A 123,084-nucleotide genomic window follows, 5' to 3' on the forward strand; every position below is an offset into this window, starting at 1 on the left:
CTGTAATGAGTTTAAACTGTCAGCGTCTTTCTGATTCCTCTGATTATTCCTGTTTACAGATGGAAAACTCGAGGAATTGGACGGGCTTGCAGAGTTTGATGCTTTGGCAGCAGGACACTGGCACATCCACAAACAAGGTTTTCCTTATCCACTCCTTTATTTTAACCACTACAAGTCCCAGAAGTAAAAAACAAATTGGGATAAAACTGCGTGTAAGGATACAAATATCTGTTCTTAAGAGATGGACTCAAGGATTTTTATCCTCGAGTTCAGTCTAAGATTCATTCTGAACATTCAACATTAAAGAATCAGAGGAATGAAAAACCAAATTACACAAATGCAAGTCATGAAGAATGAAGACAAGAGGGGATAAAAACAAAAGTGATTAGAGTATGTTAGTTATAAAGTCAGTGACTGAGGACTTGATGTTACCTTCTGACAGAACAAAGGAACAAACAAACTTTGTCCTTTTGGAAAAAGAATAGACAAACACAAACATAAAAAGACCAAAATCCATCCTGATAGTATGAGCAGGAATGCTGGGTAAATATAACAGTAATGTGAATATTCCAAAATAAAATAAAAATCCGAAAAGGGGAAAGTTCATCAACAAAGTTCAAAAAGCTTTAACATATTTAATGCTTCATAAAAATAGTTTCAAGAGCTTGAAAAATATGAAAATATTTGTTATATACATATTTTTAAAATATGTAAAAAATAAAAAATAAATTATTAAAAGGATGTTAAAAATGCTTTCAAAATAAAAAGAGATTACAATACTTTGAAAATGTCAAAAGGTTCATTAAAAATGGTTTTAAAATACTTTAAAATGTTAATTAAAAATGTTGCATTAATAAACTATTTAATGCTTCAAAATATGGAAAAATGTTAATTAAATGGGTTTAAAACCCATGAGTTCCTAAAAAGGGTTTAAAATGTTTAAAATAATAACAATGTAGTAGATTAATGCTGTTTAAATGTAATTTTAGTATAGTCTGAAGTTTTTAGGAATTTGTCTGTTGGGGGAGAGCTGAGTTGATATTTTTTTTTAACTGTTGCTATGTAGAAAAGGGGCGGGTCATGTTTATGTTATTCTTAAATTGATTGGATGCTGAAAAAAGAGGAAGTGAAAATTGGAGGGAGATGACGTCATCAGGGCGACGATAGTGGAGCAGCGGCAGAGCGGCGATGGCGCGAAACTAAGTAGAAACCGTTAAAAAACGCAGCAAATCATTTACGTGTTTAAAAAAAACATTGAAGTGAGTTAAAATGACACAAACCTACGGATTTAAATGTTGTTTAGTGCTTTAAGGGTGTGAGTTTGCTCGGGAGATCAAGTTAGCTTAGCTTAGCTTACTTGTTGTTGTGGGAAAACCGGGACCGCGAGAGGACGGGAGCCCAGAGTGGACCAGGCAGACCGTCACTGGCCATCCGTCCGGACCGGTTCTGAGTGAGTTTATCTGGACTTCACGGCCACAAACCGACCTGGAGCTTTAGAAAACTCTGGGCTTATAATAAAACACAACACATTTTTGTGCTTTATGGTACCTTTGTTTGACACACACTAATGGTTAATCAGAATCAGAATCAGAATCACTTTATTTGCCAAGTACAGCGCATGTACAGGGAATTTGACTTCGGTTACTTGTGCTCTCGTGCAAACTAGCAAGGTAAAAGGATAAATAATAAAGGGATAAATAATATAAAAGAAGGTAAGTGTAAGGTAGCTGTATGAATAAATAAACATAACTGAATAAGGAAATAGATTGAAATAACAAGACAAAAAGATAAAAAATAAAAAATTAAAAATGCAGCAGCAGTAATTCCAGTTGGACAGTTTATGTGATTGTACAGTGTCCTTGAGTAGTCTGGAGTCAGGTGTTCATAAGAGTGACAGCTCGGGGGAAGAAGCTGTCTTTGTGGCGAGTGGTTTTGGTTCGCAGTGTCCTAAAGCGTCGCCCTGACGGGAGGAGGCTAAAAAGGCAGTGTCCAGGATGGGAGGGGTCTTTTACGATCCTGCCAGCCCGCTTCCTGGCACGGGATCGGTACAGGTCCTGAATGGGGAGAAGGCTGGAACCAATAATCCTCTCAGCAGATCTGATGATTCTCTGAAGTCTGTTTCTGTCGTGTCTGGTAGCTGAACCAAACCAGACCGTGATGGATGTGGTCAGGACAGACTGGATTATTGCAGTGTAGAAAATGGTCAGCAGCTCCTGAGGCAGGTTGAACTTCTTGAGTTGTCGCAGGAAGTACAACCTCTGCTGAGCCTTTTTCCGGAGTGAGTCAATGTGAGCGGTCCACTTAAGGTCCCGTGAGATGGTGGACCCCAGGAACCTGTGTGAGTCTGTTGAAGGGACAGTGCTGTTGAGAATTGTGAGTGGGGGGGGAGTGGAGGGGTTCCTCCTGCAGTCCACTGTCATCTCCACTGTTTTGAGTGGGTTCAGCTCCAGGTGGTTCTGGCTGCTCCAGAGGACTAGCCGCTCCACTTCTCCTCTATATGCAGTCTCATCACCGTCCCGGATGAGCCCAATGACTGTGGTGTCGTCTGCAAACTTCAAGAGTTTCACAGAGGGGGCTCCTGATCTGCAGTCATTGGTGTAGAGGGAGAAGAGCAGAGGGGAGAGAACACACCCCTGGGGGGCGCCAGTGTTCAGGATCCGGGTGCTGGATGTGAAGCGACCCAGTTTTACCTGCTGCCTCCTGTCGGTGAGGAAACTGATGATCCACTGACAGGTGGGGAGAGGCACGGCGAGCTGGGACAACTTCTGGTGGAGGAGCTCTGGGACGATGGTATTAAATGCAGAGCTATAGTCCACGAATAGGACCCGTGCGTAGGTGTCTGCAGAGTCCAGGTGGTGCAGGATGTAGTGGAGAGCCATGTTGACTGCGTCGTCCCCTGACCTGTTTGCTCTGTAGGCAAACTGCAGGGGGTCTAGCAGAGGCTCTGTGATGACCTTCAGGTGGTTCAGCACCAGTCGTTCGAAGGATTTCATGACTACCGAGGTCAGGGCGACTGGTCTGTAGTCATTTAGTCCTGTGACTGGGGACTTCTTGGGGACTGGAATGATGGTGGAGAGTTTGAGGCATGCAGGGACCACACACATCTCCAGGGAGCTGTTGAAGATCCTGGTGAAGATGGGAGCTAGCTGGTCAGCACAGACTTTCAGGCAGGAGGGAGAGACTCCATCGGGTCCTGGAGCCTTCCTGATCTTCTGCTTCTGGAACTGTTGACGCACATCTCGTTCACAGATCGTCAGTGCGGATGAGGGGGCAGGTGTGGGGGAGGTTGGGATTGCGGGTAGATCCTGTGTGATGGAGATGGTGGCTGAGGGGGAAGGTGATGTTCTTTCAAACCTTGAGTAGAAGTCGTTAAGCTCCTCAGCCAGGTGGTAACTGTCTGAGGGGCGGGGGGATGGTCTCCGGTAGTTGGTGATGGTCTGCAGGCCTTTCCAAACTGCAGAGGAGTCGTTGGCAGAAAACTGGTCCGTCAGCTTTGCAGTGAAGGACCTCTTTGCAGCCTTGATCTCCTTTGTTAGCTTGTTTCTAGCCTGTTTATACCGGTCCCGATCTCCACTCCTGTAGGCCTCTTCTTTGTCCTGACGTAGTTGCCTCAGTTTAGCAGTGAACCATGGTTTGTTGTTGTTGAATGTGCAGAAGGTTTTAGTCTCCACACACATGTCCTCACAGAAACTGATGTAGGATGTGACAGTGTCAGTGAGTTCATCCAGGTCTGAGGCAGCAGCCTCGAAGACGCTCCAATCAGTGCAGTCAAAGCACTAATGATGAAAAAAGGATATACACTAGTAAATGTAAAAAAACACACATAGTTCTTTAAGCCAGTTTAGCTCGTGCTGGTTTGCGGCGCCTTCCGTCCGTGAAACCCGGGTTCGACTCCGGGCTGCTCCCTGTTCCCTTCTCTACCTCTGCCGGTTCCAAGCCCGGTTTGAGAAGGTTGCGTCAGGAAGGGCATCCGGCGTAAAACATTGCCAAATTTACCATGCGACTCGTTCGCTGTGGCGACCCCTGATGGGAGAAGCCGAAAGTGGAAGAAGGAGTTCTTTAAGATGAGAAAAAAACATCACAAGGTTGGTTTGTAATTATTGGGTTTTATCATAGCTAATAAGTCCAATAGAAACAGTAAAGTAAAAAATAGTCCTTTCTAGGGCTGCCTGATATGAGGAAAACTCGCGATATGCGATATTGGTGATTAATATCGCGATAACGATATAATTTGCGGTATATAAACAAATAGCAAAACAATCAAAAACACCATTTCGATTTTACTGCAACAGTTTAACAATTATACTTCAAATGACCCTCGTTGACGTAGGAGGCAAACATCAAACATATAAGGGCTCATCTGATTGATCAACAACGTAAACGGGTCCTTCCGATTGGTTAAATGCATAAAGGGATTCATTTCATTTGTTCACTATTTCAGGCTGCCATGAGTTTGTTTTTGTACATTTGAGGTAACCATTTATTGCGATTTTCTCCGTCTTTTGCAGTATGCATATTGCACAGCTTGATCTTGCGATAACGATAAATGTGCGGTATATTGTGCAGGCCTAGTCCTTTCCAAAATGAAAGTGTCTAAGCGCACATAATTTTTGGGGATATTACGTGTGTAATCCTAATATTAGGGTTACGGTTGCAGAGATGGTTAAACCACTGAATAGTTCCTGAGCGGCTGTTTCTGCAGCTCACCGCTCTGGATCAGAGAACACGCTTCACACACTTAACAGATGATGGGACTCGTTTTAAGTTTGTTTTAAATACGTGTGACCAACATCAAAATGCAGCCTTGGACGCACTTAAAATATGTTTTGTGCTGGTTGCACATAAATACGTGCGAATACCATCAGCTTTTAAAAAGATTAATAGTTGTCAAATTAAAGTCAGGAGTAGCTGTCACAGCAATCTCTGGCCTTTTTCTGTCTATTTGTTTAAGGGCAGATATTATTTGTATGTATTTACGTGCGACCAAGCTCAGGAACCGGTAGAAATTCACGTAATACGCACGGCATAGATGCTCATCGCTGTCTTGCAGCACATATTTCAAGTTAAAGTGCCTTTAGCTGTCATGCACCAAGGTGAGGAACCGTGTATTTAGAAAATGACATGTGATGGTCATTGTATACGTTTTCCACCTAGCAGACGTTTCCAAACGTCTTCATGCTTCCTGCTACTTCAGATCAGCGTGGCTGTTTGTCTGTCCTCCACACGTGGAGCTGACAGCCTCTTCTGTCTTTGGAAAGACCGTCTGTGTTCCCACTAAAGGGAATCCTACCAGAGCTCTCTTGTTTGGTCCAAACACGAGTTCAGGTGAATTTTTACACCTGCAGAACCTAGAGGACCATCAGAGGAAAGCAGAACTGGATCTTTTCAGAACTAGAACCTGATCAGACTAGGACCAAGTCTTAATCAGGCAAATCTCAGCAGCTTGTTCACAAAGACCAACATCTTTCCAGGATCCAAAAACACCTTTTTTGGAAAAGTGCTGGTTTCAGGTTGGGATTGATTTGATGCTGCAGCTCATTCTTGACCAAACTGTGATTCTCCTAAAGTTGAGATGTTCTTGCAGATCACAGACCTGCTGCTTCCTTATTTAAAGTATTTTTGTATCGTTCTATCAAGCATTTTTAGAGGTTTCTAGTCACTTTGAGTGGAAAAAATGTGACAGGAAAGAAAAGCTAGAGTCAACCCAGTTCCTGTGAAGATGATCAACTGTCCTTTACTCTGCCGGCGGATTAATGAGTTGTAGTGAGGCTTTCTGGATCTGTGGAAGTGGAACTGAGGAGTGACACGGAGCTGCAGGTCTTCAGTTTCCAGCTCCCACTGCTAAATTTAACCTCAGAAGAACTGGAGCAGTGGAGAGGAGTGCAGGAGGAACAGACTTCCTCCTCTCTCTGCGGCCTCGTCTTCCTCTCTGTTCCTGTCTGTTTGTTCTCCTAACAAGCCCTCATTTGCTGCTCCGTCCCTGTGGACGGCAGCCGCCTCATGTTTGAATAATGACGGAAAAGGGACGCCTAATAACGCCCCCCTGCCTTGTCTGTTCCTCCGTGCTCCTTCCTGCAGGACCCCCCCACAGACCCTTCAGCCCACATGTTCCTGCATCAGATGATGAATCGCTGCAATGGATTTCAGGCTGTGAAAACAAACTGTTGCTCTGTGTGTGGGTGTGTGTGTGTGTGTGTGTGTGTGGGTGGGGGGGGGGGTGGGGTGTGTGTGTGTGTGTGTGTGTGTGTGTTAAGTGCAGGATTCTTGAAGGTTTTGTATTCACTCTAAGTATTGTCACAGAGACAAACATCTTCTTTTCTTCTGGATGTTTTCATAATTATAATTCCTCTCAGCTGCTGTTGTCCAAACAGAAACATCTCAGAGGATCCAGATGTGACTGAAGTAAAGATTAAAGCTATTTGCGTACTTAGAAAGTCAGGAGGAGCCCAACTCTGGACCAGATCCAGATCCAATCTACAACGGACCAGGACCAAACCTGGATCCAACTACCAAATTTGGTTTGGAACAGGGTTGACTTTGGTACGGGTTATGACCAAACTTGGATTGAACCGGAATCAATATTGGTTTAGGTTAAATTTGGATCGTCCTGAATTGAATTAGGATTGCACTGGGATTAAATTTAGGATGAACCATAGTATAATATGGATCAGACCAAACTGAATTTGCTTTGGACCTAGACCAAAATTTGATGAGATCAAATTTGCATCATACCTGGATTGATTTTGGATTGGACAGTGACTGAACATAGATTGGACCGGGCCAACTGTGCCGTAAAGTTTGTTCCTTGAATGTCATTATCTTCTGCATGTCAGCTTTCTCTGCTGGGAAGACCAATGTAACCGTGGAGTTTTTTAAATATACGTCTGTATTTTCTCACAAAGACACCCCTCACTCCTTCACGCCGTATTTTTACATCATTTTAAAGTCATTCATTTGAAGGTTTTCTTTTCCAAAACCTTTTTGTTCTGTCACAGTTCATTTTCTCTGAGATGTTTGTGAAAAAGTCCTCCATACGTGCGCCATATTCACCAGAGGAATTCAGCCTATAGGCTCAGAAGCCCCGCCCACTCTATCGTAATGCTTAGCGGTTCTGTCTGTGGTGGTTTTCTCCCCATCGCAGGACCCTGAGGTGTTTGTGGTGAATGAGGCACAGCAGAGACCTTGCTGTCACAGAGGGGGGGTCTTCATGTTGTTGTTGTTGGGGGGGGGGGCTTCAGCTGAATCCATTGGTTTGTTTGTCCTCCTGCGATTATGTGAACTCTCTGCATGGAGCCGTTTCCAGAGGTGTCCCATCACCACATAATTGCTTGGTTGTGTTTGCGCTGGAGGCCTGTGATTGATGCTGGCAGATGCGGCCCCCCCCCTCACACACACCTGCAAAGCCCCATCTCATTCCGAGGCGGTGAGGCCCGAGGGACGCGACTGTCGCCGGCTGAATTTTAAAGGAGGGACGGCGGTATCTGTTCAGATCTCGCTCTGATGTGACGGAGAGCGATGGCGCCTCGCGCGCCCCCACCTCGTTCGCTGGGAGGACGGAAAACTCACAGGTGACAGCTGATGGAGTTGGCAGGAGGTGAAAGGAGGTGGTGAAGAGGAGGTGAAGGGTGAGCTGGTCTTCATCCTCAGAACCAATCGTGTGGATTCTTTGCATCACTGATCTGTTTGGTGACACCATTTGGGTCTGAGGAGGAACCGAAGCTCCGTTTGTTCCCTCTGAACCCGCGTTCTGTTGAAGTTCTGGAAACACAAACGTCTTTTTCAGCAGAGATGGAGCCACAGGCGTCTGCCAGAGTCACAAAGTCTGTTTCTGTTTTGTCTAGAGACACTGGTTTCAGGCATGTGAGCGAGCTCATTTCTTGATGTAAAACTTTATTTAAAATGACAGGGCGGAGTCTCAGCCTTACAAAAGTCCTGTGCGGGAGCGGTCAGCCCAGGTTGTACTTTGATTTGCTGTTGTGGTGCTCTGGAGTGTCTGCAGGACGTTTCCTCGTCACTCTCTGGTTTCCGCTCTGCTTCCATCTGCTGCAGCTTGATGGATGCGCTCCACGTCCTTCTCCATGAGCGTCGAGGAGGCCAAAAGCCGTGTAATTGCAGGCCGATTAACAGCGACAGAATGACTAATGCTGACCTCCTCCCATTTTCTCCCTCTGCTCCTCCACCTCTCCTGCACCTTTTTTCATTTTCCATCTGTTATGACCCCCCCTCGTGAATGTTTCTGGCCTTTGTTTTCCACTTTGTTTTGCTCCGTGTCTGCTTTGACCCGCTCCTCTTCCTCTTGAACCCTGACCTTCAGGAGCACGGAGCGGCTGACGTTGTTTCCCGCCGCTGCAGACTCGCTGATGCGGCTGTTTCCTTGTGGGCCGTGCAGATGTTCCTCTAATCACGGCGCAGACGGGTCAGCGAGTGGGAGTGGGAACAAAAGGGAACGCTGAAATCTGCCTTTTGTTGCTGCTGATGGAGGAGGCTGACCTTCTATGAAGGCACAAAGCAAACAGTGGAGTAAATGGATGTGGAGACATTTATCACCGCACCGCTGAGCTGTCATATACAGATGCCTCCTCTTCAGCTGATGGACCAACAAGCTCTTCAGATGTGCAGCATCAGCAGCACGTTGGCGGGGGGGTGGTGGTGGTGGTGGTGGGGTGTTAGTTCAGGAGCAACCAGGAGTCTGGGAGGCTTGGCAAATATCAACCATCCACATTTTAAGATCATTAGTTTCAAACTTTTCGCTCTTTGACCTTCACAGAAGATCCCATCTTGCCCTTCTTTAAACTAAAAAGCCCCCCTACAGGCTGCTCTCAGACCAGTGGATCTGAACCATTACCGGATCGGACCGGACCCCTGACTGCTCTGTTCTGGTGGAAGAGCTGCAGAGTCGTGAACACCAGGTTGTCTGTGTTTTTCTCACCTATCCGCTGTTGTCGGGGAGCCTCCGGTCCTCAGCTCTGCTCCTCCTGCTGGCAGAAGCTCCTCCATGAGATTCCTGACAGGATGTTTCCTCCCGATGGAGAGGAACCGATCTTACAGTGACTCTGTGGTTTTCTGGATCCCTCCCTGGCAGAGCGGTTCTGTTCCAGCATATGTTCATATTCTGTGTCGTGCTCGTGGCGTCGGGTTTGAGATACTTTGGGGGTTTTGAAACGTTTTATCGTGCAGACAGAGAGGCACTGGAGACACGGATCTGCCACAGATCCATCTTCTGGATTATTTCTGTTTGAGTTTCCACTCTGATGCCACTTCTCCACACAGCTCATTTATAACAGCCACACACTCTTTCCAACTGCTCACTACAACAAGTGATGTATACATTTTAACCTGTGAAAGTCTGCGTGTCCCTCCAAGGGAAGCTGTCCCACCCCTCCATGAATCTGTCCCACCCTGCCGGGTTTATGACCTGCCGTCAAAACGGTGTGTTCGTTCACGTGGGGGGGTTTCTGAAAAGGCGGGACAGGTGGATGACCAGATCTACACAGAACATCGGCTACTTATGAGACCCCTGAACCCAGATTCAGATTGTGTCTGAAAACATGTGAACTGGAATAATCCTGATCATGTGGACCATCCGGGATGTTCTTTTATTCTGACTGGGTCAACTTTTACTCCTCCTTGTACTCCTGCTGCCCTTCTGGGGTGGCGTGCATCATAAGGGGGGAGGAAGGTGACATTACATGTTGGTTTTAAAAAATAAACTACTTTTGTGAGCTTGTTTATGCGTTATTAATGGCTCCTTACAGTGTTTAATTTGACTCCATTAATGATTGAGGAAAGGTTTTAATTAGTAAAGCTGCCCGTACGGTTGAGCCTACAAAAGCTGGGAGGACAGATGAATTAAACCTGATTGGACGTTGCTGCTGTTCTGCTGTCTGCTCCTACAGCTTTAAAACACAAAGCTTCATAAAAACACAACCTGCATGTGAAAGAAAGAAAACCCCTTTACTGCTTTTCCTTTCCCCCTCCATGTTCAGACCTGTGGAAAGCAAAGCTGCAAGCAGCTCCAGGGATCCAGTAGGCCTCATGCAGCCAAACCCACATGTCTCCAGCCAACAGATCCAAATCCTTTACATTGTCTGTTGTGGTTGTCATGGAAACATAATAGAAATGCTGATTCAAAGGCTAAGAGCTGAAGTTTGTGTGTAAGCTAATATCCTTTCCTGTTTATCTTAGCGTTTTGTCATGTATGCAGTTATTGGTATAAATTATGTTGCCATGGTAACTACATTAATTTGTCCAATTTGCTTTTCTTCTTTTTAATTAGAGTTTCCACTTTCCCATATTTAGATAAAGGACTCTGTAACAGAGTTTGAGTTTCTGTCAAAGGGGCTCCACAAAGAAAACATCAGTTCATCACTAATGAACCAACCATCCAATAATCCGTCCGTCCCTCGTCTGTTCTCGTGTCTGTTTTGTTCTTTGGTCAGATGATCTTTCATGGCCTCACAACAAAGGGGATAGAAACAGCCTCTAATCTGGGGGGTTTTCCAGGAAGCAGGTTCTGCTAGCTCCCACGGTAAGTTTGAGGCTAAGGAAGTGGATAACCTGAGCTTTCTGTTCCAGAAATGGAGGTATGTTTCAGGGTAGGTCAAGTTGCCATAGCAACTCATGCTCTGAACATAACCTGGTCTGGAGCAGGTTTAGTTGAAGGTTAGTTTGTTTACAGAGAGGTGAAGCAGCATGGCGTGTCCATTTGAAGATGATTTAGTGGATGAAGAAGCTCAGATAATACTTTTTCCACCGTGAGAGGGGGATAAGACCACGTATGGATGTTGGAAAGAGAAACTTCATACTTTGATCTAACTTAATTATTTGCTTCAGTTAAGTTAAAACCTTTTTTTTTTTAGTTAAGTCAGCTTAAAAATAACACGTAGTAGGGCTGCACGATATGAGCAAAACTTGCGATGTGCGATATTAGTGATCAATATTGCGATAACGATATAATTGGCGGTATATTAACAAATAGCAAAACAACCAAAAACATCATTACCATCTCATTGCAACAGTTTAAAAAAATGATACTCCAAATGACCCTTGTTGACGTAGGAGGCAAACATCTAACATAAAAGGGCTCATCTGATTGGTCAACATCGGAAAAGGTCCATCCAATTGGTCAAATGCATAAATGGATTTATTTGACTCGTTAAATGTTTCAAGCTGCAATAGGATTGTATTAGCACATTTAAGGTAACCATTTATTGCGATTTTTGCTGACTTTTGCGATATGGATATTGCACTGCTTGATATTGCGATAACGATATATTTGCGGTATATTGTGCAGGCCTAACACGTAGTTATCAGACAGTTATTTTACTTTCATTCAAATTAATTCAAATAAGTAGGTGTAACTTTGGTGCTGCTGTTAGATCGGCACCGCAAAGGATTGTGGGATACCATTCTCTTTGCCTGTCTGTTTTACTGTGTTTTGTCGAGTTATTTGTCCTGTTACGTTTAATTCTTTCTGCACCATGAGTGAGAGGGAGGAGGATGAGGTTATGATAAATTCAGAGATGTGGTATATGGTTACAAGACTCAAATCCGCTTTGATTCATTTATTTTATTGTTATATAAATGAGATTATCTGCAGGTTCAAACTTAGACATATGAGAGTATCAAGAATTATAATAAATTAAGATGGAAAAATATTTATTGCATTGGAGTAAAATGACATTTAGTTAGATAAATAAATTTGAGTCGTTAATCAAATTATTGAGTTGGATAGACGTGAGAAATTATGTTGAATAAATTTAACCCATCTGGAATCTGGATCAGAACTGTTCGGCTGGATGGATCTGATGTTGCTGGCATTTTAGTTGTTAGCTTGGGGTTGTAAGCTAGCGGGAGCGCGTATAAACAAAGGAATTATACAAAGTATTTCCTTTCCACAGTCAGAGTGGAATTTTTAATGAACTGCTGCTGCTCTGCAGAAACTATGTCAAAGAAAACAACACAGGTTTTTACATTCTGGCTAAACGGCATCATCATGATGAAAAGACCACTGAGAACGCTTTGAAAATAGGTCAAAATATGATTGGAGCGGGACTTGAATACTCAGTGGTCCTTCCCTGCAAAGATGGTGTGTGAACGGCTGTACGTGTTCCTGCCGCCACGTGTGTGCTTCCCAACAGACGATGATGATGTTTCCTTGTAATTGCTGCTGAAGCGTGAGTCTTCAGGGAAGCGGTTGTTAGTCACAGATTAGACGAGAGTGCTTTCCAGGAAAATCAACCTGCTGAGGTGCAGCCTGCCTGACCCGCCCTGCTGCACACATTACGCGGCACGGCGGCCGTGCACTGGCTCTGTGTGGCGGCAGCGTGTCTGGTGGTCGTGCACGCTCCTCCTGGGCTGTGTGTGAAACCGCTGCAGACGCTAAAGGTGAATCCAGGAGAAGCTGCGGGACGTTTATCTCTGGCCTCAGAAGTCGGCGTGGCTGCTCCACCGCATGTTTGCATGCATGTCACTTGTAATTAGCGGCTGCTTGTGTGTATCAGCGGCGGCGGCGGCGGTGGAGGAGGTGTTGGGTAGTGCTGGATCGGTGCCCAGCTGCTGATGTGAGCTGTCATGGCAGCCACACACAATGTCGCACCACATCAGAGATTTCACATCCACACCGCCGCCGCCATCCACGCTGAAGAAACTGGTCCAAACAAACGATGCATATCGAACTCATCCGAGCAGCTGAGCCGGTGTTTTCAGCCAGAGGAGGTCAGCAGGAGGACAAGGCCCCTCTGGAAACGCAGACGAGGAGCTTGACTTCTAGCTCCGTTCTGCCTCTGGATCATCAGAGATGAATGAGTCCGTGCATCTGTGTCTTCAGGACGCTTCTGCTGTGGTTCCTGATGATCCAGCTCCTCTTGAACCCCTCTGAAAAACCACTAGAGGACTGGTGAAGGCTCTCTCCCCCAGTCTGCAGGACTGCTGCCTATTTGTAGAATTTAGATCCTAGAATGGGAACGCCGTCCTTTCAGCCGAATTCAGTTCCTTTTTCAAACTCATTTAACCTCCACAAAACATCAGACCAGGCAGAACTAAAGTCTCATTCCATTTTCATTCAGCAACTTCATTCCAAAAGTTTTATTAAGGCGTCTTTAATGGTTGATGGAAGGGGGGGGGGGGGGGGGGGGGGGGCAGCATCAGTGGCTGCCGTCAGTATTTTCTCAGGAATATACCGGAATGCCTTTGGAGACAAAAATAAAAATACCATCAGACTACCATCAAACTAAACTTAAGTTCGGTTTAAAACCCTCAACGAAGTTGATCTGACGATCAGAGAAGTAAAGATCTCCTCGTTTCAGTTTTCTTTTTGCAGCACATGGTGTTCTGCGTTCTGATTGGCTGTGCCAATCAATCTCCTCCATGTTGTGTCTCCTCTACAGACTTCAGACACAGTTCAGTTTGCCAGAATCCGATAAATCTTTGATCGCCATCTTTGTCTTCACTCAGTAACACGGCACGTATTTGTCTCTGAAGGTTTGAACTTGGAGAATTTAGAAAATGTTCGTCTGTCTGATAAAAATGTAGGAAGTGTGTAGTGAGGAGTTTAATGAACATCTAGACTCTAACCTATTAGGTTATTTCTAGAACACAATAAACAAAGAAACTCTGTTCTTTAAGGATTTTGTTTTCTAGACCTCAAGGATCGGGTTGAGTGGAAGGTTATGGGGTCAAAAATAAATGAGTTTGGCCATTCAAAGCTTTAATAATCTAAATAGTACCGTTTGATTTGATTTAAGTGTCATGCACTAATGTGCCCAGGCCGCATGGGCTTATATGAGACTGGAAGACAGATTAGAGAAAATGGCCATCACATACCTAAAATAACAATATACACTAATCCACCCAATCAGAGTCTAACAGAATACAAATTCAAATCAATTCTGAATTTAACTGGATGTAGACGTAAAGAGAACGACAGCGGAGTTATGTGTGTCCGTTTACCGGGTCCATTTAAAAGCCTCGCCGTAAAGTTCTGACAATCTTCAAATGATTTAACCGGCGTTTGTTGAAAATGAGAATGATGCTACGTTTACACCGGGCAGGTGACAGGAGTTCAGAGTATGGTGTTCACACTGGATTGTTGCCACCTGATACAGTACTGTTGGAAGAGGTCTGGTGTGAAAGGTCAAAGTGGTGTAAATCTGGGGAATCTCACTACAGGCTTTCTCTGTCACAGCTATATATGAAAGACTTGGTATCTATGTCTGGTGGGATGTGTCCGCAATTTCTCCTCCTTGATTCATTTTCAAATTGTTGGCAGTTCCGTGAATTAAAAGGGACGCCATCCATATGTCCCTGATTGGTCAAAGTTTGACCTGGTGTAACCTCTGACCCGCGTTCAGGGGCCGCGCGTTTTGTACGTAAAGCCCAAAAACGTACAATTATTTAATGTCCATTTATATAGACTTTTTTCTTTTAAATTTAAAATGGCCACTTGAATGCGCGTGGCCGAGGTCGGCGTGAACGTAGCTTTAGAGTCATCTAAACAATGATCATTTCCAGGCCTGATGGTGACAAAATGCTTTTTAATGTTGCTGCCTTCAGTTGGAAAAAAGCAGCTTGGAAACTTTGTGTTTTGAGGAAACTCCCAGAGACATGGACTTGTCAAACAGCAGCAGCTGGGGGCAGAGACGCTCAGAGCCCCCAGGTGTTTTCTAGTAGAAGGAATTTCATTCTTAGGTGTCTCTGACTAAAACAAGCATGTTTTGATGCTTGTTAAACACATTTGTTCTAATCATGTATGAATGGAGCAAAGCCAAATTGACACAAACATTAGTCTTATTATTACAGCGGCGTATTAAAGTTTTCCAAAGTGCAGCGGTTTGGGGGAAAGCTGGAGGACGGCGTTGTTCATAAGCGACGTCATTAGCATCACATCTCTGCATGCGTCTCGCCGGGTGATTGATCACTACGTCACGTCAATGAGAGGCTGTTCAATCATCATCTGTGTTCTGACACAGGAAAGCACTTTCTTTTTAATGAGCGCCTCTCAAAGCGCGGGATGTTTATCTGATGCCGAGCGCTAAATGTCAGCGAGGCGCCACCTCGCAGTCCGAGGAAAGCGGGGCGCACACCGCAATCTGCTCATCGCACGTGGCAGCCCACAGGCTCCACACCATTTACCCACAAATGAATTTGTCAGGAACGACTGGCTTTATTGATTGTTTGGTGATGAAGAGGAGTTTTTTTGAATGTGAACGTTGGTGAGGAAGAGCGGCGCTGTCAGAGGAGACGTTAGCGGCTGTGACAGCTCGGTGAGGGAGGCAGAGACAGCCGGCAATCAGAGGAAGTGTGAAACAGAGAGCATGCTGGGAGCAGACGAGGCCGGTCAACACGGCACGGAAAACACACAAACAAGCCTGCCAAAGCAAATCTAGCAGCTAATTACCAGGTTTGGTGACGGGGGGCCAACGGGGGCCGTTAATGGGGGGCTCGTGCTCCAGTTCCTGACCGTTTACCTCGCCTTTGCTCCTGCTCCTACACCTGGCTGTGGATCCTGCCTCTGGCTCATCTCTGGCTCGTCTCTGCTCTGTACCTGACCGAGTACCTCGTCTCTGCTCCTGCTCCTACACCTGGCTGTGGTTCCTGTCTCCGGCTCGACTCGCGCCTTTGACTGTCCCCACAACCACGGCTGGATGAAGCTCGTCTGCTGGACTTTTATATATGTAGTTGTAGATTTAGATAAGTTAATTCTTCTCTAAGATTTCTGGTAAATCGCCTGTCCGTCCTGGGGGAGGATCCCTCCTTCATGTGGGCACCCCTGAGGTTTCTTCGTTTTTTCCGGAATCCGGTTTTTTTGGGAGTTTTTCCTTACCGCGAAGGGGGGTCTAAGGGCAGGGATGCCAGTATAGCTTAGTCAGTTTGTTAGTTCATTTTAGTATTTTTCTATTGAACTCTTTGTATTCGTGATCCTTTTGATTTCATGTTTTACTTCGAAGCCCATCGAGACGACTGTTGTTGTGATTTTGGGCTATACAAATAAAATTGAATTGAATTGAATTGAATTAATGACACTGATGGTTTCTGAGCAGCTCCATCAGGAAAATGGAACGCACCCCTTTTTGGAGATTCAGGCTGAAATCTGATCAAATCCCCAATGTTTGAATGGACACGTGTTTGATGGGCTGCTCCAGCAGGTAACCCAGGTGAACACCTGCTAGCCCCTCCCACCAAACGCAGAGGAGGAAAATGCCGTTTCTGGTTAAAATTTCCCCTTCAGTCTTTTCAGAACAAGAGGCATGGCATGAGTTAACAGCCATTTAATGTATTTTAGAACGACATAAAGACAAAAAGGTTTCTCCTGTTGAATTTACTTTCAAAATAAAGCGACAGCTTCTCCAAGTCCTCTTTCGGTTGGATCTTTATGGGTTTCATTTACAACACAGGTCTGTTGATGTCTTTGGAGAAAAAGCTGAAGTTCAGCTGGCGTTATTGAAAAGTGTCAGATGTTGTTTTGGGGAAAGACATCCAGCAGCCCCCCCTCCATAAATCAGGAGCCTGTCCTGGGCTGCGGTCCTCCTGACCTGCACATTTAGCAGTGATGCTTGGAGATAAAGGTGCCTGAATGAGAGCTGGTGGCCTTATAAACAGCAGCATGCTGCGGTCGGTCCGGCTCATTTAAATTCTGCTGATAAAGAGGCTGCAGGTGACATTTTACCTCCGCGTCTCTTCCACCTTATTTATCTCAGAGCTGCCTTATTAACTTGGCAGTTAGCCGCTGGTTAATTGCAGCTGCTTTGAACAAATGTGTGCAGCTAAATGAGCAGGTGTGGGGCGCCGCTGTTTGTAAAGGGGGGGGCATTTGTCACAGCTAAGAGACCGGTAGAGATAAGCTGAGCAGTAAAGGGCATTTTCAGGGGATCTGACACAGAAGCTGCAGGAAGAGAGTCCGGCTGTGATTTGTTTTCTCACTAAATCAAAGTTCTGAGGCTTTTAAAGGGGAGTTGATGCTCATGCAGAGGAGAATCAGATCGGCACCAAACAGAACTGTGACGGAAACGAATGAGTCACCTCTTTGTTTCTGTGTCTTCATGTTCACTCAGGGAGGGGTGCGGTCGTCACGATTCCATGCTGCAGCAAAGTGGCTTTTTTCCAGAGTCCTGAACTGAAAACCATGCAGTCTGTGAGAACACAGACAGAAACCCGGACGTCGATGCAATAAGGTTTGCAACAAACCTGAGTCTTCAGACCTGGAACAACCCCCTCCAACATGGTCCTTCTGCCAATGCCTTCAATTAGAGCTGGGCTACTCATCGATCTTATCCATTTAAGTTGATTTATTTTTGGAAAAATGGAGATTTTAGTTTATTTTCCCAGCTCTCTGCTCTCTCGCAAAGCGCAGATGTGAAAACAGCAGCAGCTTCCTCCACAAGCCTGAGAACAAAAAAAACACCAGCGCACGAGAAATGCCCCCCACCCCATAACTTCCGCTAGTTTCCCTCAGTGTAGCTTCAGTTGGAGCTGATGAAGCAGCAGAACATGTGAGGATTTTTACCAGGATCCAGAAAGAACTCTGCCGAGTGCGCTTTAGGAGATGATCAAGCTCCAACGTCTGCTGTTGTGTTCTTTACAGCTTGGATTTAGTAGAACTTTGTCTTATGGCCAATTTCCAAAAGAGAGGTTAAAATACAATATTTCTATCAGTTGGAATTTTTGTTAAAGAAAGTAAAAGGCGGGAGAAAAAAATCAATTGAAATTGAAAATTGAATTTGAAATGAAAAAATCTGAGACTTTATTTTTTAGCCATGTCGCCCCCCAGCTCTGGCTTTAATGCATGTTGGTGTGGATTTCTTTAGGATGTTGGCAGGATGGTTCCTCACCTGTCTGCCGTCTCCAAAACCGTCATTTTTAGGGTTTTTATTTGAACTTTTCTCTCGTCCTGCTCTGACTCCCACCATAACCCGGAGTCCTATCAAACGTATGTCAAAGAAAATGTCTAAAGTGGTTCCAAATGGCACAGAATTGCACACAAAGTGGTGCCTCATCAGTGGTGGGGAAGGCAGAGTGAACCCTCATCCTCGACCAGGCTGGCTGCTCCGTCAGTTAACAGTCTGTCATTGGCCTCATGATGGCTTCCAGCAGAAGTGGTCTGGAGCCGTGAACCTTTAAACGCTCGGTCACAGCTCTTCAGTCAAACAGAGATGTAGCAGCAAATATGAGAGCTGTAGCCCTGTCCTGATTTAAAAACACTGCACCAAAACAACCAGGCACCTACAAAATAAAAGAATCTTTTTGTGCTTTGTATTTTCGGGAGAGTTTATAGGCTTCCTGACCCAACCAGGATCTGTAAATGATTGGGCCCCCAGAGGGCCAGAAGACCCAAAAACAGGATTTTATTACAAATGTTATAACCCCTCTGTATCCATTCACTCATGTCACCAAGCACACAGAGGGCAAGCTGTTGGTGCCTGTTGTCTGAGCCCCTGGACAGGTGTACCAGACCACACACCAGGCAGGTAGCTGTCAGGGATGCTGCCGTTCTGATGCCCACAGAAGTCGGAGTCTGATTTGAAGGACCATCCTTCTATAAGATGGAGAGTTTCCAACAGGAAAAGCTGGATGTCTGGACTTTCGTCAATCTATAGGGAAAATGTCTGACTAGAAATGGTTTAGTATGCATAATCCAATCATTTGTCCGTCTGTTGATTCTGTTAGTTTTAGCTGTGTGGAAATCCTCCTCGATCCTCCTTTTTCAGACTATGCCATAAGACTTCTATAGGTTCTGTACCGTGTACCGTGTAGTAACGTGAGGAATCCGTGTTCTTTGACACGCATCACCAGACAGTCACTTTCATTTCTCTCCCTCTGAACTTGTGAGTGGTTTCCTGCTTAAAGGCCGTGTCGCACAGCCTCTACGTACAGTCTGCACATTTTTCAGGTATGAAGTGTCCGTCTCTCCTGATTCATGCGTGATCTACGTCATTCATACGTGTTTTTTGCGTTTGTCATTTGTCGATGTGTCCGTTGAGGGTTTTGGCTTACGAGTCTTTACGTGAATTCAGTTTTGAATTACGTAGCTAATGCTTATTTGATGTAGTTTATATGCAATTATTATTGAAGTCTTACGCAAGACTGTTGAATGAAAACAAAGAATTGCGAGGGCCTGTGGTGGGAGCTGTCCATGGTGCTGACGGGATGTGATTCTGTTAAATGCTCTGAATGTCAAAGTGAAGCACGGGTTTGCATGTTCTTTGCCTGGTTATTCATACTTCTTCTGTGGTTTCAACGTGGTTCATTCGTGAAAACCTTTAAGTAAAGACCACAACTTTACCCACATTTTCCACGTATGACCATTCTTCATCGATGCAATATGTGCAACGTGTGGTCTTTACCTCTCTGAGCTTTTGTCATGTTTTCACTTCACTTTTGACTATTGAAAGCCAAAAACAAGTGGAGCCAATGGACTTCACCGTGTGGCCATAGTAGAGAGGACCACTTAGTGCCAAACAGGAAAGGAAAGAAACGTAATTACACTTTAGCTCCGTCCTAAACGCTTCTATTTTGTAATAATTACACTGATGAAAAGTTTAAATGAATTTCCAGATTTCATTTTCTGTTTTCTTTTAAAGACAGAATTTGGGCTGGAGTGGGGACCTTTAAAATGTCCTTAGTGGGCGGGATGGACAACCAAACAGATGTTTGGTTTACAAATGGACCATTTGTTGAACAGGAGGGGCAAATTCACTATTTTCTGGTCAGCTATAGCTTAAAATCCCTCTGTGCTAAAGTCCTGTTCCTTGAAATTATTAAAACTCCAAACAGGTGGAAACAATAATATAAAGACAACATTAAATGTGAGAAAGGTAACCCCTTTTATTTATAAAGTCAGTTCATTTCAGTCCCGGAGTAGAAAGCTGCAGAATGTGACGGTAAACTAGTTCAAACTTTTCTCACATCTTTTCTTCTGCTGTTTACTAACTCTTAAGAGATAATGTAAATCTTCATAATTATGGGGAAATAAACCGCTTCCGTTAAACAGGAGCTTGGTTTCTCTTTGAGGTCCTTCCTTCTCTGGGATTCTTTGACTGGGAACCCAAACGGGCTGAGCCGTTCTGATTGTAGCAAGGCATCATGGGACTCTGAGAAGAGGCATATTAAAACGCTCCGCTTTTCCTCTGCAGCTCCTCTCATTAGGAGGAAATCTGTTTGTTCTGTAAAGATTCATCGGATGTGGGCGGATGGCCAAATCCCCCAGCGCTCCGTCAGCAGAACGACTCTGTTCACAGTAAACCGCACTTTAGTCCGCCGGTGAAAATCCCTCCTTCCTGTTCCAGTGGATCCAGCAAACGAGGCCCGAAGAGTCGGCAATTCATAGGAGCAACATTAAATCCATCCATCCATCCATGCGTCCTTCCGTCCGTCCGTCCGTCCGTCCGTCCGTCCATCCATCCATCCATCCATCCATCCCTCTTTGTCCGTCTGTTTTTAACCCAGTCAGGAGAAGGACGTCTGTTTTTTTTTTTACTCAGACTGCTGCCCCTGATCCCCAGATAAATAGTAAATAACTTGCACTGATGGAGGGATGGATGGATGAATTGAAGGATAGAGGTATTATTCTACATTTCTCAAATAAAATCATTTATAAACATTTTCTGGATATTTTTTCCATGCAGCTGTTGTTTTTGTATCTTGCAGCTACATAAAACTGCAAATGTTTTAGTTCATGTTGTCATTTGCAGAATTAAAACCTTAATGATTGTTTCATCTCTAATGACTGCCACACTTTAAACGGGAACGAAAATCGCCTTCAGCTTTTCAAACTGAGAGAGATGAAAGTCAGGCTGGATGTTTTCAGTCTGCAGATAACAAACACGTTCTGCAGATAAAGATGCACATAAAAACAGAGACGTGAAGCTGCACAGATGAAATGAAACTATAAAGCTCCCTCAGACCTGATTCTCTCAGATGAGCAGATTTGAATGAAGCCTCCAGTGAAGCAGAAGAATGACTTCTTTCTAAAAACTGCTTGTTTTAGTTTTAATTCTGGTCTGCTGTGTCTCTGCGGTGATAAACGGATCAGGCGGGGCGGCTCAGCGGCGGCATGTAAACAACCTCAGAAGCCATCAAGTCCTCTCAGAATACAAAGAGTGTGTCTTTATGTCGGGATGATACTGTTCGCCGGCGCGCTCTTTTGGCCCAAATGTGTGTTTGAGTTTTGTTTCTGCTCCTGGGAGTGGGTCTGTGCCCCGCCCGGCTCTTATGTCGCATTGATCAGGTGGGTAATAAAGAGACTATCCACGAAGATGACACACATTTTCACTTTTTCTTCTCACTCTCCCTCGGTTCTAAGTATTATTTCCCGGCGCCCCCCCCCAGCTCTGCCTCCTGTTCCCCACTCTTACTTCTGACAGTTGGACAGGTCTGTGAGATGCCAGAGCATTTCACTCAATGATAGCCATTTACAGCCAGGAGTGCTCATAATGACTTCAAATCGTCTGTAATGGCTCATAATGGGCACTTCTCGCCTCAGGCTGCAGGCGCTGTTGACGTGCACGCGCACACGCGTGACACGTGCGTGTGCGCGCGAGGATGCCCTCGCTGAAAATGAAGGCTCTGTTGGCCTCATCAAGTGAATTTGAGGTCTGCCGTGACAGACAGGTGAGTGAGCGTGTCAGGTGGCAGCGCTGTGATTTATCTGCAGGTGTGTAATAATTCGGAGCACAAACATGCACTTGAGTTTGCCGCAGGAAACGCTGACAACTGTAGAGCTGCCATGTTATCAGCTAGGTCTCAGAGAGATGCTCTTCTGTAGCTTTGAAGACTTTAAATTATTCCTGAGAGGCGTCAGATCTGCAGCCGCTGAAAAAAACATACAAACAATGAACGCATCAGAATTCATTCCAGCCACGTAGTTTTCTGAAAGTCCTCCCAAATACACCATAATACTAATACTGTAATACTTATAGCGTAGCCAAGTCTCAAGTTTCCTTTGGAATTTGCTTTACAAGTGTTCACTGATTGTGTTTTAATGCTGGATTTCTCTCTTTTTATTGAGTTATTTATTGTCTGATTCCATTTTTAATTGTAAAGCGCTTCAAGTTGTGCAAGTATGAGGACTTTATATGCTAGTTTGGTTGGTTGGTTGGTTGAAAGAATACCAGATGAGTTTGGCACTCAGGATAAAATTTCCTTATTGTAATTTAAACCAGCAAGAAGCCCAGATGAAGTTCACCCCGAGACAAAGTCCACTTAAGAAATCCCTTTTGCTGGAAGAACGCATGCAAACAATGGAGTGAAGTTTGATTAAGCAGTGAGAGAAAAAAGGCAATTCAAATATTAAAATGTCAAGTTACATGTTCAATGTGAAGCTATTTTCAGACACAAACAAAAGAGATAAAAGTAATGATTGCAAATGTAAGATGCAGAAGCTAAACAATAGAAACTAGAATATCTTTAATCTTAATCCAGCTGAACAAGGCGATGAAACTGTAGAAATGCTTGAAGAAAACCAAATGAGCTAAATAAACTTTATTAGAATTACAGAACTAGAAAGCAATTTTTTAAAATAAATCATTCGATTTTTTTAATGCATGAAATTAGTTCAAAATGAAGGAAGCATCCAGTTTGGGTCCTGGTCCAATACAGATTTGATCTTCATCTGATCCCAAATTAGTCCTGTTCCAGATTCTGTTCCGGTCTTGTTCTAATCAGTTTTTTGGCCGTGTTCTGATCTAGCTTCTGTTCTGAACTGATCTGTACTGGTCTCATTCAAGTTAGGTCCTGACTCGGATGTAATCCGGGTTCGATCCATCTTTATCTAATTCAGGTCTGGTCCTGGTCTGGTTCTTGTCTGATCTTGGTCTTATCAGTTTTTTGGTCTTGGTCTGATCTAGCTTTTGCCCTGAAGTCAAGGCAAGGCAAGTTTATTTGTGTAGCACAATTCGTACACAAATTAATTCAAGGTGCTTCACAAAACAGAAAAATGCATTAAAATCACAATACATCATAGAAATAATCAACGTAAAATTTACTTTAAAAGAAAAGAAAAAATAGTGCTGCACGGTGGCGCAGTGGTTAGCGCTCTTGCCTCACAGCAAGAAGGCCCCCGGTTCATGTCCCGGCTGGGGGACATGAAAAACTACATCAATGGGGGACCTTTCTGTGTGGAGTTTGCATGTTCTCCCCGTGTATGCGTGGGTTTTCTCCAGGATCTCCGTCTTCCTCCCACCATCCAAAAACATGCTTCATAGGTTGATTGGCAACTCTAAATTGTCCATAGGTGTGAGAGTGAGAGTGAATGGATGTGTGATTGAGGATATTCTACCCTGCGACAGACTGGCAACCAGTCCAGGGCATCCCTTGCCTACGCCCAAGTGGCCGGGATAGGCTCCGGCAACCCCGTGACCCCGAAAGGGAAAAACAGTCAAGAAGATGGATGAATGAAAAAAAAAGAAAAAATTTAAAAATTGATTTAAAAGTAAAGGAAGGAAAGGAAAGGAAAGTACAGATAGGACCTTTCAGTCATATACACGGCTAAACAGAAATGTTTTAAGTCTAGATTTGAACATGAACACAGAAGAGGCCTGTCTTACGACTTCAGGGAGGCTGTTCCAGATTTTAGCTGCAGAATATTGAAACGCTGATTCCCCTTGTTTAGTTCTGACTCTGGGAATCAACAGGAGGCCGGCCCCTGAGGTCCTCAGAGTACGAGATGGTTCATATGGCACTAACATGTCAGAGATGTACTTTGGTGCTCGGCCATGGAGAGACTTGTACACAAGCAGAGCTGCTTTGAAGTCTATTCTTTGAGGTACAGGGAGCCAGTGCAGAGACCTGAGCACAGGACTAATGTGATCATACTTCCTGGTTCTGGTCAGGACTCCAGCAGCAGGAGCTGTTTTCCAGCTCGTTTGAACTGATCCAGCTCTGATCTGATCCAACTCTGGTCCTCATCTGTTTCCACTGTAGTCCTGGTCTCATCCAGGTTCGTCCCGGAGCTCATCCATCTTTAGTCCTGGACTATTTCAGGACTGGTCTTGCTTTCATCCAGAACTGGTCCTGGTTGGATGCTGGTTTGATCTTGGTGTGATCCAGGTTCTAACCTGATCCATTTTTTGTCCTGCTATGAACCAGGTCTGGTCTCAGTCTTATTCAGGTGTGCTTTCCCAGGTCTGACCATCACCTCCTTCAGCTGTTGGAGCCATGGGCTCGCTGAAGCTCCTCCACTTTTCTTCTTAAATATTTCTGTCCTGTCAAAGTTCAGCGACTTCACAGCATCTCAGAACTCCCCTCTAGCATTTACTGAGGTTTCTACCTGAGCTCCCCTGTTTCACATCCATCCTTGGTGGCCCTACTGTTAAGCCCATTTCCATCAGCAGCAGGCGTCCTGCCGAGCTGTCCTGTGATCCGTGATCGGCGTCTGGATTGATTGCTGCTCTCTCTCTCTGCCCTTCTGTCTGTGCCGATGTCCCTCGGCCGATCTCTGAGGCGCTTCAGAGTGTGACTGAACGAGATGGTTTCCTCTGTGTGAACATGAGCATTGGCGTCTGATTTCATCAGCGCTGAACGGTAACCTCCCGTCAGAACAGCAGAGCTTCTGTGTCACAGCTTGATGTTTGGATTGATCCATCTGCTGCTGTCACTCCTCAGAACCGTCAGAGGAAAAGTTGGATGTTTATTAATAACATTCAAGGTGGTTCATCTGGAATTTTCTCTGCACATTCATACCGTTGGACGTCAAACAGTTTTCAAAAAAGAAAAGATTTCTTCTTTGAGGACAAATGCACATTTTTACAATAAAACTCTGAAAGTTATGTTTTTATTTTTGTCTTTTCTTTTATGAACTGTTTGCGGTATGAATGTGCAGAGAAAACTTGTGTGACTTCCTGTCAGCAGCTTCCCTTAGTTCCTCCAGTAAAACGGTGAGACGCGCAGAGACAAAAGTTCTCCTTGTGGTCGGAGAAGCTCCAGAGTTTTCAGATTTACCTGCTGGTAAAAAAGGAGAAGCCGTGTCTGTGGAAACCATCCCATCTTCTGGTTTGCTCCTTGTGGTCTGTCAAATCTTTAGTCACATGCTCCTGGAGGAGGGCCGATCTGTCTGGGTGGGTTTTTGGGTTGTCCGGGTCCGTGGAGGACCATAGACAGGAGCAGCTGGATCTGTAATACACCTGAGGTCCCCCTCATAGATGTTCTGACGTACAGGTGATGCTGTGGTCTAGCGTCTTTAGTGTCATTAGTGAGGGGGCTCCATACTGACCACACACGAATGCTGCATGCAAACTACACCCTGATTGGCTGACTCTGAGGTTTCCTCATACCTAATAGTTCGGCTCTGGCGAGGAGCACATAAGCTGTGTGTGTGTGTGTGTTTCTGTGTGTGTGTCTTGTTGTAACCCCCCCCCCCCCCCCCCCCCCCCCAGTTCCTGTTCAAAGCGACAGACTAGTGATTAACATCAAGGAAGGCGTGACCAACGTGGAGAGAGACTTTAATTGAGTTAGAATTGAGTTTCTGAATCAATGATTTAAATAAAAATTCTTTTCCAGCCGCAGGAGAAGGAGAAAGGAAACCTTTGTTTGTCCGCGCTCCTTCAGGACTAAATTGCTGCTCATCAGCCTGGAGGCTCATCTGAGCTTTGACTGACTGCAGCTGATTCATGACATGTCCAAAGTATGGAAGCAGCTTCAGATCATGGAGGAACCTGTGAAGGTTCTGTTTTTCTGCTCCCATGTGAAGTGGTGTCTGCAAGTCTCCAGGTTCTTTGGTTAGCAAAAGGAAAAGACTGCTGTGCTTCACAACCTGTTGCATTCTGGGATATTAGTCAAAGTCAGTCTCACAACTGAACACACCTTTAATTTTTGACTGAAAGCCCTTTTGCTTTATTTTGAAAATACATGTCGGCAGTTTAAGGCATAAATAAATGTGTTTATTTATGGAGGAAAACCTTCTGGATGAAGATGTTTGATTCCGTCTGATCCGCCTCTGCAGCGACAGGAACAGCAGGAGCGTCTCGCTCCACGCAGGTGAGAACATTCAGGCTTTGCTCAGTTAGTTTCACTTAAAATCTGTCTTTCCAAAAGCTGCCAAGGCAAGTGTTAGTACTGTTCTTTCATTTACAAGTGTCACTAAACGCACCGTTTTTGGAGTCTCACACGTGTTGCCATGGCAACAATATCCCGGAGGTTTTATTGTCGGAATGTTGCGAAGGTTACGTGGCTCAAGCGGGCAGAAAGGGATCAAGTCTGTCGCAGCTGAAAATGACATCATCATCTGCAAAAGGACGAATGCTGCAGACTAAATCCACCACAGGAATAGATGTTGTTCTCCTAAAATGTTGAATAGATTGCATGAAATACAACATTTGCTTTTTATGCACACCAACAAAAAGCTTGCAGTTAGCAAACATTTCTCTGTACAGAAATTCAGACCAAATAATCAAATCAATTAACGTATTGGGGATTTCATTGCACATCTGAGGAAAATCTGTCAGATTCAAATCTCCATGGCAACTAAACTGGGCTTTAATTAATCCAGTTATAGAGACCCGTAGCCAGGATATCCTGTCTGATCTGCATTTCTTTCATCCAGGATCCGTCGGGGCGTTTAGTCTTTGTGTTTGTGTCTGCTGCACCTCTGCTGAGGTGAAGGCAGAGACGATGTTTTTGTGAATTAGATGTGCTCGGTGTGAACACCTCCCTGCAGTTGCAGTCTTTGTCCTAAAAGACTTGTTTCCTGTTCAGACAGAGACTTGCATTTTTATGCTTTCATTTGATGCTTCCCACCTGGAGCTGCCCTCATCGTCACACAGCAGTTTCCCTTCATCTTCAGGTTTTTCCACAGGATCTTGGTGTTTCTGTGCACGGCTCACATGGACGTGTTTCAGTGCACGGCTCACGTGGACGTGTTTCCGTGCACGGCTCACGTGGACGTGTTTGGCTGCAGATGAAGGCCTGCTGTCTGCAGAGTGGCTGCGTCCTCTGAAGGTCCTTGAGCGTCTCAGGTGGAGTCCAGCCCCCTCTGCTGAGAGCTTCAAACGGCTGGACGGGAGTCAGACCCCCCACTCGCCCAAGCGGACCCCTGTGTTGCAGCAGCGTGCACGTTACAGCAGTGTGCACGTGGGAGTGAAACTCGGCCAGCAGAAAGGATCAGTGGTTGACGGGGGGGGGGGGGGGGGGGCAGAAATGATTTTGATCTTCAGGTTTTTGGTCAACGTCTCTTACTGCAAACATTTACCAGGTGAATGTGGTTTCAAGCAGACGTTCACTTTTCCCACAGTCACCATAAACAGTAAACTAACCACTGATGACCATCATCTGCTCAGTGTGTTTGTCTTCTGCATACAGCAATGAAACATCATTGAAACTATTCAGGTCCTGACTGACACGGACTCGAGGTCAGACCGTCCAATCAGGCGAGAGCGTCTTTGTTCCTCACTCACAAAGAGCCGTCAGGGACGTGAGACACTTGAGTGGGGCTCATGGTTGGCGTAACCGTGGAAACCTTCACCGGAGAACGTCTTTGCTGCGTTCTTCTGTCGCTAAGGGAAAGTTTTAGACCTGCAGAAGAGCCGCAGCTCCACAAGTTGTGTTACGGAGAGTCTGACACAAAGATCTGTTAGATCCCAGATCTGCATCAGCAGAAAGTGGATTGATGTGGTTCCCTGAAGGCTGGAGGCTAAGTTCTGCGTCTGCACGGGTTTGTTCACAGTTTACAGTTTACCTGCTTTAGCTCAACATCACGCCGTTAACTGTGTCGGAACTACAAAAACAAAAGTCAGCAAACGCCTCCAAAACTCTGTGATGTCTGCAAACATCTAAAATCCTTTGTTGAAAATAGTTCTGGTTCCATCTGGTCTTTAGTCCGTAGTGAAATCTGGACTGCATGAAACCAGGAACACTAGAGGAAACCAGTGGCAGGAAGAGCGAGGAATTCTGGGAATGATGCAGAACACTGGCCACTAAACACCTGGTTGTTCTGGAGCTTCATCTTCTGACGGCATGCGAGTCCGTCTGGTTCAGCACCAGCTGGAGCTCTGAGCACAGAAGGGGATTCGGTTCTTCTCAGCTTCTGAAGGCAGACATTTCTCTGATTCTGTCCACAAAGACCACGTCTTTGCTCTTCTGGTCTCCGAATCTTCTCCTCAGCCCACCAAAGTCCTTAGCCTGAAACTGAAGACTGGTCTGAAAACCTGGAGATTCATTTTCCCAGAGAGCTCCCGCCCTGACATCAGTAGAGAGAGGCTGAAGCCAAACTCTGGAAAGCTGCCGTGAATCATCTCCGTCAGACGTCTGACCCAGATCAGTCCGTCAGAAGATTTGATGAGGAGGCGTCTGCTGCAGAAACCACTCAGAAGATGTTTCTCCCCGTTTGATGGGATTTCAGAATTCAAGTCATGCTTCAACGTTTTTTCATGAATGTTTGTAGAACAGCATTTCCCCGTTTCCATCAGCGGTCCTTGATCTCCTGACAGAGCAGACTGTTGATCTCTGCAGGCAGAACCACGAGAAGATCCAGAGAACACAACAGAACCACCTGAACCGGACTGTCGTCCAAACAATAGTCAGCATGCAGGAAATGAACAGGACCCCCTCCCCAAGACGGAGGATCGTGCTACACATCTGCTCCACCAAAGAGTATCCCAGAACTGCTGCCAAAAGAGGTAGAGCTGCTGCTGAAAGAGGTAAAGCTGCTGCCGAAAGAGGTAGAGCTGCTGCCGAAAGAGGTAGAGCTGCTGCCGAAAGAGGTAGAGCTGTGTCCGAAAGAGGGAAGAGCTGCTGCCGAAAGAGGGGGAGCTGCTGGGGAGGGAAAGCTGCTGCTTAAAGAGGGAGAACTGCTGCCGAAAGAGGGAGAACTGCTGCTGATAGAGGGGAGAGCTGCTGCTGAAAGAGGGGAGAGCTGCTGCTGAAAGAGGGAGAGCTGCTGCTGAAAGAGGGAAAGCTGCTGGGGAGGCCTCTGCCTGCCTGTACCTGCTGAAGACTCCGTGAAGGTCTGATTTTTGGCACATCAGTGGATGATTGATGTCACCGCGTTGGTCGGAACAGCAGGAACAAATTTGGAGCCAAGCGGCCCGTCATTCTGTGAAAATGCGTTGAGATGCGTGTCCTTTATGCATAAATGTATTTCTGAGTATGAAATTGTCCTCACGCCGTATCTGAAGCCACGCGGCGAGACTTAATCTAAGTTTCCGCTCTGACAGGAAGTAATCACAGCTCTGTGTGGCAGCTGCAAATCAACTCTAGTTATGCAGCAGGTACAGCTGCTCTTAATAGGGGGACGGTGACAGTGTGGTGCAGCTTCCGACTGCTAATAAGACGTTACCCAAATGTTGAACTCCCTCTGCTGCTGCACACAGAAATGAAGCAATTACTCAGTTATTGTAACCCGCAGGAAACACAGGAGGGAGATTATGGACTCCTTTATAACCAGCAAACATCCTCGCTGACGCACAGATCTGTGCCCTCATCTGCAGCTCTGCAGGGAGCGGCGGCGCCGGTTCACATCGGGTTTGTAGAGTCCAAACGCTCACAGGCAAAAACAGGATCCACATATTTCTGTGACTTTACATAAACGTGTCCCAGAATTCATTTCAGTGAACAGGTGATGCTCATGAGAAAGTGCCGACTGCTGTCATCTAGTCCTGAAGGGTCACATGGGGTAGGGGTCCGACGGCCCCTCCCCTTCACTCAGGACAACACTCAGTTTTATCCTGACGAGGCACAACCGACTGAGAACAGCTGAGGGTCCTCGTGCCATCAGGAGTCTTTCCAACTCAACGTTAAAACAAAATGAAAATAGAAACATGAACCAAGAACACAACTCCTGAAACACACAGTCCAAACTATTTCTATAAAATCACAAAGAGTCAACCTGACCTTCAGTCACCCTCAGAACCAGGACCAGAGCACCTGTTAGTGTTCAGAACCGTGACTTTAATAACCAGAACATCTTTGTGAAGATGCACAGAAGTGCAACAAACATCTGGAGGAGGAAAAGTTCCTGTGGTCCCAGCTGTGCAGAAAACCTCCATCTGAGTAGTGACACGTTTGTTACCAGAACTTTGTAATCCCTCCAACTAACCGGGCCCGACCCGGTTGAGCAGAGGGTCAGAGGGTGTCCATGTGTGGGTGGTGCTTTGGACGCGTCCAAGCTGTTGCTGGGGTTTCTGTATTCCAGCGTTTACCGGTAACCTCTTCCTGCTTGCTGCAGGATCAGAGACTAACCGGATCTTCCCACCTTTGGATGAAGGATGTGGATCTTCTATTCAGGCCCGTCTCTTTCGCTCAGACAGAACCGATCCCTGAAGGTAAACTGAACTCCTGGACTGTGGGCCTCTCAGGTCAAGTACTGGATAAAGGATTGTATAAATCCATGTCAGTCTGCTGGAGCGTGAAGAGGAAGGAGAGCGTCTTCAGTCAATAAAACATCTTTAATCTCACTCCCCCTCTTTATTACAGAGGAGATGGCTGCACAGCCCACTTCCTCCTGAGTGTGCGGCGCCGGGGGCCACAGATGGGAATCTAATAAGAGGCAGCAGAGGAAACGCCTTCACGTCTGTGTAATACACGGAGGTTAAATGGGAGGGAATTGGCTTCAGATTGGTGTGATTTGTGTGTTTTAGCCAGCAGTTCCTGCGCTGCTGCCGCCGCTGCCATCGCCGCCGCCGCTGCAGTAATTGAATTACTTCAAAAACCCCAGCAGACTGAAGCGACCGGCGCTCACCGCCATGAGGATGTGGTCGTCCCTTCATCTCCTCTGGAGGAGATGAGCGTGAGATCAAACACAGAACCATTAAACTGCAGCAATTACACCGTCCACCTGAGGGAGGGGGCAGATAAAGAGGAGCGGGGGTAATGAGAACAGAGCAGAGCGCTGGACCGGATGGTTCTGGAAGACGGGGATTGTTCAGGTAATCAGTTTGAATATAAGGCTGGCGGGAGTCTGCTGCAGCGCTCGCACGCCTTCCATCAATGTCTGCTCCTGAGGTGGAGAGCGTGACGCACGCGTGCTCGCACGTTCCTGACGTGACGCATAAACGCCTGATGATCCAGAGGAGCAGAGTCAGAAAGGAAGCAGACGTGTCAGAGAGGCGGTCCATTAGAACCTCAGGAAGACATCGGCCTGATTGTCAGGAGGAATGGAAGCTGCAGCTCATCAACTATGAGATCAGCTTTGGAAATGAGCGCTTGTTCTATCGGTCGTCATGGAGACAGACCAGGACTTCTTCTGAGACAGAAAACAGAGAAGGTCATTGAACCTTCGTGGTCCAAACTCGCTTGCATTTGTGATCATGCGTTCGCAACAAACGCCGTCTGTCACAATCTGCTGCTGGACGCCCAAAAGTGTTCCTAAACCTGACCCTCGGGACGCCTGTGGGAGGAGCTAGTGCCAAAAGCTTTTAGCCCGATCGCTACATGGAAGCATTGACCGTACGTCTCATTTACAATGCATGGAAGACATGTTGACGGGTTCATCTAGTTTGAAGAGCTCTACAAAATCATCTGTAATCATATTTCCATGTCTGGGCTCACGAGGTTATTCAGCAGCAGGGGAACGCCACTTTTCCCTGGCTCGCCATGCTAACACGGTTCAAAATCTACAGTTTTTTTCCCAACGATGCTTGAGGAGTTAGGAGGCGATACGTTGAAATCCAAAGGAGTTTAAATTTGTAGAAGGTACTACCTCTTCCTGAGGTCAAAGGTCAACTAACCTTTGGCTGTGGTTGTAGACTTAACTTGGCGGTGTTTAAAGATCGTGAACAAAAGTTTCGTTCTAATATTGTGTAAAAACGATCAAATCTGAAAATTTCACACACTGCCACAATAATAATGTCAAAACTTCCTCTGGACATCTCGGACATTCTGGTTTTGTTAGTTGAAATTCTTAAAAATTTCTTCTGGGACTCAAAGTGTCTTTTGGCCCCAGTTATATGTTGGTGGTTTCTCCCGCTATGATGTCATCTTTTATTGGGGGGAGGGGCGGGACTACGTGTCTGAATTCCCGCCCTAACGCCTAACTACTAAAAACTAGATAGTGCAGCTCTAAGTAGAGCCCTGGATTCTAAAAGCAGTTCAGGCGCCACGCTCACTCCTTTTTTTTTAACAGCAGATATGACGTCATCGATTTCTCAAAAATAAAATCTAATTAATGAGCGTTTTGTGACGATTATTTATGATCCACTGTCTTCTGAAGATAAAAATATTGATGGTTTATTAAAAAAATGCATTTAAATACATTTTTTGGTAAAAATTGTTCAGATGCAATGCATTGTGGTCTATATTTGCAGATCAAGGGAGCATCGATGCACACTGGTGTTTTGCAGAGACTTCTGGGAAATTTCTAGGGCTCTGGATTCTGGAATTGTAGATTCAGACAACAATAGAAAATGGAGAACGCTCTATAGAGTGAAGGAATTCATACCCCCCCCCCCCCCCCCCCCCATGATCCCATGATCAACTCAACAGAAGTCTGTTCACGTCAACATGAGGATCACTTACGTCTTCACATGACCAACGTCTAACATAAAGCATAAAGAAAGAGGAAGTTGGAAATTAATCCAACTTGTCGTTTTTTCCCGTCTTTGGGGGTTGGTGGTGGTGGGGGGTTTAGCTCTCCACACCCACCTGCAGCCCCCCCCCCCCCTCACAGACCAACTACATGATCTAAATGAATGAGAGCGTGTGCGGCGTGCAAAGCTGCCCCCGCCGCTGTGACGGTGTGCACGCATTCCTCACCTCAGGAGAACATAAACACACCCACCCCTCACTGAGATGGGGGGGGGGTCCGCATTGATTGTGTCTGCTTGAGTTGTTGTCAGCCTGATGTCGGCCATTTTTCCAGCTGACACCGGCGTGCGTGTGTGTGCGTGCGCTGCAGCACGCCGCTGGAGGCCGAATGACATTCTGCAGCCCACAGAGATGATTACAGGTTGACAGGAATTTAGAGGCATGAAAACAGATCCAGATGGAAAAGAAGACAGACGCTCCTCATGCACGGGACCCTAACAGCCCTCTGACTGACGCGGCCGCCCGCTTCCATCGCCATGGCGATCAGCGAGCCTTCAGCATCAGCTGTCACGCGGTGATGAAGAGGACCGAGGATGCTGATGGTCCTTCCTCTGCAGAGATCAGAGGACACACGGATGCTCTGCTGCAATGCATCATGGGGGATGAAACAAACGTTCTTTTTCAGCAAACATGCAGCTGCTTTCTTAAATCGTTTTTACACGTGCCATGCACCCCATCCTGAACGCACCCACAGATCCAAAACCAACGTTCTGACCCGGTTTAGCTCCTCTAACACTCAGATCCATGGAAACTCTGAATGTTTTCCAAAGGTTTGTTCTCTTTCCCTCTGAAAGCTCTGAGTTTCTGTGAGTCTGTCTGATCCAGAGCTGGTTTCCTCTGATGGTCCTCATGGTTCACTTCAAGCCCCCCCCTCGTGTCCCACATAAGACTGCCCTGCTTGGATGGTTGCCATGGAAACTTCTTGATTTGTGACCTGAACCGACTCACAGATTTATAAAAGATGGAATATTCTTGCTTGTTTTTCGTGTTCTGATGTCTGGAAGAGGATTATTTCTGTTCTCAAAGTGAAAGCTCAGAGGATTCGCCTTTAATCTGGAAAAGTTTCCAACGTAAATAATTCTGGTTCAGAATCTCACAAAATGTAAAACTGGGTGCAGATCAGGTTTGACCTTCATCGAAGGTCTGCGTTGATCCTCGTCTTCCTCCTGCCTGTCGGCGCATGAAGGAGGAGGAGCAAACAAAGAGTCTGTGCGTCTCATGAGCTGCTGATCGTCTTTTCTTTGTCTCTTTCTGTTGGATCCTCAGAGATGAGAGCCGCCGATAACTTTCAGGTCCAGGAAATGAACATTTGGCAGCTGGTTGGAGTCTGCCGGGCTCAGGTAGTCTGCGGCGCCGAGCGCTCTCCGTTGTTTTATGAAATCACAGCTGAATGAACAAAGAGAGATGATGAGCGAAGCTTTTATCAGCCCTCACAAAGGAGAGGCATTATGAGGAAGACGAGGGTTTTTATCTGAACCTGAGCTCTGGACTGAAGCAGAACTTTGGGTCTGCGGCCTCACGACAAACCCGAGCTCAGCTTCGTAGAGCTTCTCTGCTGGAACTCCTCCAGCCGACGGCAGCGTCGCTCAGACGTTCAGTTTTTTCCAGATTTCTGGCCGGTCTGATGTTCTTCTCTCTGTTTGTGAAGAAGACTCACAAAATCACACAGTTTGACTGAGACGACACCTTCAGATCAAAGGAAGGGAAAAACAAACGGACCTCGCCGCTTCTAACCAAAGTTCTCCCTTCAGGCTGAACCTCATCTTTAGACCCCCTGATGTTTAGAGGATCATCACCACCACGCCCTCCTCACACCTCACGGTTGCTCCTCCCTCTTCCTTGTGTGTCCACACAGTTCCAGCAGGTCCTGGGGGGTAAGAGGCGGGCCTCTGTGAAGCTTGGCGCGTCTGTCAGACGTGTGGCGGTGATGAAAGTCCCTGTGTTGTTTTCTTTAAACAGCAGCAGTTGGAGCCGCTGAGATGAAAGCGAAACTCTGCACGTGGGTAACTGAGTTCACGGGTGAGAAACGGCTCCAGAGCTGTGAGCGTCACTTTCTAAAAGCAGAAGCCGGCCCGCTCTGACTGCTGGCTACAACACAGCATGTTAAATACACATCTGCTGCAAACTGGAGCATGACTGCTGCACACTAATGTGCATCACTTTGTCACCAGCCGCCGCCTCGGGATGCTCTGAAATCAGACACGTGGGTTCTCCTGTAGAGGAGCAGAGACCCGCGTCTCCTCCAGGAGTAGCCCCCTCCACAAAGAAATGCCACCTGAAGGCATTAAAACACCACATTTTTAGTAAGACGTTGTGAAAGACCAAGATTCCAATTTAACCCAGACTGGGATTAGAAAGGTTTTCTCATAAAAATGCTGAAATCATTTGTGTTCACCACCTCGTTTACATGAGACAAATCCTTTCAGTGAACTGGGATTTGAAAAAAACCTGCAGGAAGTGTGGGGAACGTTTGCTTCCTGCTGATGGGGAAGATGGACCGACCGGCTCAACAGAAGACGGAAGGGAAAAGGAAAACCTCCTAAAAATGAAAACATCTCAACAACTGCAGTTTTTAAGATTCACCAGGAGGCTTCATGCATGTCCCAAGCATTAAATGTGTGTGAGATCTGGACCGAGTGGCCCCGCCCTCTGAAGCAGGAAGTTCACGTTGGCTCCAAGAAGCCAAAATCCCATAGACTTCTATAGACGGTCCAGTTCTCACATACAGACTATGGTTCCACCGGAGGAAACCCAACATCTTCAGGGGCGGAGCTACAGGGTAGACCCCTCCCCTTCCCTACAACTTTACCTGCAAAACACCTGAATGGCAGAAACCTCGTAAGGATCCATCTTCTTAACCCGCTTCACTTCTGCCTGGAGCCTCTGGCGTCCACTTATGCTGGACAGTCCTCCGGTCGTTTTCACAGAACTCTTCCTCAGCAGAGACGCATCACAAACGTCAATAATTGATATTTTTCAATCTTTTCTTCTGGTCTCTACATCCAGCTGTGTTCATGCTGGTCGTCTGTAGTTCCAAACAACGTTAGATGGGTTTGTTTGAAATAAATAATCGATGGTTTGTACTAAAATCAGGATCCCTGGAGTCCTGTAGGAATGAATAGAAATAGATGCTAAATCAAACAACAAACACACAGAAGAGCAGAAGACCAGTCAATGTGCAGGAAAATGTCCGTGTGAAAACAGCGCGATGACTTAAAAAGATGAAAAGAACATTGCAGCTCTGACTGCTGACGAGGGTCTCCCATGTGGCTGCAGAACCCGACACCCAACGCTTCGGTTCTTCACTCCGAGGAGTTTGTTTGCAGGAGAAACAAACGGATCTGAGACTCTGCAGTCAGCGTGTTTGAGGATCCTGAGGTCCAAAGAACGTTTGACGAGAACCGCTGTGGAAGACGGCAACTTCCAACCAGTCAAGCACGGCAGAGGAGGGTTAGTGATGCGTGCAGGACCTGCATCCTTCTGGTTCTCTTTCATGAGGAAAAGCCGGACCTGCAGCTGCAGGAGGTCGTTGGTCTCCATGAGGGGGAGTTTCCCTCCAACCTGCCTCCCCCCTCTTTGGGCTGCTCTGTATGCCGCCGCTACCCGCACGACCTTCACAACAAGTGCACTGTGTTTCTGCGCCCATTCCTGCTGCACAAAGACGAGGAACCTAATGAGATAAAATGCATTTGCGGCTTCTTAGCCTTCAAAATAAGGTCATGCTGCCAGAGCTGCCCCCCCCCCCCCGCAATGTGGAGGCACGGTGGTTTATGCGGCTGAGCAAAGCTGCTCTCAGCTGGATAAATATGTGTTCAGACTTCTGTGGGCTTTCTTTGTCTGCCCCACATTCACTCTGTAAGTGAGAATAATCTGCAAACTATTAGCGGGAACAGAACCCGTCCTCCGCTGCTTTATCGAGTCTCTCCTCGCAGCAGCTGCTGGGGGGACTTCAGAGAGGTAATTTATCAGAGCGCTGCACACCTGCAGGGCAGACGTCTGCGCATGCACGCCTCCTTTAAAACGTTTTCAAATCCAAGTCTGATCCGAATGTGACCACGTCTGTTTCTGATCAGAACGCGTTTGATTTCACCTGCAGCAGATGAAAGGCCTCAGGTGTTACAGCCAGGTGTCACAGCCTCAGGTGTTACAGCCAGGTGTCACAGCCTCAGGTGTTACAGCCAGGTGTCACAGCCTCAGGTGTTACAGCCAGGTGTCACAGCCTCAGGTGTTACAGCCAGGTGTCACAGCCTCAGGTGTTTTCAGCCAGGTGTCACAGCCTCAGGTGTTACAGCCAGGTGTGACAGCCTCAGGTGTTACAGCCAGGTGTGACAGCCTCAGGTGTTTTCAGACAGGTGTCAAAGTCTGAGGTTTTTTCAGCCAGGTGTCACAGCCTCAGGTGTGATCAGCCAGGTGTCACAGCCTCATTTGTTTTCATGTGTTTAGGTGGGTGTGTATGTGTGTGTGTGCGTGGGCTGGACTGTGTGTGTTTGTGTGTGTGTGTGTGTGTGTGTGTGTGTGTGTGCGTGGGCTCGACTTTGTTTGTTCTCCTCCACCACATCAACTTCCTCCAGGATCGTGTTCCTGATGGAAACTTTGATCCAGGAGAAGCTTCTCTGCTCATCGGAGTAACTTCTCTGGTTCTGGGCGTGTGCAGCCTCCTCACGTGCACGTGTGAGAAGAGTCGGTGCTCCTTTGAAGATGGAGGAGTGAGGGAGGAGAAGGTGAGGAGACCTAGTTCTGGACCTGCAGGTCTGATGCTCAGTCTGTAAATAACCGTCAATGAATAACTTTAGTCACTTGGGGGGGGGGGGGGGGGGGGGTCTTTTAGTTTACATGTAGTGTTTATTGTGTTGGACAGATTTTAGAGGGGGGGCTTTTAAAAATGAAGTGTTTATGGTAAGATTTAAAGATTATGATGTCAAAGAAAGTCTAAAGTTTTGACTGAAACGACTTCGTTCCAACTCAGAAGAACTTCCTGTCCCGACCGGTGCTTTTATTGTGAAAGGAACTGAAACGGATCCAGATCGGTCCACTTTAAGCATGAACAGCAGGATCTCTTCCTCGGGACGGTCGAGTCGGCCTCCTTCCTGCCCCAGCTGCTTCAATGGACCCCCACCCCCCCACCCCCACCCCACCCGGGTTCAGCCAGCTTTTGAAATGAGTCTCTGTTTTCCTCCAGAGGGGGGCACTGTGGTGCTGCATGCCCCTGGCCTGGCCTCATATCCTAAGGCCCCGCCCTCATGGAGCTGATGAGGCTGAGCAATTATGAGTGAAACTGACCCAGAGCTTCAGATTGGAGCCGCTTTCATCTCCTCGGGGTGGGGGTGGGATCATCCTTTAAGGGATTTTCAGATGTTTTTTCCCTGGATCTGGAGGAAGATCCCGAGGAAGAGGAGCTCTTTGCTTCATCCCCTCATGTTGATCTCCCCAGAGACCGCCAACTTCACAAATCCATTCTCGCCCTAACAGTCTGGTGAAGGTTAGTTAAGTCGTCATGGTAACAGACTCCGCCTCACCTGGACAGGTACAGACTCTAACCAGCATGAGGTTTCATGCAGGAAGCGTAAACATGGGTGTTTTAAGGTGGGACTAAAGGCTCCAGTGTGTGTAGGAACACGCCCATGCGTGTCCTGCGTGACCCCGCCCCCCTCGTGCCGCAGCAGAAAGCAGAACGTGTGCGTTAGCGGTTTGGGTACTAGTCCTCTGAGAGTTCAGGTCAGAGGCGGCGTTCATCGCTCAGCCCTTTTTCTGCTGAACTGCAGCATCCTCCTTCCCCGCCAGTGCACGCACACACATGCACGTGCACACACATGCACAGAAAACATGAGCACAGCAGCAGGGAAGCATGTGCTGAGTGAGCTCGGGCTTTGGAAAACTCGTATTACACGCTGAAATTTGTTGTTGAACCGGCGCCGCATGAATACATATCATCCTAGAAAGAAGAGGAGAGAAAGCCCTGACTGCTGACCTCTGGGTGATCTGAAAAGAGCGCTCTGATCACGCCACACACGCCTCACACGCCACTCCTTCGCCTCGGGAAGCTTCCTTTAGGCTGCAGGGTTTATTTGTCAGACAACATGAAGGAAATGAAAAACACTTTCCACACATCCAAACCCTGGCTATGGGTACCTGTCCTCCTCGTGGGCCTGGGGGGCCTAACCCCCACAAGTTCTCGGTCACCCGGGCACGCCGGCTCTTTCTCCTAGATGTTTGTCACTGGCTGAATGTCCAGGACAGACGGATGGAGACGTCTTCAGATCCAAGGAAACCAGGACTTACAGACCTGGAGTCTGAGGAGCCGAGGACCGCCGATGTTCAGGCTGTTAAAACGGCGTTTAAAGGTCTGAAAGACCTTTAAACGCCCAGACCTTTAAAGAGGCTGGATGCTGCAGAAAGTTCTCCGTCCTTCAGACGTTTTCAGGTCCGGAGGCGGCAGACGAAGCTCATCAGACGTTCTTGGAGCTCTTCTCCACCCAGCAGGTTCCAGTTCTGGTTGGATGTATCAAACTTCAGCCTTCGCTAAGCATTGATGCAGAAACTCTGTGCCAGGTTAGTACCGGCGTATACGGGATAACCGGTACTGTATGGAAAAGCGTGTTTTAGTGCTACATTTTACTTGTCTTCTATTCAGTTTTTCGTACAATTCTAGCCAATCACCCAAGAACGGGTGGGCGGGGCTTCAGTCTTAATACTGAAAGCAAAGTTTGTCTGAACTTCACAGCTAAAGATCGTAATCCAGCGACCCGATGGACCAGAGTGACGTGTACGATGCTCTGAAAAAAGGCCGTCGTCATGGCGATGAGCGGGAAGTTTACTTCAGCGTGTGTGAAAACGGAGATGCGGCGCAGAAGGACATAAAGCATCTTGGGAACATTCAAGCGCTCTCCTTCACCTTATCACGCTGCTTCAACAAGGATGTTGGAAAAATCTAACTCGTTTTTTCACTTTTGAAGCACCAGTTCAGTTCCAGTTCCAGTGCTGTTTAGGCACTGGAACCATTTTGAATGTACCTGTTTTGATCAAATCCAAACAGAACCCGTTCATAGTCTTTGCCGGGCCAGTGTTAAGCTTCTCTTGCTGTCGGGCAGATCAACATTTGGGGGTGGAGTTTCCTGCCTCAGAGAAGAGCAGATGGAAAAAGAGGAAAGGGAAACCCTGATGTTCAAAGAACCTAGAACTCATTTTAGAAATGGTGGAGGAGGTTCAAAGAGGAGAACCGTAAGCCGATGGTTTTCCATCTGAGGAACTACGATCCATCTGTGGAGGACAGAATCCTTTGGTTTGACGTTTGTAACGTGGAGGGAGGGGGTCATGTGATGTATGTCAGAGCTTTGGAGGAGCGATCATAGCAGATCCACATGACTCTAGAGGCCCGGACTCGGGATCCGGATCACATCTGAAAGCTGACCTTGGCGTGGTCTAGAGATGCAGTCATGGATCTGGACTAGAGCCCTGCGCGGGACTGTTTTTTTCATCCCGCCCGCTGAATTTCTGACCATTACCGGCCGCCCCCCCAACGTATGTGACACTCCCGCAAAACTCTGAGAATTTATTACCGCACAATAATAGAATACATTTAAACATACCTTCAAAATAAGAGCATGGAAAATCCAACTCACCACAATGCTGAATATGGAGGGAATCTCCCGTTGGGATAAATCTGTATTGTAAGTAGGACTCCTGATACTGTCTATTCAATGTAACTTTCTTTTTTTGGAAGTGGAAGGCTCCTCTTCTGTCTCCTGGCTGGTCCTTTTCCACTTGGCAAAGAAACTTTCCAAAGACGTTTGTTTTTTATTCATTATGCTAGTTCCTGGGTTTTATTTTAGCGGTATCCTATCACGTGACAGAGAAGAGGGAATTGGCCTGCGTCAGGAGGAACATAGACGGATGGAACAGAGAATCGGGATATTTTTCAAAATAAAACATCTTTCAGATTCCAAAATAAATAAAACGGAAGTACCATAAGTTATTTTATTTTTTCTGTGCGGCCCGGTTCCAAATGACCCACGAACCGGTACCGGTCCACGGCCCGGGGGTTGGGGACCACTGCTGTAAATGCCTCGTTTGAGGTTCATTTCTATCCCGCGGTGTTTTCGTTTCGCCGGTCATTCCCGCCCGCAGCATAATTAAAACCGCCCTCTCCCGCTAGGTTTGCGTTGGGTCCCATGGGACCCGGCGGGACCCATTCCCAATGCAGCCCTCTAATCTGGACTCTTCTGTCACCCCGGTGGCTTCATCAGTCTCCTCGCCAGCCACTTGGATGAGTGGGGTTTGTTATAACAGAGACTCAACCTGGATGAACGAGAGCCTTCATCGACCTCTTTACGGTTCCTTTCACCGTGTTGAAGCTCGTTCGCCTCAACTGACTACTTTTTATTAGCTCAGAGGGTGAACATCCGTCAGGATGAGATAACCCATCGTGGATTGGTTTTTGGTTTTTTGCCAGTTTGAAGAAGGTAACCGCTCCTGTCCTCAGATTTTCTTCTCCATATCGTTCTCCTCCTCTTGTGTTGTGACCAGAGCTCGACCCCAGAAAGCTGAAATTGATCTGTCTGACTCACTTCTGGCTACAGAAAAGTTAAAGACTGACAGAGTGCAGAGCGCTTGTGTCCCGTCTCTCTGACCTCGGCGGTCCAGATCCTGGTGGTCGTCGTTGCTCAGTGAAATGACTGAAGGATCGTTAATATCAATCTGTTGATGTGACGACGGTCAGATATGGTAGAACGTGAAGACGGTGGGTTTTTGCGCCCACAGATTACCGTAACAGGAACTGTCTTTGGTTCATGACCATCTGAAGTCTGGACACTTGGGTACCAAGACCTTCTTTTAGCCTGAACTCAAGGCAGACATCATATTTATTAACATCGGGTTAAAGGAATTCCCACATAATTTAGAGTTTCTTTTCATTTTTTCTTTTTTAGGATCAGTCTGTATTTTTGTCATGTTTGGTCAGACTGATCACCCAGGATCCTCCTGACGTCTGCAGGAGCACGTCGGCAGGAAGGGCTTTCTCTGAAGCAGTCTTTTATTGTGGCGATCTGTTTCCTTAAGCAATGAAGCAAGGCATCTGTATAAACTCACCTGACAACAGGAATCTAGCAGGACTCAACTGCAGAACGATTTCACTGCTGAACACAAACTGAGCAGAACCGAACATCAGAGAACCAGCATTTCCTGATCCGTTTGTTTGATCTGAGCAACATTTATGAATGAAGTTGGGAAACTACAGCAGCTAGGAGTTTCCTGCATGGAGGTGAAGGTTCTGGTGGAACTCCTTATATGGTGATGAAGAAGAGAAGCAGCCAGAAATCTGAGCTTCTTTGACTAATTAACTGTGTTTGCTCCTTTAATTTCCCAGGGTGCCGCACTGCAGATGGTCAGCACAAACTGTTCAATCAGCTGGTCTGCCAGCGTGCACGTTTACACATGCACGTTCGCTCACTCACAGATCAGCGTGCACGTTCATGCATGAGCGTTCATGCTCAGGTCAGTGTTCCAGAGTTCAGCCAAAGATCTCATCAGTTTGAGTTTGGATTGGAGGCGGAACGCACAGACCGTGAACCTTCAGCTGGGAAAGCCTCAGTCCTTACGGGTAATGCGCTCAGTAAGGAGCCAGTACTCACTCCTACTAACCACTGGACTGTGGCAGCAGGACGCCGTATGATGGCGTCACCCGTACGTCATACGTGTGTGGAACGTCCATGATCCTTACAGATACAGACTGGTGCTGGACGACTTTCTGCACCGGAGCCAAGGAAACTCCACCTGAACACCACCAAGACAAAGGAGATGGTGCTGGACAGGAGGAGGAACGTACCACACAACAATGGTACGTTCCATTTTGAGCATCAATGGAAATGTAAGACACCCCTGAGCTCCACTCTGTGGTGGTCCACGGACCCAGAAACCCCCAGAACCCGTACGGGTCGACGCCCTTATGGGGCCATGTGACTCAGGGAATGAGGCGTGAACAGAAACGTAAACCTGAGGTTAAAACGTTCCAGTAACGGAGCTTCATTAGTCTGTGGATCAATGTTGGATCAAAACGGATCATGGTGGATTCAGGAGGAAGCAGGATCTGGTGGATCTGAAGCATCAGCCGGATGATGGACTCCTCCAGCTGAGACGGTTTTTGGCTTCAGGCTCATTTAGGAGTGAAGGAAAACAAGTCTGTTACAGACGTGAGGATGAGGAGGATGAACGGCTTCATCTCGTTCATGACACGTTCTTTAACAACATGAAGATGAGGTTTTCTTTGTCATCTGGACAGGATTTTGTTGTTTCCCTGATGTGTTCAGATGTGACACGAACCTTTTTCTTCTTCAGGATTGAAGAACAGAGACCCTGATTTCAGTCCCATCACTCTCTCACCTCCATGCCTGGAGCTTCTGGAAGCTGTCTTTCCTCTGGTGTCTGATCAGAACATCTGTCCAGGGGTTTAGTGGATCATCCACATGTTCATCCGTGTTGCTCAGCCGTGTCCTGTGGATCCATGTATGTCCCAAAGTCTCTTTCTGGTCCTGAACTGTGACCTGAACTTAGTCCAGGGAGGCCTGACCCCTCCAGGACCCCCTGGACGGGTCCTCCTGGTGTTCTTGGACTTGGCTTTGGCTGCTCTCCTCAGAGTCGACTTGTCTTGGATCTGGAATCCGTGTTCCTTCCTGATATTGGATGGGGGTCACTTCTGAAATACTGAAGGATGGCTCGTCCCGCTCTGCTGGTTCAAAATATTCAGATGACCCCCCCCCCCCCTTTCCATTTCCTGTCATAACTTTGTGGAAGGACAAAGCTGTTGGGGGGGGTTGGGGGCTATTTTTAGTCGACAGAAGGACATTTTCAACGGAAAGACACTGCAGACCCACTTCCATCTGATCGCTTAGCCAATTATAGCTAACCTCTTCATCGCTGCTCTCCCAGGACCCCCACCCCCCCACCCCAATTTCCCCTCAGACAGGGAACAGGGAGGCGGCGTCCCCCCCCCATTTCAGAGCAGCCTAGTTACCAACGTCAGGATGTCTGCGTTCAGGTAACGAGTGGAAACTTTTTCAGTTGGAGGACTGTGTGCAGCAACTCCTGCGGGGATGTGAACAGTGAGCGTACACGTGAACAGTGAGCGTGCACGTGAACAGTGAGCGTGCACGTGAACAGTGAGCGTGCACGTGCACCAACAGTGGTCCATGTTCCCTGTGAAATCAGAATCCAAACCTCGTGTAAAGACGCTTGAAGTGGTGTTGGCGCCCCCCCCGACCCGCTCCATAGATATGGGGGGGCCGAGCTGGATGCTGGGGGGCCGGATTACTGGTTTGCTGCAGCCAATGTCTTCTGATGCGGCGCGCTGAAGGCCGCTGTAGGGAAATTAGAGCGGCGTGACGCTGCTGTTCCTGATCCACGCGAAGCAGGAAGCTGCCCTGAGGGAGGGGGGGCGGCTGCGGCGGCGGCGGTGGGTGTTTCATCGTTCATGAACTGAGGGTTCACGTCCCTCAGAGGCTCCATGAAGGACAGAAAGCTGCTCTGATTCTGGAAAAAGGTTGTGCTGTGAAGCATCAACAGGAAGCTGGAGGTTCATCTTCATGCTGAGGAAGAGGAGCGGCGTCCGGATGAAGGCCGGGGCGTTTAGGAGAACATCATCCTCTGGTTACCTGGATGATTGTCACCTCTTGAAACTACAGTCTGACTGCACCCTCTCTGAACAACAATGATTGACAGATGGGAGGAAGTGCCGCCTCCAGCGGTCTGATGTCAGCTCTATGTTGGGGTCAGAGGTCACTCAGTTCGGCTGCAGATGAAGATCACTGATGATCGTCAGCTTCCTGGGATCTGAGCTGATCTGCGTTTTCATGCAAACTTCATCTTTGTTTTATTTCCTGCAGCGAGAGGCGGAGCTTAAACGTCTTCATCTTGTCTGTCTGAAACTGCTGCATCTCCATAACGGCAGAGAGAACGGGCTGCATGAGTGGACGTGCGAGCAGGATGGCGGTCTGACACAGCTGGTGTTGATGATGGAGGCTGGCGCGCGGCGAGCGCTCATCAGCAGCGGTCGGATCACATTTCAGCTCAGCGTTGGTGCGCAGATCCGCTCTGACGGCTGCAGCTCCTCTTCCTCTGGCAGGACATCTGAGGCGGCAGCTTCCTGCAGCTGGCACGCGGCCCGCGGGCTCGCACGCCGCCACGTGTTTGTGCGGCTTGGACGCGCCCGGCGGAGACGGCGCTTTGATTCGTTCCTCACAGTGATGCCTTCGCTGTCCCAGAGCCATTCAGGGGATGAGGGGATTGTTTGAAGGAGCTCGTCTTCATCAGCGGGAGGATGAAGACGAGGCGGCAGGGAAACAATGCAGGCTAAGATGCAGCCGATAAACGGATCATCAGCACGAAATGACGCCGTTTCAAACACTGAAGAGCTTTGAACCGCAGCAGCTGTTTGGCCTCCAGAAGGATTTGTTCCCAGAATGACAGAAATGAAAAACATGAAAAGAAGTAAAAAGTTTCCCGATGTTCTAAGGAGAAGAAATCCACCGATGGAGACGTTTTAGAATAAGTGGTGATGTCTGCCTGAAGACCAAAGTCGGTCCTAAGAAGAGCCATTAAACTCAGATTTGAGTCTTTTACTTTGGTAATTGAATATTAGTTTTTAAAAATGTGTTTATTGGTAAAGACGTTTTTTATCTTTATAGTCAATTTAAATATTTATACACTTTTCTCCCTAAATACGTCATATTTTAGGTGATTCAGCCGTCCAACTATCTTCACCTTAAAGCCATCATTTCATAAGAAGAAATTAAAAACAACTTGTCTTAAAAATGAGATGCAGGTTATGAGTGAAAAGAAACAGCGTTCGCAAATGAAAACATTATGCAAGTTCAAAAGGAACTAGTTTCATTGAGATTTGATTTTCTAATAAAAAGACTCAACTAGAAGTTGAGATTATTGTCTTAAAACTTTTCTGTTTGGCTGAAAAGTTACTGACATTTTGGGTTTTGGTGTGTTTTGTGTTCTTCTCCTGATGCAACGTGAGGAAAATGGAACGTACCATTGTCCTGCGTCTGTGAGGAACTAAATCTTTATTTATTTAACACTTTTCACAAAGTAAAACCAGAGAAAAAATATAAAATAGTACAAGAGGCTTCAAGCATTTCAGTAAAACAGGAGTTAAGAATGAAAGCTCTTCTAAAGAAACGTCTGGACGTGACGTTTGAAACCCTCGACTGAGTCGATCTGATGCAGCGACCGATGGAAGAATTGGTTAGGATAATGGAAGTTCCACGCACTGATGATGTCACACGGCGTCCTTACGCCTCGCTCTAGTGGTTAGTGAGGTGTGAGTACCGGCTCCTTACCCACCGCACACATGTGCACGTGTTACAGCCCATGCGTGCTGCAGGACGACCACACTACAGTCCGGCTGTGGCGAGGAGCGTGCACGTGTCACGTGAACGGCTCCTTGTACAGTCTGCAGGATGTGGAGCCTGTGTCTCACCTACGTGTTCTAGAAAGCTGGGTCTGAATTCCCGCCATAACCCCTCAAAACGATGTAGTGCCCTGAATTTTACAAGTAATTTGGACACCAGGCTCACTGCTTTTTCTCTTCTTTTTATTTAAATGGCAGATATGATATAGATATAGATCATTACAGAGCTCCACATACATGGAGCTCTATATAGAGCTCTGTAGTGCGTAGGGAAGGAATTCAGCCACAATCCCTGTGTTCACTACAACCTGTCGCCCGCAGCATGAACCTAGAAAAAATGTGCACGAACATTTTCTCTCTACGGGTTCACTGACCTTTGACCTCCATATCCCCTGAGGGTCACCTGTGTGCTACTTGGAGCATTTTCCCGCCCGTATCCACCCGTCAGGACAGCCGGGGCTGAAGCTTTGCTCACGCCGCCCTTCAGTATTTGCGCTTTTCAAGCCTGCGTTGGCCCGTCGTCTCCAAGCCTCGTCCAGCTGTGGACACGCCACGGTGTCCCGTAGCTGCCGTCCAGTCTGGACACTGTTTGCTGAAAGGCCGTCAAGAGTCGCATGTTTGGTGTGAACGTTGCTGAGACTGTGACACCAGGAGCTCCTCCTACATCCTGACTCCTCTGGACAGCGGCGGCAGACATGTTTGGTGGGAAATGCTCCGTTCACGTCTGTTAACTCCTCCTCCTCGCGGGGCTCTGCCCCCCTCCAGCAGGTCTGCGTTGTGCAGGCGACAGATGTTCTCCCAGGGCTCCAGATTAAGCCGATACCCCCACCTTTAAACGGCGGCCCGATAACGGCGCCTTCACAGCAACGGCTCTGCTTTGAGCTGCTCAGAGGTGGGGGTGGGCGCCCGTTCCACCCCCCCAGAGGCAAACCGAAGTTATCAGAGGAGCACGCCGCGGCGCTTCTGCTCTTTCCCGGCTGCTCTTTTGTTGCAAATGTCACCTTTAAATTTCACAGCGGCGTCCTGCAGCAAAGGCGGCGGCGGCCTTGATGTGTGCAGCAGAAAACGATAAACAGAACAAAGCGAGGACATAAAAGAGGAGCAGCTAATAACAATAAGAGCAGGCTCAGACCCCCCCAGGCCACTAACTCTGCTGTTTCCCTGCATGTTAACGGTGGACGGTGGGGTGTGTCTGTGGGGGAGGGGCTTAGCAGGAAAAGCTGCTGTCACGTCTTCCTTCTCAGCGCTCCGATTTTCCAACACGATTATCCGAATGACGGATTAAAGCGGCGCTGGAGGCGGTTCTGACTGATTCTGTGGAATATTTAAAGCTGCGACACCTGAAAGACGGAACAGAAGCCGGGATGTTGCATAAGCGTGTGCGGGCCCACACGCAGACATCATTCCTTCACCCTGGAAGCTGCTGGGATGTTTCATGTCCTGCCAAAGCTCTTTGTCGTTTTCTGAAGGACCTTTAGCAGAGAATTGATCTTCACTTAAACCACACAAAGCCTCTGAAGCTTCTGCAAACCTGCAGGAGACAAACAGCAAGACGGCGATTCAGCCTCTGGAGGAAAACATTCAACCTCCACCAGGAGGAGAACTTCTGACGCTCTTCTGCTCCTCTTCACTCGGGAACGTTTTTAGGAACCAAACCAAGTGTCAAGTCTATCTGAGATTCACCCAGGGAGGGGGGCTCAGTGTGCTCAAGTCTGAAGTAAATCTGCCTCCTTGATGTTTAAAGCAGACTGCAGTGGATGCAGTTTATTTTATTAACAAAAAGTGACATTTATGCACATATTCACACACATTTATACACATTCACACACATTTATGGACACATTCACACACATTTATACACATATACACACATTTTTACACATATTGTGAGTCATCACACACTGGTTCTCTTCATCTGCTTGGCATCTGGACGTTCATTTGAAATGTCCTTCAAGTTTCAGACATCCAGCTGTTTTTGTGTTTTAGCAAGGGGGGGGGGGGGGGGGGGGCTCATGTGCCTTTCACTCCCTGACTGACAGTGTCCTTTACCCCCCCAGATGATCATTTGAATCACCCCCTGCAGGTGTGTTCAGACCCAGATAACAATAGGTTTATTTGACTATCAGACAGAATTGACCAAGTGCTTCAGCGGACAACACATATCTGATGCAGCAGAAACGGATCAGTCCGTCATTCCAGTCCAATGTGTAGAAAGACTTTGAATTAAGCAAAGACGTGACCATCCAGAAGTGTAGAAAGCCTCTGAGTGTTAACACTGAGCTTTTTGTTTTGGCTGCTGCTCTGGATAAGCGGTAGAGGTGATTAACCGCAGGTTAACTTGATCTTAATTAATAAATGAATGTGGAGATTTTACCATATTTGTATATAATATACAATTTTTAGACCATAAGGCCTAACATTTTGGTCATTTAATAGATTTCTTTTTACTGCTGTTTAATCTTCTAAGATTTAAAAAAACAAAACAATATTTGATTGACGTTTAGACAAGTCGTGTTTGTTTCTAATTGTCTTCCATAGTTTTCCCAGAACAACGAAGAACGAGGCGTCATCAGCAAACTGAATTTTACTGAGAAGTCTTCAGGTGCCATTTGGTTAGCCTGGTTAATGAAAACGTTAAAATGAAAATAGTGTAAAAAAGTGAAAGTCCCATTCTTTGTTACAGATGTTTTTATTTGAATCTCCAGACACAGATTTCAGTAACACTGCTGTAGGCTGTTAAAGTTGACAAACAGATCAGATAATTTACATCCCCTCTTAACGTTTCTTCACATGAACCTAACTCAAAGCTCTGCTAGCGTCGTGTTTTTCCAGCTTAACAGTTGTTCTCCTGAATGAGGTGAATGAGGGTTTGACCCGACGATGGAACCTGAGGCGTTCTCATCGACAAAAGGAAAGGTAAGGCTGGTTGGCAGTGAGAAAAACCTCCGATTCACAGCAAATTCTATTCTTGGTGTTCCACAGGGATCCGTTGTTGGACCCTTTCATTCCACAACAATCCTGTATATTTAACACAAATATTAAAGTTCAGGAACAGAGAAAACCAATTATTTTAGGACGTCTGTGAAAGCAACAAAAACCAGGTAAATGAACTGAAAAACACCAGTAGTCACGTGTCGTATTCATAAATAAGTCAAAATATTAAGGTTTAACAGTCATGGGGGGCACATTTTATGGAAATTAAAAACAGATTTGTGTTTTGGTGAAGCCTAAAAAATATGTTTTTTTACAACAAAATTACAAGACTCAGTGGACGTTCTCTGAACACGACACTAGACTCACGCTAACTTCAGGAATATTCTTGTAAAACTAAATAACTTCTGGAGCTTTATATGTTCAATTGAAAATGTCACCAAAACAATCATGAAGCAGTGAAAACGTGAAACTTAAATGTTTCTGTGGGTGTAAATGTTTGTCTTTCTAAAAAAGAAACTCCTTTCAATATATAGGAAATCACTATTTCATCTCCAAATCAATCCTTTTTTCCTGTTAAATGGCCGGTGATCACTACGACCTTTGAACTTTTACATGGAAGTCACATGACTCCGTTCTTTAAAACTTAAAGATAATCAGTGATGAATTTTATTCTTTTGTTTTTTAAAGGCTTCATTTTCTTAACAAATCTTTGATCAAAATAGACGAGCTTCTTCAGGTTCTAGATTAAAACTAAAATTCTTTAAATTTGGCATTAAAGTGTCAATCATCGAAATCAACCCCTACAGACACACAACACCTGAACTGATCAGTCTGTTGTTGAGAAAACAATGACAAACTGCTGGCAGGGCCGGATTAAACCGTCCATCAACACACAAAATGATTTGTCTTCATGACGGCAGCCGAGAGCTAAAAACAGTGAAAGAGCCCCCCCCCCCCCCCCCCCCCACGATCTAAGCTTGTGATGGTGAAGAATCCAAGATGGCCGCCAAAACAGGATCAACTGTAAACAAACGTGTGGAGGTGATGTTGATTACAGTTTGACACCAAACCGTCCTAAAACTTGAGGTAAAATCTGGTCGTCAACAGGAAATGGACGTGAGCGAACAGCGGCGTCAGCAGGAAGTTGGAGATCTGAGGATGTGTGCTGGACAGACGACTGGAAGTGAATAAAAACACACCCAGCTGTTGAATACAGAGCTGTTGAGGCGTATGAAACCGTGATGAAGGACGTGAATGTGCTGAGTCACTTCAGACGTGAAAGACCCGACCAGGAGGGAGTCTGAACGAGGGATCTGACTCTGTTTTGATCCAACTCTCTCCAAACCGAACACTGGAAGGTTTCCTCCCTTATGAAGGAATATTCCAGAAGACGGAACAGCTTTACACCAGCTGCATTTGATTTTTAACCCTTTGACTGCAGCGCTGATGGCCTTTGACCTGCTGGAACTCTTCCATTGTTTACGCAGCGAACGTGGTTCCAATGGATTCTGAGGAGGAGAAAAGCAACACAATCCACCTAGAGACACGGAAAGCTGCTTTCCTGAGGGTCAGAATCTGCTGGAATCCCGTTAATTACGTAAAGAGTAGTTCAAAGACCGTGTTAGTTAGGCTCCAGTGTTGAAGGGTTACCATGACGACAACGATGACTGCTTCCTGTTTGGGTCAGGACAGACTCCACGGGACCAAATGACCCTTTTTTTAACTCAGTGCGATGCTTTTCTGCCGTTTTCCAGAACAACATCTTAATATGAAACAGAAAATACCCACAGAGTGGCAGGTGAGGTATACACACACACACACACACACACACACACACACATGTTGGAAACATTGAAGGAGGCACGCAGAAGAGGTCATCAAGAGTTCAAACCAGCTGCAAAACTAAAACAAGACCAAGTGGATCCGACTGGTTTGGTTTGGTTTCTTCTGCCTGCGATTCAATGTACTAAATGACACAAATGTACCAACGGGAACACAAAAGCATCATGCAGGACCCCAACATGAGCAAGCCTGGTCCTGGTCTGACCCAGGTCTGGTTTCCTCTCATGGTCCTCCTGGTTCTGCAGGTGTGAAAGTTCTCTCTGAACTCTGGTCCTCCAGAGAACAAAGGCCTTTGATTCACTTGCAGATAAACTCTGGTACGCTTCACTTCAGTGTGAACATAGACGGACGTTCCAGAAGGAGGAGGAGAACCAAACATCCACAGTGTGATCTGAAGAACCAGGATAACCAGACGAGAGGACCAACAAAACCAGGAGAACCAGACGAGAGGACCAACAGAACCAGGAGAACCAGACAAGAGGACCAACAAAACCAGGAGAACCAGACGAGAGGACCAACAAAACCAGGAGAACCAGACAAGAGGACCAACAAAACCAGGAGAACCAGACGAGAGGACCAACAAAACCAGGAGAACCAGACGAGAGGACCAACAGGACCAGGAGAACCAGACGAGAGGACCAACAGAACCAGGAGAACCAGACGAGAGGTCCAACAGAACCAGGAGAACCAGACGAGAGGACCAACAGAACCAGGAGAACCAGACGAGAGGTCCAACAGAACCAGGAGAACCAGACGAGAGGTCCAACAGAACCAGGAGAACCAGACGAGAGGACCAACAGGACCAGGAGAACCAGACGAGAGGACCAACAGGACCAGGAGAACCAGACGAGAGGACCAACAGGACCAGGAGAACCAGACGAGAGGTCCAACAGAACCAGGAGAACCAGACGAGAGGACCAACAGGACCAGGAGAACCAGACGAGAGGACCAACAGAACCAGGAGAACCAGACGAGAGGACCAACAGGACCAGGAGAACCAGACGAGAGGACCAACAGGACCAGGAGAACCAGACGAGAGGACCAACAGGACCAGGAGAACCAGACGAGAGGACCAACAGGACCAGGAGAACCAGACGAGAGGACCAACAGGACCAGGAGAACCAGATGAGAGGACCAACAGAACCAGGAGAACCAGACGAGATGGCCAACAGGACCAGGAGAACCAGATGAGAGGACCAACAGAACCAGGAGAACCAGATGAGAGGACCAACAGAACCAGGAGAACCAGACGAGATGACCAACAGAACCAGGAGAACCAGACGAGAGGACCAACAGAACCAGGAGAACCAGACGATAGGACCAACAGAACCAGGACAACCAGACGAGATGACCAACAGGACCAGGAGAACCAGACGAGAGGACCAACAGGACCAGGAGAACCAGACGAGAGGACCAACAGGACCAGGAGAACCAGACGAGAGGACCAACAGGACCAGGAGAACCAGACGAGAGGTCCAACAGAACCAGGAGAACCAGACGAGAGGACCAACAGGACCAGGAGAACCAGACGAGAGGACCAACAGAACCAGGAGAACCAGACGAGAGGACCAACAGGACCAGGAGAACCAGACGAGAGGACCAACAGAACCAGGAGAACCAGACGAGAGGTCCAACAGAACCAGGAGAACCAGACGAGAAGACCAACAGAACCAGGAGAACCAGACGAGAGGTCCAACAGAACCAGGAGAACCAGACGAGAGGACCAACAGGACCAGGAGAACCAGACGAGAGGACCAACAGAACCAGGAGAACCAGACGAGAGGACCAACAGGACCAGGAGAACCAGACGAGAGGACCAGGAGAACCAGGAGAACCAGACGAGAGGACCAGGAGAACCAGACATCCACAGTGTGATCTGAAGAACCAGGAGAACCAGATGAGAGGACCAACAAAACCAGGAGAACCAGACGAGAGGTCCAACAGGACCAGGAGAACCAGATGAGAGGACCAACAGAACCAGGAGAACCAGACGAGAGGACCAGGAGAACCAGACATCCACAGTGTGATCTGAAGAACCAGGAGAACCAGATGAGAGGACCAACAGGACCAGGAGAACCAGACGAGAGGACCAACAGGACCAGGAGAACCAGACGAGAGGTCCAACAGAACCAGGAGAACCAGACGAGAGGACCAACAGGACCAGGAGAACCAGATGAGAGGTCCAACAGAACCAGGAGAACCAGACGAGAGGACCAACAGAACCAGGAGAACCAGACGAGAGGACCAACAGGACCAGGAGAACCAGACGAGAGGTCTGACAGAAAGAGGGAAATCAGACGAGAGGACCAACAGGACCAGGAGAACCAGACATCCACAGTGTGATCTGAAGAACCAGGAGAACCAGATGAGAGGACCAACAGAACCAGGAGAACCAGACGAGAGGTCCAACAGGACCAGGAGAACCAGATGAGAGGACCAACAGAACCAGGAGAACCAGACGAGAGGACCAGGAGAACCAGACATCCACAGTGTGATCTGAAGAACCAGGAGAACCAGATGAGAGGACCAACAGGACCAGGAGAACCAGACGAGAGGACCAACAGGACCAGGAGAACCAGACGAGAGGTCCAACAGAACCAGGAGAACCAGACGAGAGGACCAACAGGACCAGGAGAACCAGATGAGAGGTCCAACAGAACCAGGAGAACCAGACGAGAGGTCTGACAGAAATAGGGAAATCAGACGAGAGGTCCAACAGGACCAGGAGAACCAGACGAGAGGACCAACAGAACCAGGAGAACCAGACGAGAGGTCTGACAGAAAGAGGGAAATCAGACGAGAGGTCCAACAGGACCAGGAGAACCAGACGAGAGGACCAACAGAACCAGGAGAACCAGACGAGAGGTCTGACAGAAAGAGGGAAATCAGACGAGAGGACCAACAGAACCAGGAGAACCAGACGAGAGGACCAACAGGACCAGGAGAACCAGACGAGAGGTCCAACAGAACCAGGAGAACCAGACGAGAGGTCCAACAGAACCAGGAGAACCAGACGAGAGGACCAACAGAACCAGGAGAACCAGACGAGAGGTCCAACAGAACCAGGAGAACCAGACGAGAGGTCCAACAGAACCAGGAGAACCAGATGAGAGGTCCAACAGAACCAGGAGAACCAGACGAGAGGTCCAACAGAACCAGGAGAACCAGACGAGAGGTCCAACAGAACCAGGAGAACCAGACGAGAGGACCAACAGAACCAGGAGAACCAGACGAGAGGTCCAACAGAACCAGGAGAACCAGACGAGAGGTCCAACAGAACCAGGAGAACCAGACGAGAGGTCCAACAGAACCAGGAGAACCAGACGAGAGGACCAACAGAACCAGGAGAACCAGACGAGAGGTCCAACAGAACCAGGAGAACCAGACGAGAGGACCAACAGAACCAGGAGAACCAGACGAGAGGACCAACAGGACCAGGAGAACCAGACGAGAGGACCAACAGGACCAGGAGAACCAGACGAGATGACCAACAGAACCAGGAGAACCAGACGAGAGGTCCAACAGAACCAGGAGAACCAGACGAGAGGACCAACAGAACCAGGAGAACCAGACGAGAGGTCCAACAGAACCAGGAGAACCAGACGAGAGGTCCAACAGAACCAGGAGAACCAGACGAGAGGACCAACAGAACCAGGAGAACCAGACGAGAGGACCAACATAACCAGGAGAACCAGATGAGAGGTCCAACAGAACCAGGAGAACCAGACGAGAGGACCAGGAGAACCAGACATCCACAGTGTGATCTGAAGAACCAGGAGAACCAGACGAGAGGACCAACAGGACCAGGAGAACCAGACGGGAGGACCAACAGAACCAGGAGAACCAGACGAGAGGTCTGACAGAAAGAGGGAAATCAGACGAGAGGTCCAACAGGACCAGGAGAACCAGACGAGAGGACCAACAGAACCAGGAGAACCAGACGAGAGGTCCAACAGAACCAGGAGAACCAGACGAGAGGTCCAACAGAACCAGGAGAACCAGACGAGAGGTCTGACAGAAAGAGGGAAATCAGACGAGAGGACCAACAGAACCAGGAGAACCAGACGAGAGGACCAACAGGACCAGGAGAACCAGACGAGAGGTCCAACAGAACCAGGAGAACCAGACAAGAGGACCAACAGGACCAGGAGAACCAGATGAGAGGTCCAACAGAACCAGGAGAACCAGACGAGAGGTCTGACAGAAAGAGGGAAATCAGACGAGAGGTCCAACAGGACCAGGAGAACCAGACGAGAGGACCAACAGAACCAGGAGAACCAGACGAGAGGTCCAACAGAACCAGGAGAACCAGACGAGAGGTCCAACAGAACCAGGAGAACCAGACGAGAGGACCAACAGAACCAGGAGAACCAGACGAGAGGTCCAACAGAACCAGGAGAACCAGACGAGAGGACCAACAGAACCAGGAGAACCAGACGAGAGGACCAACAGAACCAGGAGAACCAGACGAGAGGTCCAACATAACCAGGAGAACCAGATGAGAGGTCCAACAGAACCAGGACAACCAGACGAGAGGACCAGGAGAACCAGACATCCACAGTGTGATCTGAAGAACCAGGAGAACCAGACGAGAGGACCAACAGGACCAGGAGAACCAGACGGGAGGACCAACAGAACCAGGAGAACCAGACGAGAGGTCCAACAGAACCAGGAGAACCAGACGAGAGGTCCAACAGAACCAGGAGAACCAGACGAGAGGTCCAACAGAACCAGGAGAACCAGACGAGAGGACCAACAGAACCAGGAGAACCAGACGAGAGGTCCAACAGAACCAGGAGAACCAGACGAGAGGTCCAACAGAACCAGGAGAACCAGATGCCGTCCTGCTTTTTTCTGTCCGAGCTCGTTTTGGACAACTGCTTCCCCAAACAAGCAGATGTTTTTGGTCCGTTTCATCTTTGGTTCTCTCCTGAAAGCGCCGTGTGTCAACCATAACAGAAGGGGGCGGGGCATTTATCAGCATTCCTGCAGGAATGTTCCAAATTCCTGTGTTCTGTGTGTTTGAATGAATCAGGGCAGAAGAACGATGTCAGATCCCTCCAACGATCTTCTGATTTCCTCAAAAAGATACTCTGGAAAACCTTCCTTTGACGTGTTGTTGGGACCAAATGACCATCAGATATTTCTAAATCTGTCATGTTTGCCTCACAACTAAAGGTCTTGTTTCAGTTTGCAGCTTTTTTAGGATTTTAAATACTTTGTTTTTGCCTCCAAACACACAAATGTACACACACACACTCACACACTGATGGGACACACACTCTTCCACTGGACGTTTTCCACAGACGACATGGTGGACAGACTGGCAGAAGCACGGGGGGTCGTACATGTTCTGGGGGTCCGTGGCTCTCAGAGGAGCCGAGTCCGAGCCGGGCTGAACAGAACCACAGAGGAGAGTCCTCCTCAGCGGTCCAGCTTTGTCCATTGGTAGTGTGTGTGTTTGTGTGTTGGTGTGTGTGTGTGTGTGTTAGCGTTCACAACAATGAGAGGAGGCGCAGCAGCGCCGGCAGGACGGACACACAAACGCACAGGTGAGGGCCCGGAGCAGAATCCCCGCCGCGGCTTCTGGGCCCCGCCGGGTCCTGGGAGCCGATTGCCCCCCGGGCCAGCAGAGACTGTGGGGGGGAGGGAGGGGGGTTAGAGTTCAACCACAGAGAAAATGTTCTACAAACGTTCTGAGTTTTCTGACTGAAGAAACAAAACGGATTTTTTAAAGAAGAGAATTTCATGTTTTCAATAAATCTGCTCAAACATCGGAGTGAGACTGAAATAGAAATCCAGATGTGTTTTTAATAATCAGCTTGTTCCTGTGATGTCATCAATGCAGATCAAATCTAACGGTGTTTCTCTCGTTTTTATGAACTTCTGTTTGCTTCCATCGACGCTCCGAAGGATCGATTCTGTTTGATTTTTGCAGACGTGGAAAACGAGGAGCCTGTAATTTGTGCGTCTTGTTGATGTCAAACACAAAGCGTTGTGTCTGCTGGCCTCTGCGGCAGATTCAGACCTCAGCGTGTCATTTAGAGTCACGTCGGGGATCTGTCATTTTGGGGGGGTTAGAATTCCATACCAGCAGCGATTCTCTCTAAACTTCTTTTTTATCAACCACTGAACACCCAGGTGGGGGAGGGGCAGCTTGTTCTGCAGCTTCAGGTGAAACTCTTCCAGGTCTGTGAACTCTGCTCACATGAAGCTGATGAACAGCTCAGTCAAAGGGAAACCGTCGTTTGTTCAGACAGGAAGTGCTGCTCAGTTTTCTGTCTCTCACACTTTTCACAATGTTTGACGAGAACTCACCTCCTCGCACTCGAACTCCTCCGAGGGGACGCACTTCTCCCCCCCATCCTGCAGAAAGGAGAAGTTTGCATGAAGAGATTCTTTTCCAAACCTTCACTTTCATCGGCGGTCTGAGCGCGCTCAGTTTGGAGTACGGATTTGCAGACGTCACTGAAGCTTTTCTGAGGATTTCTGGATCAAAAGTGAGTTTTTCTTTGGAGAGCAGAGATGATCCTGCAGCGGTGAGCCTTCTCTGAGTGGATGCAGTCTTTGTTCCACCTTTAACCTCTTGACGCCGATCGATGCAAATACACATCAGACCACTTCTGCTCCAAATGCACCTGAGATACGGTCCATTTGTTCCACTACTGGCTGGTGAATTGGAAATAAATACAGATATCAGGAGGTCAAACGTCCCAAGCGTTGAGGATTCTGTTCTTGTTCCTTCTACATCTATCACGACAGCTTCCTGCTCCTCCTTGTCCAGCACTACCCCGTCTTCTCCTGACCGTTACCATTTGGTCTTCCTGTATCTGAAAGTCCGTTTGGAGACGTTTCCCATGTGGAGACCTCCAGTCCCCACTTGGCACAGATGTTTCTGTCCGTTACGTCAGCCTCTTGGTTATAGCCTTCCATGAATTCTCAGCTACTAGCATCTTCCATCCTCCTGTTCTTTGCTTGATGGTCTTGGGGAGTCTTTGGCCTTTACCTGGAGTCCTGCTACTGTGGTAGATCTGGACTTGTCCTTGTTCTTTGAACGTTCTACCTTCATCAGTGCCTCTGTTGTCCAGACACTGCATTATCCAAAGTCAGCCACAGCTGCCGACACGGGGGGGGGGGGGGGGGGTATATATTGTCTGGGGGTTTGTTCTTCATTGATGGTTCTTGCTCTTCCACATGTTCGTTCTTAAGGATTCTGCTGCTTGACGTATTCACTACGCATGTCCATCACTTGGAGACGTCTTTGTGATGTAATCCTCTTCCGTGTCTCGGGGGGCTGGATTTGGGACGAAAACGTCCATCATTGTAACCAGGATTCTTGTCTCACTGTCACTGCCAGCAGAATATCTGATGACCGGCAGGGATGAGGCGCTGATCGCCCGGACTGTGTTCCTGCCATTCAGTTCACTTCTCAGGACCCTAACACAGGTGTGTCTTCCAGTTCCCGTGAGGTTCTTAAGGTCACCTCAAAGGACGTCATGAAAATGGAACATACCAATCTAGGGCACGCGGTACGTTTATCATGAAGTAAGGCTAATGGAAGTTTAGACACTCTGGTGTGTCTTAATCACAACCACACTTATGACTTGATGCAGTCTGGCGGTTAGAAATGTGGGAATTAGCCAGTCAGAGTGTAGTTTGTGTGGACATCCTATGGACACTTACGGATCACCTGCACACCCTGTCTGATAGAAGGATATGTGTGAGGAAAAGGGGAGGGGTAGTGGGCACAGGCAGCGAGGAGCGCAGCCACAATCACGCAACACCTGGATCATGGCTGCTGTTGGATCCCTCATCTCATGCTAATCATGTCATTATTTACTAACTATTGTAGATATTTTGATGACGTGTCTTTTCTGTGGTTTAGTTGGTGTCAGTATTTTACAGAAAGACAGCAGGAAAGCAGCTGCACTTCATGACATCATAAATAAACTATAGATTATTTTTATGAATGGACGGAGGTTTTTGGAGGATTTTTACTGTTGGTGTTGCACAAAATTAGAAAAATGCCAAATAATTTTGGAGTACCGTATTTTCCGGACTATAAGTCGCACCGGAGTATAAGTCGCACCAGCCCAAAAATGTATTATAAAGTAGAAAAAAACACAGATAAGTCGCACTGGACTATAAGTCGCATTTTGACGGGAAATTTACTTGACAAAATCTGAGACCAAGAACTAATAAGTTCCATAACCTCATATGACACAATCATAGCAGATTGTTTATCTCATAATTTCACAGTAATTCTTTCTCATATTTATTTATTCCTTTCATGAAGCATCATCGCCCAACTAATACTCTGTTTTCATCCTGTATTTGTAGAAACGGTTGTCATTTTTATTGCATTTCTGAATCTATGAAATCATTGGAAAATAGAATATTATGTTGTTAGCCTTCAAGATCTTAGTGTAAAAAAAGGTTTGCTGATTCTCTGAGTCACTTAACATACCTCATACATCAAATTGACCCAGGAACATCATCTCTGTTACTCACAAATGAACATAACAGGAGGGTAAACAATGTATTTATTTCAATTTAGTTCTAATATAAGTCGCTGCGGAGTATAAGTCGCACCCCTTGCCAAACTATGAAAAAAAGGGCGACTTATAGTCCGGAAAATACGGTAATCTCAGTGATGAGTTCTATGGTTTAGTTTTTAATGTTTTATAAGACCTAAAAATGATTTTCACAATAACAGGTTTTAAACAAATCAAATCCTCTGATCTGTTTCACAGAGACACACACAGGACCAGAGACACACACAGGACCAGAGACACACACTGGACCAGAGACGCACACAGGACCAGACACACACACAGGACCAGAGACACACACACAGGACCAGACACGCACACAGGACCAGAGACGCACACAGGACCAGACACACACACAGGACCAGAGACACACACACAGGACCAGACACACACACAGGACCAGACACGCACACAGGACCAGAGACGCACACAGGACCAGACACACACACAGGACCAGAGACACACACACAGGACCAGAGACACACACACAGGACCAGACACGCACACAGGACCAGAGACACACACTGGACCAGAGACGCACACAGGACCAGAGACGCACACAGGACCAGACACGCACACAGGACCAGACACGCACACAGGACCAGAGACACACACACAGGACCAGAGACGCACACAGGACCAGACACGCACACTGGACCAGAGACACACACTGGACCAGAGACACACACTGGACCAGAGACGCACACAGGACCAGACACGCACACAGGACCAGAGACGCACAATTTAGGCCCCCTGTGTGACTGACTTTGACCCCCCGGTACTAAGAGTTATAAAATTCATGCATTTTTTGTGTAAATTGACCAAATACAGATGGGGAAAACAAAAGGATGTCGTCAAAGTTGTAGTAGGTAGTGTAGAACAGCCACTACTCTCCCCTCACTAACCACTGGAGTGAAATAGCACAGCATCACCTGTGCATTATCCTAATGAATGCTACATTTACCTCACCCACGATAATGGTACGTTCCATTTTCATAACATTCCTTGACCATCCGAGCCTGATGGTAGCTGCCCTCCCCTTAAGGTGCAGCCGCTCCTCTCTAGGACCCTCCACGGACCGGACAACCCAAAAAACCACAGAACCCGTACGGGTCGACCCCCCCATACATGTGCATAGGACCAATTTGAATGAAAGCTTGTGCCCCCCTCCTCACCTGCAGGTTAGCGCATGTGGAGAACACGCAGGCCGTGTCCAGGGGCTTGATGGCCTGGAGTGAGGGGGCAGGTTTGGACATGACTGGCGGCCGGGCGGGGGCCAGAAAAGTGGACGGGAGCTCGGTCACCAGGGGCCCCCCTCCTTCTGCTCCGTAGCCGAAGGACAGGATGGCGTTTTCTGAAGGGGGGGGGGGGCACAAACAGGATTCAACATGTAAGTCTGATGTTCCTGAACGTCAGTTGATGATGTTTTCTGTTCAATCGTCTTTCTTTGTCATGCGTGACGTTTCTAAAGGGGTCTGTGGATCAATCAGAGAATCAATAATTATGGATCCATTCAATAACAGCTTTCTGGAACAAATGATCAGACATGACTTCTGTTCATCAAGCAGCCACGTGCACGTGGCAGGCGTGCACGTGCCGAACTCACTCAGGCAGGTGTTGTGGGTGAAGTCGCGGTGGAAGGCCTCGCACTGCGCCTCCTGCTGGCCGCCCCCCCTGCAGCTGCACCACAGGCTGATGCTGATGTTGCTGGGACTGTTGTCGCTGTAGTTTGGTGTCACATCTGAGCCTGGGGGGAGGGGGGCATTAAAATGAAGATCATCCAAAAGGAAAGAGAGAGAGAGGACTTCAGCGGGGGTGGGGGTGAGTCACCTGCTTTCATATTAAATCCTCAAATGAGACATTTCCCTCTGAATCTCTGACGTTTGCCCCCCCCAGGCTAAAACAGGCCCCTGACTCGCCCCCTCCAGCTCAGTCATGCACGAGGCACGTGCACATACCTATGAGGCCCACGTAGGACATGAGGCAGCCGTGGTAGTTGTCGTGGGGGCAGCTGGTGGCGGTGTGGGGGGTCACCTGACAGTTTGTGTGGAAATCCGCCAGCCGAGACCTGCAGAGAAGAGACGTCAGAGGACCCAGGTCTGACCCCCCCATGAACTGCAGAAACAGACGACCACATGTCTGTTCTGAAGCTCCAGCATCACAAAAACGCAAAGCTTTGGTCAAGTGACTGTCCAGTTTTCAGGGTTTGAGTCCTTTGATCGTGTTTCTGTTTCTGATCCGTGTTACAGTGATGATTAGAGGAAACACGTTTGGGTCAGCCCCTCCCACGGCCAGCTGATGTCCCAGCAGTAACTCAGCCCCTCCCACGGCCAGCTGATGTCGCAGCAGTAACTCAGCCCCTCCCACGGCCAGCTGATGTCGCAGCAGTAACTCAGCCCCTCCCACAGCCAGCTGATGTCCCAGCAGTAACTCAGCCCCTCCCACAGCCAGCAGCAGTAAGTGGTGAGATCTGAATATTTGTTTGTCTCCTCGTTTGTCTCTGCAGTGATCTCAGTCATGAGTGGACGTTTCATGAATGAGCTGCAGATGCAGCAGGCGGAGACTTTAACTCTTCATCACCTGAACCAGAACTCCTCATCAGGACAGAAACGGGGGGGTCAGATAGAGGCGACACCTCGTTTTTTCAGCCGCAGTGTTAATGAGGGGGTGGTGTCTTTTTGACCTCCTCATAGCGTGCACAGACCTACAGCCACGTTAGGGGCTGAGAGGAGCCGGCTGTCACTCAGAGGGGCGAGCCCCCCCCCAGCCTGACCCTAACTGTCAGTCATGGGGTGTTACGGCTCCCCCGTGTCATTTAATTAGCACGTCTGCATTAACAGGGATTAAGGCAGACATACCAAGTCCTGCTTCTCTTTGATTTCTCTGATTCGTGTTTATGGTGAAAAGGAAGCATTTATTCTCAAACGCCATTGAAGCAACATGCAGAGGAACGTTTGCACATGCGTGTAGCTCTTCATCTTTAGTTTCTCTTCAGAAACTAAACACAACAAACAACAAAAGGAGCCATGAACCCGATTTGGGAATTCATCAGAAATTGGAATGAAAACAGGGACATTTAAGGACCTCGATTTGACATTTACCAACTATTATTTACACAATAAAACAAATGTTTTAGACCAGAAGGATAAAAGCATCAAAAGTTCAAAAACACAAAATAGAACCAAATAGTTTTGTTCCGTTTCTAATCTTTTTATAATTGAAATGAGACAAAACTTAAAACTAATAAAGATGTAAGGACGCGGTTTAAGAGAATAAATCTTCAATATTTTGATGACGTCATGTAGGAACTCTAGATGTCTTGACTCATCATTAACATCATTTTGACAACTTTATATTAAAATGTGAAATTCTACTTCTATTTCAGGACATAATGTTTCAATTGATCAAATAAAAATATCTAAATATGAAAGTTTTTAGCTCATTTCAAAACGTATCCTCTTCCTCTATTGGTCAATAGTTTCACCTTTACAAAGGGAAAACAGATTTGAATCTTGTTTCTTTAGGACATTTTTATGAAAACGATTCTGTTCATTTGTTTGTGGGTCTCATCGCCTTTCAGAACCACTTTTCAAGAGTTTGTGAGTCCAGAATCCAGAACTCTGTTTCTGAAGGTAGAATCTGCAGGTTCTACCCAAAGACTGAAAAGGAAATTTCATCTGGTTTGTTCAACGTTTATCTGAGAAATCTGCCGACTCAGCTGGAAAAGCTGGGTCCGGTTCCGGTTCCGGTCCGGTCCGTCTCATCCTGAGGAAACCCTCCTGCTGGAGAGCGAAGGAACGTTTCATGGGAGCAGAACCGAAGTGAAGCGTCAGCCCAACAAAACAGAACCAGCGCTGACACGGCACTAAAGCCCACACCAACGCTGACTCAGCAGAATCAGGAATCAAAGCTGTTGTTCTCCTGTTACACAGAGGAGACGTGCACGGACAGGGCTGCGCATGTGTCGTGCACGGACAGGAGTGCGCATGTGTCGTGCACGGACAGGAGTGCGCATGTGTCGTGCACGTCCCTCCAAGTCAGTCAAATTTGGTTGAAATGACCTTTTTAGGACCTTCAGAGGTCGAACAGACATCAGGCTCTTCCTGTCCCACCAGACCCTATAAATACCCCCCCACCCCCAGCTCATCTATAATGAGTCTTCCAAACCGGGGAGGGGGCAGAGGGAGAGCCAATCTATAGACGGCGGCGCTCCATTACACGGGCAGTGAGGTGAGGTGGCGGCGTGATGGAAATAACTGCCTCCTTTCTGTAGGTCACAGAGGACGACCCCCCCCCTCCCAAAAACATCTCCCATTCATCTCATTTTTCTCTGCTCTCATCTGAAGGCATCCTTTCATGGGGGGGGTCACATCTTTTCAGATATTCATTTGTCACTTCTAGATAAATGTTTCCACGCTGCAGTGAAGGCAGCACTCAGGTCTGTGATGTCACACAACCTAACCAGACGTCTCTGATGTAATTTCGGGTCAGACTTACACAGCTTCATGCTGGAAACCTTCACCAGCGATGCGTTCAAAGACAGCTGGGAAAACCTGACGCCGGCCACACAAGAAGCTGGAGCTTCTTCTTTGTCAGTATTTTTGAGGAAGCTCTTAAACCCTCATCACCTGTCACAACGCAGGCAGAGAGGAAAATGGCCACGCCTCTCAGGCCCTGGAGGAGGGGCTTATAGTTCAGACGCCGTGGTGCATCCATTCGTTCAAACATTTGTGGAACTTAAAATAACCAACTGAAAATGAGCTAAACATTTAGGTTGAAACGATGTCAAAACACGGTTTCCACGGTGATGACACCAACAACCCGGTTCTGCTCCTGGTGCTGCTCTGCCTGTGACCAGGTTCCAGGAAGACTCAGAACCTGTGGAACAGGAGAACCCAAACATCTGTATGTTCTGCTATAAATCTGTTTATGCTTCGATCCAGACGAATCCCTCCAGAAGCCAAAGGACCAAACGGTTTGTTACCATGGCAACCTTCCTTCCTCCTTTACCATGAGGGACACTGAGGCTAACAATTAGCAGAGAGAGCGTGGGCTCATGACGTCTGAGAACAAGCGCTAATATAAAGAGTTTAACCTTCAAACCCAAGAGACGCTCCCACACGCTGCCTTCAGGGGCGCGCGGAAACCCCACCGCCTTCAGAGCCTTTATCAAAGCAGCTTCGCTTTGAATACAAAGACAAACATGAAATTATCCAATTGTCTCCAGGTGATGGACGCACGCCGCCACAGCCGCTGTCAGAAGGCACAGCGCACGTGAAGCTCGTGCACGAGCAGATGACTTCACTGTGATGAAAGGCGCAGAAACAGCCTGCAGACTGAACTCCAGCCCTCACTTTCCTCTCATTACAACTTTGATCTTCGACCGATTGGAACCCGTCCTCTTCCCCACTTCTTGGTATTTGAACATGTGTGGGCGGGGCCTAAGTTACAGCAGGGATATTAAAACCCGAGCACTTAGAAAGGTAACGGGTGGAGCATAGAGGAGCTCTGTAAAGACGTTACAGGAACAGAATTCTTGTTTTTAGGAGAGAGATCCGTGTTTTCTGCTCCATTACACAAATATATCCTTTAAACACCAGAAAACTGGATTACCTGGATCCAGCAGAAGAACCTCATCGTCCCCTTTTATCAAACCCAAAGTGATTCGGATCAGAAGGAATAAACAGAAACATTCCTGAATGACCAGAATCACCAGGATCATGTCACCTTCAGGAATCATCTGGAGGAGGATCCAGTTTCTGTTCTGTGCATTCTGCTCACCTGCAAAGGGCATCGGAGCGACAGGTGTGCCGTTGCTCCAGGCAGCCGGGCCTGTGTCTCTCCTGGTGGGAGCAGGACGGGACGATGGTGCGGCGGCGGCGCTCGGCGCACGCCTGGTCCGGACACGAGCAGAACAGCAGCGGATAGCTGAGCTCCCAGGAGACGCGCTCGAAGAACTGCCGCAGAGCCTGAGGGCAGCAGAACACAGACCGGATTCAGGCTCTGGACACGCCCCTGCTGATGGATCCAGTCAGCGTCACAGAGCAGGAGGATCTGCTGCTGCTGAAAGAGGATCTGCTGCTGCTGAAAAAGGATCTGCTGCTGCTGAAAGAGGATCTGCTGCTAATGAAAGAGGATCTGCTGCTGCTGAAAGAGGATCTGCTGCTGCTGAAAGAGGATCTGCTGCTGCTGAAAAAGGATCTGCTGCTGCTGAAAGAGGATCTGCTGCTGCTGAAAGAGGATCTGCTGCTGCTGAAAAAGGATCTGCTGCTGCTGAAAGGCAAGGCAAGGCAAGTTTATTTGTATAGCACAATTCGTACACAAAGTAATTCAAGGTGCTTCACAAAACAGAAAAATGCATTAAAATCACAATACATCATAGAAATAATCAACATAAAATTTACTTTAAAAGAAAAGGAAAAAAAAAAAAAAAAAAAAAAGATTTAAAAAGAAAGGAAGGAAAGAAAGGTGCAGATAGTACCTTTCAGTCATATACACGGCTAAACAGAAATGTTTTAAGTCTAGATTTGAACATGAACACAGAAGAGGCCTGTCTTACGACTTCAGGGAGGCTGTTCCAGATTTTAGCTGCAGAATATTGAAACGCTGATTCCCCTTGTTTAGTTCTGACTCTGGGAATCAACAGGAGGCCGGCCCCTGAGGTCCTCAGAGTACGAGATGGTTCATATGGCACTAACATGTCAGAGATGTACTTTGGTGCTCGGCCATGGAGAGACTTGTACACAAGCAGAGCTGCTTTGAAGTCTATTCTTTGAGGTACAGGGAGCCAGTGCAGAGACCTGAGCACAGGACTAATGTGATCATACTTCCTGGTTCTCGAGCAGCAGCATTCTGGATGTACTGAAGCTGTTTTACAGCTCGTTTGGAGAGGCCGGTGAGCAGGCCGTTACAGTAGTCTAACCTGCTGGAGACAAATGCATGAATAAGTATCTCCAGGTCTGGCTTTGACACTATGTTTTTGATTTTGGCAATGTTTTTCAGGTGGTAAAATGCCGCTGATGTTACTGACTTGATATGGCTGTTAAAGTTCAGGTCAGAGTCCATGATTACCCCTAAATTTCTGACTTGATTTGAGGGTTTAAGAGACAGAGAATGAAGGTAGCTGCTGACAATTTCTCTTTGTTTCTGTGGGCCAAAAACAATAACTTCGGTCTTGTCTGAGTTTAGCTGGAGAAAGTTGTTCTGCATCCACGCGCTGATCTGTTGGAGGCAGTGGTTGAGAGAATCCACCGGCCCATATTCACCTGTTGTCAGTGACACATAGATCTGAGTATCATCTGCATAGTTGTGATAAGATATGTTATTGCTGCGTATTAACTGCCCTAGTGGCAGCATGTAGAGGTTGAACAGAAGGGGTCCCAGGATCGATCCCTGGGGCACACCACAATTCAAGCCCATGTAGTCTGAGACACAACTCCCAATTTCAACAAAGTATTTCCTGTCTTCTAGATAAGACTTGAGCCAACTTAGGGCAGATCCAGAGATGCCAACCCAGTCTTGGAGTCTGTGCAAAAGGATCCCATGATCAACAGTATCAAAGGCAGCGCTCAGGTCTAGCAGGATTAAGACAGTGACTTTGCCATCATCAGTGTTCAGGCGGATGTCGTTGGTTACCTTGATAAGAACAGTTTCTGTGCTATGATGGGGTCTAAAACCTGACTGGAAAACATCAAATGAATTGTTTAATAAGAGAAAATCAGTGAGCTGTTGGTAGACAACTTTTTCAAGGACTTTTCCTAAAAATGGCAGATTAGAGATAGGTCTGTAATTATTCAGTACAGTGGGATCAAGACCGCTCTTTTTCAGGAGGGGTTTAATGACTGCAGTTTTTAAGGCCTCTGGAAATATTCCAGATTGAAGAGACATGTTAACTATTTGAGTAATTGATGGCAACACACTGTTCAGGACAGACTTTAGAAATCTAGTGGGTAACACATCAAGGCAGCATGTAGACGAGCTCAGACGGGTGATGGTCTCTTGGACAGTTTGGTCAGTGACAGGTACAAAGTGAGTCAGCTTAGAGTGAGTAGGTGGCCGTTCGATAGTTATATGATGTGGAGTTGATGGCTTTTTTAATGCCCTGAACCTTGTCATTAAAAAATACAGCAAACTCATTACATTTGGGTGTGCAAACCAGTTCTATTGGTAGCTGGGTTGGAGGGTTAGTTAATCTGTTAACTGTTGTGAACAGGATACGAGAGTTGCTGCTGCAACTTCCAATGATTTCAGAGAAGTACCTTTCCCTTGTTCTGCATAAGATCTGGTTGTAAGCGTACAACTCCCCCTTATATATTCCATAATGAACCTGGAGTTTGACTTGCGCCACTTTCGCTCGGCTCTGCGGAAAGAGGATCTGCTACTGCTGAAAGAGGATCTGCTGCTGCTGAAAAAGGATCTGCTGCTGCTGAAAGAGGATCTGCTGCTGCTGAACGAGGATCTGCTACTGCTGAAAGAGGATCTGCTGCTGCTGAAAAAGGATCTGCTGCTGCTGAAAGAGGATTTGCTGCTTCTATAGGAGGATCTACTGCTGATGGAAGAGGATCTGCTGCTGCTGAAAGAGGATCTGCTGCTGCTGAAAAATGATCTGCTGCTGCTGAAAGAGGATTTGCTGCTTCTATAGGAGGATCTACTGCTGATGGAAGAGGATCTGCTGCTGCTGAAAGAGGATTTGCTGCTACTATAGGAGGATCTACTGCTGCTGGAAGAGGATCTGCTGCTGCTGGAAGAGGATCTGCTGCTGCTGAAAGAGGATCTGCTGCTGCTGAAAGAGGATCTGCTGCTGCTGAAAGGGGATCTGCTGCTGCTGAAAGGGGATCTGCTGCTGCTGAAAGGGGATATACTGCTGCTGAAAAAGGATTTGCTGCTTCTATAGGAAGATCTACTCCTGCTGGAAGAGGATCTGCTGCTGCTGAAAAAGGATCTGCTGCTGCTGAAAGAGGATCTGCTGCTGCTGAAAGAGGATCTGCTGCTGCTGAAAGAGGATCTGCTACTGCTGAAAGAGGATCTGCTGCTGCTGAAAAAGGATCTGCTGCTGCTGAAAGAGGATTTGCTGCTTCTATAGGAGGATCTACTGCTGATGGAAGAGGATCTGCTGCTGCTGAAAGAGGATCTGCTGCTGCTGAAAAATGATCTGCTGCTGCTGAAAGAGGATTTGCTGCTTCTATAGGAGGATCTACTGCTGATGGAAGAGGATCTGCTGCTGCTGAAAGAGGATTTGCTGCTACTATAGGAGGATCTACTGCTGCTGGAAGAGGATCTGCTGCTGCTGAAAGAGGATCTGCTGCTGCTGAAAGATGATCTGCTGCTGCTGAAAGGGGATCTACTGCTGCTGAAAGGGGATATACTGCTGCTGAAAAAGGATTTGCTGCTTCTATAGGAGGATCTACTGCTGCTGGAAGAGGATCTGCTGCTGCTGGAAGAGGATCTGCTGCTGCTGAAAGAGGATCTGCTGCTGCTGAAAGAGGATCTGCTGCTGCTGAAAGAGGATCTGCTGCTGCTGAAAGGGGATATACTGCTGCTGAAAAAGGATTTGCTGCTTCTATAGGAGGATCTACTGCTGCTGGAAGAGGTTCTACTGCTGCTAGGATATACCGGATACTAGGATATTAGGATATAGGAGGATCTACCATTGTGGGATATAATGTTTAAGCAGACTGGATGGCATGGAAAAGGTAAACAGATTATTTAAATCTCATCTTTTTTAATCTCCACACACACTGAAAGTTTTCTCCTGAAACAAACAAACTGTGGATCCATCTGAATGTCACACTTGGGATCATCCCAAGATCCACCCACCTTCTGACACCGCTTTCTGCTGCATGGCTCCTGATTGGCCACAGAGGACTGTGGGGGCGTGGCCTTGCTGCAGATGGAGTTGTAGGCGAAGCGCAGACGTTTACACGTTTCGTTGAGGTTGCAGGCTTTAGTGGCATCCAGACAAGGATTACAGGGTTTCCCCGCCTCGGAGCAGGGGCTCACCTTGGACAGAGACGAGTCTGAGGAGGAAGAGGAGGAGATCGAAGGATGAAGCAGACCCGCACAATAACAACAACACAATGTTGGATCAGTTGCTGAACTGAGATCAGAGTGAACAACTACATGACACACAACCAGAACAGAAACACACAACTAAAACTAAAACACACAATTCAGAATTCTGGGTAAGGAAGGCAGACGGATGCGCATCAGCAAACTGGAACATCTGCGTCTGAGTTCCGATAATTTCCAGAAAAGGATTTTCTTGGAGACGGCTGCTGCTCTGACGGTTCATAAATGATGAGACACGTCGGCCACAGTCGGAGAGCAGCCTTTAATGAAATGTCAGGCTGTGGAACCGTCTCATGAAATTGTTTTCCCGCCACAACGTGCTGTAAAACAGAATCAGAGGAAGTCTGACGGCGAGGAAAACATCTGACAGCCGCTCAGAAGCTGCTGCAGTGACATCAAATGTTTAGATTATTCAATGAATTTTGGACGTAAAGGTGTGTCCACTGAGCTGACGTCATGTTAGAGGTCGTTCAGATGTTTCAGGATTCCATATTTCCAAGGAGAGGTGTGAAAAGAATCAGAGTTGTCATTCATAGGTTTTTTTACAGAGAAAATTATTCAACTTAGTCTTTCAGGTCCATCAGCTGCTGGATGAGATCAGGTGATGCTCCTCGTGTTCTTAAACGGATCCTTTTATGACCAATCAGGGTCATCCTGGAAAACGACTCCATCGTCTGCAAACCTGATGACTTCCTTTTGGTTGGAATAGACTGAAGTCGTCTTTGTTCCACCTGTCGGTTTCCCTTTAAATCCTCTGAAAACCATTATTTTCCTCTGAAGGAATTAAATGCCGTCTGAGTTTTTTCTCTTTGTTGTTTCCTGTTGATCTGCAGCGGCTCATCAGAGTCGTAAAACCGATTTTTTACTCAACAGAATCAAACACAAGTCCATGTTTCCTTCTTATCTTTCTTTTCTGTTGCTTTTTCCTGTTGCAGACACAGCAATGAAGCGTCTTCTAAGTGAGATCTTCACATGTATTCCAGCTAAGAAGTGAAGCTCTAAAACTGTTTGTTCTGCCTTTTATGTAACAGCAGCTAAACCTTTATCGCCGCTGACAAAGTCTGCTCTGATGGGTCACGTTTGGTGGAGACTCAAACACCTCCTGGCATTTTAGTGCCGGCACACACACACACACATGCACTCACACACACACACACATGCACTCACACACACACACATGCACTCACACACACACACATGCACTCACAAGTATGCAGTCCTGAGCCCCTCAGATAAACAGCAGCCGTTTCCAGGAAAAGGCTGATCATGAATGAAACGAGCGGCTCTGCTGCTACTGAGCTAAATGAAACCGGATCGTTGACTTTCCTTGTTCCTGAGCATAAAAATAGGAACGCCCTAAGCCGAGAACGCAGAGTCAGGACTCTCTTCTTCACAAGGATTCAGCTTTCCTAACGGTTCAGCATGCGGACCGCCTCACAGAACCAAGATGACCAGAACTGGAACTGAAATTCTGACTGACTCCTGGCTGATGATGATGAAACTACCAAAAATACCAAAAATCTGAGCCATAACAGAGAAACAATGTTTATTAAATTATGTAGACGAGCAAACACCAGAAAGATGCCCACCGTGAGAATCTCTGGTTCTGATCCATCCACTCATCGTCTGAACCTGCCTAATCCCTTTTGGGTCACAGGAGTTCCGGAGCCTAACCTGCCTTCTGTTGGGTTCATCCTGGACTGGTCGCCAGTCCGTTGCAGAAACACCCAATCAAATGGTAAATGGTGTATACTTCTATAGCGCTTTTCACACACACAGTCACACACACAGTCACACACACAGTCACACACACAGTCACACACATTCACACACACAGTCACACACACAGTCACACACACAGTCACACACACAGTCACACACACAGTCACACACACACAGTCACACACACAGTCACACACACAGTCACACACACACAGTCACACACACAGTCACACACACAGTCACACACAGTCACACACACAGTCACACACACAGTCACACACACAGTCACACACAGTCACACACACATTCACACACACAGTCACACACACAGTCACACACACAGTCACACACACAGTCACACACACAGTCACACACACACAGTCACACACACAGTCACACACACAGTCACACACACAGTCACACACACAGTCACACACACACAGTCACACACACAGTCACACACACATTCACACACACAGTCACACACACATTCACACACACAGTCACACACAGTCACACACACAGTCACACACACAGTCACACACACAGTCACACACACAGTCACACACACATTCACACACACAGTCACACACAGTCACACACACAGTCACACACACAGTCACACACACAGTCACACACACAGTCACACACACACACACACACACAGTCACACACACATTCACACACACAGTCACACACAGTCACACACACAGTCACACACACATTCACACACACAGTCACACACACATTCACACACACAGTCACACACACAGTCACACACACATTCACACACACAGTCACACACACATTCACACACACACACACACACTCACACACACAGTCACACACACATTCACACACACAGTCACACACACAGTCACACACACATTCACACACACAGTCACACACACAGTCACACACATTCACACACACAGTCACACACACAGTCACACACAGTCACACACACAGTCACACACACAGTCACACACACAGTCACACACACAGTCACACACACATTCACACACACAGTCAGACACACAGTCACACACACATTCACTCACACAGTCACACACACAGTCACACACATTCACACACTGATGGCGGCTCCGCTGCTGAACAATGGCACCAACCTCCCACCAGAGGCAAGGTGGGGTTCAGTATCTTGCCCAAGGACACTTCAACTCATGGGCGTGCAAGGCAGGAATCGGACATACAATTTTACAATCGTGGGTCGACCGCCCTACCGCTGCACCACGGCCGCCCCGAACTCAAACACACTCATGTTAACGTAGGAACTATTAAGAAACATCAGAAGAATCACAAGAATCCTGTTGTTGGACTGTGGGAGGAAACCCCACACGTCAACGAGGAACAATTTCTATAGCAGCGGTTCTATGTGCTAAATGTCTTTGATCGGATCGGATTAGAATTGAACCCAGAAAAACTTTATGCGATTACAACAAACGTTTACATGGGTCACACGTTTGTTCAGAACACATCATTTGGACATCATTATTATTTTTATTAAGAGCTTGTTCACTAATGATCTCTTTTAATCCGTGTTTTTTTCTTGGAGGAACAGAGCTGGAAGAAGGGTCAGGATTAGGCTAACACATGCTAACAGCATTTAGCCTTTGAACATAAATCCATGCAGTCAAAGCCTCAGTCTGCATCTTAGCTGAACGTAAACATGTGGGAATCACATCAGCCTTTATTCTGTCTGGACACGACTGGAAACACAAATTCATCTGATTGTTTGCTCGGTTTTCCAGGACTGAGCGGCATTTCTGCTTTTGTGCATTTCCAGAGCCGCTCCTCTGCTCTGAGACCTGGTTCTCCTGAGTCCAGCAGAGCGGCTGGCCAGACTGTGGTCCGAAACCTCCGAAGCGCCACACCGTAACAAAGTGCCTCCCCTTTGCCCGCAAACACAACGCTAGGAGTCCGGCTGCTCTGCTCAGAGACACGCTTCACACGGGTGCAGCAGCCGCTCGGTCCTGTTCGTGCTCCTCCTCTGGAGCGCCGTCCCGTCTATGCATGACCTAAACCCGCCCAGTAATGACCAACGATCGGATCAGCAGAACCACCTATCTCCATCAGAATGAGTCTGATCGGGTCAGAGTATTATGAACGGCGTGTTTACATGAGACGTTTATCCGATTACTTTCGTCCAGGTAAACGCAGCTGGTGACTTATTATCCTATGTTTGATGTAACTTTGTATAGATTCAAATTTCTGTTGTTTGCCTTATTTTTGTTTAATTTCTGCTTTGAATACTTGCACGCTCCACACAGAAAGCTCTCAGCTGGGATTTGAACCAGGACCTTCTTGGTGAGAGTGCTGACCACTACACCACCATGCAGCCCTTGACATAAATGTTGATTTATAAAAAGGAGCTCTCCTCTCTGCTTGTACTTTGGTTTTTACAGCATCACCCTTCCCCCCCCTTCACCTGTGCTGCAGGTGTGGGGGGGGGGTGGAGCTGCAGGCACATCTCCATGCAAACATGGCTGTGGTTCAGTGGACAGTGACATCTGAGCTTCATCTGTGATGCTTCCCTGCAGCTCCTCAAAGCTGATCAGCATTTTCCTCTCCCAGAAGCCGACAGGAGGAAGGGGCGGAGCCTCCAGGTGAGAGGTCAGATACTGTTTCGTCTCTCTGTCGGTGAAATGGATCCATAAACGGACTTTTCAGCAGACGCAGAAAACATTTGCTCTCCTGCAGACTCTTCTCTAAGCAGATTTCTGTGAATGACTGTTGCAGCTGTGGAGGAGCTCTTGTCTGAAGATGCGTCATCATCAAGGTCGCAGTCAAAGGAAAGTGGCTCAGATTTATGAAGGCGGCGTTACAGAAAGCCTCAGCAGCGTCTCCGTGATGGATGAGGAACCAGAACCTCCATCAGCAGAGTCCAGACTTTTTTCAATCTGGGGGATTGAGTTCGAATGACAGACAGGAAGTGACATCATACAACACTTTGAGATCCCTCCATTAAGGATGGCTTTTCTTGATGTTCAATCATCACTGCGTTGTATCTGAACATGTGGCTTCAGTCAAACATCTCAGAGCTCCATGTCTGATCAGAGCCAAGGCCCCCTAGTGGTGGAGGTTAGAAAAAATAGGGTCAATAGGTGGATGTGGGGGCGGGGCCTCAGCGGGGAGATTTCACCTGGTTAGGAGAGGCCAAAGGTCAGGTGCTGCTCCTGATCAACATGACACTGACTGCTGCAGCAGCAGAGACCGGATCTGCAGAATCCATCGTTTCTACATCCATGCTTGGAAACAGCCATTGACTGTTTAGGAGAACTGGACTGAGGCTCTGCCTCCCCCGTCTGTTGGTTTTCATCGCCATGGCAACCATTTCATGTTTTGGTCGTCTGGGAGAGACGAACAGGTTGATGACATTTTCAAATGAATCGACAGAAAAACTTTTGGATTTTCGTGGCAACAAAGGTCTTTTTGTTAACCACGCCCACATTTCTAATATGGTCATATCGTCTGTTATTTATAGTTTTTGTCCTCTGATTTGACTGATTTCAACACTTTTCTTCCTGTTTTTGTGCACAAACTGATCCTTTACAGACGAAACCCCAAATCCAACCCGGAGCCAAAACCTGCACCAACCAAAACGGAGGAAGACCTCAAAGCTTCTGATGGAAACGTCTCTCTGCTACAGCCTGGGTCTGTTTAGCTCCGCCCCCATCCTCCATCAGCGGCGGCGTGATGGTAGAGGGACGGCCGTGTTTGAAAAAGGAGAGCAAACTGGGGAGAGCACTGGGGGGGCAGAACGCCGGCCAATCAGAGCGTCGCCCCGGGTCGTCCCGTTATCTCCATCACACAGTTCTACAGAACGAGCACAACCCTGCACTGCACACACACACACAGACACACACAGAGACTCACACAGAGACACACACAGAGACTCACACAGAGACACACACACACAGAGACTCACACAGAGACACACACACACAGACACACACAGAGACTCACACAGAGACACACACAGAGACTCACACAGAGACACACACAGAGACTCACACGGAGACACACACACACAGAGACTCACACAGAGACACACACACACAGACACACACAGAGACTCACACAGAGACACACACACACACACAGAGACTCACACACAGACACACACACAGACACACACACAGAGACTCACACAGAGACACACACACACATAGACTCACACAGAGACACACACACACATAGACTCACACAGAGACACGCACAGAGACTCACACACAGACACACACACAGACACACAGAGACTCACACAGAGACACACACACACATAGACTCACATAGAGACACACAGACACACACACAGAGACACACACAGACACACACACACCATCAAACACACACAGCTTGGTTAAACATCTTGTGTCGGTTCCTCGGATCCGTTTACAAGGTCAGAGTGAGGGAGCTGTGTGGGGGGAGGCGGGTGCAGGAGAAGGTCGGCGCCCCCCATGTGGAGCAGCAGCGTTCCTGTCGGGTCGGACATCAGCTGCTGACCTGCAGAGGTTTGGTTCTGACGCTTTTCCCACCTGCAGCAGGTAAACGTGGAAAAACACTCCCAGCTCGCTCTCTGCTCTGTCAGGCGTGACGGAAAGGTCATGGGTCATGCTCTCCACGCCAGCGGAGGGGGAACCATCAGAACCACAACAAGAGGGGAGGGGGGATCTTCATTGGGGAGTTAGGAAACAGGAAACGCCTCAGAAGATCTGTGATCTGATCAGTTCTGGGTTTACTGATCCAGAGCAGAATCTCTGCAGAAACCCCACGGGGGGGGGGGGGGGGGGGGGGGGGGGGGGGGTTGTTGTTGAGTTCAACCGGCAAGACTGTCAGGAAACACTTTCCTTCCTGGTGTAACAGATTCTCACCATCATTCAAGATAAAGTTTATCTGGAAATGTTCTGATCCAGCAATGGTACGTTCCATCGTCATGACGACCCTGGAGGCGGTCACACCTGCACTCGCTGATCTATGACCCTCCACGGACCCACATGACCCGCACAGCTCCACCCTCCATGCGGGTCATGTGACTAAGGCTGTTCTGATCGAACGCTCTGGCTCGGTTCTGATTCTGCTCAGATGATCAGAACCTTTGACAGAATCGACGCTCCTTTAATGACCCGAATGAAAGTGAACGTTTGGTTTCTGCTGTTGTCTTTTGCTCTCAGAACCTTTTCCCCCACAACCGGGTCTGCAGCCTCAGGTCTTTCTGTCGACCCCTCAAATGTCCCGGTTGAACCACATCCTGACCGAACCCCCCCAGGAGGGGCTGCGTCAGGAGGAAGCGTCTTACCCCCTCCCCCACGCAGACAGATTATCTGCCCCGCTCTGTATTCTGCTGCCACCGACTCTCCTGTTTCTGCTTCTGTGGCTCTCAGCTCAGGTTTCCCCTCATCTGACCCCCCCCCCCGGTAAAACTTTATTGATCCGTTTGGGACATTTTTCCATCGCTGCTCTGGTTTTTCTCTAACTGGTTGAGTTATGAGGAGCCAGGAGGAGTTATGAGGAGTTATGAGAAGCTAGGAGGAGTTAGGGGGAGTTATGAAGAGCTAGGAGGAGTTAGGGTGAGGTAAGAGGAGCCAGGAGGAGTTAGGGTGAGGTAAGAGGAGCCAGGAGGAGTTAAGGGGAGGTAAGAGGAGCCAGGAGGAGTTAGGGGGAGTTATGAGGAGCTAGGAGGAGTTAGGGTGAGGTAAGAAGAGCCAGGAGGAGTTAGGGTGAGGTAAGAGGAGCCAGGAGGAGTTAGGGGGAGTTAGGGGGAGTTATGAAGAGCTAGGAGGAGTTAGGGTGAGGTAAGAGGAGCCAGGAGGAGTTAGGGTGAGGTAAGAGGAGCCAGGAGGAGTTAGGGGGAGTTATGAGGAGCTAGGAGGAGTTAGGGTGAGGTAAGAGGAGCCAGGAGGAGTTAGGGTGAGGTAAGAGGAGCCAGGAGGAGTTAGGGGGAGTTATGAGGAGCTAGGAGGAGTTAGGGTGAGGTAAGAGGAGCCAGGAGGAGTTAGGGTGAGGTAAGAGGAGCCAGGAGGAGTTAGGGTGAGGTAAGAGGAGCCAGGAGGAGTTAGGGGGAGTTATGAGGAGCTAGGAGGAGTTAGGGTGAGTTATGAGGAGCTAGGAGGAGTTAGGGTGAGTTATGAGGAGCCAGGAGGAGTTAGGGGGAGTTATGAGGAGCTAGGAGGAGTTAGGGTGAGTTATGAGGAGCCAGGAGGAGTTAGGGGGAGTTATGAGGAGCCAGGAGGAGTTAGGGTGAGTTATGAGGAGCTAGGAGGAGTTAGGGTGAGTTATGAGGAGCCAGGAGGAGTTAGGGGGAGTTATGAGGAGCTAGGGGGAGTTATGAGGAGCTAGGAGTAGTTAGGGGGAGTTATGAGGTGCTAGGAGTAGTTAGGGGGAGTTATGAGGAGCTAGGAGGAGTTAGGGTGAGGTAAGAGGAGCCAGGAGGAGTTAGGGGGAGTTATGAGGAGCTAGGAGGAGTTAGGGTGAGTTATGAGGAGTTAGGGTGAGTTATGAGGAGCTAGGAGGAGTTAGGGTGAGTTATGAGGAGCCAGGAGGAGTTAGGGGGAGTTATGAGGAGCCAGGAGGAGTTAGGGGGAGTTATGAAGAGCTAGGAGGAGTTAGGGTGAGGTAAGAGGAGCTAGGAGGAGTTAAGGTGAGGTAGGAGGAGTTAGGGTGAGGTAAGAGGAGCTAGGAGGAGTTAAGGTGAGGTAGGAGGAGCCAGGAGGAGTTCGGGTAAATTATGAGGAGCTAGGAGGAGGCAGCGATCTGGTATGATGTTGGATTACCCCAGAAGACCGTTTTTTGGCGGCGTATTGTCGGCTCGTCCGGTACGAGGACCAGCAGCTGCCAGATTGACGGATGGAACGCGTTCCAGCGAGGGAGGGGTAGCGCCTCCCCACCAGAACATTTTCTTTTCTTTGTTAGCACGACTGTAAATATTTTGGACTTTGGGAAATGGGGTTGTTGGGTGTAGTTTGTCACAAACAGGCGGTTATGTTGGTATCTATGATCAATATTAGTGTGTGGATTATTTTATATTTAATGCCCCTGCCATAGAACGCCGTTGTGACATTTCCTTCACTGAGTGGAGGGCGAATTGTTACACATGTATGTCTAGCAGACTTGTCAAACATGAACCACAGATGTGTAACTTTTACACATATCATGTTCAAATTACGTAATGAACGCACAAATCACTGATGAATTCCATATAAACAGCTCAATAATCACACACGGTTCATGATATGTGTTACTTTCCGTGTTCTTTGCGTGGTTCATCCGTGAAAATGTTTAAAGGTTTCTTCACGTATGACATAGTGGCTGTGAGACACGGCCTTTAGTGCCTGATTAAACAGGAAATGGAGGTTATTTTGAGACACGGTCAATGTTTTTAGTTTTCACAGACTTGTGAGCAGCATGGAAACGCCTCTTTTGGAAGCTCGCCATTTGCACTCCGTTCCAACCTCTCGGCTTCCCGATGATGCTCGAGGAGAAAGGAGGCTCTCCATCCAAATCCCAAATTTGTAGAAGACACTAAAGGTGATTTTTGTTTTAACTCAAGATGGCAGCCTCTCCCCGAGGTCAAAGGTCAATGAAACTTCTGTTGTGTTTGCAGACTCACCCTGGCGGTGTGTGTGTGTGTGTGTGGTGAAGATTGCTCAAACAAAAGGTTGAGTTAAATGACCGCCAAGCTGTAGGTGCCGTGGCCATCCCATAATAATTACCTTCCTCTTGGTTATCCCACACGTGTGTTTTGGTTGAAGAACGTTTCAGTTAGTTTTCTGTCTGTTTTTATCGTTTTGTACACAAATCCACATCAGAAGTTTTTTATCCTCCAGATTTCATTTCAGCTGAAGGACAAAAATCCAAAGAGAGTCTGGGTCTGGATCTGCTCACAGCCCCCACATCCAACCAGCGCCGCTCTACAGGACGGCTAACAACACAACCAACCACACAAAACCGCACAAACACGCTGTCACGCCCACCGTCTCCTCCAATCGGTTTCCAGCACTACTTCCTCCAACACGTTTAATGTGCCAAAGCTCTCCTTCTGCGCTATCGTCTTATCGTCCCGTATCTGCTGCAGCCTGTGTGTGCGTGTGTGCACGTGTGTGCACGTGCGTGAATGTCAAAGGGTCAGCAAGTGTCTTTGAAGTCACATTTGCTGCAGCTCTGACTGTGTTTGTTCTCCTGTTAATCTGAGAGAGCAGAGGCCAATTTACAGAACTGTAAGTCCATTTCACAGCCGTTTGAACACGTGCACACACACACACACAGGTGCACACGTGCACACAATCGCCCACACAGAGGAGGTATTGCTGGAGGCGTGTGACATTTAAAGACTCCTCCGTAAAGGCAGTGAAGTCAACACGGTGCAACTCAGAGCTGCAGCTTTGATGCGGTTCTTCAGGTTTTATCTTCTTAAAAAGGTTCTGTCCATCGGGGGGGCGGCTCGGTTCTGGTTCTTTCTGCACAGGAACTTACAGCATACATTTGGACGAAATCAGTAAAAACTGCAGTCAAACCATTTTTAGAGGAAAGAAGGAGAACCAGGAGGCATTTTAATGTTCCTTTCAGCAGGAGAACCACTGAGGAGGCAGATTTGATCATCTGTTCTGAGTTCTGGACTCCAGGAGGTCTGGTTCTGCCCTGGTCCAGGTCTGGTTTCCTCTGGTGGTCTTCCTGTTCTGGAGCAAACAGGAGAACTCTGGTCCTCCTGAGGGTCTCTGTTCTCCTGCAGAGGAACTCTGGTACGGTTCAACCAAGAGGAGGAGGTGCTGGGAGCTCCATGTGTTTGGAGGAGAACCAAGAGGAGGAGGTGCTGGGAGCTCCATGTGTTTGGAGGAGAACCAAGAGGAGGAGGTGCTGGGAGCTCTATGTGTTTGGAGGAGAACCAAGAGGAGGTGCTGGGAGCTCCATGTGTTTGGAGGAGAACCAAGAGGAGGAGGTGCTGGGAGCTCCATGTGTTTGGAGGAGAACCAAGAGGAGGAGGTGCTGGGAGCTCCATGTGTTTGGAGGAGAACCAAGAGGAGGAGGTGCTGGGAGCTCCATGTGTTTGGAGGAGAACCAAGAGGAGGAGGTGCTGGGAGCTCCATGTGTTTGGAGGAGAACCAAGAGGAGGAGGTGCTGGGAGCTCCATGTGTTTGGAGGAGAACCAAGAGGAGGAGGTGCTGGGAGCTCCATGTGTTTGGAGGAGAACCAAGAGGAGGAGGTGCTGGGAGCTCCATGTGTTTGGAGGAGAACCAAGAGGAGGAAGTGCTGGGAGCTCCATGTGTTTGGAGGAGAACCAAGAGGAGGAGGTGCTGGGAGCTCTATGTGTTTGGAGGAGAACCAAGAGGAGGAGGTGCTGGGAGCTCTATGTGTTTGGAGGAGAACAAAGAGGAGGAGGTGCTGGGAGCTCCATGTGTTTGGAGGAGAACCAAGAGGAGGAGGTGCTGGGAGCTCTATGTGTTTGGAGGAGAACCAAGAGGAGGAGGTGCTGGGAGCTCTATGTGTTTGGAGGAGAACAAAGAGGAGGAGGTGCTGGGAGCTCCATGTGTTTGGAGGAGAACCAAGAGCAGGAGGTGCTGGGAGCTCCATGTGTTTGGAGGAGAACCAAGAGGAGGAGGTGCTGGGAGCTCCATGTGTTTGGAGAACAAAGGGGAGGAGGTGCTGGGAGCTCCATGTGTTTGGAGGAGAACCAAGAGGAGGAGGTGCTGGGAGCTCTATGTGTTTGGAGGAGAACAAAGAGGAGGAGGTGCTGGGAGCTCCATGTGTTTGGAGGAGAACAAAGAGGAGGAGGTGCTGGGAGCTCCATGTGTTTGGAGGAGAACCAAGAGGAGGAGGTGCTGGGAGCTCCATGTGTTTGGAGGAGAACAAAGAGGAGGAGGTGCTGGGAGCTCCATGTGTTTGGAGGAGAACCAAGAGGAGGAGGTGCTGGGAGCTCCATGTGTTTGGAGGAGAACCAAGAGGAGGAGGTGCTGGGAGCTCTATGTGTTTGGAGGAGAACAAAGAGGAGGAGGTGCTGGGAGCTCCATGTGTTTGGAGGAGAACCCAGAGGAGGAGGTGCTGGGAGCTCCATGTGTTTGGAGGAGAACAAAGGGGAGGAGGTGCTGGGAGCTCCATGTGTTTGGAGGAGAACCAAGAGGAGGAGGTGCTGGGAGCTCCATGTGTTTGGAGGAGAACAAAGGGGAGGAGGTGCTGGGAGCTCCATGTGTTTAGAGGAGAACCAAGAGGAGGAGGTGCTGGGAGCTCCATGTGTTTGGAGGAGAACCAAGAGGAGGAGGTGCTGGGAGTTCCATGTGTTTGGAGGAGAACCAAGAGGAGGAGGTGCTGGGAGTTCCATGTGTTTGGAGGAGAACCGAACATCCACAGTGTGAATGTGAAGAAGCAGGAGCCATGAAGGATTTGGAAATGTCTGCTGGGTAAAGGAGGAGCAGTGAGGAGGAGGTGCAGGACCTTCTTCAGAGATGATCGGAGGACCAGGAGGACAAGTTGTTTTTCTTCTTCCTGCTGTTTTTCTCTCTTTTGGACAACAGCGCCTCCTGTGGAGCAGATGTTGGAACTGCAGGAGTTCTTGGTGGCTTTTGGATCCACTTTGGTTTCTTGGTTCTCCACGGACAGAACCAAAGAACCGAACTAGATGAAGGAGGAGTCTGTCAGTCTTCCTGTTGGTTCCAGCCCAGCCAAAGATTAGGACAGCTGTTATTGATCTGCATTAGAACAGATCTATAGTTGACCTTATTGAGTCTGCATTCGGGTCGGTTTTGGTTCCATTTTCAGTTTTGTCAAGAAGTTTTGCTGTAAAAATTTGATTGACAAATAGAACTTAATTATTAAAACCCAATCATCTGTCCTGACTGACGTGGTTCAGAGTTGGAGGAGAACCTGTTGATCAGCGTGTCAGTGAACGCATCATGTGTCCCACACAGACGAGGCCAGATGAAAGGACGTCTGCAGATTCTCCTCACAGTCCTGCATTCACGCAGCCGCCTGCAGACGCAGCAGGCAGCAGACGCGCCTGCAGACGCAGCAGGCGGCTGCGGTTCAGACTGGGCCTCAGCAGAAGAGCCGCGCAGACGCACAAACACACCGCCGCAGTCTCACCTGAGATGATGGAGGCGTGTCTGAACTCTTCAGAGAAGTGGATTGGCTCGTACGGAGACGTCTCGTAAAACTCCTCACCTGAAAACACAAACAGGTTTCAGCAGGTAAACAAACAGCAGCTTCACACAAACATCTGGAAGACCTCCCTCCCTCCAGGAGGCGCTCTTTCAGTTTCCTCGCCGCCTGGTTTCAGAGCAGGAAGGAGCTCAAACCTTCATTGTTTGAACCTCTGAAATGTTCCGACTTGTGTTTCAGTTTCTGCCGCAGAACGAGATTCCGGAAGACGCAGTCTGACCCAGATGTTGGATCCAGCAGACGCGTCATCGGAGCGACCGAGGAAGAGGAGGGTCTGCTGTGATGAATGGGAGCCGCTGCTGTGGTCGTTCATCTGCAGCCTTGTCACACTGACGTGTTGTTAATTGGTTTGTTTGTTTCCATCTGTTGTGTTTACTCCCATTCATCACGTCTGATGCTGAAACCTGCAGAGGAGCAGCCAGAGCGGAGCTCCACGCTTCTGCAGCCGCCGGCCTCCTCCGTAAGCTGTGACACACGGAAGATGAAGAAGCTGCTAACGTTTTGACAACAGGAGGATGTTTCAGTCCCAAAACAGGAACTGTGACTCTCAGAGAACCAGAGGATGAAGGAGCAGCTTCTCCTTATGTCCTCCTCATCCTCCAGCTCGGTGAAGGTCGATGTGGATCTGAAGCCACCAAGACGGTTAGTGTCTGAGGAACACAGGATGACGCCAACATGCAGCCAGTTTGGTTATTCAGCAGTTTATTCTTCACTTTATTATTCCAGTGTCTGTTTAGGGGAAATGAGGGCAACACAACAGATGAACAACAACTGAAAGTCTAGACATTAAACAACAACATCAAAGAAGTGAATCTCAGACTCTACAGGCCTCAGGCAGCAAAGCAAACCAGCCACACTCCTGGAGGACCAAAGTGAGCACGGCAGGGGAAGGGTGATGATGTGGGCATCCACCAGTTCTGAGCTGGATCATATGAACACTAAGCTATGATTGGTACTGGTTTTCTTCAGCTAGAGTCTTAGTCACATGGTCTGTAGTGGGTGGATTGAGCCCTACAGGCTCTGGTTTTTTTTGGGTTCTCCGGTCCGCAAAGGGTCCTGGAGACCAGCGGCTGCATCTTCAACGGAGCTCCGGTGTGTCTTCTGGGCTCAGACAACTACCTTAAAAGACATCATGAAAATGGAACGTACCATTGTCGTGGGCGTGGTAAGTGTATTGTGACATATTTGTAAAGATGATGGAAGTTCTACACACTCTAGACGTACGGATGATGCTGTCGTATCGTCGTAGCGGGTCTGCCCGTGTTTTGGCAGCGGATCTGTCCATGTTTCAGCAGCGGGTCTGCGCGCGTTTCAGCAGCGGGTCTGTCCGTGTTTTAGCAGCGGGTCTGTGCGTGTTTTAGCAGCGGGTCTGACCATGTTTCAGCAGCGGGTCTGTGCGTGTTTTAGCAGCGGGTCTATCCGTGTTTCAGCAGCGGGTCTGTCCGTGTTTCAGCAGCGGTTCTGTCTGTGTTTCAGCAGCGGGTCTGCCCGTGTTTCAGCAGCGGGTCTGTCTGTGTTTCAGCAGCGGGTCTGTCTGTGTTTCAGCAGGGGTTCTGTCTGTGTTTCAGCAGCGGGTCTGTCTGTGTTTCAGCAGCGGTTCTGTCTGTGTTTTAGCAGCGGGTCTGCCCGTGTTTCAGGAGCGGGTCTTTCCGTGTTTCAGCAGCGGGTCTGTCTGTGTTTCAGCAGCGGTTCTGTCTGTGTTTCAGCAGGGGTTCTGTCTGTGTTTCAGCAGCGGGTCTGTCTGTGTTTCAGCAGCGGGTCTGCCCGTGTTTCAGCAGCGGGTCTTTCCGTGTTTCAGCAGCGGGTCTGTCTGTGTTTCAGCAGCGGTTCTGTCTGTGTTTCAGCAGGGGTTCTGTCTGTGTTTCAGCAGCGGGTCTGTCTGTGTTTCAGCAGCGGGTCTGTCTGTGTTTCAGGAGCGGGTCTTTCCGTGTTTCAGCAGCGGGTCTGTCTGTGTTTCAGCAGGGGTTCTGTCTGTGTTTCAGCAGCGGTTCTGTCTGTGTTTCAGCAGGGGTTCTGTCTGTGTTTCAGCAGCGGGTCTGTCTGTGTTTCAGCAGCGGGTCTGCCCGTGTTTCAGGAGCGGGTCTTTCCGTGTTTCAGGAGCGGGTCTTTCCGTGTTTCAGCAGCGGGTCTGTCTGTGTTTCAGCAGCGGTTCTGTCTGTGTTTCAGCAGGGGTTCTGTCTGTGTTTCAGCAGCGGGTCTGTCTGTGTTTCAGCAGCGGTTCTGTCTGTGTTTCAGCAGCGGTTCTGTCTGTGTTTCAGCAGCGGTTCTGTCTGTGTTTCAGCAGGGGTTCTGTCTGTGTTTCAGCAGCGGGTCTGTCTGTGTTTCAGCAGCGGGTCTGCCCGTGTTTCAGCAGCGGGTCTTTCCGTGTTTCAGCAGCGGGTCTGTCTGTGTTTCAGCAGCGGTTCTGTCTGTGTTTCAGCAGGGGTTCTGTCTGTGTTTCAGCAGCGGGTCTGTCTGTGTTTCAGCAGCGGGTCTGTCTGTGTTTCAGCAGCGGGTCTGTCTGTGTTTCATCAGCGGGTCTGCCCGTGTTTCAGCAGCGGGTCTGTCTGTGTTTCAGCAGGGGTTCTGTCTGTGTTTCAGCAGCGGGTCTGCCCGTGTTTCAGGAGCAGGTCTGTCTGTGTTTCAGCAGCGGGTCTGCCCGTGTTTCAGCAGCGGGTCTTTCCGTGTTTCAGCAGCGGGTCTGTCTGTGTTTCAGCAGCGGGTCTGCCCGTGTTTCAGCAGCGTGTCTGTCTGTGTTTCAGCAGCGGTTCTGTCTGTGTTTCAGCAGCGGGTCTACCCGTGTTTCAGGAGCAGGTCTGTCCGTGTTTCAGCAGCGGTTCTGTCTGTGTTTCAGCGGCGGGTCTGTCTGTGTTTCAGCAGCGGGTCTGTCTGTGTTTCAGGAGCAGGTCTGTCCGTGTTTCAGCAGCGGTTCTGTCTGTGTTTCAGCGGCGGGTCCATCTGTGTGTCTGAGCTGTGCGGCGTTGGAGCTATCTCTCTTTCAGGACACGTTTACGTCCTGATAACCTCAAATTGAAGGCCCTGTCCCTCGGACGCCGTCACCTCCATGAAGTCTGCATGAGCACGCCGCCCACTTTCAGCGCAATCATCCACCTTCATTTCTGAAAGAAGTCTTCATTTTCAGCAGAAAGCTGTGAATATGTGAGGGGGGGCAAACAGAGGTCAGATCAAAGAGTGGCTGATGAAGAGGAGCAGGTTTGTTGAAGAGACTTTATCTTATAATTTATCATTTTCCAGCTAATCAAAAAGGTCAGCGTGTCCATAATGGCTCCAATTTCACTCACTTATTTTCTTTGCCCTTTTCTCTCTTTCAGCTCAATAATTGGCTCTTGATTTGTTCTTTGTGACCCCCCCTCATTTAGCTGATTACACTCCTCTTTCCTCCCCCTCCTCACCTTGACACAGGTCGCTCTCCTCCGCTCCTCCCGTCTCGTTGGGACTCTTTTTTTCGGATAATGTCTTTAACTTTTGTCTGAAAGCAAACTTTAATGCTTTCATTTAAATTCTGAAGCTGGAAGGTCGGAGCGGACCCGGGTCGGATCGGACCAAACCCGGGTCTGCTCCGATCTGGGTCACACGCCCCTGAAGGTGAAACAACCCCCCACAGCAGAAAACAACCTCAGAGCGTCTGACCTCCATGCTGCTCCGGTTTGTCCTCAGAACCAGAACCAGCCCGTCAGAACGGCTCCAGCTCTGAAGACGATGATGATGAAGGTCCGTCAGAAACTCCTCAGTCTCACTTTGAGCTGAACATCCATGTTCTGATGTTTTCTGCAAAAATGGGATCCTGGAGGAAACGATCGTGGAAAGACAACGGATTCTGTGAGGTTCTGTCTGAACAGAACCATCGGTCCTGAAGAACCGACCTGGGAGGATGAGGACCTGAGGACCCTCAGTGATGAAGGACGTTCTTCGTTGTCCTCGTGTTCAGCTGAAAACGGATGAGCCGTTTGTTCTTCTAGAGTCTGAAGGATCATTAGAGAAGTAGAGAACTCTGAGAGAATAAAGTTGAGTCGGGTCAGAACTCTGAGTCCCCCCCCCCCCCGCACAGGGTTACAGGCTGCTGTCTGGGGGGGGGGGGGGGGGGGGGCTGTGGCGGGGCAGGAAGATTACTGGTGGAAAGGAGGAGCATGCATGAGGTGGATGAATGGACCCCCCCTGGAGGAACCGTGATCAGAGGCGAGGATCTCCTGCTGAGGCTCAGAATCAGGCCTCACATCAGACTCTGCTGAAAGTGGCGTTTTGGATCTCAGTTGGAGGATCTGAAGAACGTGTGACACGGCGTTTTTTTCCTGAATCGTCTTTGGAGCGTTTGAAAATGCAAACGGCGGCGTGACTCACAGGAAGTGACAGGCGCTGCTGCGAGGCGAGACCAGCAGCTGCACGTTAACGGGGAGGCGGCTTTCCAAACACAGACTATTTATTGCTGATCCTCCTGAAGATCTCTAAAGAAAAAAACAGCGTCTCCACGGAGACCAAGAGTCAGCAGAGCCTCTGTGGGCTCTTCAGGTCAGAGGTCAACCGTTTCCCCGCCCAGCAGAAACTGCAGACGAAGAGGAGTTTGACCTCAGACATTCATCATTTACAACAGAAAGTTCTACTTTAGTGAAGTAAAAGCAAAATCAAACCAAACAGAAACGTGAAGAAAGACGTGACATGCAGACAAAAGGATTCAGTTTTCCTGCTGTGACCTTTGACCCAGATCATCACTGAGGAACGCTGATCACCTCACAGTTGAAGAGAAACGTCTGTGGGACTCGAACCCTCCACCTGTGTTGACCTGCTGCATCACAGAAAACGAACCCTTCAGGGTTCTTGGTTCTGCAGCTGAGCACACAGACGGTTGGTTTCTCAGGGGGAGGATGGCGCCGGCGTTCAGGTGAAGCTGCGAGGAACGTCTGCCGGTTGAAGGTTCCGTCTTTAACCTCTGGCCAGACGTTCTCCTTCAGCCACTTCTATCCCTCTGCGCTGGTTTGCCACCCGGGAACGTTTGCCTTCTACTGGTGGATTCTTGGAGTTTTTGTGTCTTTGCTGCAGAAATACCAGCAGTTTAAGGCCCAAAGACCGCTGTGCATGCTGGGATGCATCTTTACTGCGCTGCTGCAGGAACCTGCTTTCATTGGACGGACTGGCGCCGGCGGTCTCTCCAGAGAAACCTTCGTCCTGACGTCCATGAAAGTCTCTCAGCTTCTGCCGTCAAACGGTGAAGAATGTTGGAGCAAAGACGCGTCCCAGCGATCAAACCCTCACAGATCAGGGATCAAACCCTCACAGATCATCGATCAAACCCTCACAGATCAGGGATCAAACCCTCACAGATCACGGATCAAACCCTCACAGATCAGGGATCAAACCCTCACAGATCAGGGATCAAACCCTCACAGATCATCGATCAAACCCTCACAGATCAGGGATCAAACCCTCACAGATCAGGGATCAAACCCTCACAGATCAGGGATCAAACCCTCACAGATCAGCGATCAAACCTTCACAGATCAGGGATCAAACCCTCACAGATCATCGATCAAAACCTCACAGATCAGGGATCAAACCCTCACAGATCATCGATCAAAACCTCACAGATCAGGGATCAAACCCTCACAGATCATCGATCAAAACCTCACAGATCAGGGATCAAACCCTTACAGATCATCGATCAAACCCTCACAGATCAGGGATCAAACCCTCACAGATCATCGATCAAACCCTCACAGATCAGGGATCAAACCCTCACAGATCAGGGATCAAACCCTCACAGATCAGGGATCAAACCCTCACAGATCAGGGATCAAACCCTCACAGATCAGGGATCAAACCCTCACAGATCATCGATCAAAACCTCACAGATCAGGGATCAAACCCTCACAGATCATCGATCAAAACCTCACAGATCAGGGATCAAACCCTCACAGATCAGCGATCAAACCCTCACAGATCAGCGATCAAACCCTTACAGATCATCGATCAAAACCTCACAGATCAGGGATCAAACCCTCACAGATCAGCGATCAAACCTTTACAGATCAGGGATCAAAACCTCACAGATCAGGGATCAAACCCTCACAGATCATCGATCAAAACCTCACAGATCAGGGATCAAACCCTCACAGATCAGGGATCAAACCCTCACAGATCAGGGATCAAAACCTCACAGATCAGGGATCAAACCCTCACAGATCATCGATCAAAACCTCACAGATCAGGGATCAAACCCTCACAGATCAGCGATCAAACCCTCACAGATCAGCGATCAAACCCTCACAGATCAGGGATCAAACCCTTACAGATCATCGATCAAAACCTCACAGATCAGGGATCAAACCCTCACAGATCAGCGATCAAACCTTTACAGATCAGGGATCAAACCCTCACAGATCAGGGATCAAAACCTCACAGATCAGGGATCAAACCCTCACAGGTCATCGATCAAAACCTCACAGATCAGGGATCAAACCCTCACAGATCGGGGATCAAACCCTCACAGATCATCGATCAAACCCTCACAGATCAGGGATCAAACCCTCACAGATCAGGGATCAAACCCTCACAGATCAGGGATCAAACCCTCACAGATCAGGGATCAAACCCTCACAGATCAGCGATCAAACCTTCACACATCAGGGATCAAACCCTCACAGATCATCGATCAAAACCTCACAGATCAGGGATCAAACCCTCACAGATCATCGATCAAAACCTCACAGATCAGGGATCAAACCCTCACAGATCATCGATCAAAACCTCACAGATCAGGGATCAAACCCTTACAGATCATCGATCAAACCCTCACAGATCAGGGATCAAACCCTCACAGATCATCGATCAAACCCTCACAGATCAGGGATCAAACCCTCACAGATCAGGGATCAAACCCTCACAGATCAGGGATCAAACCCTCACAGATCAGGGATCAAACCCTCACAGATCAGGGATCAAACCCTCACAGATCATCGATCAAAACCTCACAGATCAGGGATCAAACCCTCACAGATCATCGATCAAAACCTCACAGATCAGGGATCAAACCCTCACAGATCAGCGATCAAACCCTCACAGATCAGCGATCAAACCCTTACAGATCATCGATCAAAACCTCACAGATCAGGGATCAAACCCTCACAGATCAGCGATCAAACCTTTACAGATCAGGGATCAAAACCTCACAGATCAGGGATCAAACCCTCACAGATCATCGATCAAAACCTCACAGATCAGGGATCAAACCCTCACAGATCAGGGATCAAACCCTCACAGATCAGGGATCAAAACCTCACAGATCAGGGATCAAACCCTCACAGATCATCGATCAAAACCTCACAGATCAGGGATCAAACCCTCACAGATCAGCGATCAAACCCTCACAGATCAGCGATCAAACCCTCACAGATCAGGGATCAAACCCTTACAGATCATCGATCAAAACCTCACAGATCAGGGATCAAACCCTCACAGATCAGCGATCAAACCTTTACAGATCAGGGATCAAACCCTCACAGATCAGGGATCAAAACCTCACAGATCAGGGATCAAACCCTCACAGGTCATCGATCAAAACCTCACAGATCAGGGATCAAACCCTCACAGATCGGGGATCAAACCCTCACAGATCATCGATCAAACCCTCACAGATCAGGGATCAAACCCTCACAGATCAGGGATCAAACCCTCACAGATCAGGGATCAAACCCTCACAGATCATCGATCAAAACCTCACAGATCAGCGATCAAACCCTCACAGATCAGCGATCAAACCCTCACAGATCAGCGATCAAACCTTTACAGATCAGGGATCAAACCCTCACAGATCAGGGATCAAAACCTCACAGATCAGGGATGTAACCCTCACAGATCATCGATCAAAACCTCACAGATCAGGGATCAAACCCTCACAGATCAGCGATCAAACCCTCACAGATCATCGATCAAACCCTCACAGATCAGCGATCAAACCCTCACAGATCAGCGATCAAACCCTCACAGATCATCGATCAAAACCTCACAGATCAGGGATCAAACCCTCACAGATCATCGATCAAACCCTCACAGATCAGGGATCAAACCCTCACAGATCACGGATCAAACCCTCACAGATCAGGGATCAAAACCTCACAGATCAGGGATCAAACCCTCACAGATCATCGATCAAAACCTCACAGATCAGGGATCAAACCCTCACAGATCAGCGATCAAACCCTCACAGATCAGGGATCAAACCCTCACAGATCAGGGATCAAACCCTCACAGATCATCGATCAAACCCTCACAGATCAGGGATCAAACCCTCACAGATCATCGATCAAACCCTCACAGATCAGGGATCAAACCCTCACAGATCAGGGATCAAACCCTCACAGATCAGGGATCAAACCCTCACAGATCATCGATCAAACCCTCACAGATCAGGGATCAAACCCTCACAGATCATCGATCAAACCCTCACAGATCATCGATCAAACCCTCACAGATCATCGATCAAACCCTCACAGATCATCGATCAAACCCTCACAGATCAGGGATCAAACCCTCACAAATCATCGATCAAACCCTCACAGATCAGGGATCAAACCCTCACAGATCACGGATCAAACCCTCACAGATCAGGGATCAAAACCTCACAGATCAGGGATCAAACCCTCACAGATCATCGATCAAAACCTCACATATCAGGGATCAAACCCTCACAGATCAGCGATCAAACCCTCACAGATCAGGGATCAAACCCTCACAGATCAGGGATCAAACCCTCACAGATCATCGATCAAACCCTCACAGATCAGGGATCAAACCCTCACAGATCATCGATCAAACCCTCACAGATCAGGGATCAAACCCTCACAGATCAGGGATCAAACCCTCACAGATCAGGGATCAAACTCAACTGATCATCGATCAAACCCTCACAGATCAGGGATCAAACCCTCACAGATCATCGATCAAACCCTCACAGATCAGGGATCAAACCCTCACAGATCAGGGATCAAACCCTCACAGATCAGCGATCAAACCCTCACAGATCAGCGATCAAACCCTCACAGATCAGCGATCAAACCCTCACAGATCAGCGATCAAACCCTCACAGATCAGGGCTTCAGGACGTTTATCCGTCCCGTCTGCATCGTCAGGACAAAGGACATCAAACCTCATGAGTCCTCGGCGCAGATGAAGATTTTCACAGAGACCAGGAGGTTTTGAAACCACAAGAACCAGCAGAGCAGACCTTTTGGTTCTTGGAGAAGACCCGGTCTGCTGTGGTGCAGTGGGCCTGCTGTTGGGACTCAGGTTGAAGCTCCAGGACGATCTTGGATCCGTGTCTCTGTAAACGGCGTGATGATGGTTATTGTGCGACCTCGCCGCAGACGCTCTGCTCTTCAGCGTCCAGCTGCGTTTGCAGGGTCATAAAGATGCTGAGGGGATCAATAAACACGCGTTGACCTTCAAATGAGAGCTAATGAGCGTGATCACGTGATCACAGCAGAGCCAGGCGGCGTGTTCATGTTAAAGTGCTCAGCTGCACCGTTAATGACGGCACGCTCACAGCTTCACCTGAAGGTTAATCATGGCGCTCCGGAACGGCGAGGCACCTTGAAGTTCAGGTTCTGTGAACGGAGACGAGCTGACAGATGTTTCCATGGGGGGGGGGGTAAATCCACGTCCAGTCTGTGACAATCAACAGTGTCTGTAGGCCAACTCAGTGGCCTTGTGGTGGAGTGTCCAACCTGAGACTGGGATGAGGTCACGTCCATGAACTCAGTTTACTTTGTCCACCCAGTCAGCTGGTCAGAGGTGAGATTGTGGGAAAAAGGTCCGGATCCTGCTGTAGAACCAAGAGTCACATGACTGCAGGTGATGACAGGCGGGAAGAGGATGAGAGCAGAACCAACAGAAACGGGTCATGGAGGACAGACGGAGGCAGACGAGGGATGAGAACCTCAGAGGGTTGGGCCTCCGGGGGTTCAGCAGGTCCCTGTCCGTCTGTCCGGACATTTCCTCCTGCGTCTGTCTCCACAGGTGGGGGTCCTGACACACCTGCAACCCCTCTCCAATGTTTTTCCTCAGAGACGTGTTGAGGAAACGTTCAGCCTCCAGAGCCACAGGTACTGGAGACGGTGACCTTTGGATCTGACCTCTGTTCTCTCATCCGTCAGCATCCGGCTCCTCCTTGTTTTCCAACAAACCACGGCGGCGTGTTTGATGGCCGCTCTTCTCCCTGTCAGGTAGGCGTGATGCATGTTCCTGCATCTGTATCGTTCAAGGGGATAAGTGGGGGCAGAGGGGGGGGGGGGGGGGGTTCCTGTATAATGAGTCTCACATCAACACAGCAATGGTGAAGAGCGAGATGATCACGATGAAGGGTAAGGCGGGAATCGAACCTGCAATCTTCTGATCAGAGGTCGACAACTGCACCACCACAAAGACGAGGACAGGAGATTTAATCTAACTGTCAAAATGAAACGTAGGCAAACAGACGAAGTTACAACCGAAACGTATGAAGACAGTTTTTGATTTAATGTTTAAATCTGTCCACATTTCCTGTAAAATTACTGCCCCCTCCCTCAGTGTTTCTACATGCCCCCCTGTACAAGGTGTGCACAGGTTTTGGTGAGTGAGGAAGAACAACGGTAAAACCACCTGGTCCTTCAGACTCTCCGCTGGCATTTTGCTGTTGCCTAGCAACAACAGCTGATCGTGTAAACAGTGAACCTGCAGTCCGTTTTAACCCCAGCAATGGAGCTGGATGGTCCCTAAATGCTGCTACATTTATTAGGTGTAACACCAACTCAGTGGCCATGTGGTGGAGTGTCTGCCTTGAGACTGGAAGGTCATGAGTTCAAGTCCAGTGGAGTCATACCAAAGGCCCAGAATTAAGGGGTCGTTTCTGCAGCCAATCCCCCCCCCCCCCCCCCCCAGGGAAGGGTCAAATGCCAAGAGCAAATTTCAGCCCCCCAGGTGTGTGTGTTGGTTTTTGTAACCCCCCCCCCGTTTCCTGCTCGCTAGGTTAATGTCCTGGGATCTAACCATCCAGAAAGACGTTTGTCTCTGCAGCATCCAGGAATCAAAGACACCATCAGACCCCCCCCCCCCGAGCCCCGTCTGCGATCTGGCGAAGGCCGCCTTCCTGCGCCACGACAACGCCTCGTGTTTGCATTCGTGTCAGGCGGCTCAGGATGAGATGAGTAAACAGAAGAGAGGAGTCTCAGTGGAGAAACGCGCCCGCGGCTCTGTCATTAGGCCGCGCGCTCAATACTGCGCTCATTAGGCTGCACGCTGCACACATCAGTCATTAGTCAGACCGCTAAATGAGCCGTTTATTTGGCTGCACGCTAAACACCGATGTCAGAGTTAAACGTTTGACAGGCCGACTCCGAAGCGCCTCTGTGATGAGGATCGGGTTATTGGCTGGAGCTCCAGACGTTAGCCGGAGCCCAACAGCTCCGCTCAATAGTCCTGCTGAGGGGCTCGGCCTATTAGCTGGAGGCTGTGGAGCTTGAGTGGAGCAGATAGCAGCTTCTCCTCCTCACTGCTGCTCCTCCAGTTGTTCCTCGGGGTTCTTTAATCGTTCATCATACGTTCGTGGACAGTGGCTCCGCGCTCCATCGCCCTTCACCGTTTGTTGTTGGATTTTTTTCAGCATTTTTCCTCTTTTTTAACCTTTAGCCTTAAAACATCTGGAATCCTGTGTCATTGATCGACTGTGGTAGAAGTAGGGATCAAAACTCCTGCATTTATGTGCATAAACATGAACTAAAGCTGAGACAGATGTGTCTGCATTCATCCACCTCTAAGGTCACAGCTGCAGCAGCCTGAGGAGACGATGCTCCTCTGACCAATCAGGGGCTTGCATTTCTCAGTGATGTACGGATGGCGTCCTTTTCAAAACACGCCAACGCTTGAAAACTGATCAATAAGGAGAAATGAAGGTTTGGTTTGTGTCCGGCTGGAATTCTGCGACACCAAGTCAGTCATTTATCGGAATAGAGCGGAGAAAGAAAAATCCTGGAGCCGGATTCACCGGATCTGCAGCGCCGCCACATTTCACACCGTGTGAAGCTAGCATGGCGTAGCGACAGACCATGTGACCCATACGCTAACACTGCATTTATCTGACGACAGGTTTATTCTGTAGCAACAAAACAGAGGAAGATTGAAACTCAACTATTGATGCTTCAAACATAAATCATCTGTAAAAGTCCCGCCTCCAAATGGTCAGAGGGCGCCATGAAGGCGGGTTCTGAACTTTGTCAGAACATTTTCTTGAACCTGTCACATTTTCATGTCATCTTCTGGACCCGGAGTAGAGCTGAAGACCTCTAGAAGCTCCTCCTCCTCCCCCTCCTCCAGAAGAAGCAAAGATGAGAATTTCTTCCCAACATCTGCATGACATGAAATCCTGCAGAAACACAGCTTTAATCTGTGATGAATGATTTATAGCTGGATGTGTGATTCAGGACAGAGAGCGGGGGGATCAGCTCAGAACTCTAACCGTGGATTCATCTGTCTGCATTTCTGCCCCCCCCTCCCCCTGCATTTGTGTTTGGGTTGCAAGGAAACATTATTTAGAAAACAGATTATTCTCCAAATCATCTGAGAAAGAACAGAGCGCCTGTGAGAGGAGGCGGGAAGAACGATCAAAACGCCTTTCAGCTCCTCCAGGAGCTCAGAGCAGCAGAAAAACGTCTGCCTCATTTAGAGGAGGAACTCAGGGAGGAGCAGAACCGTCACTCAGGGAGGAGCAGAACCGTCACTCAGGGAGGAGCAGAACCGTCACTCAGGGAGGAGCAGAACCGTCACTCAGGGAGGAGCAGAACCGTCACTCAGGGAGGAGCAGAACCGTCACTCAGGGAGGAGCAGAACCGTCACTCAGGGAGGAGCAGAACCGTCACTCAGGGAGGAGCAGAACCGTCACTCAGGGAGGAGCAGAACCGTCAAACGGTTCTTCTGCTCCACAGAGGAACCAGAAACCTGTTCAGCAGAGAATCTCACTCATTGTCTCCTCATCTCCATGTTCTCCAGGAGGAGCGCGTCTCCCTTTAGCTCGGCTGCTGATTCAAACTCCTGCTGGGCTGAAGGTCATGTTGTCTCCAGGCGTCCTGATAGCAGCTGTTGCTTTTCTCACCTGTCTGTTTACCTGTGAAAACCATTTAGCAGCTTGCAGTGGAGCTGATGAGCATCCAGAGTCTGTCTCATCTGTTCAGTCTATCATCGTACAGACAGACGTCCCACAAGAAAATGAACCCGCGTTTTCTACAAAGATCAGTTTCGGGCTCCCAACACCTTCTCTGTGGGCGGAGCCTATCGTTTGGTTCCTGTAAGTCTGAGGAAGCAGAAGATCCAACCCGAGCGCGTTTGGACTCAGCTTGGTTCCATGTTCGGTAGAGCTGTGTTAGTGTAACTGGTCCACCTCAGTCCAGGCTGTCCTTCAGGTGAAGAACCGGTTCAGGATGATGCAGAATCTGATGGTGGTGGACCGCTCAGTGAACCCGTAGAGAGAAAAGGTTCATGCTCGTTTCATCAGAGTGTAGTGTGTGTGGACGTCCTGCAGACACTAACGGATCACGTGCACACCACGTGCGCGCAGCATTTGTCAGGACCAGAGTGTGGCGCCAGGACGACAGCATCACCTGTACGTCAAAAGTGTAATCATACTTCATGACACACGCACGACAATGGCACGGTCCATTTTCATGAGGAGGTGGTACGACCCTCAAAAGACACGCCTGAGCTCCCCTAAAGATGCAGGACCCTCCATGGAGCCGGACAACCCAAGACCCCCAGAACGACCCCCCTGTAAGGTCATGTGACAAAGTCATCCCGGTTCTGCAGTCACATGAGGATCCTCTGAGCTGAAAGCTGTTTGTGTTGAATGTTGATGAATCAATACTGAAGAGCTGCTGTCGGGGGGTTCAGGGGGGTTCTGCTGTACGTGCACATACGTGCACACGCCTGCTCTGTTTGATGAAGCATCTATTGGAGTGAAAATGCCGTCTTTTCTCAGATAACTGCGCCTCCACAACAACACCTGGACTGTCTGCCTCCAGTGAGAGCAGAGCGCTGACATGAATGCTGATGTCTCTGTCAAACACTGAGGCCCCCCAACAAAGGGCCCGCTGTGCTCTGCAGGCGGTTCCTCCTGCCGGATCCGTGTGGGACCGTCTCATCCGTTCAGCTTAGAACGCCACCAGGAGTTTGGGGAGGAGGAGCATGGAAACGGAGCAGAGTTCAGACCAGCAGAGGGACATCAAATCAACTTTATAATGAGCCGTTTGAACGAAGCGACGCCACTTTACCCCCCACCCCCCCAGAACGCCGCGTTCAGCCGTCTCTCCTCTGTACTGCAGTTCAGGCTTTGATGTCGGTGGATCAGGACTGATCTTCTTTCATCCGACGTTCTCATTAAACGCCTCGGTGAAACGGCGGCGTCTTCTTTTCAAACAGCCTCCAGGCAGCCGAGCGCCGTCTCTGGGACGCAGCGACCCACATCCTCTGCTGACCCTGAACGCCACATAGATGGAGGCACGCTGGCGAGGGGGGAGGAGCTTGAAAAAAAATTTGGTTTGTATCAGACGTCATCATCAACGCCACAGAAGTCCAACATGGTTTCTGCTGGAGCTCACTCCCAGCTTCAGTGCAGCTCAGACTCTGAAGGGGCCTGCCGGGGGGCCGCAGTGGGCCCCTGCAGACCCCAGCGGGCCCCTGCAGACCCCAGTGGGCCCCTGCAGACCCCAGCGGGCCCCTGCAGACCCCAGCGGGCCCCTGCATACCCCAGTGGGCCCCTGCAGACCCCAGCGGGCCCCTGCATACCCCAGTGGGCCCCTGCAGACCCCAGTGGGCCCCTGCAGACCCCAGCGGGCCCCTGCAGACCCCAGCGGGCCCCTGCAGACCCCAGCGGGCCCCTGCATACCCCAGTGGGCCCCTGCAGACCCCAGTGGGCCCCTGCAGAACTGCATTCATCCATTCATCTCCAGAACCCGCTGAACCCCTCTCAGGATCTCAGGGTCACTGGGTTGCTGGAGCCTATCCCAACTACAGGATGTAGGCGGGGTTCTCCCTGAACAGGTCGCAGGGCCACACCCCCTCACATTCACAGACACCAATGAACCTATGAATCCTGTTTTTGGACTGTGGAGAACCGGATAACGTCCAAACTCCTCGCAGAACCCAACCAGGACCTTCTCCCTGTGAGGTGAGGGTGCTAACCACTACACCACTGTCCAGCCCACACAGCGAGAAACTGAGACACAAAAACAGCAGCTGAACTCAGAAACAAACTTGTGTTTCTGTTTCACTTCGAAAGAGCTTCCAGTGATGATAAAAAGCTCCAACAGTCGTTTTTACGGTGGAAATGTCTGGAAAGTCTCTCAGCTTCTTCTCTTTTTGTCAGACCAGCAGCTCCTTCCATTCCATTCCATTCCATTCCACACACACACACACACAAACACACAAACTCAAAAACTCACCCAAATGTTCACAGACCGCTGAAAGGGAATTTAGCTGAGTCTTTTAAAAATACATGAATCCTGAATTCCAGCTAAACAAAATGATGACATACAGCATGACCATATTTGGAATGTGGGCGTGGTAACAAAAACTTCAGTTGCCAAGGAAACTCAAAAGTTTACTTTTCCAGATTCTTCTCAAAACAACATCGACCTGTTCTTCATCCCATGGCAACCAAAACGCAAAACGGTTGCTATGGAGATAAAACCGACACAAAAGCCTCCATTTTTTTTTTTTTTACTTGTCCTGTCCAACAGCTAGGCAGGCAGATGAGAGCTGAGGGCCTCTTGTGTTGGACATATTTTATTTTAACAAGAGGGGTTATTAATCTTTAGACAAACCAGAGGTATGTCTGAATAAACCCCTTTTGTAATTGAGGCCATGATTGAAAATCTTTGGTGTTGGACCGGACGGAAAAGGAAAGGAGGGAAGAAGAGAGAGGGACGCTAGAGAGAGGGGAGGGGGTGATAGTGAGAGGGGGGGGTAAGACCATGAAGCAGCATAAAGCAGACAGGTTTACTGGTTGTTTATCATTACGGTAAGGTTCAAATGTAGTACAAAAAGGGCGGGGCCTGTCCACGCACACACTCAAATGTTATAAACACACCTGCTAGCTGCAAAAATGTCCACATGTCGACATGTACACAAAACAGATAGTGTTCACGAACGCATACCTATGCCTTTAAACCAACTAGTGTGAAATCTTTCATTCATTCAATCATGCAAACTATCAGTGCAAAAGTGAGCTAACACCTGTGCTCAGGTGAGTGTTTATGTTCTTCTAAAATGGATGGTGGAATGTGAAAAGAAGGAGGGAGAGTGCCCAGCCACCCCCACACCCAGACCCCCGCCGCAACAGCAGCGGCAGCCAGAATCCCCACAACGCCACACGGGAACAGGCAGGGAACAACCGCCGCCCGGGCGACCAAGACCGCCACCCAGGCCAGGGCAAGCAGGACCGCCGCGAGGCCCCCAGAGCCAGAGAGCAGGGAGGCATGGAGGGAAAGAGAGCGCCGCCCCAGCCCAGCCAGGAAAGCAGCCCCCCCGCCGCGCCGGAAGAGCCCAACGCAGGGCCCCACCGGAGAAGGACGCCCACAGCCCCAGACGAGCACCCCACCACCACCCAGGAGTTCCGGGCATCCCCCCGCCCCAACCCCAGGTACGAGCCAGGACCCCCCAAGGGAGACCCGCTCCGCACTCCAGGCAGCCACCCACCCGGCCCACGGTTGGTCCAGGGAGGAGCAAGGCAGGGGCCCGCCGCCCCCGCCCAGGAGGGGGGAACCCCGGGGAAAAAAGGGGGCCCACAAGGGGTGTTATAAATATGGCCCGACCAGGCTCGGCCACTGTTGGAAGTTTGGCGGGGCCCAACTCTCAGGGGCAAGGACCAGGACCCACCCCCCAAGGACACGAACACCCCCGGCTCAGGTGTAATATGACCCCCCCACCGTGCGGAGAGAGCACCGCCGGGCCCAGGGAGCCGGCACCCAAGGGACACGGCCGCCATCGCCAAGGGGCCCGCACCCCCCACCAGGGAAGGGGTAGGGGACAGATGGACCCAGGTCCCACCTTCCTTGCAAAATGTGTGTGCCTCCATTTTGAAATAAGTGGATTTTTTGGTCATTACATTTTTCACCTGTAGCTGTTTTTATTATACTATGTTTAATGACAAAAAGGCCATATATTCTATTCTACGCTATTCTATTCTACTCTACTCTATTGTGGTCATTTTAATACTAAATCTGTAAGAAATTCGTTTTTTCCTGAAACTTTACCCAAAAGCCGCAGCAGAAGAAACGGTGATGCCTTCACTGTCCTCTGTAAAAGCTGCTTTCTGCCTTAGCTAATCGGAGCCTTTTCACTAACGAGTCCTTCAATGACCTGAAATTCATTCAGGAAATAAAAGGTTTAGGAGGTTTTCTCCACGTTTCTGAGTCTTTTCTGGCGTTGAACGAAGCTCTTTGTGTTGAAAAGTGATTTTGAATAAAAGATTGAACTTTGAGAAAATGAGCTAATAGGAGAAAATCTGCCTCCAAACAGACTGCAGCCTGGATTTTTAATCCCCTTCTTAAATCGGAGCTGAGCGTGGTTTCTCCTGCTCCGCCTGAACGCATCTTCCCCTCAGACGCGCAGAAGTCCGAATTATTCCGTCTTACCGGCGCTTCCTGCCGCCGTTTATTAGAAGTTTTAAGCCGCACAAATCCTCCTGCGACTCGTTAAGCATTCATGGCAGAAGAAAAGACTGCAGACAAACAGGACAGACTCTGTTCTAAGAAAGACAAAGACGTGGAACCAGACGGAGGAACAGTTGGAACCGGCAGACATGAACTCATCAGTGATGAAACAGAAAAGCTGCTTTGTTGTCACGGATGGATGGAACAGACTCTTCCGGTCCGTGTGAGTCTGGGAAAAGTTCCTGTTCCTGCAGGAACCTGGATAAGAACACAAACCTGCTGACCCCACAGGAACCCCTACCTTCAGGAAAAAACTGACACCCCACAGCCTCCTTCACGTCCCGGGAGTAAAAGAGACCTGAAGCTGAAGGTCTCTGAGGATGACCTCTGAGGATGACCTCTGAAGAAGGTTCATCCTCTGACAGTGAAGCGGTTCCCCATGAGGAGAACTCCCATAGGAAGCTGTGAAGCTTTGGGCTCAGGAAGACGTGTCAAATGTCCCAGTGACACATAAACGCATCGATCATGAAACAAGAGGCCTTTAAATATTTATGGATGTTTTACAGACACACAGCTGCTCCAACTACCTGGTTAGGTGAGCTGAGGACACCTGGACAAGCCTCTGGGGGGGTGGAGGTCAGGGAGGGGCAGGTTCTGCCTCAGACTCCCAGGGTTCCTGTGAGAACCGCCATCAGAACCACAGTAGGGTCAGAGTGAGGCAGAACCGCTTCCCTAACATAGAGGTCTGAAGATGTTCCATTCAAACCCATAAACCAAATTTTGATTCTTTTTTTCATTTGTAATGGTTGAGCCATCAATTTAACTTTACATAATTTAAAAGTAAAGTATGAATGAGCTCTAAATAATGCTCTTAAACTTTGGAAGTGGAAATGTCTGACTGTGTTTGTTAGTCATGTAAAAAAATCATTTTATGACTTTTAAATTTGCAGAAATGTTTTCTCTGTCTTGATTAATTATTGCATCTTTGTACCTGATTTTAAAAATAATTTCTGTTTTTCCAGCTTTTATAACTCTCACAGACTCTCTCACTCACTCACACACACACACACACACACACACACTCTCTCACTCACACACACACACACTCACACACACACACCCACGCACACCCACACACACACACACTCTCACTCACACAGCCTCTGTGAAACAGCAGCTTCCTCTCCTCCATCCTCATATGTATAACACCTCTGTTTTGAGTTTCTACAATTCTAGAACTCCCATGATGCCTCAGGCTAATAACACAAGAGAACCACAAACACACCACAGAGACACCCCCCACACACGCACAAAAACACACAAACGCTGAAGACACCCGAATGCACCACGCTTCTTCATGCAGTTTTAAAATGTCCAAGACGAGATGTTTTATGTTGTATCCCCCCCCCCCCGCCTTTGTGTGTGAGGGGGATTGTGTGTGCGTGAGTGGGTGTGTGTGTGCGTGAGTGTGTGTCTATGGGGCATCTCAGAGACGTCCTCTGTGGACCAGAGAACAAGGAGCCAGACTTTAATGAGCGCCACCACGGCTCACACCCAAACTAGGCCAGTCAGTGGTGCGTGTGCACGTGTGTGTGCACGTGTGCATGAGGCTGGAGGACCAGCGGTGGAACTTTAAAGTTTGCTCTGCTTTCAGCGCCGGTTACCATGGAGACACTGAAGCAGTTTACTGACACGAAAACGTCCCGACTGAGCCTGAAGTGACACTAAAATGGATCTTTGCACTAATATTCATTTAAATCCATTTTCTAAAAGCGCCTTATTGCTTTTGGGGTCACACGGACGCTGGAGCCTATCCCAGCTGCTGATGGATTGAGGGTCACCTGTCAATCACAGGGCTATTCATTCACATTTGAGCTGTAGATGTTTTTTGTGAATTCATGAGGACGTTGTCGTTGTGTTTGGACGTTTTCTTTTATGAAATCCCTTCTGTTTTGCCTTTTCTCCTTTTTGTCCCTCCCTGTTTCCCATTAAGAAGCAGCCGCTTCACTTAGGCCTTCCTGGCGGCGCCGCTTACCTTCAGTCAGGCCCATGTGGATGCTCCAGAAGTTCTGCAGACACTGCAGCTCCTTCTTCATGCCCCTCTTGCAGCGGCAGTCGTACAGCGGGGACTCCTGCAGCACCTCCAGCGCCCCCTGGCACTCCCGCGAGGCCAGCATGGCGCTGCGCTCCTTGTCCCCGCCGGACAGGCACTGCCGCATGATCCGGTACCGAGAGCTGCACTGGCTGTTCTGGTTGCACAGCTCGGAGGCCCGGACGCAGTCCAGCGGTTCCCTCCATCCGGGGGGGCCCATCTCCGACTCACTAACACACACATCTGCAGGGAAGACAGCAGAGTCAGTCCTGAACCAGAATCAGAACCGGACAGATATGTACGGGTACACATGACAGAATCCAGGACAAACTCCGCCTGCAGTCAGAAATGTGGGCGGGATCTTGTTGCAGGTAAATCCCCGGGTGATACCGGCCGTGCAGCTCCATCACTGGGCTGCAGGTGGGCCGGACATTTCCAGCGCCGGCACGGCGGCGGATGCAGAACGTGTCTGAAGGTGGCCTTTGACGGGGAATTAAGCCGCTTCCATTACAGCAGAGACGACGAGACGATGGAGAAATCTAATTAACCGAGCAGCACAGGGACCAGATAAACCCGCCGCTGAACCGCCACAGCTCAGGCAGAACCTCCCTCCACCCGCCGCTCTAATTACACTGATGGATCAGCCTGGGAGGACCGAGGCTGCTCTGACGGACCCAAACTTTGGATTCCTGCAGAAATCTGCAGAAACGAGGATTTCATCCACTCCTGATCCTGCAGAACTCCTGTTTCATAGCAACACATAGGTAGATGCATCCCACTCCCACTCCTGTATGCACGCATTCCTGCAGCTTCAGGCTGTGCACATGCAGACCGCCTCACCCGGAGCCCGACAGCCTTCCTCCAACTCTCTGCTCCTCTCTGCCCTTCAGGCGAGAAACCAAACCGGCACCCCCACAACAATCGATGAGAGCAGCAGATCTCTGCTGTTTCTGCTGCCAGCAGCTGCAAACCGGCGCTCCATCACAGGAATCATTCAGCTCTGAGGGGCTTCAGCTCTGCCCTGGAACTACCCCCACTACAGAACAACAACTACTGAACAAAAACTAAAGAACAACTACTGAACAAAAACTAAAGAACAACTACAGAACAACAACTACAGAACAACAACTACAGAACAACAACTACAGAACCACAACTACAGAACAACAACTACAGAACAACTACAGAACCACAACTACAGAACAACAACTACTGAACAAAAACTAAAGAACAACTACTGAACAAAAACTAAAGAACAACTACAGAACAACAACTACAGAACAACAACTACAGAACCACAACTACAGAACCACAACTACAGAACCACAACTACAGAACAACAACTACAGAACAACTACAGAACAACAACTACAGAACAACAACTACAGAACAACAACTACTGAACAAAAACTAAAGAACAACTACAGAACAACAACTACAGAACCACAACTACAGAACAACAACTACAGAACAACTACAGAACCACAACTACAGAACAACAACTACAGAACAACTACAGAACAACAACTACAGAACAACAACTACTGAACAACTACAGAACAACAACTACAGAACAACAACTACTGAACAAAAACAACAGAACAACAACTACAGAACAAAAACTAAAGAACAACTACTGAACAACAACTACTGAACAAAAACTAAAGAACAACTACAGAACAACTACAGAACCACAACTACAGAACAAAAACTACAGAACAACTACAGAACCACAACTACAGAACAACAACTACTGAACAAAAACTAAAGAACAACTACTGAACAACAACTACTGAACAAAAACTAAAGAACAACTACAGAACAACAACTACAGAACAACGACTAAAGAACAACTACAGAACCACAACTACAGAACAACAACTACAGAACAACAACAACAGAACAACAACTACAGAACAACAACTACTGAACAAAAACAACAGAACAACGACTGAAGAACAACTACAGAACCACAACTACAGAACAACTACAGAACAACAACTACAGAACAACAACTACTGAACAAAAACAACAGAACAACAACTACAGAACAACTACAGAACAACAACTACTGAACGACTACAGAACAACAACTACAGAACAACAACTACAAAACGACTTAGACGGCAACTACAGAACAACGACTGAGACAAAGACTAAAGAACAACGACTCAGAACAACAACTACAGACCAAAAACTACAGAACAACGACTCAGAACAACTACAGAACAACAACTACAGAACAACAACTACAAAACGACTTAGAACAACAACTAAAGAAAAACGTCTGAGACAAAGACTAAAGAACAACGACTCAGAACAACAACTACAGAACAACTACAGAACGACAACTACAGAACGACTCAGAACAACGACTACAGAACAACGACTAAAGAACGAGTACAGAACAACAACTGCAGATCCACTACAGAACGACTCAGAACAACAACTACAGACGAAAAACTACAGAACAACTACAGAACGACTCAGAACAACGACTACAGAACAACGACTACAAAACGACTACAGGACAACGACTTAGAACAACAACTACAGAACAACAACTGAGACAAAGACTAAAGAACAACGACTCAGAACAACAACTACAGAACAACTCAGAACAACGACTACAAAACGACTACAGGACAATGACTCAGAACAACAACTACAGAACAAAAACAACAGAACAAAAACTACAGAACGACTCAGAACAACAACTACAGAAAAACGACTAAAGAACAACAACTACAGAACAACGACTCAGAACAACTACAGAACAACGAATCATAGCAACGACTACAGAAAAACGACTAAAGAACAACAGGTACAGAAAAACGACTACAGGGGGGAATTCCAGGAAGCATGTTTAACCCTTGTGCTATCTTAGATGACCCCACCCTTATATTGACGTGTTCTCCCTACCATGACAAAGGTGGATAAAGGTGGAAAGATTTCATGTAATCCATGGACACCAGTGAAGATCACAAATCATTGAAGAAATAAGGTTCAGAGCACTGTCTAGTGGGTCTAGATGACCCCACTCCCAATGGTAAAGTGCCTAGGATAGACCAAGGGTGACACTCCCCTGACTTTAACCCTTAACTCTGGCTGAAAACCGCCTGAACTTTTTTACTCTGGGTATGTCGGTTCCAAAAGACCGGATATGAGTTGGCGTAATTACGCTCCACTTGGTAACCCTGGGTTAATGCACGTGCACAGCAGGTACATAAAGACATTCTCCATGGATCGCCGATTTCCGGAGTCACCATGGAAACGCGTGGAGAAAAAAAGAGAGGCTATACTTCAGTGAGACTGAGTCTGAGATTTTAATGACTGCGTATGAAGATTATACGTCCATCAAAAAAGTAACACGGCTGCATCATCAGCAAAAGAAAGAGATTCTCCTCGACAAAAAGAACGGACAAAGTAAACGCACGAGTTTCTGATCTTATTTCTATTTTCCTCGTGACGCATATATATATATATAACTTATCCAACTTAAATTAATTACTTCTATTGGTAAAAAGTAATTGAGTTAAATTTATTCAACCTAATTTCTTACGTCTATAAAACTCAATAATTGTTTATACAACTAAAATTTACATATCTTATTTAACTAAATGTCATAATACTCCAATTAAAGTAATCTTTTTTCCATCTTAATGAATTATAATTCTTGAACTCTCATATGTCTAAGTTTGAGCCGGCAGATATACCCATTTTTATAATAATAAAAAGAACAAAACAATATGCACAGAGTGAATAAATTCATTTTGGAATTTTTTACATGACGGTTGGGGTGCTATATAAACTCATCATCCTCTCCCTCCCTCTCACTCATGGTGCAGAGACTTAAGCTTAGTAGGACAAAATAATTCAGTGAAACACAGTAAAACAGCTAAACAACTAAACACATTTGGTCAAAAACCCACACTTAAACCCAAATCCGTCCAGACAGGCAAAGGGAATGGTATCCCACAATCCCTTGCGGTGCCGATCTAACAGCAGCACCAAAGTTACACCTACTTAATTGAATTAATTTGAATGAAAGTAAAATAACTGTCTGATAACTACGTGTTATTTTTAACCTGACTTAACAAAAAAAAGATTTATCTTAACTGAAGCAAATAATGAAGTTAGATCAAAGTATAAAGTTTCTCTTTCCAACATCCATATGTGGTCTTATCAGCCTCTCATGGTGGTAAAAGTATTATCTGAGCTTCTTCATCCACTAAATCATCTTCAAATGGACACGCCATGCTGCTTCACCTCTCTGAAAACAAACTAACCTTCAACTAAACCTGCTCCAGACCAGGTTATGTTCAGAGCATGAGTTGCTATGGCAACTTGACATACCCTGAAACATACCTCCATTTCTGGAACAGAAAGCTGAGGTTATCAACTTCCTTAGCCTCAAACTTATCGTGGGAGCTAGCATAACCTGCTTTCTGGAATATCCGCCTGTAGTAGTCCATCTGTAGTCGTTTTGAGTTGTGGTTCTGTAGTCGTTGTCCCATATGGGGGTTTGACCCGTAAAGGGGGTTTGACCCATATAGGGGTCATGACCCGTATAGGGGTCATGACCCGTATAGGTGTCATGACCAGTCTAGGGGGGTTGACCCGTATGGGGGGTTTGACCCATATAGGGGTCATGACCCGTATAGGGGGTTGACTTGTATGGGGGGTTTGACCCATATGGGGGGGTTGACCCATATGGGGGGGTTGACCCGTATGGGGGGGGGTTGACCCGTATAGGGGTCATGACCCGTATAGGGGGGTTTACTTGTATGGGGGGTTTGACCCGTATGGGGGGGTTGACCCGTATAGGGGTCATGACCCGTATAGGGGTCATGACCAGTCTAGGGGGGTTGACCCGTATGGGGGGTTTGACCCATATAGGGGTCATGACCCGTATAGGGGGTTGACTTGTATGGGGGGTTTGACCCGTATGGGGGGGTTGACCCGTATAGGGGTCATGACCAGTATAGGGGGGTTGACCCGTATGGGGGGTTTGACCCATATAGGGGTCATGACCCGTATGGGGGGGTTGACCCGTATAGGGGTCATGACCCGTATAGGGGGTTGACTTGTAGGGGGGGTTTGACCCGTATGGGGGGGTTGACCCGTACAGGGGTCATGACCAGTATAGGGGGGTTGACCCGTATGGGGGTTTTGACTCAATTTCAATTCAATTTTCAATTTTATTTGTATAGCCCAAAATCACAACAACAGTCGTCTCGATGGGCTTCGAAGTAAAACATGAAATCAAAAGGATCTCATATGGGGGACTCGTATTGGGGTTTTGACTCGTATGGGGGGGTTGACCGGTATGGGGGTTTTGACTCGTATGGGGGGGTTGACCCGTATGGGGGTTTTGACTCGTATGGGGGGTTTTACTCTTATGGGGGGTTTGACCCGTATGGGGGGGTTGACCCAAATGGGGGGGGTTGACCCGTATGGGGGTTTTGACTCGTATGGGGGGTTTGACTCGTATGGGGGGTTTGACCCGTATGGGGGGTTTGACCCATATGGGGGGGTTGACCCGTATGGGGGGGGTTGACCCGTATAGGGGTCATGACCCGTATAAGGGGTTTGACCCCCTATAGGGGTCATGACCCGTATAGGGGGGTTTATTTGTATGGGGGGTTTGACCCGTATGGGGGGGTTGACCCGTATAGGGGTCATGACCCGTATAGGGGTCATGACCAGTCTAGGGGGGTTGACCCGTATGGGGGGTTTGACCCATATAGGGGTCATGACCCGTATAGGGGGTTGACTTGTATGGGGGGTTTGACCCGTATGGGGGGGTTGACCCGTATAGGGGTCATGACCAGTATAGGGGGGTTGACCCGTATGGGGGGTTTGACCCATATAGGGGTCATGACCCGTATGGGGGGGTTGACCCGTATAGGGGTCATGACCCGTATAGGGGGTTGACTTGTATGGGGGGTTTGACCCGTATGGGGGGGTTGACCCGTACAGGGGTCATGATCAGTATAGGGGGGTTGACCCGTATGGGGGGGTTGACCCGTATGGGGGTTTTGACTCAATTTCAATTCAATTTTCAATTTTATTTGTATAGCCCAAAATCACAACAACAGTCGTCTCGATGGGCTTCGAAGTAAAACATGAAATCAAAAGGATCTCATATGGGGGACTCGTATGGGGGTTTTGACTCGTATGGGGGTTTTGACTCGTATGGGGGTTTTGACTCGTATGGGGGGTTTGACTCGTATGGGGGGTTTGACTCGTATGGGGGGGTTGACCCATAAAGGGAGGTTGACCCGTATGGGGTCCGTGGAGAGTCCTAGAGAATAGCGGCTGTTTCTTCAGGGGGGCTCAGGTGTTTCTGCAGCTCCCTTAAGGCTCGTTCAGCCGCTTCAGAGGGCCACATGAAAATGGAACGTACCATTTTTTTTTGTTTCAGTTTTTCAACAAACTTTAGTAACAAATATTGCACATTCAAAATACCAAACATTGACGTTCCACACCATGTGCAAAAGACACACTTTTCACATGTGCCAGGGAAATTAAGAAAAATTTTAAAAAGCCATAATAATAATATAAAACAGGTTAAAAAATAAAATTAAAATAAAACAGAAATAATAAAGGTTAAGGATTCTTTTAAAGTTTCAGAAGTGATCATGTTTCCACTGTTCCAACAGCTTTTCTGTCTGTGCAGGAATTAATACTATTTAGGACGGAATCATTTCTTTCTGAAAAACATAAAATACTGTTTTTTGTTGGCATATTTACATTTATTGATGAAATATTTAGCCATAATTATGGGTAACTATATACATTTTCTCTGCATTAAATCTCCCTTGTGTAAAATATCCAAACGTGATATGTTCATAGAATAATTTAAAGCCTCATGGTTTGTTTTAAAAAGAATCAAATCTTTCCAAAATGTTGGAGTGAAGTAGCAAAACCAAAAAGATGAAGCAGCGTTTCTGGTGAGGAACGACAAAATGAGCAGTTTATGTCCAGAGCTTTTAGAAGGTACCATTGTTTGGTAAGAGTATCATGAAGTGTTTGTAAGGATAATGGAAGTTAGACGCACGGATGACGTACAGGTGGCGACAAGTCACAGTCCGGACAGATGAGATGAAAGCGGTTCAAGTTTTCTCAGAACCGTCTATGATGAAGATCTGTGATCCAGAACAGACGTTCTCACAGGTTCCACCTTCAAACCTCAGAATATGTCAAACTTGAGTCTCTGCTCGCCGCAGGAAACCAGCCAGAGTCTATTTTGACTAAATGTCCAAATAAGTGTGGAGGAAAGTCTCCAGCAGATCCGGAACGCTGCAGCTGGAGTTCTGATGGGAATTAGCAGCAGGGATTATATTCCTCCTCTTTTAACTGGTCTGCGTTAAATCCAGAGTTTCATTTAAAGCCCCCTCCTCTCACGTAAAGCTCCTCAGAACAAAGCCTCATTGTGTCCTTAAGACCTCCAAGTGCCGCGGTTCCTATTTAAGGGGGGATAGGCGCTGATCCGCGCGGCTCCTATAGACCGATTCTCTCCAGAGACACAAAGTCATTAATGTTCACTTGTAGATGAAAGCGTCAGAGGACTAAACAGACGGGAAGCGTGACGCAGGGCTCTGACGTTTAAACGCGACAGACCAAAAGAAACCGGACGGATCCTCCAAAGTCAAACTAAAACCCTTTGACGACCCAGAGGCCTTCAGCTTGGAGCTGACACGACTGAAGAGCATCCAGCCGCTCTGGACATGCAGACCTTGGAGACGTCGGACACCGTGACGAGGCCCGATGTGGCTGGAGGAGCAGGACCACACATAGACCATCGGTATTGGACCGTAAGCACCCGTCTGTCGATGTGTGGCAGATCTGCTTTTACCGTGATGGCCATGAAGGCATCAGCGCCGCTGCTACAGACCTGAACACAGGTTTCACCGTTTTTACTCGTCTGAGGGTCACCGGCAGCACCGGCTGAGAGGGGCCTCCCCAACCGAGAAGGGGGAGTGAACAGCTGTTCCTGGACAGCAGTAAAGTGGGAGGAGTCAGACTGTTTATGTCCCAGTGTGTGAAAAAAGACGGCTGAAATGTCCCCACGTCCACTGTGACCTCTCACAAGAGTCTAAAGACCAGGACTCTGACGGACCGATGGACGAGCAAAAGCCGAAGAGCCACAGAAGTCGTCTTTACGTCCACAGCTTTATGTTTTTGTGACGTCTGTGTGAACTTTGGGTTTTCATGTTTAACCCTTCACCACCGGAGCGTTGGCTGCTGTAAAGCTCTTTGAAGTTTCGTAACTCGTCAACTGTTAATGTGACTTCAGTCCTTTTCATGGATTCTAAACATTTAGATGATAAGCAACACTGTCCAGTCGCTGAGTGTTCATGTAACTGATGTCAACCGTAAAAAAGCGTTGCTGTGCCGTTGGTTTGATGTTAACGTATGAAAAGTCAAAAAAAGCGATACTTTGAAGGGTTTTTTTCCTGTCACCGATGACATCACCGGTACTAAAGTGTCAAATGCCTTTCATGTTGTGTTTAGTGCACGTCTGTGTTTTTGGTCAACCCTGAAGTGAATTTTGACCAACGTGGCTTTGAAACCATCGTCACATGACAACAGTTCTAGTGTGATGAATCCCAGGACGCTGTGTGGCCATCAGGCCTTTGGCTCATGGGCTCAGGTAACCGAACGGACCGGTGGACCAACCAAGAACTCTGTGTTTGGTCTTTTATGCTATCACTCCAGTCCAAAGCTCCCTTTTGTCATGTTCACACCGCCTCAGCCGTGCGCGTTCAGGTGACCAATGAAAAGTCCATGTAAACGCACGTATGTGCGCGTTCAAGACTCGTGTTGGTGTGTAGCTACCCTCGTTTTTAAGGCTATCTTCAGGCTCTACTGAACCGGCAGCCATCAGACGCGTGTTGAAAGTTAAAACTTATGAACTTTGACCTATCAGGATTTAGTGATGTACGGACGGCGTCCCTCTGAATTCACTGAAGTACCCACCGTTTGAAAACTGATCATGAAAGAGAAATTCTACGACGCCAAGTCTTTCATTAATCATAACAGAGCCGAGACAGAAAAAGACTGGAGCGAGATTCACCAGATTTGAACCGCTGACCTTTCACCTCAAACCTCTTCCAACTGTAGGCGACGCTCATGTGTCGGTGTCGGGTCCAGTGTGAACACCGTCTGAGCTTCAAGAAGACGCTTTCAGTAAAAGAGCCCAAATCTCCTTCATCATCATCACTGTTGTGGCCCCGCCCCCAGATCTTGGCTAAGCTACATTAACAATAGAAGCAGGTCACCTGCATGCAGATCTGCAGCACGTCGTTCGTTAAAGGCCTGATTACAGACCTGAGACGGGTCACCAGAACTCTGCAGACGTCAGAGCCACAGCTCCAGGTCCAAAGACGGGCGGGCGAAGGACCGGAGCTCTCCGATCAGAACCGGAGCTCTCCGATCAGAACCGGAGCTCTCTGATCAGAACCGGAGCTCTCCGATCAGAACCGGAGCTCTCCGATCAGAACCGGAGCTCTCAGATCAGAACCAGAGCTCTCAGATGAAGCTCCTCTGATCTTCAGCAGAGAGGAAGAACAGCCTTCATGAGGACCTCGTCAGCTCAGCTGTTCCAAAAGGTTCGGCAGAGAGAAACGCCATCTGCTGGAGAAGATGAAGAGCAGATGAGGAGCAGCGCAGCTCCTCTGCGCTTCCAGATGAGTTTCTGCTCTTTTTTCAACTCTGACGCGGATCTCCAAGAAACACAACAAGATAATCCAGCAGGACTGAAGCTGTGACTCGTCTGCAGCTCGAGGATCTGCTTTGATTCATCAGATCAGCTGTTGTTTCTGCGGAGATCAGATCAGCGGAACTAATTTATCTCCAACTCCTCTCAGAGCGCGTGCACGTCAGCGCCTAAACTTCACGTTCTGGTTCCGGGGGGGGGGGTGTCTGCGCTGATCTAAGAGTGTGAAGGCCGCGCACGCGCGTGTACTCACCCAGCAGTAGCAGAGAAACGATGTTTATCAGGATCATGGCGCGCGCAGCTGGAATCCAGCACGGGTCAGGAAGTCTCATTCTCTCTCTCTCTGTCTGATCGGTGTCTCTCACTCACGCTCCGCTGTCATGGTGCGCGTGCATGGCGTGGACCCCCCCTCCCCCCCAGCCGAGCCCGTTCAGACCGGAACCGACCCGCTGCCCATCACCATGCGCGCGTGTCGGAGAGTCCACCCATGAACGCGGGAAATATCCAGATGCTGCGACTCCCGCCAACTTTCCGGTGTGAGTACGGACGTCCTCCTCTTCGTCCTGCGCTTGTTCGGAGAAGTCACAGCCGCGCGGCGTCTCCGTGATTCACACGAACCGAACCCACGCGGACCGATCCGGTGCGTAATGGCACGCGCTACTCCCGGTAAATCCGCTCCAGCGGTCTCGTGACTTCGCGTCAGTCTCCTCCGGACCTCTGAAGAAACCTGCACGCGCGCCTTTCCACGCGCGGTCCTCCTCTGAGCTACCACAGAATCCCACTGAAGGCGCGTGCCACACCCGGAGGAGGCTGCGCACTCTCTCTCACTCTCGATCTTCACGCACGCGCGCTGACTCCGCGTGATGACCCGGGGTGACGGCACGCGCACACCCACGCTGCCGCAGAAGCGGAGGTCTGACCTCCGCGATACCTGCACGTGCGCGCACCGAATGAGCGGGAATGTTTCTTGTTTTGTATGTTGCAATTGTTCAATAAAAAAAAATAAATAAATAAAAAAATAAAATAAAATAAAATCAAAGTTTCTGATTTTAGTCCGAATAATGGAAAGATTGTGTTTTGAAAGTGTCTTTTGTTTGTTTTCTGTCCCGAAAATAAAAAGCATTTCCTGTTTTTGCGTGCGCGTTTGTGCACGTGCAAATTAGAAGAAGAAACTCTTGAAAATGTTAGAAAATCATCTGAACGCAGGTGTTGAGTTGAAATCATTTGTAACACATTATTTTTCACATTTTGGGGTCAGAATTCAGTTTATGACCTCAGAAAAAAGAATGATGACGTCAGTTATCCCTTGTTCAATTCTAGTCACTTTAACATTGGGAGGTGGGTCATCTAGACCCACTAGACAGTGCTCTGAACCTTTTTTCTTCAATGATTTGTGATCTTCACTGGTGTCCATGGATTACATGAAATCTTTCCACCTTTATCCACCTTTGTCATGGTAGGGAGAACAACTCAATGGAAGGGGGGGGGGGGGGGGTCATCTAAGAGGAGCCTTGATTGGATCTCCTTGTGAAAATAACCCTCTGGTCCTGGATGAGTTCATGTGTGATGGCCTCCTTGTTAGTTTTGTGAGACGTAAATATCTGTTGTGTCATGTTTGTCACAGGCGTGCAGGTCTGTGTCTCCTCTGCCGACCTGCAGCCGACCTGCAGCTGAGCTGCAGCCGACCTGCAGCCGATCTGCAGCTGAGCTGCAGCTCTGCAGAGAACGCTGACTGTTCTGATGCTGCTTGTGCCTCAGGAACATCCCGTTGATCAAACTGAAGCCCGCGGCCTCTGAAGTCGGAGGAAGAGCCGCGTCCGCCTGCTGCTGCCGTTCTCTGGGACGTTCAGCGCAGCAGAAGATGAAGATGAATCGACGGTCAGTATTTGGGATGAGAAATCCTCGTCTCACAGGACAAAAACACGGATGTGTCTGCGCTCACAGAGCAGGTGATCCATCATGAGGCGCCATCCTCCACGGATCCAGGAGATCCTCTCAGTGCGCCCGTTTGGGTAGGTTGTCTTGTTCAAGGTCATTTAGACGTTGAGAGGAAACAGAAGAAAGTTTCTCTGGTTTGTTTTTCTGTCCTTTTCCTGCGGCTGAAGACGGATTCTTACTGAAGGTTTCTCCCTGATCTCCAAAGGAGGACCGTCCTCTTCAGGAATCCATCATCACTGCGTTTTTATCTGTTACTGATTTGGTTTTGTGTCTGAGCTTTACATCCTCTTTTATTCTGAAATCTTTTGTCCTTTTCGTTGAACTTTTTTCTTGAATTAAATTGAAACAGATTTTCTTTCTGTTTGTTTCTTTTCCACTTTTATTTTGAAGGGATTCCATCTCCACTGTCTTTCTGTGACTTTTATTTTGATATCTGATAAGCTGCTTTACTTCCTGCTCCAATCAAAAGAAGTCAATGCAGTCGCCATTTTTCCGTGATACGGACGCTGCCATGTTGGAGCCAAGCATCATCAGTAAGCAGGGATTGGTCTGAACATCTCTATGGCAACCACACTGACCAATCAGGAGTGAGCTCGTTAGAAGGTTACACTTGGAAGCAGGCTGCAATAAATCTGTCAATCAAATGTTTTAAACGTTGGATGTGGGGGCCAGCAGGCTCCACCTACTTTTATTGAGCCATCTGATTGGTCAGTTTAGAACTGTAACTACAGAAAAAAAAGAGTTTTATCAAGAAGCTAAAAAGGTTAGAATGACTTACACCTGTTTGTTTCTCTAGACGTCTGTGGGATTTTGGCTTTTTGGAGCTACTTCCTGTTTGGAACGCCAGGGGGGCGGGGCCAGTTCTCAGACAAAGTCAATGACTATGACGTCTGCTCTTCCTGTGACGCCGTTTGTTTTTTCCTCTTTCTCCATCTTCTTCTCCAGAGGAGGTGAATCCAGCGTAACATGACGATGACATCATCAGTCCACTGTGATGATGTCAGAGCTGCCTGGTTCCTGAGAGGTTGGACAGTTCTCCTTCAGTCAGCCCTGGACCCTGGTTTGAAGGTTTTAACGGTTATCTGAAGGAGCTTCATACATAAATCCCAGTTCTGATGGTTCTGATGAGGTCCGATCCTCCCAGCAGCAGAAATCTCGTTTTCATGATTGGTGACCTTTTCCGGCCTTCTCCTGATGCCACATTCTGGGACGAAACCGTCTTTGAGTCTGGAAAACTATCGTGAGGTATCGACGTCTCCGATGCAACGAGGAGCGGACGGCGCCCTGGTCGGGCCGCCGGCCGAGCATCAGGAGGTCACGGATGTGGGCAGACTGAGCGGCAAACGTTTGAACAATGGGAGCAGGTTGGTGAAAGCCCGCCCTCCTGCGGCGACCTGCACGACTCGTGAGTCACAGCCTCAGCCTCAGACTCGGACGATTAAAGCAAAGGTGTGACGGCATAAAAAGGCCGGCGCTCCATCAGAATATTTTTATGTCCAAAATTGCTGCTAATTTCTCTTATTTAGCCATTAAATATTCTGAAAGGTGTCAGCGGGTCCGCCCAGACCCGGTCCTAAAGACCCGCTGGTGTGAGCTGAAAACCTTTGTTCTGCTGACAAAGCCTTCTTTTCACCTACAGCCCCCCCCCCCCCCCCCCCCCCCCCCACCCCAGAAGGAGACTGAAACCTTTCTGCCACAAAGACCTGCGCCTCCTGCAGGGACCCTCGAATGACCGGCCTGCCACCTCCCAGGTGATGGGCCAGAAGGAGGTGCAGGAGCTGCACTCAGAGCCTTCAGCCAGAAAACGAGCTGCTTGCATCAGCCGCTGGAGGACTTTGTTGTTTCCTTGTTCTTCCTCCCTTTTTCTCATTATCCCTCCTTTTTCTCCCTTTTCCTCATTTTTTCTAGTTTTTTCCTCCTTTTTCCTCCCTTTTTTCCTTGTTTTTCCTCCTTTTTTCCCCATTTCCCCTCCCCTCTCCTCCTTTTTTTCCTACTTTCACGCTGATCCATATCACCACAGGTGATTCTGCTTTTTCCTTTACCTCCTCCCTCATTGTTCCTCCTCGTTTGTTTCCTCCGTCCTCTGCAGAAGTTGAAGTCAGATGTTGCATCTTCAGGGATGAGAGTGAAGTGAGGATGAGGAGGAGGAAGCTCCTTCGGCCTCAGAAGACTCTGCATTGAGCAGCAGAGGACAAAGGAGCAGCTTCATTATCTCTGATCTGCCTCTTCAGATCAAAGCAGCTCAGTCTGGAGGAGCTTGAAGGAGGACGCGCCTCCCTCATTTAGGAGGGAGAATCAGGAAGAACAGCGGCTGTGTACTCCTGCTTGCACCTCCTGCTGGTTCTGATGAACCTTAGGCAACGCGGCCCGTGTTTGTTTACTGGAATTAGAGGCGTGTGTGCGACACGGAAACCTGGCCGCCGTCGCCAAACTTCAACATCATTGTGACAGACGTGTCACAGAAAGGTGTAAACACGGCGCCGTTCGTGTCACTCTGACGCCACGTTTCCGTTTCCACAAGTTTGAGAGGTTTAGGAGAACGGAGGGGAGAACCCCAAAGAGGAGTCTGTCCTCCTGATACACTTTTTTCCTTCTACCTCCCCTCTTTACCCCCCCTCTGCACCTCCCCTCTACCTCCTGTTTACCCCCCCTCTGCACCTCCCCTCTACCTCCCCTCTTTACCTCCCCTCTGCACCTCCCCTCTACTTCCTTTTTACCTCCCCTCTACCTCCTGTTTACCTCCCCTCTGCACCTCCCCTCTACCTCCTCTTTACCCCCCCTCTACCTCCTCTTTACTTCCCCTCTGCACCTCCCCTCTACCTCCCCTCTACCTCCTCTTTACCTCCCCTCTGCACCTCCCCTCTACTTCCTTTTTACCTCCCCTCTACCTCCTGTTTACCTCCGCTCTGCACCTCCCCTCTACCTCCTCTTTACCCCCCCTCTGCACCTCCCCTCTACCTCCTCTTTACCTCCCCTCTACCTCCTCTTTACTTCCCCTCTGCACCTCCCCTCTACCTCCCCTCTACCTCCTCTTTACCTCCCCTCTGCACCTCCCCTCTACTTCCTTTTTACCTCCCCTCTACCTCCTGTTTACCTCCGCTCTGCACCTCCCCTCTACCTCCTGTTTACCCCCCCTCTGCACCTCCCCTCTACCTCCCCTCTACCTCCCCTCTTTACCTCCCCTCTGCACCTCCGCTCTACCTCCCCTCTTTACCCCCCTCTGCACCTCCCCTCTACCTCCTCTTTACCCCCCCTCTGCACCTCCTCTTTACCCCCCCTCTGCACCTCCCCTCTACCTCCCCTCTGCACCTCCCCTCTACCTCCCCTCAGCACCTCCCCTCTACCTCCTCACAGACAGCGTCTGGCAGCACATCCAGCCTCATTAGGATTCCCTGAGGCCTCTGGAACTTTCTGCACCTCCTCTCTGGTTCTGCAGCGGATGCTCATTTCAAACACCGGGGCGGTTCTTTTAGATGTGGAGGTTTGGCTGCAGCACAATCACAAAACACACGATGGGTTTGAGATAACGGCGCCCACAAAGGCGCCGCTCTGGGTTTATTCTGAAACACCGCAGTAGGAGAGAGAGCCGATGGTCTCTGAATGGAAACGGCTAAAGGAAACACGGGAAGAACGTGTTGGTCTGATGACAGAAACGCTCCTGTGTCTGCAATTAAACACAGAAACAGATGCATTCTTCTGGGAAATCACTTTCACTGCGAACTCAGGAGTAGTAAGGAGATTTCTCCCATCCTCCTCTCTGTTACACTCCTCCCACTCTTCCATCACCTTATTTTTACTCGTCTTCAGGCTTTTCCTCTGATTGCTCCTCTCCCGGCTCTCCTCTATGTCCTCTCTTTATAACCAAATTTCCAGCCTGGCTCACCTCTCTTGCCTCGCTCTCCAACACTAATTCAATTACAGCTTCCACTGGAAAAGGTAATTATAATTAACACTGATTAACGCGGGGAAGTCTGAGGACACATCAGCGATCAAGTGATTGCACAACGTTATTCTAGGACAATTAGAAGGAGGAGGAGCCACGTCTGCGTGGACCAATTCTGATCCAAACGCTTTAGCTGACGCCTCCCGCCGAGATCTCCCTGATGCCTCGTTAGCCGGCGTCTGCAGAGAGTCTGCTCACCTCCTTTTGTGCAGCCCTGTCCCAAACATGGACAGGTAAAGGTGCGCAGACGGCATTGTGCAGATGGCACTGCGCAGACAGCACTCGGCACTGCGCAGACGGCATTGCACATATAGTGCTGTGCAGCCAGCACTGGGCATATGGTGCTGCGCAGACGACGCTGTGCAGACAGCACTGGGTAGACAGTGCTGTGCAGACGGTGCTGCTCGTGTACAGCTGGATTGAGCTAAAGTGACCTGAAGCCGTTTTACCAAGTCTGGTTTCCTGAGAAGCAAAGACTCCTCCCATCAGAACCTCAAACTGCAGATCACTTGTGGTTCTTTTCAGGTTTTGTTGTCACTGTTGTTGTTTTTGTGTTTGATTTTCTCTGCAGACAGAAAATGTAGAATTTTCCACAGAAACCAAACCATAAATGTTTCATATTTAACGTCTTCATTTGTGTTTTATTTATCTTCCTTTACAAAAAGCGACACGTCTGTTTGTTTCATCATAAACGCTCTCAGCATTGAAGCTTTCCTTTTGTTTTTCCCTGATGGAAGAACTTTTAACTCACTTTGTAATCTTTCTTGTGGTCTTTCTTCCTTCACTTCTGTTTGTGTTGTTCTTCCTGTTTCTCTGGTTTCTGCCTGCATTCGTTTGTTTTGGATGGACGTGACGCTCGCGCCTCCTTCCTGCTCGGTTGGATGTTCTCCTGGCTGTTCCTCCTCCTGCAGGAGGAGACGGCGGTCAGTCTGCAGACCATCCCAGCATTTGCCGTTCGTTGAACCTTGTTGCCGTGGTAACGTAGGCGTGTTATTTGCACGCATGTCTGCACGGCAGTGAGTTTCCTCACCTGTTGGCTTTGCAGCTTCCTGCTCTGCTGTCTGTCGTCACAGGAAGTGATGCGTCAGACGGCAGGTGTGTCGGGTGTCACCTGTCGGGTTCCTCTGTTCTCCAGAAGGTTCTCGTTCTCACAGAGTTTGGGTCATGATCAAACGTTCTCCTGCAGGACGTTTTCCTGTTTTCTTCAGCTCCTTATTTACCCACCCCCCCCCCCCCCCACATGCACCCCCGTTCCTGTTTTCCACAGATATGTCAACCCTCAGCCAGACGCTCTCAGACACACCCACCCTGAAAGCCCCAGCTGATGGCGTGTAATTACAGCTGGTGGGGGGAGGGGGGGGGGGTTCTGCGTTTTTCGCCTCCTGCTGCAGAGAAGCTTTTATCTGCAGGTTCAGCTGTGGAGGAGGTGATGACCCGGACGGGTTCTGCTGGGTTTTGGGTTGTCCGGGTCCGTGGCGGTGTCTGAGCGTTTTCGCTCTGCACGTCCAGGTTCTTCTTCCTGGTGGTTCATGGTGTTTCAGAGCTCAGGACTCTGCTTTGTCACAGCCTGAGACTACGCACTGAGCATGCTCAGTAGCCCTCTGCAGAGGTCTTTCATAATTAGAGCTGAGAGTGAGAAAGCGCGATGGCGTGCCGACCTCCGACCCTCTGACTGTCATGGACTTTGGTTCCATCCCAACGAGGCGCCGCTGCGTGGAACCGTGGGGTCGGGCTGCTTGAGCTGCTGTGGTCACTCCAACGCCGTGACGGACGTTCTCAAGGGTTCAAAGTTCATGTTGGGTCTTTGTTGATCTGAAACCCACCTGGATCCTGACGGAGACCCAGAAGGTTTGATCCCGAGTCCAGACCGCCTTCAGCGCCGCTCCGGAGGTCATCCTCGTCCGTGGTTCAGCGGTTCTGCCTCACTGCCCCGCCCCTTCACAGACGGGGGCAGGTGGAGAGGGCTCCAGGGCAGATCGGGGTCAAACAGGAACGGCAGACCATCCCATAATGTTGGTTTAAGCTGTGTCATGATAGAAAATGGGGGGGTCTGCAGAATGCTGTGCAGCCGATGATCCGATCGACCGAACGCCGCGGCGCCCGCCGTTGTGTGTCTGCTTTGTTTGGCTGAAGGGCCGCCAGTAATTTGTCTGTGAATGTCAGCGGCTGTCGGCGCCGTCTTTAAAAGCTCCGCCTGACAAGTAAATCGCAGAAAATTGCCTGAGAGAGATTTGTTTTGGCTTTTTGTTTTGATTGGAGCAGAAATTACATTCCTTTTAGGAAATGGCAGCGAGGCGGCGGCGGCGGCTGAAGTCTGTGTTTAAAGCTGAGGCCTTTCTTTGTCTTTGTCATTATGTCGGCTCTTCCCTCCCCCGGGACTCTCACTGAAAGTCTGATGATGATGGTGATGATGAAGGTGATAACACCGGCAGAGCCACCCCCCTTTGATGTCTGAGGACATCCAGCCCGCTGGACTGGTTCGGACCCAGTGGATCAGTGGTCCAGATGCACCTCTGAGTGCTCAGCAGACAAAACCCTAAAAGAACCTTCAGGAACCAGAACTTCTCCCTCAGAGAAGAGAAATGCCCGCTTACAGAAAAACCCTCCTGCCCCAAAGAGACTGAGTTCTCTGTTCGGTCCCACAGCATGATGCTGCCACCGCCGTGTTTCACTGCAGGGAGCGTTTCTTTAACTCTGGACACACCAATGTTCATGAACCTCCCATCTCTCCATCTCCTTCAAAGACGGAAACCAGGACCAACGTCTGAGTCTGGACCTCCGTCAGAACCAGCAGACTCAGACTAGAACCCATCTTCATCTTCATTCAGGAGCAGAAAGATAAAAGTTCTAGCTTCTATCTAGTAAAATCTTTAGTTTCCTTGGCAACAGCATTTTTTGGTAACCACGCCCACATTCCTAATTTGGTCATATGTCATATTTTGTATAGCTTGAGCCTACGGTTCATGTGTTACGTTTTCTCAATGTTAAGTAAAGAACAGGGGAACGCCGCTTTTGCGAGCTCGCCATTCAAAATCACCAAACTTTATTAGCAACATCTTTTCCAACGAAGCTCGCGGGGTTATGAGGCGACATTTGAGTCTAAGTTTACATTTGTAGAACATACCTAAGTTCATTTTTTCTTCCCGTGGTCAAAGGTCAAGAAAACTTTGGCTGTGGTTTGTAGCCTGGCAGTGTATGTGTGTCATTTGGTGAACTAAAGTTTTCTTTTCCGACATTGTGGGAAAATCTGAAAATCGCCAAATTTCCCGCTTTGCCATGCTTTGGATACCTCGACACGTGTCTTAGAGCCGCATAAAAGACTTTGGCCTTGTTCATTTTTGCAATGGTTGCTGTGATGTCATAGTTGTTTTTTTTGTTTTTGTTTTTTTGGGGGGGGGGGTTGTTCATGATGTCCAGAACTCATTTTCATCAGGTACATTTGGTGAGTTCATGGTGGGGGTGAAATGTTTGCTCAAAGGCTCAGGAAGAAGGGAGAATCATAACACGACCTGCTCCTTCAGTACAGGACGCCTGCAGGTTACAATGACAAACGGGGTCCCGCCATCACCGCCATCGTCACCACCATCGTCACCGTCATCGTCACCTTACTGCTTCTCCTTTTCCTCCCTCCTCCTCCAGCTCCTCCCTGCTCCTCCTGCTCCCTTCCTATTCCTCCTGCTCCTTCTGCTCCTTCCTGCTCCCGCTTCTCCTCCCTCCTGCTCTTCCTGCTCCTCCCTCCTCCTCCTGCTCCTTCCTGCTCCTCCTTCTCCTCCTGCTCCTTCCTGCTCCTCCTTCTCCTCCTTCCTCCTTCTGCCGCTCCCTGCTCCTCCTGCTCTTCCCTGTCCTCCCTGCTCCTCCTTGTTCCTCCTTCTCCTTCCTGCTCCTTCCTGCTCCTCCTTCTCCTCCCTCCTCCTCCCTGCTCCTCCTTGCTCCTTCTTCTCTTCCTTCCTCCTCCTGCTCCTCCCTGCTCCTCATGCTCCTTCCTGCTAATCCTTCTCCTCCTGCTCCTTCCTACTCCTGCTTCTCCTCCCTCCTGCTCCTCCTTCCCCTCCCTCCTCCTCCTGGTCCTTCCTGCTACTCCTTCTCCTCCTGCTCCTTCCTGCTCCTGCTTCTCCTCCCTCCTGCTCCTCCTTCCCCTCCCTCCTCCTCCTGGTCCTTCCTGCTCCTCCTTCTCCTCCTGCTCCTTCCTGCTCCTGCTTCTCCTCCCTCCTGCTCCTCCTTCTCCTCCCTCCTCCTCCTGGTCTTTCCTGCTCTTCCTTCTCCTCCTGATCCTTCCTGCACCTCCTTCTCCTCCCTCCTGCTCCTCCCTGCTCCTCCTGCTCCTCCCTGTCCTCCCTACTCCTCCCTGCTCCTCCCTGATCCTTCCTGCTCCTCCTTTTCCTCTTGCTCCTTCCTGCTCCTCTTTCTCCTCCCTCTTCCTCCTGCTCCTCCCTGCTCCTTCCTGCTCCTCCTACTCCTCCCTCCTCCTCCTGCTCCTCCTGCTCCTTCCTGCTCCTCCTTCTCCTCCCTCCTCCTTCTGCTCCTTCCTGCTCCTCCTTCTCCTTCCTGCTCCTCCTTCTCCTCCTTCCTCCTTCTGCAGCTCCCTGCTTCTCCTGCTCCTCCCTGTCCTCCCTGCTCCTCCTTACTCCTCCTTCTCCTTCCTGCTCCTCCCTGCTCTTCCTGCTTCTCCCTGCTCCTCCTGGTCCTCCCTGCTCCTCCTGTTCCTCCCTGCTCCTCCTGTTCCTCCTGCTCCTTCCTGCTACTCTTTCTCCTCCCTCCTCCTCCTGCTCCTTCCTGCTCCTCCTTCCTCCTTCTGCTCCTTCCTGCCCCTCCTTCTCCTCCTGCTCCTTCCTGCTCCTCCTGCTCTTCCTGCTCCTCCTGCTCCTTTCCCATTCCTCCTAGTCCTCCTGTTCCCTTCCAATTCCTCCTGCTCCTTCCTGCTCCTCCTTCTCTTCCCTCCTCCTCCTCCTGCTCCTCCCTGCTCCTTCCTGCTCCTCCTTCTCCTCCTGCTCTTTCCTGCTCCCGCTTCTCCTCCCTCCTGCTCTTACCTGCTCCCGCTTCTCCTCCCTCCTGCTCTTCCTTCTCTTCCCTCCTCCTCCTTCCTGCTCCTCCTTCTCCTCCTGCTCCTTCCTGCTCCTCCTTCTCCTCCTTCCTCCTTCTGCCGCTCCCTGTCCTCCCTGCTCCTCCTTCTCCTTCCTGCTCCTCCCTGCTCCTCCTGCTCCTCCTCCCTCCTCCTCCTCCCTGCTCCTCCCTGCTCCTTCTTCTTTTCCTTCCTCCTCCTGCTCCTTCCTGCTCCTCCTACTCCTCCCTCCTCCTCCTGCTCCTCCTGCTCCTTCCTGCTCCTCCTGCTCCTTCCTGCTCCTCCTTCTCCTCCCTCCTCCTTCTGCTCCTTCCTGCTCCTCCTTCTCCTTCCTGCTCCTCCTTCTCCTCCTTCCTCCTTCTGCAGCTCCCTGCTTCTCCTGCTCCTCCCTGTCCTCCCTGCTCCTCCTTACTCCTCCTTCTCCTTCCTGCTCCTCCCTGCTCCTCCTAAGTCTCCCTGCTC

At 48.6% G+C, this 123,084-nt stretch overlaps 1 protein-coding gene and 1 long non-coding RNA gene across 2 annotated transcripts; one reads left to right on the forward strand and one right to left on the reverse strand.

Moving 5' to 3' along the window:
• The first annotated feature begins 991 nt into the window (after nucleotides 1-991).
• LOC144996710 (uncharacterized) lies at nucleotides 992-9,726 on the forward strand. The gene is made up of 2 exons (XR_013659567.1): nucleotides 992-1,450; nucleotides 8,315-9,726. It is a non-coding gene; the product is annotated as an uncharacterized LOC144996710 (long non-coding RNA).
• A 44,436-nt stretch (nucleotides 9,727-54,162) lies between these two features.
• gfra2b (GDNF family receptor alpha 2b) lies at nucleotides 54,163-112,198 on the reverse strand. Its single transcript, XM_023960923.2, has 10 exons — nucleotides 111,936-112,198; nucleotides 101,902-102,201; nucleotides 82,129-82,206; nucleotides 69,061-69,260; nucleotides 65,026-65,213; nucleotides 61,203-61,312; nucleotides 60,851-60,991; nucleotides 60,420-60,598; nucleotides 57,011-57,058; nucleotides 54,163-56,328 (listed from the first exon to the last, which is right to left on the reverse strand). Exons 1-10 carry the CDS (start codon nucleotides 112,012-112,014, stop codon nucleotides 56,188-56,190), a joined length of 1,464 nt encoding a protein of 487 aa, XP_023816691.1. The 5' UTR covers nucleotides 112,015-112,198; the 3' UTR covers nucleotides 54,163-56,187.
• Between the last annotated feature and the right edge of the window lie 10,886 nt (nucleotides 112,199-123,084).

The sequence above is a fragment of the Oryzias latipes genome, chromosome 12 (assembly GCF_053564925.1).
Source record: "Oryzias latipes strain Hd-rR chromosome 12, Olatipes_Hd-rR_3.1".
Lineage (NCBI taxonomy): Eukaryota > Metazoa > Chordata > Actinopteri > Beloniformes > Adrianichthyidae > Oryzias > Oryzias latipes.

Bases quoted from the DNA above. Each gene is read 5' to 3' on its own strand.
- gfra2b (XM_023960923.2), bottom strand. From the start codon at position 112,014: ATGAGACTTCCTGACCCGTGCTGGATTCCAGCTGCGCGCGCCATGATC. The intron at 69,261-82,128 runs GTGAGACTGCGG...CTTCCTCCTCAG, and splicing joins ACACGCCTCCATCATCTCAG to ACTCGTCTCTGTCCAAGGTG. The intron at 56,329-57,010 runs GTGAGTTCTCGT...TCCCCCCCACAG, and splicing joins AGGAGTTCGAGTGCGAGGAG to TCTCTGCTGGCCCGGGGGGC.